The sequence below is a fragment of the Vidua macroura genome, chromosome 15, assembly GCF_024509145.1.
Source record: "Vidua macroura isolate BioBank_ID:100142 chromosome 15, ASM2450914v1, whole genome shotgun sequence".
Classification (NCBI taxonomy): Eukaryota; Metazoa; Chordata; class Aves; order Passeriformes; family Viduidae; genus Vidua; species Vidua macroura.
This window is the reverse complement of record NC_071585.1, coordinates 19,103,584-19,247,410: the sequence shown is the minus strand read 5'-3', so window position 1 is coordinate 19,247,410 and position 143,827 is coordinate 19,103,584. Positions and strand designations below refer to the sequence as shown.

At 41.6% G+C, this 143,827-nt stretch overlaps 5 protein-coding genes and 1 long non-coding RNA gene across 20 annotated transcripts; 2 read left to right on the top strand and 4 right to left on the bottom strand.

Moving 5' to 3' along the window:
• Positions 1-14,711: 14,711 nt before the first annotated feature.
• Positions 14,712-17,825, bottom strand: EGR1 (early growth response 1). Its single transcript, XM_053990697.1, has 2 exons — positions 17,457-17,825; positions 14,712-17,152 (listed from the first exon to the last, which is right to left on the bottom strand). Exons 1-2 carry the CDS (start codon positions 17,689-17,691, stop codon positions 15,855-15,857), a joined length of 1,533 nt encoding a protein of 510 aa, XP_053846672.1. The 5' UTR covers positions 17,692-17,825; the 3' UTR covers positions 14,712-15,854.
• Positions 17,826-20,948: 3,123 nt separating this feature from the next.
• REEP2 (receptor accessory protein 2) lies at positions 20,949-45,210 on the bottom strand. Of its 12 annotated transcripts, none has more exons than XM_053990700.1 (11): positions 42,621-42,851; positions 40,683-40,759; positions 39,447-39,515; positions 39,111-39,231; positions 38,435-38,548; positions 37,942-38,089; positions 37,518-37,660; positions 35,192-35,252; positions 34,339-34,381; positions 26,596-26,699; positions 20,949-21,113 (listed from the first exon to the last, which is right to left on the bottom strand). In XM_053990700.1, exons 1-10 carry the CDS (start codon positions 42,798-42,800, stop codon positions 26,672-26,674), a joined length of 984 nt encoding a protein of 327 aa, XP_053846675.1. In that variant the 5' UTR covers positions 42,801-42,851; the 3' UTR covers positions 20,949-21,113; positions 26,596-26,671. The 12 variants fall into 12 exon arrangements, with proteins under 12 accessions (XP_053846675.1, XP_053846676.1, XP_053846680.1 ...); XM_053990701.1 differs by lacking the exon at positions 20,949-21,113 and adding an exon at positions 23,691-24,963 and having other exon boundaries at positions 42,621-42,852; XM_053990705.1 differs by lacking the exons at positions 20,949-21,113; positions 42,621-42,851 and adding exons at positions 44,686-44,758; positions 45,095-45,210 and having other exon boundaries at positions 26,149-26,699.
• Positions 23,906-28,070, top strand: LOC128814662 (uncharacterized). The gene is made up of 3 exons (XR_008439451.1): positions 23,906-23,966; positions 25,088-25,180; positions 28,012-28,070. It is a non-coding gene; the product is annotated as an uncharacterized LOC128814662 (long non-coding RNA).
• A 5,817-nt stretch (positions 45,211-51,027) lies between the features above and the next one.
• KDM3B (lysine demethylase 3B) lies at positions 51,028-99,200 on the bottom strand. 2 transcript variants are annotated; one of them, XM_053991059.1, is made up of 24 exons: positions 99,000-99,200; positions 95,295-95,462; positions 92,783-92,896; positions 92,195-92,300; positions 90,635-90,759; positions 89,224-89,292; positions 87,719-88,300; positions 84,102-85,344; positions 83,535-83,736; positions 81,916-82,130; positions 80,717-80,869; positions 79,659-79,766; positions 75,161-75,288; positions 74,202-74,481; positions 73,044-73,300; positions 69,164-69,430; positions 60,931-61,102; positions 57,796-57,886; positions 57,583-57,713; positions 56,179-56,298; positions 55,555-55,694; positions 55,043-55,219; positions 54,348-54,482; positions 51,028-52,382 (listed from the first exon to the last, which is right to left on the bottom strand). In XM_053991059.1, the coding sequence occupies exons 1-24, from the start codon at positions 99,168-99,170 to the stop codon at positions 52,302-52,304; spliced, it is 5,235 nt and encodes a 1,744-aa protein (XP_053847034.1). In that variant the 5' UTR covers positions 99,171-99,200; the 3' UTR covers positions 51,028-52,301. The 2 variants fall into 2 exon arrangements, with proteins under 2 accessions (XP_053847034.1, XP_053847035.1); XM_053991060.1 differs by lacking the exon at positions 69,164-69,430.
• A 1,970-nt stretch (positions 99,201-101,170) lies between these two features.
• LOC128814815 (C-terminal-binding protein 2) lies at positions 101,171-112,255 on the bottom strand. 2 transcript variants are annotated; one of them, XM_053991063.1, is made up of 10 exons: positions 112,090-112,140; positions 111,775-111,869; positions 111,361-111,515; positions 111,126-111,270; positions 108,578-108,784; positions 107,759-107,973; positions 106,850-106,980; positions 106,542-106,669; positions 105,883-106,003; positions 101,171-104,842 (listed from the first exon to the last, which is right to left on the bottom strand). In XM_053991063.1, the coding sequence occupies exons 2-10, from the start codon at positions 111,848-111,850 to the stop codon at positions 104,671-104,673; spliced, it is 1,350 nt and encodes a 449-aa protein (XP_053847038.1). In that variant the 5' UTR covers positions 111,851-111,869; positions 112,090-112,140; the 3' UTR covers positions 101,171-104,670. The 2 variants fall into 2 exon arrangements, with proteins under 2 accessions (XP_053847038.1, XP_053847037.1); XM_053991062.1 differs by lacking the exon at positions 111,775-111,869 and having other exon boundaries at positions 112,090-112,255.
• Positions 112,256-118,267: 6,012 nt separating this feature from the next.
• Positions 118,268-133,468, top strand: GFRA3 (GDNF family receptor alpha 3). 2 transcript variants are annotated; one of them, XM_053991253.1, is made up of 8 exons: positions 118,268-118,351; positions 121,751-122,026; positions 122,728-122,820; positions 123,246-123,591; positions 123,665-123,774; positions 124,926-125,060; positions 126,022-126,152; positions 133,307-133,468. In XM_053991253.1, exons 1-8 carry the CDS (start codon positions 118,309-118,311, stop codon positions 133,313-133,315), a joined length of 1,143 nt encoding a protein of 380 aa, XP_053847228.1. In that variant the 5' UTR covers positions 118,268-118,308; the 3' UTR covers positions 133,316-133,468. The 2 variants fall into 2 exon arrangements, with proteins under 2 accessions (XP_053847228.1, XP_053847226.1); XM_053991251.1 differs by lacking the exon at positions 133,307-133,468 and adding an exon at positions 126,460-126,822.
• Positions 133,469-143,827: the final 10,359 nt, after the last annotated feature.

Here is a 143,827-nt window from a genome sequence, read left to right as displayed (position 1 = left end):
AGTCACATTTCTTCTTTCCTTGCTTTCTGTGATGACATAAATATGAAGTAAAAACACGTTAAACAAAAGGCAGAGCTAGGATTTTACAGGTCTTCATTTTGGCAGTCTGGATGACAAACGCCTCTTCCGGGACTGCAACACATTTTGGGGACTGGCAGAGAATGGAGGCAAAAGGTGCCAGAGCGCCCTTTCTATTCCCTTCAGCCCCTGCAGCTGTTCTGATGGTTTCAGGGCATTGCTTGGTTCATTCCTAGATCAAAACGTTATGGCATTATTTTCAAAACTACTACCCATCCCCAGTCAGTTTCCTACATTCCTGGATACAAATGAGTGGATAGAGAGAGGGTTTCTTTCCAAATGAATTTAACAATATATTCCTATTTTTACCAATACCTATAAAAGCGAAGCACTTGACAGGATTTAGTATTCTACACACACCCCCTCCCTGTGCATTTTGGGGCAGCTTTGGGTCCCTCTGGGGGACGGCACCCGGCATGACCCCCTTCATTCGCCACCCACCTGCTCCTCCACTGCAGTGTGCCTCCCTCTCCTAGGGACCTTGGGGTGCCCCAAATGACACCAGAGCCCCGAGTCTTCACCCCCTTTTCCTGACGCCCAAAGAACGCACAGAACGAGTCAAACTGCCCTGGACAGCAGCCCAGCACTTCCTTCCATCCCTTTCCACATGTACATCCCCCCCCCCCGCCCCCGAAAGGGACTCTGCCGCAACAAGAAAGGGGGGCAGCCGCCAGAAGGGTCGAAGCTCCTGCCCAGCCTCGCTGTCACGGGCGAGGGGCAGAGAGAGGGAGCGGCAGAGACGCGGCACGGACGGCACGGCACCGAGCGGGGGCCGCTCTCAGCGCGATGCCGGCAAAGCCGCAGGTCCGGCGGGGCCGGGCGGGGTTTGACCGGCACGGGGGGATCCGCCGAGAGCCTCCGGCCCCGTGCGGGGACTCCCGCAAGGGCCCAGGGGCGCCGGGCTCCGGCCCTCTGGGCTTTATTCTCCGGCGCCCCGAGCCCCGCGGCTGCGGGGAAAGAAGGAACGGGGCGACGGGAAGAGAGGAGGGACAGCAGGGCATGAGAAAGGGTAGGGAGGGAGGGAGGTCGGGCTGTGGAGGAAAGCGGGAGGGGAAGGGAAAGGCCGGGAGCGGGGAAGAGGGACGGTGGAGAGAGGAGGGAGAGAGGGGGAATAGAACGGAGCAGCGGGATAGGGACAGGATAGGAAGGAGTGAGGGGAGTGGGGGGTCGGGTTTGGGAGGAAGAGGAGGGGAGGGTCTGGGGAACGAAGAACAGGAATATGGGGAGGAGGAAGGAAGGGTAGCGGAGGGACGGGAGGGGAGGTCGAAAAGGGAGGGAAAGGGGTTGGCTTTGGGGACAGCAGGAAATGGGGGAAAGAGAGAAAGAAGGGGAATATGGAGAGGAGGAATGAGGGGTAGAGAGAGGTATGGATTTACTCCATCCTTTGATCCTGACCACAGCTCTCCAGCCCAAACACCAGTTCTCACAGACGCAATCTAAGCGGACAGCTACTACAGATGTTTGCTTTTAAAGTAAAATTTTTATTACATCTGGCTAAATGATCAAAATAAATACCATGCTACAGACTGCTGGGAGCAAGATTCATCCCTGAGAACCATCACACTTATATCCTCGAACATTTCAACTTCAGTGTGAATATTATAGGAACTTCCTGAATGCCATTCCTTAATACAGCAACAAGACAAAGTCCTCACCCACTCTGGATCTTCAAAAAGTAGAGTACAAGGTTTAAACAAGCCTTGTGGCTTGAGGGGCATCATCTGCCCCAAAAGCCCAACTCTGCATCCAAATGAAATGAATATCACAAACAGATCAATGAACACCAGACGCACGGGACACTGTCAGCTTGGCCCTGTAACTAGCTCAGCAATGGAAAAACGTGAGCCCGGAGGTCCCATGAGAAAGTCCAAAATGTACTGCAAGCTGTTTCTAGAAGGTGCCCAGGTCATTATTTAAAGGTGTGGCTCAATTAAGGAGCAATACCAATAAAACCCCCAGACAAAAGGCCTGGGGTTTTTTTTCTTTCAAAAAACTCAACTATCCAAGGCATGGTTCAGTAATTCAGGTAAGTTCAGCCTGCCACTTTCTGTTGAAAAAGGATCAACTAAGTCTACACTCCAAGATATAAAGAGCAGTTATATTTATTATGGAGGCGGAACACATGGTATCATTTTTTCCACTGAACCTTAGCCACAGGAGAAGCTTTTCTTCAGGAGCTGCAACGAATTTGGGTAGGTGAATGACATCAGAGAATCACTGTAAATTCAAAAGGCAGAAAAAGCTCTACCACTAAAGGCAAAAAGAAGGGAAAGGTTTCAGAAAACATCTCTGTGGTCTAATTAATAATTATTTCCAATTCTCCAGTGACAACAGGAAGCTGCAGCAATTAAGGCTGCACAGTCCATAGATGCAAGAGCTCAGCACACATCCAGAGAGGCAGTTCCAGCATCTAAAATAAAAAAAAAAAGAAGAAAAAGTTGATTTATTTTGTTTTAAAGTTATTTTAAGTTCATTTAAGAACAGGGAAAAGAAGAGAAACCACACAGACTTCCAATGCAATGTTCTAAAGCCAGCAAGAGATTTAGTCTTGTATATTGAATGTTTAAAATCACATGCATAATTACAGAACACTTTCCAGTTAAAAGCACATTTCAAAAGCCAACTCTGACAGTTTATCTGCAACTGCTATCAAATAACTATTTCATATCTATATCTATGTGTATATATATATATGTAAAAACATGATTTTCTGTAATTGGCATACAGGCAATTTTAAGCCTGATTTGCTTGACAGCTGCTTTTCTGCCAAGGGCATTCCCATCTTTTTTAAACCTAAATACAGTTTTGGAAAACTGATTTTTGTGAGAACTGGCTCATGTACTGATTATTCTTGGAGTTTCCCTCGACACCAACATCAGTGGGTAAACCCAATGTGTCCTTGAAGGGCTATAAGACCCCAGCTATGCAATCCCCAGTTCCCTCAGGATTGGTCTATTGAAGCTTTTCAGGGTTAATTTAGCAAACTTCAGGTTTTGGCAATTTCAGGATTAAAACAACAAGAAACCTGTGAAAAAATAAATTTAACTAAAGCTGGCTAAAAGCCATCCCTGCTGAGGACTCATTAAAAACGAAGCAGGACCGATTCAGCTTGCCAAGATCAGAGTTCTCTGCCCACCGAGGACACAGCAACCAGCAGGGACCTTTCTCCCACTCTCCAGCAGAGACCTCCTCTCTCCACATCCAGGGAACTGCAGCCACTCAGGGAACATCAACTTAGTCCTGGGTTGGCAACAGGAGAGGGACAAAGAATATTTTTAAGCCATTCCAACCTCAGTGCCGTCCAGTCCTGAGAGAAAGCACCTCCCATCATTCTTGGAATTTTCTTCCCTGTCTGTTCCAGCTTTGGAAGGCTTCTGTGGGAGCTGGAATTATCGGTGCAGTTCAGAAGCTGCACGTGGTACCTAAAGCATTCCCTCGGGAACATGGAACTTCCCTCGTGCGTTTCATTTCTTTATCCCAAATACTTTCCCCAGTTATCCACAATCTAGAAAGAAAAAACAGGGAAAAGAAGGAAGACCAATTAATTCTGACATAAGGAGTGTTGATTATCCCAACACACTTCCAGGTGAAAAAAAAATTCCACCACTCTAAAAAATCCACTTGATATTGTCTCAATTCAATAATCATTATTTAAATATTGTATTAAGAATCGTAACAACACAATGCTTGGAATTGTCAAAAACAGCTCCGCTTGGCAATTTCAAGGAATTTCACACCCAGGGAACTGAGTGGTCCCAGATTTGAACACCACATTTCATATAAATCTGATTTGGCTGCTAAGCTTTTCCAAAAGCTGTGGAGTCAAGGCTGGAAATCCTCACTGAAACTTTTCCACGTCACATCTGGTGGGAAAACCCCACTCTGAAGGCTTTGGCTTTATGAGATCGCACTTGATGTTACAGACACAGAATTCCTTTGGGATTTAGCACTTCCTGCACCTCCAAACACATTAAAAGAAAAAAGTGGAGAGTGCTGAGGCTCAATTATTCCCATTCTCTTCACATCTCTTTCCTCAGCTCCACAGGGATTTGTGCCTCCTCTGAAGGTCTAGAAAGGAATTTGGGAATCCCCTTCAGTTTCTTTGGTTTCCAGCTTTTTCTCTGAGGTGGCCCAAAAGGCAAAACAAGAAGAAAAAAAACCCAAAATGGCACAAAATCCCAGCTCTTCCCACCAAACTTTGGGAGAATCCACGGTGGTTCCAACACTGCTCCAATCCCTCCTTGAGCTGAGCTTCTGGGGTGCTCTGCCTAATCCACATCCAAGCCTGGATAGCCCAAAGCCTGCAGGAAAAGAGGAGGCAAGTGTAGGGGAGAGAGGGAAAAAAATGGAGTTTTGGGTTTTTCCTCTGGGCACAAGAAGACGGAAGGGCAGGATGAAGAGGTTTCATGAAAAAGAAGTCCCAAAGGCTGCTTAATTCCCAGCAGTTAGTGCTGCTGAGGTTGAATCCAAGAGGACAAATCCACTGGGATCAAACAGGAGAGGCTGACAGGATGGGTCATAACACAGACCTGCAAAGCTGGTCTTTCTTCTCTGGGGCCCTCCCAGAAATTCTCCATGTCTGGATGTACTCCCAGTCTCCCTGCTGGGGAGGATGGACTTCGATATCCCAGGTTACTGGTGAGGCTCAAATGATAAAGTTATGCAATTATCAAAGTGGCTTTTTTCTCAAAGAAATGGACATATTCTCTGAAACTGGGATGACCTATCCCATGGCTTTCTCCAGGAAGAGTCACAGTTGGATACGGTCTCCCATAGAAGATTCCATATGGGCTCGCCTTTTGCTTGGAGCTTGGCTGAATTTGTCAGCAATGCCAGGGAATGTAACCATTTGAGGGTTTTGGCAGATTTGGCTCATTTGCCCTTTTAGGCCTTGTTTCCGTCCCTCGACCTTCCCACTGGATTGCGGTCTCCAAGGAATATGTAAATCCCATTTGACTCCCGTTCTTTTGGACAATTTTTGCATGATTCCTGTACAAATTGAGGCCCCCTATTAGGATGCTTTTCCCTGCCATTCCCCAGCAGTTTCATCTGCCAGTCCATTACCTACATTAGTTGGGCTCTTCCCAGATTTCTCAGCTTCACAAGGCAGGAGTTGACTTGGCTTGGGAACTAAACACTCCCAAGGAATAGTCTGATAACGTCTTCACGTTTGACAGCTGATCCTTGTGCTGAAAGGATCCCTCTTTCTCCCCTTCAGGCAATTCCAAGGCTCAGTGCTCTCATCTGGGAACAGCTCCCAGTTTGGACCTTCTTATGGAGTATCCCTCCAGTCTTCCCTGCTGGGATCCTGCTCAGGAGTCCATGGGGTGCAAATGTAGCAATTAATTCTTCTCATCCCTGCCTGGTTCTAATTCCAAAGGATTTTGTGTCTGCCTTACCCGGCTGGAGTCTGCTTCCTGCTTCAGAAAAAGTAGCGTTTCCAGTTTCTGAACATTTGTCTTATTCAGACAGAAGAGCTTATAAAGCCCAACTTGCAAGAATACTGTGTGGTTTGATAATTCTAAAGAAACCTACATGCATTTATGTCCTGTTATATTCTATTTAAGCAAAACAACATTCTCTGGTAAATCAAGAAACATAAAACAAGGCATTCAGTTCTCTTCCAGCTCCTTTTACCCATTCTGGGTAGAGCCAGTTTTGTTATCTTCTGAAGCTGATTTCTCTTTTAAAAAAATCAAAATCAAAACAACAACAACAAAACCCAGTGCTTTTTTGTTATTATTTTTACATGTATTTTATAAACCCATCCACCTTGGGCAAAACCCACATTTGCTGTGCCAGCAAACTCCCATTATCGTAGCTTTGATGCAAGACCTGTGCAATGGGGAAATAAACAGTTACTATGATTCCCTCTCTTACCTCCATGACATCACATCCATCCAATGGATTCAAAATCCATTGCACCAGCTATTGGCTTACCAGCTCCAGGGGCACAAGACATGGACAATGCAGGATCCACATGGAAAAAGTCTGGATCACGATGCCAAGGAACTCCGAAAGACCGTTCAAGGACACCTCTGGTGACAGCTGGCAACACCTGTATTATGAAAGAGGAAGAAAGTCCAGTGATTAAAAAAAAGCACAAGCCTGATAATGGAGAACAGTTCTGGGGCAGACTGTTCACAGAAGGCAAAGGCTTTGTCACTGAGCACCACACCTGAAGTCAGGGATGCATAAGGGAGACAGAGTTAGGCTGTAGTGACATGCAACATGATCATTAGCAAAACGACTGCCTAAGATTATGACTTGTCAGACAAGCACAGATGATAAGAACAGACGAGGAGTTTGGGCAGACATTTTGGAAATGCTAGTTTAACTCTATTAGTCTTTATCTGCGTGGATACAAAGAGTTGGGGAAAAAAGGGAAAGTTTCTGGAAAGACTGTTTAGCACCTTAATACAAACAAACCATCCCAGTCAGGGAGGCCTTAGTCTTCAATTTCATGTTTTGGATAAGGTCTCCCTGACAGATTTTGTTTGTTGGATTTTGTTTGTTTGAGATTCTTTTCTATGCTCTCGCTACCAAACAGCGGACCAGAAATGCAAAGGAAAAAAAAAAAAAAAAAAAAAAAAAAAAAAGGTGCAAGGAAGAGGGATTCAGAATCATTAGGAACTAGAGAAATCTTCAAAAACAGAAGGACCCTATAGGAGGTATGTCCTTCATCAGAAGCCACACGCAATCAGGATACTGAAAATGACAATAAAAAAAAGAAAAAGGGGCAGGAGAGTTTAACCTAAGAACCACAGAAAAGCCAACAAGTGTTGAAAAGCACACAGTTTTGGTCATATACACAAACTTTTGTATTTTCCTAAGTATAAACAGCATTCATCAAAACACAAGAACACTTCAACATCCTTGCAAGAGCAACAAAATAAAGCTATCTGCTACAATGAGACATTTCAGCTTTATTTTTGAATAAAGTAGTAGTGTAGCTTGAAAAATAAAAATATTTTCTAGTAACAGAAAAACATTTAAAAGACATCATATCAGCAATCATGCTTTATTACCTACTAGAAAAGGCTAAGAACCAATCCAAAATAATTATTCTGACAAAGGGAAAGAACAAGATCCCTCAAAATGTGGAACTTATTATCAGATGCAGAAAAACAAGACACGATTGCAAACGGTCATATTAAAATACAATACAGCAAGCCAGAAATATGGCTTGGAGAAAACCACTTGCAGACAGGAAAAAAACTGGTGACTCCCTTCCCATCCACATCAGGGACTGTAAGGTCTATCGAAGAATTCATAAGGCAAGCAGATGGTCAAAACTTAAGGGGGGGCACCAGAAGTGACTGTCACACCCATTTTATTTCAGACAAACTTGGAAAAGTTTCTGTGCCATATATATTTCCTTTACAGGTGTTACAGACTATTTTAAACTGAAATGTCTGTAGAACAGATTACAGAAGGGATTAAGCCATCAAAACGCATAACAAGTCATTAGGCCATAAGGTATTCCCCTCAAATGCTCAACTTGAGGATGAAATAACAAGCATAGTATCTGTGGTGTTTTATCTCTGTACTAGGAGACTGGATGGTACCATACGTAACATGATTTTTTCATTAGGATTTTCAGAGAGTTCCAGGCTTATAAATCTTCTGTCCGCTCCAAGCATGCCAGTAGAAGTATACTAGTAGTACTAGCTAGAAGAATTTGCACGTACATGAGTAGTAAGCAGTAAATGTACATAAAACATCAGCACAGTTTTTGCAAAGGAAATTCATGCCTGACAAATCCTTTAGAACTATTTGGACTTATCAGTGAACATAGAAACATCACCTGAGGTACTGTATTTGGATTTCCAGAACCTGTTCAGTACAAACACTCAAAGACTTAATCTACACTGTGTGGGACAAGAGGAATAGCTCTCCCCTAGAGAAGCAATTCATTAAAAGGCTAAAAGAAACAGAATAAATGGCCAGTTCATAGATGAGTAAAAATTGCCACTCAGATTAGCCCTAGGAAACCATATTTACAGAGAATTTGAAAAACGCGGGTGAATAGCAAGGCAAGAGATTTCTAGCCATGTCTTCCCAAAGTAGTTAAAAAAAACGCCCCTATAGCATTGCTGTGGGGACTAACAATACTGTGGGAACAAACAGTAAAGGTGCCAATGCATTTCAGCGTGAATAACACAAAAAATAAAAAACAAAGACACAAAGGGGATGGATGTTCAAAGTTTGAACATTAAACGCTGAATACTGAACACTATACATTGCCATAACAGAGAACTGTTACGACCAAAACAGGATCTTGATAATTACTACGTTTAAAAGCTCATTGCTCAGAAGTCAGATAGAAGACTTGGAAATACTTGCGAAACAATAGGAAACATAGGAGGGGGGAAAAAAGTCACATTACAATTAATCCACATTGCTCCTCCATCTTGAATATGGTGCATAATGCAGATCTCTAACTCTCTTAAATGAGGTAACAGTATGACAAAAGGTACTAGAAGACATGCATGTATGAAATAAGATACAGATCAGCTGCTGTACAAAATAGACTCTGCTTCTTCAACCAGAAAGCAAATTGGCGAAAGCACAACAAAGTTCAGCAGTTATCATGGAAGTGGTATTATTCATAATTTTCTATAATATAAGTCTTAAGAGGTATCAAATGACGTTAGGAAGCACCAGGTTTAAACACACATCTCTCTCTTTCTTTATGCAGCACCTGGACATCGGAAAATTCACTTTTCCATCAGATATTGCAAATCCCAAAACCTCGTATAGCTTAAAAAAATCACTTGGACAATGATAGATGAAATGTGCAAAGACATGACCTCTGGCTCATGAAATTTATCAGCCACAGGTCACAATCACCAGAAAAATATTCCAGGGCTGTCTTGGACAATGGACCAGACACTGAACTCCTTTTGACTACGACAATTCCTTTAACAAACACCATCAGTGTTTCCTTGCTTATTAACTACTGTATTTTAATTTAGGCATGCTTTTTAAAAAAGAGCATGTCTTCATTTTATGACCCTAGAGATCTGTGGCACATTACAACTACAGTTAAAACACCTCAGGTGGCTTGTTTTGTGCACAAAAAACCTCCTCCTTAGGAAAGACATGAGATGCATGGATACCTTCTGCCATTAAATTCAATGCCTCACGGATGCGTTCCAAGTTCATTTGAATGCATCTGGAGCTTCACCTAATTCTCAAGCTTATTTCCACAAACAGAACTTAAGGTTCGCATCCGAAAGCTTTAACCACAAGTATCTTCAGAACAAAATGCTGCTGCTGTACATTCCCTTCAACTTTGTGTCCTATTTCCAACTTCAATTCACTGGCTAATTAGAGGAAGAAACCTTTTAGACAGTATTCTAAGATCCACTGTTGACGTTTTGTTCAAAGAAATTGGTAATAAGATTCACTCAATCGAGCCTGTCCCTTCATTTCCTTATGGTCAAGTGTTCTTTCAAGTATTCTAAAGAAAAATATAGTCAAAAGCATGAAAAATGGTAAAACTAAACTCATTCACTCCATAGCTTAATCACACTTCTTTGACTAATGTTTAGATTTTGCTAAGGTGTGCTTAAAAGTATTTCAAGGCAGTCGTGACTAGAATTCTTGTAAATGCAGGCAAATCTAGGCACCTAGGTCCAGCTCACACACTATGCGCACAGAATGTCCACATGTCAGAATGCACCAGGCAGTTCAGTGACTCACTACATAGCTGGGCACATTCTGGTAGATAACCTGAGAGCTACACACACTGGTGCAGCCAAACAAGTGCAGCAATTAGGATAAGCATATTTTAGATATTCATTATATAACATGTTTTCATGAGCTTCTAAAACCATCCCCAACTGCCCTGGTCAGATTGAAAAACAGCCATGGACATAAAAAGTAACGCCCAGCCTGTTTTAAAGTTTTAACTGCATCTTACCAAAACGATGAAAGCATTCTGTGCCTTTTAACGATCAAATTGAAACTCTTTCTCCCCATCTCTCCAACTCCGATGTTCGCAGATCTCTTACTGATCAACAGTTGTATTGCTACAGGAGAAGCCTACTATCACAGTAGCTGGGATAAGAGAAGTCATGTCATATTACCCAGGTCAGCCTAAGAGAGGACACAAATAGCAGACCTTTCAACTATCAACATTTACTGGTAGTATTATTGTGTAACACCATTCGTGTTCAGAGATATAAAAATGGGCTATGAAAAGCTCACAAAAGAAAAGGATAAGGCTATATGCTTGTTTAAAAAAAAAAAAAAAAGGACCAAAAAGCATACTTTGATAATGCTTTTTGTATTTATGGAAGTAAAATATACACATTGAAAATACTTCTGTGTAATCACCATGTTTTTTATGACAGTGTTGAAAAATTATCACAAATTGAAGCCTGGAAAGTGCTAGAGATCATGTATAAGCATCAGCCTCAGCTATTTAGAAGAGTTTCATTCAAGACCAGAAATCATTAGGCTATCAGTCAAGGCTGATATTTGATTACAGCAGAAAAGCTTAACTATTTTTAAAGTTCCTGTTCTTTAGCTACATCTCACATTTCATCCTAGAGTCTTTGTGCACTTTAAAACATGCAATCTCTTTTCTAGGTTTAACTAGTACTTATTAAGGCTACATTAAGGTAATGTACAAAGGTAAAAACATGGGATGTTTAGTTCAACAATCACACCACCAAGCCCTCTTCATCAATTTATTATCTATACTCAAAACTCTTCAGGATTCTGAAGTCTACTGGGCAACAAATAGAAAACATTTGAAATAAATAGTCACTTATACCAAAAAGTCACCAAATATGCTCGCCCTAGTTAACAGTGCAGTTTGCTTTAGAAGGGGTCAGTCCTAGTTAATAGTTTGGTTTAGAATGGGTCAAAGACACTCTTCATGAGCCAGCCTTCAGCCACTGCACTCAGCTTTAGTCCAACCTGACAGCGCTGAGCACCTACTTGGGGACAGCCCTTCTAAGAGCATCTGCCACAGCTCAGATCACCTTCAGTCTGCCAGCTACCAGTTTAGAGTCTACAAAGTTATTTTTCTTGGGGCTACCTGAGGTCTTGTTCAGATGCACAAAGTCCGGACATGTACGAGTGAAAACCCTAAAGGAAAGAAAGGCCCACGACCACATACCTCTTCACTACAAAGTCTCTGCCTACAGCTCTCTTTTCTCCGTGTTGTCTCATCTCTCCAGTCAGGGCCCACGAGCTGCTTGGTAAGAGCAGTTCAGAATCACAGCAGAAATATCTGTAACAGTTCATTTTACCAGCTTTACAGGAAGTCTCCAGTGGCATTTCTAGAAAACAAAAGGACACAACGCAATAGGCCACATAGCGTACCATACCAGATACTGGGTTCCGAGTACGCTCGAACTAATTTTCAGCTCCTTATTTCTAAGGGAAAAGAAAACCGAACAATCATTTTTCTTTAGTGCAATTAAAGTGCAAACCAGTCACGTAGTCGAGGACTATCCACACTTCCCCACGTAAACAGTCACTTACGGAAAGGGTCTGTAGAGCAAAAGCCTGGGTGGACAAGGTCACTGGCCTCTGCAGCAGTATCCTCCTATTTCAGAGGCTTGTATGAAGAGCGACTCAGTCCCTGTTAACGAAATTCCTTAGACGGTATCCTCCTATTTCAGAGGCGTGTATGAAGAGCTTAGACGGTATCCTCCTATTTCAGAGGCGTGTATGAAGAGCGACTCAGTCCCTGTTAACGAAAACGACCAGTAACCAGCAGCGAGGAAGCGCTGATGGTCCAGCGGCCTTTATGAGCCCCACGGAGAGCCGTGGCCCGCCGCTCGGCCCACTGCGGAGCGGAGTCCCGCTGCCCGGAGGCGCGTGACCCACGACCGGCGCGCGCCTCCCGAGGGGAGGGGGCGCAGGGCAGCGGTGGGGGGAAGGGGGAGCGCGCTGCGGCATCACGGCGGCTGCGCGGGGCAGCCCCGGAACGCCTGAGCAGGAAACTCCTTTTTTGGGCCTCGGAAGCACCATAAAAGGCGTGGAGGAACTGCCAAATATGGTCGGTGCGGTTCCGGAAAGGGCAACGGGGGGACAGTGCTTCTGTTCAGCCGGGACCGCCCCCGGCGCGCTCCCGGCGCTGGCGCGGCGCCGCGAGCGCTGGAGCCCGGCGGGGGGGGGGGGGGGGGTCTTCTCCGAGCCAAGCCTGTCGCTAGCGGTCAGATCTGAACTGGGCTTTAAATCACAAACAGCTGAGGTCTAGTTCCGAGCAAATGGGTCTTCTGCGCCTAAATACAAAAGCGAGAGGTTTTCGCTTCCTTCCTCGCCGCTGCACTTCCTAGAGGGGGAGGGTTTTCCCGGCCAGTGACAGCACCCGCTGTTTCCTTGGGAACAAACTCCTTGGAACCGACTCATCCTACTAATTGGACTAGAAGCAAACTTTTTAAGAATCAGAAATCCTGTCTTTAGGCCAACAGCAAATGAAAGATCTTGCAGAAAATATATGGGCAATGCTTTCTCATAACACATTTTTCTTCCCTGAAATGTGTTTTTGTTTTATGGGACAAAAGTGGATGCAGAAGACCCATGCATTTATTTCCTTTATGATATGCTAGCAAGGGTGCACTGGCCTTCATTCCTGTATAGCCAAGCATTACTGCCTGACTTGGACCACTTTTCACGCAATGCACAAAAGAGAACCTATCTTCTTTTTTCCTCTTTAGGCATGGAAATTACTTATTTCAAAATGCTCTGGAGAACCTGGGGCACCCTCAGGCTCATCAAGCATTGCTTGAGAGCCTACATAGTTGGTTTTTAGCACAATCAAAATTCTAGAAGGCTAGACCAGGAGTTAACAGAGATGAGCTTGAAAAGACATCCACATCTACTTGTTTTTTTTTGTTTGTTTGTTTGGTTTGGTTTGGGTTTTTTTTGTTTTGTTTTGTGTTTTTTTTTTTTTTTTTTTTTTTTTTTTTTTTTTTTTTTTGGTTTTGTTTTGTTTTGTTTTGTTTTGAGGAGGAGAAGTGGAGAGGAGGGTGTGCTGATCTTTTCTGTGGTATCCAGTGACAGAACACAACACACGGGAGTATCTCAAAGCTGCATTAGGAGATGTTCAGACTTCACATTAGGAAACATTTCTTTACTGAGGGGGAACAGGGTTTCTAAAGAGGTGTGCAGTGCCTCAAGACTATCAGTATTGAAGAGAAATTTGTACATTGTAATATATGTATCCATAATAGCAGTTGGACTAGATGTCCATTGTAGGCCTTAGGTCCCTTTCAACTTAGCTATTCTATTCTATACATCTGAACAGAGCAGTACTCACAGATCAGAATAACTTGACTCCAAATGTTATTTTGTTCTTGACTTTGGGAAGTGGATGTAGGCAAAAATTTTATCATTACCTGTACACAATGTTATTTGCCTTCTTCTTTGAAGCATCCCATTTGGAGACGCTTCGTTGTCTTGTCTCCCATCAGGGGAATTCTGACTTCTGACATGCCTTATATGCTCAGGTAGTCTGAAGCCACATATTCAACTTGCCAGTCAACCTGTCTTGAACAGAGGCCAGAGCCCCTTGGGTTGAAAAGAGTTATCACATTTTTCTGAAAAAGCCCAGCAGGGCCAGCTGCAAGGTCCATGTTAGCAGCTTGCAGAAATACATCCAGCACTGCAGGCACAGGCCAGCATAGGGACAAAGCTGCACAGGCCTCTCCCCACAGCTCTGTCCACAGGGACAGCTTGTCCCTGTCCTCTGAGAACAGTCCTGCCTGATTGATGACAGACTGGCATTTACCAACTGGTAAGATCTTAGCTTTCTTTCAGAATTGATGTCATTTGCCAGAGGTGGTCTTCATACCTGAGGAGAAGGACTAGAATTGGGACTTCCTAGCCAGTACAGTCAATTTTGGTAAGCAGTAGGGCACGCTGTGTCTGGCAGAGGTTGCTAGGCAGTTTACACTGTGCTAGGTATATTCATCGAGTCCTGTTTCTGCCAGCTAGTCACAACCTTAAACATAAGTATCTTGTAGAGAGCCTACCCAAAAGGAGAAACATCAGAACCCTCTTCTGTACCTGCACCACCAGCTCTCACAGATCCAATTTCCTCTGAATTCAGTCTGCGGTGGTCACATAACCCCTGAAATGTATTTCAAGCCACCAGGGAAGGAAGTGTTTTCTCCTATAAATACTGAAACACCTGTAATAAAGGGTATCAGGCCCACACAGTCATATGCCCTATGTTGTGTCAAGGAGGAACTTATGGCAGCCCTCAGCTGACCAGGGCTATCTTCTGTCAGCCAGCCCTTATGACTGAGCTTACTGTATTTCCAGCCTAGAAACTGCTCTATTATTTTGACATCTAGTAAAATTTCTGACTACCTATGAACACAGCTGAGATTCTAATTTTCTAACTTCAATTTCAGCACTGTAAGAATTGTTTGTCTGACTAAGTTTAGTTCTGGAGAAGCCAGAAGACAGTAATTGTGGCTACTTCAAAAGAGGTGGTGATGCACCTAATACAAGAATATCAGTCTGCTATCCATGCTTTTTGCAAGCAACCGATTGCAAAAAGATTGATTTAATCTCCTTTCTTTAAACAGGTATTTTTTTCCAGGAGACAAGTGGTTATGTGTTGGCTTTGAAGCAACTAAAGGAATCGGTTTCAAGGAAAGTGTAAGTCTGCACAATTTGATGTTTTATTTATTTTTTTTTCTGAAAGGTACTGTACACCAAATATCCCAATGGCAGGAAAGCGCATTCAATGTGTTTAGAAGCCAAACAGTCACTTTCATTTTAACAAACACAATTACAAAGTAAAAATAAACCACAGAATAATGAACTGCATGTTCATAACATACAAAAATTGCTGCCTACTCAGTAGGTAACTACAACATTCCAACTCCTGAATATATATATATATATATATATATATATATATATATATATATATATATATATATAAGAATTTACATTTTTGTAACAAAAATAGACTTTGAGAGGTGGAAGGGGAGAGGGTGTGGGAATTTTTTTGTTGTTTGTTTGGTTTTTTCTGATTGTTTGCTTTTGGGTTTTTTGTTTTATTTGGGGTGTTTTTTTTTTTTTTTTCTTACATTCCATCCCCAGGCCCTTTCTCTTGCTCCTCTCCCCACCCACCACCCATTCCCTGCTCTTCCTTACATTCTTTGAGTAACATCCCTTCTACTTTAAGGCAAGATGCAAAGCATCCACTCACACAAACGCATGACGTCAGCAAGGCTTCACAAAAAGGCACCAAGACTTGTAACTTTTAAAACAAAACTTCTGCCACATGTGAGTGTCTCATCAGGTGATAATTACATAGCATCACTCCAACATGCTCAAATACAGTAAGTGCTGTTCCCAAAGAAGTTTGAAACGCATTATAGCATTGTCACTGAAATAGAATTAACACTTACAAAATATGGCCCTGCAAACTCCAAATTATACAATATGAATAGGCAAAGATTTTTTTCCACATCAATAGTACCTAAAGGAAAGCAAAACCATGGCACATGTACAATTTACATCAGCTAGATACTTAATCAAAAGTCCTTTCTTCCTAATAAAAGACTATTTTTTACGGGGAAAATTATATTGAACTTATACCCACAGTCCATGCAAATTAAGTCATTCAACAGAGATGGAAAACTTAAGCAGCAGTTGATTCAGGCAGCTGAAGTTTAAACTAAATAGCCTTGCAACGTATGGTGTTGTGGGAGTAATTGGAGACTCCATGTCTGATAATACAAATGGAAAAGGTGAATTCTCCTGTTCCAGAAGATCTCAGATCTTCTGGATCAGCAGATCTCAATTGTCCTTGGAGAAAAGGCTGAGTTCATGTCTGAAAGTGCTGAGGTTACCTGTGAGCTGAAATTGTTGGTGACTCCTGGAGATGAGAAGGAAGTGGCCACTTGGGTCTGAAAAGTGGCGGTGCCAGAGGGGTAAGTGGTTGCTATAGAAGGGGATGGGAATGTGGTGTGCGCAGGGGAGGGATAGGAAGAGGGAGCAGGAGAAGAATACGCTGTGCGCACTGGGGAGGGATAAGTGGTGGCGATGGAGGAAGGGTAGGATGTAGTCACAGAGGATGAATAGGCAGGAACTGGGGAAGCAGTTGAGGCTGGAGCTGCCTTTTCCACTTTCTTGTCCTTCTGCCTAAGGTGGATTTTAGTGTGCCTCTTCCTCTCATCACTTCTGGCAAACTTTCTGCCACAAATGTCACAAGCAAATGGCTTCTCTCCTGTGTGTGTGCGGATGTGCGTAGTCAAGTGGTCACTCCTGCTGAAATTCCGCATGCAAATGCGGCACTGGAAAGGTTTCTGTCCCGTGTGGATGCGTATGTGCCGCGTTAGCTCATCAGATCGTGAAAACCTCCGGTCACAGGACTCCACTGGGCAGGCATAGGGACGCTCATGAGGAGGTGTCTTGCTGGGACGGTTTGGGTATTTCCTCATCCTGCTGGGCTTGATCAGCTGGGACTGATAATTAGCATTGAGGGTCTTCAGCTCTTGGGAGCCAGTCTGTGTAGCAAATGCTTTAATAGTGGACAGTGGTGTGAGGGAAGGCTGCTGTGCTCTGGTCTCAAGAGCTGGAAAGGGCTTCTGATCAGCTGGAACAAGACTGAGCTCACCCTGTTGCTGAGGGAACAAGTAATCCGGGATCATTGGCACCTGGAAGTTGGTTTTAGCAGTCGGATAAGCTGGAGGTGGATACTGGATGGGGGCTCCAGAGGGGTTGGAAAAAGACTGGGTCTGGGATTCAGGAAAAATGTCAGAGCTGGAATTGGGAAATGTTGGTGCAGCTGAATAAATTGGATTGTTCTCGCTGGCTTGGACAGAACAGCTCAGTGGGGAGCTCTGCGAGGAGGAGGATGGCGATGATGAAGTAGGCGTAGATGTGGGAGGTGCATTAGCCATGCCCACCAGTCCACTGACGAGGCTGAAGAGGGGCTCTGGCCATAGGGGGTTGCTGTTGTTGGGGGCTGGCTCTAAGGAGAAGCGCCCCGTGTAGGTTATCGGTGGCAGTCTCGTCGTTTGGTTGGGATAGCTGGTTTCTGGCAGGGTTTTCTCGTTGTTCAGGGAGATTTCGGGAAAAGTGTCTGCAAAGAGAGGAATAGCGATTAATTCCAGCAGCCACTGCAGCTGCTGCCGGTGCTTCACGAGCCATCCCTCTCACAGCGCAGCCCCAGATTCTGGTTAATTACTAATTGAGCGTAACATATTGCAGCGTCGCTGGCAGGTCTCCAGCCGCAGCTAGTCCGGAGCCGCTGACGCACACAGGAGAATCCCCCCGCGCGGCCGCCGGGACAGAGGCGACGCTGCAGCGCGGAATTCCCGCAGGCGTCGCTGCCCCCGCTGCAGACCGGGACTCCCCGCCCGCCTGGGCGAGGTCAGCGCGCTTACCTGCCCCGAGGTGTTCGAAGTGCTGCTCTCCGGGCTCCCCGGCGGCGCCGAAGCCCGCACTCTCGGGTGCCCCGGGCGGGGCAAGGAACTGCGGGCCCCCGCCGCTGAGCAGCATCATCTCCTCCAGCTTGGGATAGTGAGTGTCCATGGCAGGGGGCGAATGCGGGAAGGCGCCAAAGGGATCGGAGATCTGCAGCGGGGGTAGGAGCTGCATCTCTGCCTTGGCCGCGGCCATGAGGGCGCCGGGCTCCGACTCTGACGGGTGATGGCGCTGCCGCCGCGGGGCCGCGGTCGGGCCGGCTGCGGCAAGGCGGCCGTCGCCTGCTTTGCGCCCTGCGCCGCTGTCGCCCCGGCGCTGCCCGCTGAAAGCGCTCGGCTCCCCGCCCGCCCGCCCGGGCTCCCCCCGGCTGTGCCTGCTGGAAGCGCTCAGTTCCCCGCCCGCTCCGGCACCGCCTCTATATATCGGATCTCACCGGCCGCAGCCCGCCCCAGGCCTGACGTACATGGCCATATATGGAAAGCAGGAAGCCCTTATATGGATGCGGGCCGGAGGACCCCTCCTGGCGTCAGAGCCTGGCACCGGGGAAAGCCGGGCCGGGGGACCCCACCCGCCCCGGGCTGAGGGCCCCACGCCCGCTGCAGGTCTGACCCCCGCCATGGGCAGCGCCGCCGCAGCGCTGCCGCAGCATCGCCGGTCCCGGGAGACGGGGTCCCCGGCCCCCGCCGACACTGGCCAGCCCGCCGGAAGCCCCCACCGTACTTTCCATATTAGGAAACAACCTTATAAGTCTCGATTCCGGCGGAGGCTTCCCGCTCCTTATTTGGCGATTCCGGCCCCGGGTTGTTGGGGGGGGGGGGCGCAGAGCCCGTCTGCAGACGGGCGCGCGCCCGCCCCCTGGCAACAGGAGCGCGCGGAAGCCCCGGGCCGCGGAAGGTCGAGGCTACTGCCCGGGCGGGTGGCACAGGAGCCTCGGGGCGCACCCGACAGAGCCCGGCATCGCCGCCGTGTTTTCGCGGGCAGAGCTCCCCCTCGCCCCCACCGTGTTTGCTCAGCTCACACTACTCGCCTCCGCTCCGTCTCCGCGCAGGAGCCACGGCTCACGGCGGCTCCCGCGGCAGCCTCGATGTGGAGTTTTCTGGGTGCTGGCAGCGCGCCCAAGGCAGGAGCTGCCCGCTCCCGGAAAAGAGGAATCTCCGGGATTCCAGCGGCCTGCCGGGATCGCCCTGCTCCGCCCGCTCCCGACGAGAGCGGCGGAGGTCTGCCCGTAGCGCCAGACCGGAACAGACCCCGGCTCTGTGCGCCTCCTTCACGTAGCCGAGAACAGGGCATTGATAAACAAGAGAGTCCCAGGTACTACATGGCCGCAGCCACCACTGACTTCAGCGCGACGAAAAGTGACAGCACTCGGGACTCTGCTCTCGCGGCTTTAGGATTGTCCCCTGACGCGGCCTACAGCTCTTTCCTGCCCTCCCTGCAAAGCGGTGGCTGCGCCCTGCACTGGCTCCGCATGGAACCCTCGGCCGTCTGCTCCACGCAACACGCACGCCGAGGAGCCGCGGAAGAGCGCTGCCCGGGCCGGGGGAGCCTCCCGCGCTATAAATAGTCGCTCGCCGCGGCCGCCGCCCCGCCCCGCCCGGGCAGCCCCGCTGCCGGCGCGCGGGGCTCCCCTGGCGCGGGGCCAGGCGGCTCCGGCGACGCAGTGCGGCCGCCGTGCGCGTGCGCGGCCATCGCGGCGAGGGCTTCCCCGCAGTGTGCGGGGCTCCGGGGGCGGGGTCGGAGCTATCGCCTGCAGCCCAGCGCTTAGGCGGGCCCGATGCCGGTGACGGCGCCCGAAGCTCCGCGGCGCACGGTCGTCCCATCATCGCGTGCAGCGCGGGACTTGCCGGACGGCCGGCTCGCCGCCGTCTGCGGCCCCGTGTTCTGCCGCGGACGGCGCTCCCTTCTGCCGCAGAGATGGAGCGTAAAGGCAGGCGACTTGGTTCCTCTTCTGGTCTGGCCCCACTCGCTCGAGGCACCGCCCGCCTCCGGGCACGTCCCGCAGCGCCACTCCAGGTCGGTTGCAGAGCTGGCTCTTCCCCACGGAAATCCTGGCGCCGGGCCGGGCCGGGCCACACAGCGCTTTGTGCCAGGCGGCCTTCTTTTGCCGTGGGAAGGCAGCTGCATAAACCACTAGCCTCTACCACCTTTGTGATTTATATTCAAGTTGCCAGCCACGGCAGGCCTCTGTCTGCCCGCTTTTTTAGAATATTTAGACTTTTGCCATGTGTACGGTTGTTAACTGAGTTGCTATATTTAGGACCGTGCCTTGCCAGTAACACTGTGTAGTGCCTCCCACACCAATGCATTTCCACCTTAAAATCAGTGATGGGCTGTAGCAACACAATGCCTCCAGGCTTTGGAGGATAGCTTCTGCTTATCTGCAGCTCCTGTTACACAATGGCAGCTACTACACATCTGTTCTTTGGTACTTACTCTTAATGGAGAGAAATCATGCTAGTTTTCAGTGCACCAGGCCAAACCTCTATTTTGAAAATGTGATTTGGAGCTTTTCCTTTTTTAAGAGATACCTGCTGCAGGTTTTGTGATGTCCCATACATAATGATTTAAACTAGTCTGATTTTCATCAGCATGTCATGGTTTGGAGCTCCGTTAGAAAGGGCTGAATGACGGAACTTGACTTTTTCTACAAACACTGTGGTTTGTTTTGGCTTCTGAACATCTTACTGACATTGCATCTTCCTTGTCCTCTTTTTTTATTCTATTCCTTTTCGAGATCAGAAGGAGGTGCCCGATTCCTAGTGAATTTAATTCATACACTCTGTATGTTAGGCCCAATATTCCTTTACAGATATTGAAGTGCATCATTCAGACAAATGTGTTTTTTTGTCAAAATCTGAAATCACAGATGGAAAAAATCTAATCCTATTTTTCTTTTCAGCTACCTTCATTTTTATCAATGTAATTCTAATTTATCAATTTGTGTAAGATAAAACAAGAGACCTGCTTTAAGAGCTGCAGACAGAGCAGTGTAACTAGCTTGAGCTGCACGTAAGTTATAGTAATAAAGACTATTTTGCAATGTTGCACCGTTCTGGTGAGGCTTGCTGGCTTCAGAGAAGTATTGGAGAGGCCGTAGATGACTTACAACCTGTGCACTGAGCTAGGAAAGTGCCTGTTGTTACGAGTTTTCCAAAGTCCTCTTCTGTGCTTAATTTTCTTTTTCTGAATGCATTCAGAAACATTAGCTATGTAGGAATTACATTAAAGGTGTTTCATTTTTACTGTTGAGATTCAAGATCTGTTTAGGTCATCTAGCCAGACATTTGGGTTTTTTTCTAGGTAACATGATTTGAAGGTCCAAAGAATTAGCTACTATAGACCAGTATTTGAAATGTCTTTCCAAAATGGCTGTATTTTAATAAATTTGTAACACTTCCCTTAATGTTCCTAGTGAAAGCGCAGAAATGTAATAAGACACTGCCACTGGATCAGTCACAATTTTATTTGAAAATTTAACAGTTTTGGCTCTGATTGTCTAGTGAATAAACATGTGTGATACACTGGGTCTCCTTGAAAGTCTGTCGTTATCAAATGTATTGTCGCTCAATACATTTCAGTGAGAAGAATTCTATTCCAAGGACACGGAGTGCAGAATGCTATGGGGTCAGGGAACAAGAAGAGAGAATGATTTCAAAGTTAAAAATTACCTGAAACAAATCCTTGGTTTTGTTCTGCTTGCTTTATTAGTAGAGGCTGGTAAAAATTATTTTATATTCAGCCCCAGCATACCTTTCAATGTTTAATTTTTCACTTTTTTAATTCAAACTAATCTGTTGTGATATTGTGCCAATAAAAGAATCGCTGTGCCTTTATGAAATATGATTCCACACAATTACAGCTTTATCTCTGTTACTTTTTGTTAACTGCTGCATTCATGCTGGGCTTACTTCCAGGATTTTCCAACTTGTACTTTAAATTATGCAAGTCACTTGCATTTCTTGTACACAATTTTCTGGGTAAGGGGACAGTATTTTTGTCTCTAAGTATTCCTCAACTGTCCATCTGTCTTCAAATTTTTATTTGCAAATACAGAATACAGAGCAAGGGGGACAGGGGGGCAAATCCTCCTTAGGAAGCAAGCTTTAAGGAAACTAAGCTTGCAGTTGCTTTGAGTGTCAGTATTGCTGCTGGCTCAGTATCCATGGAAACTTGATTTCCCATCTTGCTTCAGGAATTAATTGAAGATCCCAACCCACCTGATCAGGGAATCAGTGTGATATTAACTCACATCCCACTATAAAGCTCACTTTAATATCTCAGCTACTCTTTTCATCAGAACAAAAGGTTCAATTATCTTTCACCAAATTAAAAAAAAAAAAAAAAAAGGCCATCTAAAGCTTTACTGCCTCAAAACCAGGGCAGAGAACAAAGAGTTACATCTTGGAGAGCTACATCTTTCAGATGGAACTTGCCAAAAACGTCAACAACAGGAGAGAGCACAGAGTCAGGAATGCTCTATGCAAATCTCATGTGCAACATCATATAGTTACCTTTATTTTTCACCTATGCCAGTAGCTGTATTATCTTGTGGGAAAAATTCACTGTCCATGCTTTAGTATCAGAACATAACTTTGTCTTCCACAGTACGTTCTTAAGATATACCATGCAAAGCTTCAAAGAGAATAAGCCAAAAGCGACTTTTGCTAAGGAATATTGTTTCCAGACTCCTCTTTGAAGACTTTTAATTAATTACAAACATAAGCATGTCAAGTTCCCTCAAGGTCTGCTTCTGGATCAAACATCTCTGATTATCTACCTTTGAACTTTCTTTCCTCTTATTTCCTGTTGAATTCCCTAGTTGCTGCCACCATTCCCTTTTATTTTTTCCTGGTCTCCAAATCATCTTATCTGCTCTGCAATCTTTTCTGTTACGACATTGATTTTCTCCATTTTCATCTTTCTGATTCTTTGTATTTAGCACCTGCTCCTTTTGTAACCATGGCAACTACATAATGATATCAGCAATGGATCTCACTATTAGCTGATGAACCCGATCTCATTAAACGCCAGCTTGAACTGATGTTTAGTGTCCTGTACCCGGGGGACAAGTTTTGTTTGGAGTTTTCTGTATTTTGTATGTGAGCCAGGAAAGGCCAATTTCTTATGTTAACTGGTATCCTTCACACAATTGTCCTCCATCTTTCGTTTCCATTGCTGACACACTTGACCCTCCCACAAATGTGGACCAGTGAAGGAATGTTATCACAGGAAAGATGGCGAGGACGTTATCATAGACTGAACATAAAGTCTTTGGATTAGATCAAAGAAGTTATGTTGTGTTGCTCTGTTACATCTCCAACACTGACAGTTTATAAGCAATTGGTCTCAAACTGTTAACTCCAGGTGCTGCAAAAAGTGCATATGCTTGTTACAGAACTATTTTGGATTTGTGGACATAGCTAAACACCACCGTTTTCTCTGAATGGCAAATGCAGGCAGAGGAAAAGTGAAAGTAGTATTTTGAACTGACTTGGTGGTAACTCAAGACATATTAGATATATAGTTAGGAGGATGAAGAAATACCACAGACCAGTGGAAGATTGCTGAAGTACAAGGACACCAGTATTCTTAAAGGAAATAATTTCCCCTTCTAGCTGAACTTGCAAATTACGTGTTGTGTTGTATTGTTATTCACCACCAAGACTGAGAAATCCATTGGTAGTTAATCACAATAACAATTCTATAAAATGCTGCATTATGTAGAGTACAAATATGCAGCAATGGATCCATAGAATACTACATGCACACTGGACCAGGTCTGTAGCTCAGACCAGGTAATGTTGCTTCTAGAATTTTTGCATTTTGCAGGTGAATAGAGGAGGGAAGAGCAGTAGTTGTTGTCTTGTTTTTTTTTTTTTTTTTTTTTGCTTTATCATAGTATTTTCAGTTACCACGTATGCTATGAAACAAATCAAATACGTGAATTGAAATCTAATAAAAACATTAATTTTAGACATGTTGCAACAACGAATCCCACAAGCTAGCAATTATGGTGTTACAGACTCGTGTCTTGGAGACAAACCTTCAGTTTCTGCAGTGAAAACAGGTCAATTCACTTTTTCTTATTCCCAGACTAAGGAAGCCCAAGGAATTGATTTTTATAGAACACAAGAATTTGACAACACCTCCTCTTGTTAAATAAGAGGAAACACAATGTGCCTATATTGAACTCACTCTGTTAACGTTCCCATTTGCACTTCCTTTTATTTCTAGACATTCAGCTTCAGTGGTACATGAACGGGAGTTTTTTTGCATTGCATTCAATAAACATTAAATCCTTTGACAAAAAAAAACATCACAGACATATTAACTACCTAATCTCCCACTCTACCTCTTCAGTAAGTTATTGTTCCTGAACATAAATATTTTGTTCCTTTTATTTCTCAAGGTTGATCTGTGACAAAAATTTCAAACTAAAGCACAAATCTTGCTTCAAAGAAAATTTGAAGGTAAAATTTACTTCCATGTATTGAAAGATAAACCAATGCTTAAGTATGTAGTAAGCTAAAATTCACAATCTTCCAATAGGAAAAGTCTTACAGTAGTTAGGATAGTCATAGACTTACAGGATTTTCTTTGTCTTGATTGTAAAAGCTGAGGAAAGGAGTGTGATTGTAATAACACACAAACACATCACTAGAGGCAAGGTTCCCCCCCCCCCCCCGCCCCCCCACTTCATGACTGAAATAGCCCAATCTGGACTGTATCCTTATCTTGATTTTGGATTTGCTTCAACTGTTCTATTATTGAATGCTAAGAATTTTTATTGGAAGATGAGCAAGAACTTTAAAATCAGCATGACTGAAAACTCATTGCTGCTTCCTCATTAATATGCCAGAAGGACTATGTGACATTTCCATGGAATGTCTGTGCTCTTGGGACTGATGAATCAGTGTAGAGCTGTTTGGAATTTCTACAAAAGTTCAGCCCTCCTCCCTTCTCAAACGGCTTCATTTTACCAATCTGTCAAGTGAAACTAAAAATAATGAGTTTGTGTGCAGTTACAAGGGGAAGGATGGAAATTTCACTGCACAGTGTATTAGGTAACTCATTAGAAAGCAGAAGCTGCATTTTCAAAAGCAGTGTGAAATGTATCTCCCATGTTTAATTTTTTTTTTTCTGCAGTTAGAAAAACAAACTATGCTAAAATTTTAAGGTGCATAGTAATACTCAAATTAAAGGAGGATGCAATTAAGATTTCTGTGAGGTCAATTTGACAAAAAGTGTTCCTTGCTTGTCCAGAGTTTCATGAAATATAAGGAAAAAACTGTTTAGGGCTAGCAACTCACCAATTCAGCGGTCATTTCCACTGGAGCCTGCTAGCCCAGGAGAAGAGGAGGCTTAGCCTCAAGAGCTGCCAATGATTCTAACAAACAGGCAAACTCAAAGTCCAAACCCAGTGCAGCTCATTAAATGCTCCTGTGATCATTCTGCACAGGTCAACCGCTGTTGGAGCAAGTGGGGATATGAAATGTCATAGACATATACAAAGAGGAAAATAACCACATCATTTTTGCATATGCCCAGAAATATAGTCAAACACTTTCTATTTACTATACAAACATTTCAGGTTTCAACTGCTGAGTTCAGGAATGGCCAATCTGAGCTGGCTGAAAGAGAAGAAAATCTGCTTCCTTCATGAGGACATCCACAGAGTTGGAAGGTTGGCAGTAGGGGTTAAGCTAGATGATCTTTAAGGATCCTTCCAACTCAATCCAATCTATGACTCTTTGATTCATTGCATTGGCAGGAAAAACTGACAGCACGGGGGTAAAAAGAGAGAAAGGCTTCACCTACACAAGAGTCTACTTTGGGGAGGAAAAAAAAAGCTAAGCTGAATTTCAAAGCCAAAAAGGATTTCAACTCAGTCCAAAAAAGAGACTCAGTCCATTACTACTGTTATGAAGTTCCAGCTAGAGACCACAGTTCATCACAGTTCATCAGCTTCAGAATTATGTTATCCAAAACATCAAGTGTAGAGATGCCACTAGAACCCTGCTGGCTTACTTGCTCTCTTATCCCAGCCACTACAACTGCTAGCTCCCAACTACCCACTTTACCTGCTTTAGCTGGGTCTGTGGAAGACCAACTGTTACTGATAGCTACAGAAAATTCCTCTCACAGCCCATTTTTACCTTTTAATTTCACATACCCTCCGCCTGTAGTATGTACCACAGGTTTTCCAGTAAGTAAGCTGAGTTCTTGCTACCCGCTCTGCAAGACAATTATTATTTCCTGACCACTCTAATGTTTCATGCCTAGGTATAGCAGCTACGTAGTACTGATTAAAACATTTGTGCTTCTGCACATGGACTGAGAAAAAGATATTTACCATTCTCTAACTTTGCACATATGAATGCTTTCCAACCTCTGTCCTCCCCAAAAGTTATTTGCAATTACAATTCAGGTAGATCTCCTAGATGCTTAACAGCAACAGTATTTTATTCTGCAGAAACAGAAAGGCCACCTAACAAATACACTTGTGATAGGAGTCCAAGTTCTCAGTTAACAGCTGAGAAGCGGACACAACCTGAGAGTGAGGAACATTTATGTTCCTGTATAATGCCAGGACAAATCAGATTCCCAAAATTTGCCTTATTTTTGCAGAGCAGAAATAGCAGGACTTCTGTGTTCATTTTCATATATTTATTCATTCAACAATGAAGAGGGAGAAAAGGCAGAAGACTAAACACATAAGACATGAAGATAAAATTATTTAGGAGCACAATTTGAAAATATAACAAAACAGCATTTTTAAAAATAATATCCACAGGCATCAGTGGCAAGAAACTGGGGCATGAGGGGGAAGAAATGTATGTAAACTCACTAGCAAAGAACAAAAAGCCATACTTTCAACTAATAAATCTATAAGCCTATTCTGATGACACATGTAGATTTAAATTCAAAGTATCTGAGACATTTATCTGTCAAAATAAACCAGAAATAAAAAGTGAATAAATAACCTCCGGAACCTTTCTCCCCCCACCTACATCAATAACTAAACCTTATCACAGCAACTTTTTCTTTAGAGGTGCCATCATAGACTTGTGATCAGTTGTCCCTGGGAGTACCACTTACCAGAGAGACCCACATGAGACAGCAGTAAGAAGTAGTGTTCATAATTTAGTCCTTAAATGATGCCTTTTTGGTCTCATCAGCAATCTTCAGCAAGTTGATACAGCCTGAATAGATATAGTAAAATGAGCTTTTTCAAATACTCTTTAACCCCAACAGAAGGGCTGTCTTTCCACGTGTATGACCCTTAACACGTCAGAAGGGAACTTAGCCAGGAAAGCCACTTCCTAGTGGAAATGTCAAAATAATTGAGAAGAGAAATAAGGACGAGTTGCCACCCTGTGGAATGAGAGCACATCTGCTTTGATTAAACCTTTTGTATTATACTCTGGATAGAAATGGAAGATAAGCAATGGGCCCTTTAAAATAGGCACTTCAAAAAAGAGAATGTTAAAAGATACCCAAGAAGAGTCTGGATATTAAAGAAAGCACAACACAAGACTTAGGTTTTGTACATTTAAGTCCTTATACTGCAACAAGTGACCAAACTTAATGGCTACAAAAATTAGTGACAGAATTCCAACAACTCCTCCTCTTAGGAAAACTCCATTAACCCAGTCATTTAACACCAGTGTGCTTCGGCACATGGGTAAAAAGGTGACAGTATCATAACGAGGCATTTTCCAATGTGTGTTTAATTCCAAACTACCCTCTGGTCATCAAATAGACTGAGCAGTATCAGAGACAGGAGACTGCACTAGCTGAACCAATTCCGTTTGCGTTGGCCTTTTCTCTGCTTTCCCTTTCCAGAGGTAATAGCCTTCCTGCACTACAATGGCTCCATGCATCAGTTACCGTATTCTTGTGGTAAATACAAAATGGTCATAACAGCTGTCTTTTACAAAAAATAAGCTGATTAATTCTATTTAATTCAATATATTCATTGCCCCAAATAAGCAAGTGATAGCAGCAATGCTGTAATTTCCATTCAGTTGCTAGATTCCCCAACAGAGCCTAGAAAAAAGGAAAAGCTTGGAAAAAAAATCTGTGGTTTGGTTTTGGCTAAACTTATATCAGCACACCTCCTATAAAACCAACATTGAGTGATGACAGTAGAGAGCCTTTATGTTAGCTCTATACTGGCAGAGATAAATACACTACATACAAGGCTTAGCCACAAAAGTCCATTCCTACCTCCCTCAATAATAAGTTAATTTCTTCTAACTGTTTGAATCATTACTAAATGTTTTGTAGAATGCACTACATGTTCTTGGGATGGGGCATGTCAGGGCAATCCACAACTCGTACTTGAAATTTAGCACCTGCCCAAAAGCACTTGTGTTGGTTTACCTAACGCTCATCATATGATGGGAAAATAGAAACATATTGAATATATTTTATTCTTCTTGTTTCTTCCCCCAAAGTCTGACATTGAAGAATCCCCAGGTCTATTCCAGATTCTATTTCTCTTTCTTACAGAAACCTCCTGGTATGTCCTGGATCCTCCTTCCGTCTTCAAGTCTCCATCTATACTGTTGCAAATAAAAGAATTTCTCAACATTGGAAAGAATCTCATACTGTTACATTATGTTCTAACATCAGCTTTTCCATGTAATAATGTCAAAATCCCTTGGACCCATATCATCCTGTATGGTTAACAAATACGAAAAGTTCATTTTGTGAAATGTGTGCACCATTAATTAGGTCATTGACTTAAAAAAAAAAAAAAAACACCACAAAAAAACCAAGCAAATTTGTGTCTGTTCTTCAGAATGCTAACTCTCTGTTGCCATGGTCACAAATTACCATAGTAACATTAGATACATCTGTATTTTTAGATTAAAATTGCTTCTCTTTTCACAGAAAATAGATTCAACTGAAAGAAAACACTCATCCTTACCAGGAAATACAACTAAAATTCAGAGTATAAAGTAGAGCAACACACAGCAATTGCTTAATTGCAAAAGCTGGCGGGGGGGGGCGGGGGGGGGGGGGGGGGAAGAGGGCTGCAGGGAGTAGGGGGGAATCACAAATATTGCCGTTTTCAGAGCTGCCTCCTACAGCTAGAAAATGGTTTGAATGTAGAATAACAACAAAGTGCAGACAGTTATTCTGTAACACTATTGCCTCAGCAAGCCTCACTGGATAGTGGCTCAATTAAAATGCCCAGAACAGCCTTTTCAGTCAGAGGTTAGCAGCAGTATTATTTAATATTTCTCCATTAGAGCCCCAGCTTGTTTTCCTCCTCACCTCCAAGGAGGACCTTCACTCATACCTCGGAAATATTGCTGTTCAACTGTCATAACTGACCTAACTGTTACGAGACGTGTCTCTGCTCTCTGCTTTATACCCTCTAGTGGACAAAAAGTAATTCACAACCCTCCTAGAGCCGTACTGCCTTTAGATCAGCACTGTGCTAGCGGGGACTTGGACGTTAAAATGCTGAGTCAAACCCAAGCATCTCTAATTTGAGATTCATTTCAGAAATAATCTAAGAGAGGAGTCAGAAATGAGGAGTTCATTAATGCAGTGCTTTCCCAAATAAGGCAGCAACACGAATACAGAAAGTTTACATTCAATACTAGTTTTGACCATCAGGAAAATTTCTTTCCATTTTATAATTTTAGTCAAATTTTTTGACTTCATGCTTTTTCGTGAGTTACTAAGCATTACTTGTGATAAAAACTTAGTTCCCTGGTATGTAAAACTTTATATGCTTGCCATCCAGACTAACTTTCCTCCCATACCTGCTACAAAGACCATGACTGAATGCCCTACCTTTTAAAGTCAGTATAGCAATGCATTTCCACTGCTGCCAGAAACACTTCAGTGTTTTACGTAGTCTCAGACAGTTATCTATTACAGAAAACTTGACCTTTGCTCCTTTAGTGTTCACTTATTTTTGCATTATTCCCATAAATGTTACTTCTAACATTATCTGGTTAAATGCTGACATAATGCTCTTGTCCAAAGGGTCTGCAGTAAGCACATTTCAGCCAGAATCCACTGCAAGAAAAGGGAAATACGTCAAACTATGTTATTTGCAATAGATGCTTACATTCCACCTGGGAATCTAGCCTTAGGCCTTGCTGTACCATTTCCATGTAGCAATCTAGGTCACAGGTTTGAATAACAAAAAAAGGCTAAATTACAGCTGTAATACAGTATACTTCAAGTCTCCACAGTCAGTAAAATGGAAGACAGCCCTTGCTTAATAAGAGTAAACATAAAAAACATAACCAATTCACAGAAGAACAGGAGCTCAGAAAGAGAGCAAGAAAGTAACAGCTTGCAAGGAGCTTCAGGCAAAGATTTTAGGCATATAAATAGCAATGACCTAAATTTACCTGCAAAATTGCAAAAAAAAAAAAAAAAACAAAACAACAAAAAAAAAAAAAACCACCAATTTGCCACTGTTTCTTTTCACTTCGTATTATTTTAATTCCTGTAATCATCAGAAATAGAGCACTGGAAATTCTGACATTGAATTGTGGGATTCTACAGATAACTGTGTATATGAGCTAAGCCCAGCATTTGGTTCACCTAAAAATGCAGGCTTTGGCAGGGGGCAGAGGGTAGAATTTCCCAGGCAAATGTATCCTCTGAAGCTTCCTGCTAGTGCTTCTTCAGCGTAACACATATACAAAAGTGATGAGAGATACCTGATATCCATCTGGTCCTCCCTGCAGATCAGTTGCCTGCTGAGGTAAAACTTTATTGTTCTGAAGGGATGAAAGTTTGCAGAATCTCAATGTATGTAGCTCAAGTCCAATTTGAAAGGGATGAGGGGGAAGGGGGAAGCAAAGGGCGAAGGGAGGGAGGGAGACAGAGACTTGACTCCAAGCGAGGAATCAGGCTCAAAAAAGAAATCAAGCTCTCATCTGTAGAATGCACAGTTTAAGTATTGCTTGAGGCTCAGAAAGTTAGCAGTATTTACTGGACAACTCTGTACTGTACACAGGTCATTTTCTACTCTAATGCTATCTATCTCACAGGACACATTCTTAGCTGCTATGCAATTATTGTCTCCATTTACTGCTAAAACCAAATGTTTTCACAATTTACCCCGCATACCTCAAGATCTTTTTTGAGGCCTCTAAGCTTTTTAACACTACCTATAAGGAACATAAGAATGAGTTATGTTTACAGTGTCTTGCAACAGAGCCAAACTCCAGATGAAAGGTGACCAGGAAACATTTCTCCTTAGTAACACTAAAGCACATTCCCATACAGCATATGCATTTCTGCACATATTACCAGCTCTTAAACATTAAACTCAGCAGATTCCAGACCAGAAATAGCACACTAGAACTAGCAGTGGATGGTCCTAACTGAGTTGCGAGGTTGAAGCAGATGACCCCCAGAGGACCCTTCCAACTCTGACACCTCTATGGTTCTACAAGCTCACGTAACTTTGCAGTGCTTTCCTGGTTTTTCACATCTCTGACTGCAAGACGACTCACAAAGCAACACCACAAGATGCTTCAGCCAGACAGCACATTACAAATTCCTAGTGGCTAAAGCAAGAAAAGCTATAGTACCGACCAGTTACATAGAGATGTCATTCAGCATCTCCCCAGCAAGCAGCAATGTGACAGTACAGTGTCCCCATCAGAATACAACTTTTTTTCCCCAGACTTCTCTCTTAGGGAACAATCCACACTTTCCAGCATTATATGCAACTTTGGAAAACAGAAAGGAAACATTAGCTCAATTCAACAGCTGCTCTCAAACACACAATGATACTTCACAGTTAACTTTGTGAGCCACCTTAATACAATGCTATGTGTAGATCAAAGAACCAGCAGAGTCCTCCATAGATATCTTACTTTTCTCCTAAGGCACTAAATTTCCTGCTGATTAAGATGGCGCAGAATAAATAATCATTTCTGGAAAGTTGTGGTTCTCTAGAAATCTTGCTTTCCAAGGAAGTATGTTGTGAGGGAGTCATACTTCCAACAGGGATGTATAAAAGAAAGCCTAGCACTACAAAAGCACAATGAATGGAAATCGAATCACTAAAATGAGAGAAGGTGAAAGTTCCCCAGAACAAGCTTTGCAATTTTAAGAACACCAGCACCCCTCTCTATATATATGCTCTACCTACCAAGGAAATCATTCTAGTCTAAAGGAAATCAATCCCAGAAATGTAAAGCTGGAGAATCATAAACTCAATTTTAAAAAACTAGGTAACAATGATGTTTAGGTAAAGTGTAAAGGTTTAAAACCTGACAGCTGTCTCCCCTGTATTTTCACACTTCTTACCCACCACGAAGGATTACTGCCAAACAAGAAACCTTTTTTTCCCGTTTATGCAACAAATCATTAAGTTTCTCACACAGGAAACCAAATTTCAGTATTTTCTTTTCCAACAGTAGAGCACTGACTTGTACTACTGCAAAGCATGAAAGTAAAACATTTATTTTCAAAAGGCAGTCATGGCTTCAGCGTTGTATGTCATGGTACAGGTATTTTAGGCTAACTTTTAGGCACACGAAGTTTGACACACACCCTCTTCAGCCCTCACCTTCATTTTCTGTTACTGCACTTCTCTCTGTGGCTAGGCATATCAGGAAAAGGCTCTAAACATTTACCAAACACAACAGGGTTCTACCACTAGGTGAAAATTTAACCATTTGCTTAACTGCATGATGAAGCCCACAGATGATACTGAAGAGAAACTACATTCCAGCATTTCCTGCTGAAAACACTGAACAGCAGCTGATAAAAGCGTTTTATCAAAACAGCACATTCAGCATTCTCATTAACAAGAGAATTTCTATGCAAGACAGTGCATCCAATGCAGAACTACATCTAGAAACTCACTAAGAGATCACGTGGGTGGTGGTAGATCTGCAGTGGCTTTGATCAAGCAAAGCACAATCTAGCAGTCACATTTGTACTAGAAGAAGAAAACAGTATCCATGCTAAGACATTGGTCTTGCTCTGGGTAAGTTCTGCTGCTTGACATCATCAGCTTCATATCACACATTAGATAGTCCCTGACTCTACTGTAGACTCCCTCTTGCAACCAAAAGCCAATTCCTCTGTATAAACAAAAGTCAGAGTAAAACTGTTGACCCACATTGACCCACAAGCTAATGACATCAAGCATCAATGCTAAGTAAAAGCTACTTAGCACAGGCCCCAGCTCAAAAGATAAAAGATAAATCCAAATACCGTAACTGAATCTTCAGAAATTCTTCCTGTGCTTCAAAGCAGAAAAGCCACTACAAATAAATGGATTCTAGAGAAGATTCTGGAAAGTCTCTCTGTGAAAACCCAGTAATCGTAGACTATCACAGTGCATGCACAAGGAAAGGGCAAGAAGATCAGCACAAGGGGAGACTTGGCTTCCAAATCAAGTCCCTCACAATGATTTACATAAATAATTTGCTATGCACAATTCTAATTAAAAAAAAAAAAAAAAATCAAGAAACACAGTCATAGACATACTCGGTATATAGAGAACAATGGTTCTCTCTTGCTCAGTACAGTAAAGTCTAGGACAGCAATTCCTCACAACTGGATCTTCCACATAACCATGAAAGATTTTATCTGTTGTCCGGAGAGAGGAATTTCCTTTGGAAACAGAAAGTATTCCTGCTTCAGGACATGCATTTGCATGTGCTAATAAGACATGAATATGAAGTTCACTAATAAACTAAAAAAGAACAAAATAATTGGGGTTTTTTTAAGAAATACAGAACCAAATCAAGGATTTTCTACTGGCTTCTGGATAAGGCCTTGTGGATAATTTAGGAAAAAAAAAATTGTGACAAGATGCAAGTTTCTAACATGGACTGTAAAGTTTAAATTTTTAAAAGCTACAAAAAATAGTAAACCCAACTTAATTGGCTTCCTGAAATAACTGGTCAATTCAATAGCAAACAATTTGCCACCAAGACAATGGAAAACAAGAAAAAAAATCAGTCCTAATCTTCATGAACTTTTGAAAGGCTATTCTCTAGGACAGAAATACTTGTGAGCATTAGCTGTAGAAATGCTTCTATACCTTGTCAACAGCAAAATACTGGGCTCTGTGAAGAATTCAGTGTAATTTCAGAAATGTGACAGCAAAAGTATGGGACGCAAACATCTGCATGTAGGAGCTAGGCTCCTTTGATAACTAATTTCAGTGAAAAATAAGACCATCAAGTATTCACTCAGACACCGATGTCTGTAATGGTGCACCTTCATTATAGATCTTGATAACAAGAACCCTACTCATAAATTTTCATTGGCTCAGCTGGCATGTGTACAGGGGATCTCTCCTTAATGATGTTCAAGAGACTAGTATGGCTTGGCATTATGCAAGTTTTCTCTGCAGCACTACAATTTCCCTCCCATAATACATATTCTACATGCCTTGTAGTTTTCTGTCCCAAGCGTTAAGTATTGCTCAAGTCTCAGGACACTGATAAGCATGGCACATGTCAGACAGAAAAATCTGTGCAAGGGCTGCAGCAGGATAAAGCAAGAGGACAGATTAATCAGTATTAACCAGTATTGTGCCCTAGTGCCTACTTTTTATCCCCCATAAACAAAATCCTGAAGTTAGAGGAATCAACTGTTTCAGTCCTCATGTTCTGAGGATTGACTCTCCTACAGCTGAGAGGTGAGGGCTTCTGAAATTCTCAAGTATGCCCGTAGACTTTTTTGAGACAAGATTTTCCCCAGACATCTGCTAGAATAAAAGAATTTGTCTGAAGTAACAAGCAACACAATGATGTGAGTTCAACCACTAAATGGCAAAGCGAGTATGCTTGCCGTGGAACTGCATGAGACCTACGGCATGGGACTCACCTCATTCTGATGCTCTCATAGGAGTCAAAGTGAGCATTAGAACCTGAAATAAAATTCAAGCAGTTTCAAAAAGAGCCAAAATCTTAAGAGATGCCAACCTTTCCTTCTCAACAGTAACTCCTACCTACTCCATCATATAATGTGCATGTAATAGCACATTTCCTTAATTAGTTATTCCAATTATCTCCCTTCCAGAAAAAAAATATCACCTTCCAGAAAAAATTAAATAAAAACCAATCTCCTCATCTTCCAGTACGAGTAGTGGGAATCTAGCATTAGCCTCCCATGAGCCAGTCCTTTTATGTTCAAAAGCACTCAGTATACATCACTTCAGTCACTTTCTCAAAGGCGATGGACATATCAGGTACGGTCCATTCTTAAGGAATACGACTCATGGTGGGCACTTCTTAACAACGCACAGCTGCAGAAGAATACCCAGAGCAAGATAAGACATTTTAGAGAGCCACCCACCCTGTGGAACTCCAGTGTCTAGTATTTTTCCAGCTTCTGTGCAATGGATGTATCTAACCCTAGTCAGTATTTCCAGCGAAGATTCTCAACTAGAGTTATACAGTGGGAATTCCAAAGCAACTGGCTATGTACAGATATATCAGCATTCCCTCCAACAGAGAGATGAAAAGGAGAAAATTCCTGAGGATTTATTTGTATCCTCTACTCTGCTTTCTGAATCCCAGCCTCCCCCTTGCCTTGGAATGAGCTCTGTAAAGCAGTATCGGTTATGTACAAGAATCTCAGCTCCCTTCCTTTGGAGAGTTTCCCCATAAAAGCGAAAGGCAAATCCCAGGACAGAGACAGGTGCTGGGGTGGGGGAGGTCGCCTTAGGATGACTCGCCAGAAGTAAGAGAGCCAGCAGCTTTCTTCTTAGGGCGGGCTTTTACACTTCTTACTGGAAGCTGAGGAGAAATAAAAAAGAGGCATCTTAGGCTAATTTTAACATCTAAATGTGTAACAGAAAGATGGAAGAATGCAGAGTGAAACTAGGACAAAACAACTACAACATGATCCTATTAATGTCATCTATTGTCTCAAAAGGCTATTTAACCATTCTTTTTCTTTTTCCAATAAACAAATCACTCAACATATCCATCAGATAGCAACCAGGAAAAGGCATTATAAAACAAGGTATGTACAGCAGTAAAATCAAAGCCAGCTGTGCAAACAAAAGGTTAAACACAGTTATTTCTGACTGGTAACATTCACATAACATTTCATTGTTCTAACTTTTCTGCTTCCTTACTTCCATCACTGTGGATATTCTCAGCTCAGTTAGAGAGAAAGAGAAAGGTTTTCTAACTAGGCAAGAGCCTGAGAAACAGTTGGGAAAGAATGTAAATAATTCTTTAATCTATCTTGTTATTCACATTGTTTATAGATATGCTCTGCCACTGTGCGTCATTCACTGTACACCAATGGTGTGATATGTTTTTACTCTAAGACCAATGGAATTAGTCTTCTCGATGTCCTCTATATATAGAGCGGTATATTTGAAATAAATCAGAGCTCATTTTCTTTGCCTTCTGATCAAGAGTTCTCTATTCCCGTCCTGCTCGACAGCGACACATCACCAGTGCAGTTCTCTGAAAGCTGTAGAAACACCCTGAACCAAATTTGCACGCTTTACTTTGATGTCTTTCATTCTAGATATTGGTAAGAAGAGCATATTTATTCATCTAAGATGCATTCAGCCCTGGCTGGCAATCTCAGAGATCTCAAAGACCTCCTACAAGTCCTACATCCGAGACAAAGATCCAACAATCTGATCAAAAATACCAGTACGCCTGCAAAGGGCTTTATTAGTACTTCTGTATTCACAAGAAACAGCATAGAAGAGTTCTTTCTGTCTTTTCATAATCTCATTTTGAAAAGTTCTCACTAGGAAGCTTCCACTCAAATTCTGAGCCTCTTGTTTCCCTGCTCCTGTCTAATACAGAAGACAAGAAAGAAGAGGGGTCAACTCAGAAATAAGTCATTGAAAGATCCTAGTTAAATTAAAATGCATCTTTGGACACAGATGTCCATTCTTGGAGAAAATCAAAAGTCACCTGGACCTGGTCCTGGGAACTGGCTCTACACGAGTAGTGGCTTTGAACCGGGCAAATTCAGGGAACCCCTCCAACCTGAATTATTCTGTGATTCTTTTACAAGGAGCACTTAAGCACATGCAAAGGTTTCCCGTGCTCTGTAAAATTAGGTTAACAGTACAACTTAAAATCATGCCCTTTGCAATTACTTTCCTTCAAACTATTTAATATTTAGCCCGAATAGCTTGACAATGTGAGTCAGTTAGATAGCATTCTTTATCTTAGGTAAAAATGATAACATTAGAAGTCCAAGTTGAATCAAGCAAATAGGACCCCAACTTCATAAAAAGGGAGAAGCATTTTATCATGTACAAATCAAACCATAAGAAACACTCAAGCAAGCATCAAGACCTGGAAAGCAGCACCTGGAAAAGCATTTTCTAGAAAACACACCTGAAAACACCTGAAAAAAAGAGTGTTAAGCTCAAGTGATTCTTGGACACAACTGCATTTACTTTTGTTATAGTTTATTTTAATAATAAAAAATCAGGGATCTCATGTCCCTTCTGAATGGCTGTAAATATCTTGGATCATCACGTGAACATAAGGAGACAAGTGAACAATCATTAGTTACTCAAACTTCGAGAAAAAACTCCAGGAATGGGGTAGGTGGGGACTGATGTAATTTCCCATATCTAATGTGTAAAAGTCAAGGGTGGCCTAAGAGGGTACACAACTGCTGCATTTAGATTAAGAGAAAGTGGCTGTCCCAGGGATAAATGTCACTATTATGTATTCACACTGTAGCAGATAGGAGAGAGGATATTGTCTACAAAACACGTTAAAAATACCTAAATGCTCCACCCTTCAATATAAAACCCAAATGAAAGAAAAGCTGGGTTCTGGCTTATGACCGAGGCTTACAGGCATGATGAAAATCTAAAGCTAGAGACAAGTATAGCAAGTAGATGACAAGTCCTCTGATGTAGGACTCAACTAGAAAAGACAGTCCAACAAAATTTAGATATACAGCTTCTAAATGCTGAGACTCTAAAGCTAGAGCCTTCCAACCAAGCTCACAGATCAATGTCAGTGCTGGAAATTATCTATACACCAACTCACTTCAGCTTTCATTACCTTTTTAGGAGTTTTGAGACTCTGGGTACGTTTAGGAAGTTTGTCTCCTGCATCTTCATCTGATGGGTCTGTTCTAGTATCTGATGGGGTTCCATTAGACCGATGTGCCACACTGCTCTCCTCTCCTGAGGAGTAACAGGAAGCTAAGGAACAAGAGCAGAAGTTTTAGCAACTACTTTTCAAGAATCTCATGAGGTTTAAAGTGGCCCACCCTCAAGGAACATATGACAGAGAGACCATCCTGAATAATGATTATGGGATAAGTACAGAGATGTATATTACATGAGGAGGCTCTACGGAAGACAATGCAACTTCTACCAGATAATTTACAATCTTGTACTCCTTTCTGAGACCCAAGGCTGAGGGAAGCCCTCCTGGCTCACCATCCGAGGTCTCATACAATGGCCCAGCAGGTGGTCTGTACCTGAGTCTTCAATAGTTTCCAGAAGACTCGCACCAGAGGGGTGCAGCTGTGGATCACGGCTTCGCATAGGCACAGTATCTTCATCTCGGATCAGAGTGAGATCCTGCATGCTGAAACTTCGAAGCTTCTCAGACAAAACTCCCTGGCCCTAAGAAGACATAAAATTAGGGTGAAAGGCACTTCACCAAGATCATCTCACACAGGATCATTCATTCAGAAGAGGAGCAAAGATGCCCTATTCCCCACTAGGGTACTCTGAAAAAAACAGAGAAGGGAAAACAAGTAAGAGGTTAAAGCAAAATCCACTCCACTCCCCCTCTACTTTTTCTAAGTCAAAGGATGGGATTAACTGCAGGACACACTGGAAGGAAGGAAAAGTAGGTTGCTGCTAAACAAGTACTAGTATCCCTAACAGACCCACAGCACCTAACTGCTGGTACACAAAAATAAACTGCTGGAGAATTCACGAATGTTATGGAAAGCATTGCATTACCTTTGCAGCTGCAGTAACTGCTGCATTGGCAGCAAGGTTTAAGCCTCTCTTGCCAACTCGCATCATGGTTTCGTAGCTCTTGTCACAAGCCTGAGTAATGTATTCATCAATTTCCTAGGAATGCAACATGGAACGTGGCATTTAGTTCCTCATTATAAACATGATCCATTTCTCCATTATCACCCTTAAAAACACAAAGCTCGTCTGGACACTCTTTTTTCAGGCTACTAGCATCAGGTGTCATTGACCACATAACTTGAGTTTCTCTGCTAATTACAGAAAGCATGTAAATGCAGTTTTAAAATACAGTATGCTATTTCCAAATTATAACAACCGAAACAAAGCAGTTGCTTATACCAACAATGTGAAAAAACAGACTGGCTACAGAACATGCTCCTCCTATTGTGATTCAAAAGGCTTAACTACTGCCAGTGACTGTAAGGGCTCATGTACTGGGTTAGCCAAACATGCTTTCTAAGCATTAGGCAAACTATTGGCTATACTGCAATCTTCAGTAAGCTGCAGTATGACATCATTGTCAGACACAGAATCATTCTACATTCACTAAGGTCAGCACAAGTAAGATTCACTGATTTCAATTTCTATTGTGGCATAACTGAATTAGAAATCAGTCAGTTCCCAGACAGGTCACTTTCTTCCAACAACAAGCAAGTACCTTCTCCTTATTGGAGAGCGTTGGGTGCACAAACTTCCTGTAGAGGACACTGGAGCCCTTGGTGTAAGGGGAGAGCAGCCAAATCACAAATGCGATTTTCAGCTCGAAATAAAAGGGAAACCTGAGAGAAAGAGGAAAGAAAAAAAAAAAAAAAAAAAAAGTAGAAGAGAGAGAAAGATGGAGAACTGGAATCAAGATCAGCACAGAGACAGATGGAGATAACTAGCAGAGAGCAGCACAGGCAGAAAGAGTGTAGGCAAGATAAAGGCTCAGAAACAAGAGAATCAATTATTCAGGTCAGAAAAGGAGAACCCTTTTTAGAATCCTAGGACATACCTTCTTCGAGTATCATTTAGTCTTTCATCCATAGCCATGAAAACTCCATAAACAGGGCATCTCTCAGCCCTGCAAACACACCAAATTACAATCTGATAGCTACTCTCATCATTCTGAAGTTTCTTCAGAGAGCACCCACTAGATATTAATATTACATTAGCTTCCCTTCTCAATTTCCAAAATTTTCAACTATGTATCTTAATAATGTCACATTCCTGCTAAAGCTGATGGCTGTTTCTGAAACTTCCAACAGGTACTCCTCATATAAGACACAAAAGCAAGGCCAGTGTAAATGAAAAAGAGCAGGCAGAAGGTATGCCTGTCCTCTCTAACCCTTAACTAATAAAGTCTGTGAAGATATGATAGCAGAGATTGAAACACGTGAATGCAAATTCTCTACCAACTCAATTAGTAGGAAGAAACTTCTGTAGTTTTCAGAAGTCCTTTATGTGAATAAGATAAAGTTCTTATACTTTTTTGATCTTTGTCTGCTTTTCAGATTTTATGCAGATAGAAACAAAGCTGCTGAGCACTTTTGTCAGGCATGTACAGTACTTCATGACTCTTCAGAAGGTGAAACTCTTGAGTAACATTGTTTCAGAGATGTATGCAAAGCTCAAACACTGAAGCAATGAGGCAACTGAAGATACCCTGTTTCAAAGGTTCAGCTGAAGCCCTGTAGCAATGAATTGTAATTTTTGGAGGCCTCCATATTGCCAAGCATGACACAGAGCACTGAATGGAGTAAGAATCTGCTTCCTTCTATTCCAGTCTGTCCCACCCTTCCTAGTGAAAGCGAAGCTCATCATGCAAACTACTCACAGCACCAACATGCATGTAATCTGTTCTTCCACATAAAAGGCTGTCAAAGCAAAATAGGTCCCTTCCTTCTACCATTTTTAAGGTGTCTTTTAGACTATCATTTTTCAAACTGTACTAGTTCACATTAACAGCTTCTCAACAATATTTCACGTTATGAAAGGATGAAGATCCTTTTACAGATACTGCGCATTTACCCGAACTTTGCAAGCAAAGGAGTTGAAACAGCTAAGATGGCAGTCGCTACGCACAGTATCTAGAAAGGTCACAGGGATTGAAAACTCCTAAAGGAGACACAGTTTATTTTCTTAGCATTCTAACACGTCTCCTCTCTGCTTAAAAAAAGGCAAAAAACCAAAACAAAGACACAGCAATAACCAAAAATAAAAACCCACAACATACCACTAAGGAACTCACCAAGAAAGAACAATGTCTGTGAGTGTTTCTGCAGTGGTGAAAAAGGCAAACACAATCCAGTACATCATCCACTTCACCTGCAAAAGAGCAGTCACTCAATGGACGTACCTCAGAACACAGAAAAAAAAAATAAATAAAATGTCTTCTCAGTATAAATGACTCCTCTCCACACATTAAGACAAATTCAAAAAGAAGGCATATATAATCTGTAATGGACACAAACTAAATGGTACATTTTGGTCTGAGAAAACATGTAGGATTACTGTGCTCTAACTAAACAGATACATGGATGAATGCATGCCCTGGAGCAACATTATGGTGCAACAGCGTTAAGGTTCCAAATGACCTATCCAAAAGGATTTATCTGTTCACTTTAAGAAGTTACACTCTTCCATATATCATGAATACCATGAGAAATATATATACATGCACACATGTAAAAGTTTAAATTTCAGCTGCAGCCCTGTATCCTCCTGATGTAAAGTTTTTCCTTAGGAAAAAAGAAAAACAACAAGCCAAGAAACATACTATTTTGTGCTAACTCACTAGTAAGCATTCTTTGCCTTAATCATTACTCCCAGAAATCACACAAGCAATTAATTTTTCTTTTTAAATAAAGGCTCCCTGAGAGAGGTAAAAAAGCAAAGAACACGCCACATTAACCTAATCTTGTTTAAGGTTTAGAGTAGATGTATGTACTATTATGACACATTTGGATGCCTTTTATCTATCTCTCTACTTCCTCACACCCTTATCTGGGGCAGTGTTTCTTTCAAAGCACGAAATAATTCCCCTGTAACAAACACAGATGCACACTGCTGTTTTGGTAACTGGTTTCTCAGCTACAAGCCAAGAATTCATTCAGCTTATTCCTCAAGAGGAGTCAGCTGAATTGTAAGGGAAATTGCTAGTTTTCTATCCTGTTGAGAATTAAAAAAGAACATAAGCAGCAAATAAATGAAGACACCTTAATTAAAAGCAATTTAACACTCTTAGTGTCATCAAGAATGGGGAAAAAAGAACTAAACTGATTCAGGGAAATGCCACCTATTAAGTCCATACATTTATCAATCTATTAAAATTACATGAACAATTATGTTAATATAATAATGACACGTTGACAATCCTTGTTACAGCAAATATTATAAAAGCAGGTACTTCCCCAACCTTGCATGTGTTGGAAAATTTGGTGATTTGTTCTTGAAAGACCCTCCACAAGTTTCTCATAAAAGACAATTAATCTGCCTCCAGCTGTTCTAACACAGTGAATGGTTTGGAAGACAGTGGTTAGTGATCCAAATTATTTCCACTTCACTGCAAACTCTCTCTTTCACAACAGAAAATAGCAAAAACTTGTACGGTATGGCTCTCTCCTGCCTTTTTTTTTTTTTTTCCTTGTATCATCAGTTTGGACAAGACCAGGTGTTGTTCAGCTGATCTAAAGCAAGTTTTCAAAAAGAATGATTAAGTCCTTGGTGCAGCAACATGAATCAGCTCTTGTATGAAGACGTGTGTGAATAATGATAAATCTAAGTCTGCAAAAAGGGATCCAAAAGGGTGAGAGATTTCAGAAAACCTATGCATCAGTAAATCTTACTTCAGCATTAGGCAAAATGAAGGCAATAATAGTAATAAAAGCAATTAGCAAGTACCTACATATATGTAACAAAATTAAGATTATGGGTTTTTTTCAGAAAAAAAAAATTCACCAAGTGTAGCAGAACTCTTAGGTTTCCATAAGACTGTGCTAGCTATAGTGCTTTCCTTACAGGGCAAGGGTATGTGAAGTTTCTAAATAGTTTCTAACAGGTCTATACAAACACTTAAACAAAATCATCAGGGATAAAAATGAAGGAACTATTGAGGATTAACAACTGGTTAAAAAAAGGAAACAAAGGATAAAAGTAAATGGCCACTTTTCACAATGAGGAAAGTTACCAGTGGAATCCCACAGGAATCAGTGTTGCGATCTGTGCTGCTCATCTTCATGAAACATCTGGAAAAGGTTGTGAATAGTAAGATGACAAACTGTGCAGAAGATACTTTTCTATCCAAGAGATTAGGTAGGAGTTGATGAAAGAATTCAAAAAAGGATCCTGATTGATCTCTGGCTGACATTTTGTCTCTAAATGGGATTAAATACAAAGCAATGAACTTACAGTGTCTGCTTTTTCTTGGTGAAAACTATTGCATTTACATATATTAGTAGATGTCACTCAAAAGGGGTCACTGTAGGCAGCCTTAGTGAAAGCTTAGTGCTTATTTTTCACTCTGCTAACAGAATGCTCGGGAATATGAACTGAGAACAGAAAACATTGTTTTGTTACTGTTTAAATAAACTTCATGTTCACATCTCTGATACTGGACACAGGTCTCTTGTCTCTTTCTTCTTCTGGCACCCTTCAACCTATGCTCTAAAGCCAAAGAAAAAAGAAGTATGGCTCCTAAACAAACTAAAGGATCCTACTTTTAGTTTTAGAAGTCTCTCCAGATGACCAGAAACTAAGAGCAGAATGCAGATGGGAAGAAGCCCTATTTTTTTTTTCTTATGACAGATTACAAACACCTTCCAAAACTGTGGGTTGAATGAGGCTGCATTTTTTTTTTCAATTCACTAAAAAGGAGTCAGGAGTCATTTGCTGCTCACCCTGATGATGACCAGCTTCAGGTACATATATAGTATCCCCAACTTGCACCAAGAACCTAAATGAATTCAGCAAATGCAAAAGCATAACTGCAACGTAGACTTGACCAACGCTGAAGACGACATGTAAAAAGAAAGAAATTGCTTTTAGGACAATCTGAGCTACTAGAAGTAGTTTGCCACAACTGCTCAAGGATTTATCCTGAATTTTTATCATGGTGGTAGAGAACAGTAAATTTGCACTGTACTCTGATGTCACTGACAAACTGTTTGTGGTAGCTTTGTCTGTGTCAAGTCAAGCTTCAATACACCACTTTAGCACTGATACACCTCTAAGACCTTTCTCCACCACCAAACCCTAACCAATGTTGGTTCTTAAGCACTATGAGCAAGCAGTAGTACATAAAAGAGCTAGATTTGAAAATGGGCAGTACAGCATTCAAGTTTTCTGCTGACTTTTCACATGAAGAACAATTTGAACAGACATTGCCCCTTCTGCTATGTTTTCTCCCGTCTTTCCACTTGTGTTGAGAAGAAGAAGTGCTTCAAATGTAAGTGAATTAGACAGATGACAGTCCAGCATCTAACTGCTTATTTCTGATGCCTCTCAAGTAAAAACAATTAATATATAAGTTTTAGCAGTTCAAATACATTTTCTTGAACCACTTTGCTGCAGCAATCCAGACTAACTACTTCAGGAAATCTATACCATTGAATCACTAAACAAAACCCAAAAATTAATACCATACTTTTCCACATCATAGGTCTTGTCTCAAGTGATCCACTTAGAACATCGCTTCTGTAAGAAGGCAACACACTACCTTACAAAAAAAATCTGATATTTTAAATATGGTAATTGCAGCAACGGTGTAGACAGAGAGAGGGAAACAGTTCCAGAAGGAAAGGAGAATGAAGTTTTGACCAACGTAGAACACTGATCGCAAGCAAAATTGATAGGAAGCCACAAGCCAAGCAGGATTATTCAACCCTTTGTAAGAAAACAAAAGTAGTACTGAAAAAGCAGTAAATGACACAAAGTAAGGATAAAGTTACAAGAAAGAGCTTGTCCTGGACTTTCATATGCTTCCAGACTGCAGTGTTTCCCCCACTTTTCCTTCCTCACTCAGCATCTCCTGAGAAAATACAGCCCACATTTACGGGTTGAAACCTCCCATTTCAGTAAGCACCCATCCTTGGCAGCTTTTCCAGAGACGACTGGAGCTGCTGCTCGGGCGGCCTGTCTGACCCGAGCCCCTTGCCGAGCCGGAGTGCCATCGTCCCGGGGGCAGGCCGGGGGCTTGCGAGGCGGCCGCACAGGACGAGGCGGGCGCTGTGTCGGCACAGCGAGCCCGTACTCACATATTCCTTTACGTTTTTCGTCTTCACGGCCTTGTAGGAGGAGTACGCGGGGTAGAGGGTGCCGAAGATCAGCCTACAAGAAGAATAGACCCCTCAGCGCCTCGCGACGCCCCGCACCGTCCCCGGCCGCAGTGGCGGGCACTCCCCCCGGGATGCCGGTGCCGGCGTGATGCCGGTCTCCGGGCGGGGATCAGTCGCTCTCACCGCGGCACCGCCCGTGGGCCGCAGCAGCCCGCGCGAACCCGCCCGTCTGCGGCCGCAGCTGCCCCTTCCCGGGCGTGGGGCCCCGCGGGGCAGCACTGACGCCACCGGCAGAGCCCCGCTCTGGGCCGCGGCCCCTGAGGGACCACCGGGGAAGGGCCCCGCGCAGCGGCCCACACCTCCCCGCGCCCCGGCCGCACGCACTCACACCACGAGGCGGGAGATTATCCAGGAGACCATGGCGGCACCGGGCGCGGCTCAGGGCTGAGCAGCAGCGGGAGGCGGCTCTTAAAGGGCAGGTTCCTGCAGCAAGCGCAGCTCCGCCCCGTGTGCTCGCATGGGAGGAGCCGACGCGGCGGAGGGAGAGGCCGCAAGGCCCCGAGCATCCGGCCGCGCTGCGGACCCCCGCGAGTCGCGCTGCCCGCCCCAAGCTGGGGGAAAGCCCCGCGTGCCCTCGCACCACGTCGGAAGGTGCGGCGGGAAGCCGGGAACGGAGCCACGCCAGCGGAACGGCAGCAGCGAAGTAGACAAGTGGCGTTACTGGAACGATGGCAGAGAAGCAACATGCGCAATGTGAGGAAAATTACAGGAGAGTGCTGAATTGAGATCACGGGCACTTGGGAGGACAGAGTAATAGAAACCACAGAAGCAGCCATCTTCCCTCCAGTTGCCTCCTCCAGGGAAATCCAGCCAACAGCTACTACATGCTGCAAACAGGGTAGTTAAGAGTAAAAGCGTTTCAGAGTTCCACGGCTCCGAGTTTCACCCAAAACCGGATGCAAAACAAAACTCAACTAGCCGATACTGACGTTTGCGTTATCAAACCAGACGAATAAAGGCTGTTACTTGTAGTTTCCAGGTAATTTCAGTATTGCCAGATACTCTTTCTTGAAAGCTGAGAGGTCTAAGATTCCTTTGTTAACTACACAAACAAGGCTGAACAGTGTACGTCTGGGAATATCCTTAGTGCAGGCTGGGAAATGTGTATAAATGTGTATACTTAAGCATACTGGAGTACCGGAAACTGTTGTATTTTAACAGCTCACCAAGGAACACTGTTAAAAGAATCTTCCTCCTCAGTCAATGCCAGAGTTTGTGACTGGGTCCCTGGGAGCCTGTATGTATATTACAGTCAAGGATTGATTAGGCCCTGTAAGGAGATATCTGAATCACACGGAGATTGTTATGGACAAATTCAATTGGGGAGGCTAATTATAGATAAATCAATTAACAAGAATTTATTAAGCAAGCGGTATTAAGCAAAAAAACAGCGCTGGGCGGCCGGGGAGTCTCCACTCTGCCACGGCGCACCTTCCCCCTTTGACCTTTTTGTTTTTATAGTCCCCCCTTTTTTTTCGGTTGACGTATTTTCTCTCGATGTACTCTGCGCCGGTGCAATTGGCTGCTAGGGGGTCCTTTTCCTTTTTTTTTTCTTTTTTTTTTTTTCTCTCTCTGCCCTTGGTGGTCATAGGGATGAAGGCTCCTTATCTTCTTTGCCGGTTGTCCTTGGCCTAAAAGTTAGCTTGTATATAGTTAGTTACACAGTCTTCTATGCTAGCTGCATTTGCACAATTCTTAAGCAGAATACTTGTTGTTTATCAAGCCCCCCCCCCCTTTTTCTCCTCTTTCTCTTCTCACAGTCTGAAATTCTCTATTCAGTTTAAATTCTTATCTTCTTTCAATGTCCGTTTTGATGAACAAAGACTTTTTATTACAGAGATGACCATTACATAGTTGGTTTTTAATGAAAAAAAAAAAAATCATCGCTAGAAATATACCATGGTTCTTCAGCAAACAAAAAAAACCCAAAACCATCACTAGAAATATACCATTTTGTTAGGTAAAAACCAAAAACCAAAAGCCATGGTATATAGAAATATACCATGGTTCTTCAGCTAACAAAAAAAAAAACCAAAAACAAAACCAAAAAACAAACCAAACCAAAACTGAAAAAAGAAACCCAAAAAACCTCAACCAACCAAACCCCAAAAAACCTCCACAAAAAAACCCCACCACTAAAAACAACCCCCCCCAAAAAACAACAACAAAAAAAAAAAAATCAAAAAAAACAAAACAAAACAAAAACCAAACCCAAACACCCACCCCCCCTCCCAAAACCAAATGAACCAAACCAAACCAAACCAAACCCGAAGGAAGGCACTATGGCAGTCTCATTAGTTGCCGATAGTTGCTGAAGAGCCTTTATGAAAAGGAATGAGACCAAGGAAAGAGTCAGAACAAAAACAAAGAGCTGTCTGGGAACAATTTTCTCATGAATGCATGAAATTCAGTATAATGAGCAATGATGACAAATACAAAACATTGACAAGTTCCCACTACATGCAAGAGATGAAAACACAAATGTCTCTACAGACAGTGACAAAGAACATTTTGTCACAGTCTGCTTTTGGATATGAATGGCCACAAAATGATTGCATAAGGGACTGCACAATTTACACCACTGATGGCATAACTGACCTACTAATAGGATAAAACTAATCTGCTTTCACACATTCAAATAACATGCAAAACCTTCAACAAAATGACTACATTTCTAACTGCATCAGTTTCCTATCAGTGACCAACGGAGCAACAGGTCTGTTCCTTGAGCAATTTATTCATGCTTAGGTGAGTGGAAGATGCAAACAGAAGAGGGAAAATGCAGAGATCTGGTGAGTAACACATATGACAGTGTGAGAGCGCTAAATAACTGCAGCATGGGTAAGTTAACACCTAAATAAAATGTGCCTTAGTGTTTTAAGCTATTTAATGTGCCAAGGGGCAGTATGAAAATCTACAGTGCATTAGACTCAAATGGTGGTAAGAACAACAGAATCTCAACACCAGTAGAGATGGTGGTGTTAGTGCCAGCTCACTGTTAAATAGGCTTTTAAGCTTTAGAACGACTTCAGAGAAGATATTTTAAGCTAGCAATTTACATTTAGCAGTAAGTTGTTCAATTTTTTTCTATATCATAAATAAAAATGATAGATTAATTAATTAACTTACCTTTCCACAAGAAGAAACTACTGGTAGTTTAAGGGCTATTTTTGCAACAAAATACAAAATGCAGGTTAAGTGAAAATAAAAATATTTATTAGTAGCATTTTTTTAATTAAGTTATTAGTAATATTGTATAATGCTGTGTAATTAAGACCTACCCAGGAAAGCAATTCATCACTTGTTTTCAAATTAAGGCTGTATGGGTTTTTTTGCAGATATGCTGCTGCTGAAACAACTCATGATAAACTTGTGTTCTACAAATAGTCGAAGTAGGTCACCAATTATCTATCAATCTGCTATGGCTAAACAATAAAGCATGGAAATCAAACAAGCTGTTCCTCAAATAGAGCAGCTTAAGCAAAGCTACATTGAGAAAAAAGTCAGGTCAGATTCAGAGATCCTACTGGAGCTGAGGTTCAGGCAGAAGCTGCTATGATGAAGAAAGAACAGCAATTCATCAGGGCTCAAGAATATAGGATTCCCTCTGGAAAAGTTTAGCAGACTAAACATGGGTCCCAAGAATACAGGTGAAGTGGAAGAGCACAATGGGAACCTTCTCTGAAGCACAAAAGTGCAGATTGTAGTGGAAGAGTATCAAAAACTGAAAGAAGTGAGGAAAACAGAAAAAGTGCAAGCTGACAGCCAAAAATGACACTGTAAGAGCTGGAAATTGTTCTGAGAACATTTCTTTAACAGTTTTGTGACTGAAAGCTGTTCTCTTAGAAGATACCTTCCTAGAGGATACAGCTGTATTTTGTTGTATCCAGCTCTTGAAAGTTATATTACCATTTTCCTATTAGACTATATAAAGGCAGAGATAAATAAAAAGCTCCTGCAAGGCAGGGGAATGAGGGAGATAAAAGTAAGATGATTTCTGCCTGTTTATTTTTCAAATGTTTGGTGGGAACGTGCAGTTCTTTTTCAAAAGCTGAGAACAGGAATCGTTAAGACAATGCCAATTGAGAGGAAAGAAGCTGTGGGCTGATTTTAGATTCTGAGATGCACTTGAAGATAGCGACCACAAGCAGGCATTGGCATGCATACCAGCTATTGGAGTAAGTTTGGGGAAACACTGAAGTTGACAATCAGAAGATTCCTTACCTGTAACTAGAACTGGGAAGATGCATTGTCAACAGCTCCTTCTATGCCATGCTTCACTCACATGCCGCGTAGTTTCACAATCATTTTCCACTGAATCCGTGCTTACAAGGTGTGGTTGAGGCATGAATAAATCATTAGTGTGTCATACACCTCAACCAATACCTCAACTGTAGAAGCTCAGAACTATCAAAGGTCTATCAGGAGTGAGGAAGAATGAAATTATACATACAGGGGAGCAGTAGTTTTAAATAATATCCATGCCTTGTAACTTCTTTAATCTTATTTGGCTTGTAGGTGAATTCAAGTTACTGCTTAGCATCTAACTTCACTGCTGCAATTTTGATTCCAGATCCTCAGGTTTTACAAAAGGCCATCTAAGAATCTTTCACAGAAACGATACATGGAACATAACTTTAGATGTATTAGGTACTTTTTTTTTTCCTATATTTATGTTGCCTGGTACAGTTGCATCAGAGTAAAGATTTAGGTTTTGTAAAATTAAACTTTGCGTGCTGTTACATTTTTATTCAGTTACCAAGAAAAGGAAGTTTTCTGGTTGAAGTGAAATCTTCAGACTGGGGACATTACACCTTTACATGGCTGAGTACACATCAACTTTCAGTATTGTGAATGCAATCTAAATTCACTTGGGCAGGCCAACAGCCATATATTCCTGAATTCTTGCTTCATCTTGTCTGTAGTTACACAGGACATTGGCTAAAAGACATCAGAGTTTAAAGCCCATATTAAAACAATGGTGCTGCCCACTGTCTCATGCACCTCCATTTAGTAATGGCAAGAGAGTATTAGGTAGAACAAGTGTGATGACTGCAGTAAACTATACTAAGTCATGTAACTCAAGTTTTTCTTCTCCCTCTACTAAAACCCCTATGATTTATGATGTCTGCTTTAATCTGCTTACATTCTATGTAACATACCAGCTGCCCATTAAAATCTTGATCTAGAAAATACTGTGGTAAAAACTACTGATTATATATCTTAAGTCAATTTTATAACCACTTTGGCTGGCTACTTGTGGTATAAGCTCTGTATGTCAGAACAATTTGATGATCTTTAAGATCTCTTCCAACATAGGCCATTTTATGATTCTATGGTATTTCTTAATTTTAGTAATCCCTCTGATTTTGGCTGAATATTGCTTCAGATTGATTGTACTCAATTATTAGTAAAAAAGGAAATTCAAGAGACAGAAGCCGTACTTGACAGACTCAAACTAAACAAAGGTTTAGAATGAGACACAAAACTCTTATTGTAGATCACTGCATTCAAAATTACTCATGCTACTGTATTATATATAGTCAAGTCTCTGCCTTTTTGATCTTTATCCAATTCTAATGCTTATACACACACACATACACGCACAAATGAGGGAAACAGCTCAGCTATAATTAATCTGTATGCACAGAGTACAACAGATGTGCACAAGAAATTGTACACAACAGAATACAGTGAAGCTGAATGATTCATGGGTCTGGAATAACCCTTTTTATCTCTAGCAGATAAATTAGCCCATATTCACAGGAGGTATGAGGCAAGGGTATGAGACAGCAAAAACCTGTGACTGGACTTTGCACCTAATAACCAAACTGAGAAACTGTTAGAATGCCACATGTCAGTGAACAGAACTGCTGCTGCCATCACAACCTCCAAGGTCAGAAACCACAGAACTTTTACTACCCCATCCATATCTCCAATGGAGAGGGCATCTCTGGACCTGCTAGGAAGATAAGAGATGTGAAGCTGCTAGGAAGATAGGCACAGGAAGCACAGTACAAGAGTTTTTTTTTATGACAAGACAAATCCTCTACCCAAACTACCTTGATGAATCAAGAATTGGCAGGCAGCTTGGTGTGCTCCCAAGCACATACTTGGGATGCCAGGCTAAACCACATGAGCCTTCTGGTCAAACACAGCAGGTCAAAATTAGCAGGCATGCTACACTACCAGGGGCAGAGGCTGAGACAACCTCAAGGCAGGAAGATCAGTATACAGGTATGAAAAAAACTGCCCAGGCTGTTACAGTAAATGACTTTTATTTTTTAAAAAATGAAATAACCGTGAACATATTAACAGGCCTGCAAGTGGCACTACAGTACAGCTGGAGATAAGGTCAATACATTTCCCCATGTACCCGGACAATGAAATCCATTGCATCAATGCTGACATTAGTAAATTCTGAATACAGTTCTATCAAGCAGGAACATTTTACTTAAAATAGTTCTGGACAAAGTTGACACCAAAAGTTAACTTTTCCTTCACTTTGGAAAGGATATATGTTTTATAGATGTTTTCAGGTAGCACTGGTATTGGGTGAATATTGCCTGCAGTCACCAGTGCAGGGAGAGATGTACAACATCTCCTTGTGAGAACAGAGTTTATACTCCTTTTTACTATTCATTCTGAGGAAACAGGGTGGCATAGAGAGAGGGAGGAAGAGAGGTGAGGTAATATGGGCAAGGGAGGTGGGATGTCAATTTCTATTCAATTCTCCTTTGGCTGTTTTTGTGCTATTTTGGACTGCTTTCTAAAAATCACTTCTTGATTTTATTGAAAGGAAGACTAAATGTAATACACCTTTCCTTGAAAATCCAGGAACAATTGTGGTACTTCAAAAATACTAAAAATATCTACTTTCATGAAATATTAACTGTTTCACTACAAACCTAATTTTTCACTAAATACACAATTCTCTTATTTCTGGAGTCTCCCTGGGGGAAAAAAAAGTGGGTTCTCCCTTTAGTTCTGCAACTCTACAGTGTATAGAGAAACGGCTAGAAGAAGGGGAGTGCAGAGAATAGCTTTATCCTTTTCCTTGGCCTGTATCTCACACGGGGAGTTTGTTTGAATTTCTGCAGTTGGGCAACTGTTGGTCACATTCTTTCAGCAGTTATCAACCAAGTCTGCAGTAGGACAACCCACCTCCAGCACGTTCTGTCTAACTTTGTGGAGTCTAACTAGGCATGAGGGAAAAAACCATCCACACTCTTTATACCATTTTTGATCGTAATATGCAGGAACACCAAGTGGTTTCCATGTTCTTTCAAATTGCAAAAGGCCACAGGAAAGGGATATGGCACCTTTTAGAATCTGGAATTCTGCATTTAACAGTGCGACCTTCCATTAGACCTTCTGTGTTGAGGCAGCGTAGAAAACAGTGGCTGAAGAGTGTAATACTGACCACACCAGCTCCCAGTGAGAAGCTTCTGCTCCTGCAGAGGCAGTCGTGTGCAGTCCCTGTATATACCGTGAGCAAAAGGCCTACTTGACAGGGCATTTGGAATTAGCAATTCCTACGATCTAGCTAGTTTAGATTCATGAGCTTTCAGTGTGCCAACAGCATCTTTCACTGCATGGTAGATAATGTTCTTCACCTGCAACAGGGAAAAAAAAAAATCAACTTCTACAGACTAACAAGGAGAGTCTTACATAGCTATGCAATCAACTTTGACAGCTGAATTTGTAATACTTGGTGAGTATATATAAAATATATACTCTTTTTGCTTCAGGATACCAACAGCACAAATTTTAACTGCCAGAGATGACAAGTATCTTAGACACCTGCACTGATTTATTAACTCATTTTCTGGTCACTCAGCAACATATATTTACTCGTGTGGTTTTAAGACAATTCCTTCTCTTGTGAGAGCTAGGAGGAAGTGCACTACAAAGTTATACATATAGGAGTTTATTTTATAAAAGTCCTTGTGATCCAAGTCACTTAGAGACTCACATGAATCAAATCTAAAAGATGCAAGAAAATCATATGGTTTAATCATATGAAAATTAAGATGATGCAACAAATCATCCTGTTGTCTTTGCATAGAGGCTAGAAATTCTTCAAATGTGTGAATCTTGCAGAAAGACAAGCACAAGATGAGAAATCCACTAGTACTCATTGCTATCGTTTTCACAGTTACCTATTTAAGAATCAAAGTTCTGTCTAGTTTCTGATTTTTTCAGATCTAAGTTTGAATTCTGTTTCCAGGTGTTGTACAGAACAGTTTCACCTCCTAAGTGAGTGGCTCAATTGCACTTGCTCAACTAACTGTCAAGCACCATCATCTTTTCCTGATGTACACGCGACCTCATTTTTGGTATAATTTATGGAGCTGCTATTGTCCCTGTGTATTTTAATATATAAAAATATAGACAGAGGTTTATATAAAAATATACATTTTAAATGACAAATTAAAAAAAAAATACTGAGACAAATACAACCAGTATTCCTTTTCACAGGATTACCAAGTTGCACTTTGTGGGTTTTTGTTTCTTGGTTCTTTTTTTTTAATAATAAGCATTATTCATTTGCAACCTCTTAATTTACAGAAACACTTCTGCATTTATATCATCACAGCTGAAGAGGTACAGTGTTAGATGCCAGAATGAGAGTTGATCCTACTTCTGCTTTCCTTTATAATCCCATGAAAATTCACATAGAAATTTATAGCAAACTTTCACTGAATTGGTATGAGAGAATTAACACTGTAGATTCTGACATCCTTGGGTGACATTCTGGAGAGTGACCATATACTGTGTACTTTGATGAGGACAGCCATTCTGCAGATCTCCACCCTCCTTCCTTTCACATACATGTAATTACTGATACACAAAAAATGCTGACCACAAAATCTGCAAACTGAGCAGTTACTAATGCTTCAGAAGTGTTAGACAAAATCCAACAAGATCTCCTATGGTCTTCTCTCTGTAGAACTTACTGTCTTACATCCAGTGTCCTTGTGTATCTATTATGTTCTGTGCATAATTATTAGTTGAAGCAGTCACAGTTCCTCAAACCAAAACACATTTAATTTTAGGACTAACATATGTTGGGTAAGACCTTTAAGATCATCGAATCCAACCACACACCTAACACTGCCAAGTCCATCACTAAACCATACCCCTGACTTAAATAAGCCAGCCTTCGCTTTCAGAGGAGTTTTCCTTTAGGCAATAAAGAAACAAACATAAGTGTACTTGGTCAAATAAACATCTCTCTTCAAAACAAAGCACTGCTCTTTCCTTTTTAATTTTTTTTTTTTCTTCTTCTGGTCTGCTCTGCTGTCATTAAGATTCAGCCATTCAAAAACTTATTAATACCAATGTGTGCATTAGTCTTATGGGGGAAAGTTCTCTGGAAATGCAGAAGTCTATTACTAATTTTTGTTTACATAATACTGTAGACAGAAGTACTTAATTTTTAAGTAATGTACCTATCAAATGAGAATCTCCAAATTTGTGGGAAGTCGTTACTCTTTCCTTAAACATACATTTCTAGTACTGAAGTAAGCTGGCAAAACACAGGATGTATTTAGTGTTTACTGACATAAAATTGTTACCTGCAGTTTATCCTCATGGTTCGTATGAGTATTAGACAGATGCCTGAACTCCTGGGTCAGACGGAAGCAGTGCTTCACATGTTCAGGAGATACAAAATCTTCTGCCACTTTAATGCAGCTGTACAAATTATGGACCTAAAAACCCATATCAAATGACTGATATATAAAGACAATGAACCATACAAAACAAAACAAATAAAACCCCAAAACCCGAAAGAAATATCAACAACAAATACCAAACCCCCACAACCCCCCCACATATTTAGGCTCTGCCACATTTACTCATCAAAACCAGAAACTAACAGAGGTGTATCCAATAGTAAAATGAGAACAAAATACATGACATCTAACAGGTTTCCTGTTCTCCCATATATATTAGTGTTCCCTAAAGCAAGTTCTCTTAACTTTTGAATTTGGTTTCCTTGGCTGAAGTTTCACTACACAGAAATGCTTTCCCTCCATTCACCCCAGCTTTTTTTCCCCCCTGTAATTTCATCGCAGTTGCCTACACATCATTCAGATATTTACATAACTTTTAGTAATGCAAGAACTGCATATGTAGAAAAAGAAACCTTAAGTGTGCAATATTAATTACCTTTCAGTCAGACCTTTCAAAATATATATTTTAAAGCTGGAGCTGTTGTGCCTCCAATTCAATTCTATCTGTCAATATGGCCTAGAGTTGGTATAGTTACCTGATGGGGAGCACCCGCAGGAATGAACACAGCATCGCCAAGGAACTGCACTATTGCCCAGCCTTGCACACCGTACTCATCATATAGTCTCTTACGTAAGGTCTGGTCCAAGTACCAACTTTGGTCATGAATGGGGTCATGATCTGGAGGATTTTCTTGGCCTTGTTCTTCTCCAACCTAGGGCCAAGATACGGGGTGGAAGGAAACCATGACACAACACCTTGATATTGCTGGCTCACAAAATGGTCTGTACCTAAAAACTTCACAAACTATTTCAAGGTAGAACATTATTTTCATTAAGGTCATTTAGGTCTTAAACAGCAACATGCATTAGTATGAAGATTCTAGACCAGGCTGAAAACCTGTGAACATAGTAACTATCAATGCCCTCAAAGACAGAAGTGCAATACCTACGCACTTGATGTTGATAGCAATTTGTATCATTCAGCTGCTATAAGCAAGCTAGTCAAGGAACCCTGTAAAAGCTCAAGCTTTCTTTGCAACCAGCATACCTTCCGGAGAAGTTCCCGTATCTTTTCAGCATCCTTGGCAGCATAGATGTGCCACAATGCTCCAGGTTTCTCTCTTCCTTCATGGATTCGCTGCTTTGTTACATCATCAGCATCTCCCTCATCAATTGTTTTCAGAACCTCTGAAAGGGGAATCCATGTAAAAGCTGCTCATTTTTTGACACAGAGAAGAGGAAAGAGCATTTTGAGCTACTAAATTCAGTCACACTGCAACTGTTGCATCATATAGTGCCCTTTCTAAGCCCATCAAGCTTCAATTTAACAGAATTCAGGGAATGTGTCAATTGACAGCTAATCACAAAGCTCAGTGTTGAATTTAAACTGAGCTACAATTATTGAAATACAAGGAGAAGAAAGGGGAATAAGTTACTCTTTCTCCTCTTTTCTTCAGGAATGTACCTAATTTCTAGCAAAACTCTGCTGCTGGCACAGTTGGAAACTAATGAAGCATTACTGCACTTTTAATTATGTGCTGCAAATGTAGCAAACTGCCTTGTATACTTGAATTATATATCATAGAAATGACAAGCTTAAATAAAAGATACAGGCTTCTTACACACACAGCTCATTTTTACTGTACAGAAAACAGCTTTCCTTAAGCATTACCATCATCATGGGTCCCTTCCCCAATGGGAATCCCAACATACACCATGACGTTAACAGCATCAGACACATCCAAGTGCAGGTTTGTGGTACCAACTCGTCTGTCTTCTGCAGTAATTAAGCCTATAACAGAGTGCAAAATAAAATCAAATTCTGTGACTAATCTCTTATAACCTAACTGAAAAATCTGTCTGGAAAGCTAACTTTGTACAGCAATGAGAGCAGAAACCAAAGTCAAACAGCAACTGAAGCATGTAATATTCATGTCATGTGTAGTGTAAGTAAAGTTTACTGATAATCAGTATTTTAATTTTACAGGAAACAGAAGCAGCAAATCTAGTTTACCCAAGTCATGAGAAAACAAGCATTTTAACACCAAAGCCATAACTTGTACTTTACAGTTTTGTCTCTCTGAGAGTCTTCTATACAGCCTGTACTAGAGAACTTAGCTATCATAAGCACAAAGCAAGTCCTCCTTTGCTTGGAGGCCTGAGAGAACTGCTTTAAGTGGCATTAGCATCCTACTGTGTGCAGCAAGTCAATGGACTGTTAGAAGTATAAGCCTCCAGCTGTTTTTTATTTTCTCATACTAGCTGTAAAATCCAGGACCAGTTGAATTCACAGCAGTTAGTGATCGACTCATCATTAATGATTCAGATTACAATTCAGTACTGAGAAACACCTGCAGACTCAAGTGCTTGTACCTTTGCGTGTTGAGGAAAACTTATATCTCTCAAGTGACTGTAAGTAATGGAGAAAGATTTCAAATGTTTGCTTCTTAATTCTTTGACCTTCTTATTAGCATGTTCCCTTTTTTTTTCCTCTGGCCTTTCAATAGCAACCTCTCTTTCTACCTCTGCTTAACCATCTCTAGCAAGTAATATGGCAGGGAACCGGAATATTAAAAAAAAAAAATCTTTGTATCAGCAAACAGTAACAGAAGTATGCGCCCACAAGAGTTTTTAGGATCACCATTGTATTTATCTATTTTCTGTTTAAAGTACAAGCTTCTGAAGTTAGGAACTCACTGAACAGTACCTATTATAACAGACCAGTGCCCAGAAGGTGGGTAATTTTCCTCTTAAATACTTAAGTTGCTCTCAAAAACATACTAACTTTTCCTTGAACCCTGTATTGGTATTATGCCTGTTATATGTATTAATAATTGTTTGCAAACTTAACTTACTGTATGTACATCTCTAGAGAAAAGGGCACATCTGACAGAGGGCTAATGTAAGAATAGATTTGCAGGACTAAATTAAAAAAAAGTAACAGCAGGGTCTAGGATAAGCACTGAGTTTTGCCACAGCCACAGCCACAGCCTTGTGTAATGCCACAGCCTTGTATTTGCCCTAAGTGTAATAAAGAGTCACAAAAACCAGTATCTGCAGACCTATACTCACATACCATACGCGTTGTACATTTTGGGACCCAAGTCAGGACGGACAAAGTAGCTTGGCAGCCTAGAAGCCAAATTCAGTCTGCCATCTCTCTTGGTATATTCAGGAAGAGGAAGATTTTCCATCAAGTCCTCAAACCTAGAGAGCAAAGACAAAGGCGAGTTATCCTCCTATAGCACCTACAGCAGTTCTGTCAGCACTGATACTAAAGGTTACTTACCTCGTAGGCATCATATCTCTGAAGTCCTCCCCTGGAGGCCAATCCTTTAACTTTAGTACCATTGGCTGACCATCATCTGACCTGAGCCGTTCTGCAAGAAACAAATCAAGATTTCTTCATGTAGTATCTTTTTACCACAGCCCACTACCTTGTTAAAGCTGTAAGGGTTTTTGTACCTCTTAAAATGCACAGCAAAATGGATCCTGGTTTTGTTTTGGGCTTCCAAGCAATATCATAATATGACCAACAACAGTTTAACAACTATGTAAGTATACATACACAGATATCATCACCGACAGCAGAAGTTTGACAGATCTTGCACAGCTGCTAAGTTTTAGAATCGTTTTCATTCAGCTTAAAAACAAGCCTTTCCAAAATCATTCTTCCTTACTCCTTTTACCAAAGTCTAAGGGAGTTTTATCATTAATCTCAAGAGAAGTGGTACTTCTATAAAATTAAAGTTATTGGTTCTTGTTTTGAAATCAATCCTAACTTCAGTGTAAAGCAAGAAACCATGGTACACTACATTCAAAAAGGCTAAAGGGCGGGTGGTCACAAAGGAAGACAGCCTTTAGGTTTTTTTAAATCTTCTTTGCTGGAGGAACTCAAATTAGCAGAGTGCCAAAACCAAACATTTGTTCTTCACTTTAAGAGTTTTACACAAGTCCTGACTGGAAACAGAAAGTGAGCAGCACAGAAAGATGGCATTACACATGCAACAGTGGATGTATGCTATGACAGCACTGACCATATCAACTGCTTTTCTACCTCAGATCTTAGGGTGAAGAGAGTCTATCTGTAAGTGGTACACAAGTAGCTTAGAACTCACTGTAACATTTGGAGAAAAACAAAGTTCACTCTTCTACCAGATTTTTCACAAATCTACATGAAGCCACAAATTAAAAAAACAGCAGTCTTAAGACTTTAGCATCCCCATTTCACTAGACAGCATCACCCTTCACTGCTTCCTACGTTACTGAGAATTTTCAGCCGAACTGATCTAGCAGAGCTCCTGACAGCATCAGAAGATTAAGCATATCTAAGAAATTAGGACTTGGAGACCTGTGAATTACATCTGCATTACATATCAACAGGCTACAGAAGACAGCCTGAGTTTGCAATATAAAAAAATATTTTATTGAAATTAAAAGGAATTAAGAACTGCAGATATGTAAACTAAAGTGACTGATTTAAAGATAAACTTTGATAAGCTACAGATTTTAGAGAGGTGAAAAAGCTCAAGGACTTGAATTTAAAGATCTTTCACAACTTGCCATATTCAAGACTTTGAAATGATCAAGGATCTATGTTCTAAACAAGAAGCAGCTTGTAGGGAGGCTATTCAGAAAGGACAGAGTGAAGAGCTACCTGGATGATAACATACAGATCTGACAAGTTACATGAAACTGGACAAATCCCAGAAAATATCTCATCAGCAAAGAAAAGCAGGTGTAAGAAGGATCGAAACAAAAACTCAGACCTTTCAAAAGTCCACTTAGAGCCTGAAAATATTAAAAGAAACAGCAAAAGATTGAAATTAATTAAAGTATCATATAGAATAATCTCAATAACACCTCCAAAGTCAGTGGCTGTTCTGCATCTCTTTGGTAACAATGTGAGGGTGGGAGCCAGCCACGTATTTAAAAAATTTAGAATTCATGTAATGCAGAAAAGTCAGAGACATTAGGTAAATTTGCCAACAGTTTTCATAAGAATTAAAATGTGAAATATCTGGACTAGCAGCAAATAATATTCCTCTGTACTAGAAATTGAACATGGCCGAAGAAACTCTAAATAAAATGTATTTAAAAGAAACTATCAAGAGTGATAAGGTTTTCCAACCTAGGTCACTAATATTTCTCATGTATAGTGTGGTAAATGCTTTGTCTAAAAGAAAAGCTAAAACTGATTTTGCTGAAAGAAGCGAAGTTTGTCTCTGCCTGGAGACAAACTGCAAGTAACATTTCTCAAAGATAAATTGACCCATACAAATTCACTATTTTCATTAATGACCTCAGCACAAAAGTGAAGAGTTTGTGAACTTTCCCAATTACTGTCAATACACAAAGACCACACCACTATATCCTCCAAGGCCATTTATTTCTGATTAATAACAAAAACAGTATGAAATTTAACAGTACAAAATACAATATTCTGTACTAACCACAAAAAAAAAAAAAAAAAAAAAGGTCAAAAGCAGGGAGTTTATTGATTGGAAAATTACTAGGAAGGGAGTATTCTTGGTCTGCAAATCTATAATTTCATTGACTGTTGAATGAACATTCAATTAAGTCATCCAACAGTTCACCATTTCTGCAATATACACACAGCAATAAATACAGAAAACATTTTATACACAACTCTAAAATCAGCAACATTGCAATGAACTTTTACAGCTCTAACACCTGTAACTATAAGACCACTCAGATCTAGGTATATACAATCTAAAATGGAGCACTCAGCTTTTCAGAAGCTCTTTAACCTGACCTGTTATGTCCCCAGAAACTTTAACTGGTTAGTTTCCCCATCCACACTTGACAGAAGGTTTTCTCAAAGAAAAACTCGAGCATTAAATAATGTGTTATCATGTGAGGCACGCATATAGCATTGCTATTCATAATATATACAAATTTGCATTTATATGTAAAATTTACTTGACTGATGTATTCCACCAAATCCAAATTTTAGTATCAAAAGTCTCCGTCTGTTTTAACTCAGCAGGTTCCCTTTAGTTTCATAATAAAAATTGAGGTTGAAAGGAGAGCGAAGGTAGACACATTACTTACTTTCTTAAAAATGGTAACTGAGGATTAATTTCACTGGGAAAAGTAAAAAAAAAAAAAAACCAAACAAGCAGTTTCCCATGAAATGAAGCATTTTTTGACACATGAAAATTACACACACCAACACACTGCAGTACAGACAGTTCTCTTGGACAGTTCTACCCTAATCTTCACCAACAAAGCATTTTCCAGGGTGTGCTAGATGTAAGGAGCAATGGCTTCTTTGGATGAGACTGATAGGTTTTTGGATTTTTTGTTAATTTATTTTTTAGGAAAATAGGTGGAAAATGAAGAGTTGAAGATAGCAAGACAGACTGCTCAGTTAAACTAGTCAGCCATAAATATTACTTACTAGATATTATCTCAAAGCCATCCCAGAAGTCACGCACTTTCACGTCTGAAATTATGGCACAGTTCCTGCAGTTCACCAAATCTACATCTTGATCTCCAAATTCCAGGCTGAAAGCTTCTGGTTTCCAAAGCTCTGACTTCAACTTCTTATGGACACCAGATACCAGCACGGGCTGAGAATACAAAGATGAATGCTTACTCCACCATAACCAATTATCTTACATATGCAGCCAAACTTTCTTAAGAGAGCCAAGACTTCTGGCTACCACCATACAAAAGACACCACAAATCTATTTTCATCATGTCTGGCTTTTGTGCATCAAGCAAATAACCAGAGTCAAAGCAAACTTCAGTTCCATGCCATGTGCAGTTGCCTTAGAAGTGGCGTTGGATTAGACTTGCCAAGGCAAGTGCATTAGGTCTCCATGGCAAGGTGTTGGCAGCAGGTATAGGCTCTGTAAGAGGAAACTGGGAGCTGCCCCATGGTGGACACAGATGGCTCCACCTGGCTCAACAAACCCACCACTGGCCAAAGCTGAGCCCATAACTGATGCTGGTAGAATCTCTGTGATAATGAGAAAGGGTAAAAAGTTCTCCACAGTTGCTGCACGCGTCTGTGAGAGAGAGAGAGAGAGAGAGAGAGAGAGAGACAGGGGGACACACAACATGGATGGCAGGCAGGGAGAAGGGAGAGAAACAGCTTTGCATACACCAAGGTTAGTGATGGAGGAGGTGCTCGCAGCCCATTGAAGGGCATGGTGAGGCAGGCTGTCCCCTGCAACCTGTGGAGGACCACAGTGAAGTAGAGATCCACCTGCAGTCCACAGAGGATCCACTGCAGCAGAGGGATATTTGCTGGAGGAAGTCCATGGAGAGCCCATGCTGGAGCAGGCTCTGGCAGAAGCTGTAGGGAGAATCCCACTAATAAGCAAACTTTCTGGCAAAAACTGCCCACTGGGGACCCACACTGCAGCAGCCCATGGAGACAACTAATGCTGGAGTCATCCATGAAGGATAGTATCCTGTGAGAGGAACTCCACACAGAGGAAGCAGCAGGCAAGTGTGAGGAGGAAAGAGCAGCAGACACTGTGATATGAACTGACCACAACCCCCATAATCCCCCGTGTCACTCCAGGAGTTATGGCAGGAAGGAGGTAGAATAGTCAGATGAGAGAGTAAAGTTGAGCCTTTAGGAAAAAGTTGAAGTGTGCAGGGATAGGTAAGGTGTTTACTGATTTGTCTTTCTTCTCTCCCAGCCTACTCTATTTTTAATTGGCAATATATTCAAATCCTTTATCTCAAGTTAAACGTGTTTTGCCCATGACAGCAATCCCTAAGGGACCTCCCTGGCTTTATCTTGACCCAGAAACTTCTTCACCTGATTTTCTGCCCATGTTCTGTTGAGAAGGGGGAGTGAGAAAGCAGCTGGGTAGAGGGGTCTGGCAGCCAGACAGGGTCAATCCACCTGTGGCAGTAGAGTAGGTGTAGAATCCCACCAGCTGTCCTTTTTCTTAAGCACACATGCAACTACCACTAGAAACAGCATTTGTACTAAAGCCTTCTCATGTGGAATTTTTGTATTTTAATATGAATTGTTTAACTATTTCACTTGTTTTTTATGTATAATCACAGATCAACATTAACTCTGTAGGACAAAACCAAGTAGTGGAAAAAAGGCTGTTCACTTGCAAAAGGGGTTTTAAGATGCTTAGGCTAATGATGTACATATACTCCAAACAGATATTTCAGTGGCCTCTCCCCATAAAAGCATTTAAAATGCTTTAATTAATTGAATTAATTTAATTAATCTCAAAGCATTTGCTAAACTGACAACAATTGGGAAAGGTATACCAGACAATCCTCTCAACTCTGCCAAAACCTTTTCAGTTCCTCTCACCCTGCCATCTCAAAAGAGAATTACTAAATTTGAGAGAAAACAAAGAGGGTATGAAGTGAACTTGCACATGGACTATTCCCACCTGAAAAGCTTCAGCTTTTATAACTGCTACCTCTGTTCAGATGGCAGTTCCCATGGCTACGCAGGTTTGAATTAATTCCAAGCTGTGCCCTATACATTACCAATGATCTGATGGTGGTCTTGGTTTATTCACATGAAGAGCTCAGCACAACCCTGAGAAGCACACAGGTCCCTAGATGTAGTATCAGTGTGCTAGGCAAAGATACCTACAGAGCTATATATAAGCAACTTCAAAGTTATCCTGCTTAAACACACTCCAGTAACCAACTGCTGCTTCTTTTGTGTTGTCCAATGGCCTCTAAAAGGCCTAGTTTTGATTTTAGTCCCTAAGTGAGGACTACTGACTCAGAAATGAAATGAATGTAAAAATCCCAAGTCTGGGGATAACAGAAATGGCCTTGGTTTTCAAATACAATACAACATAGCCATTAAATTCTAGAAGGCAGCAATGAAACCTCAACTCTGGAAGAGTGAGATTTAAGAAAACAAAAAGGGGTTGTTTACTTTACTCCTGTAAATTTTGGGGGAATGAAAAAAGCAAAAAACCCCACAGAAACATTTAGATTGGAAATTACTACCCTCACACCAAAAAAGAGTATTTTCTTGTGTTGAGGCTGAACTTCCTGCACCCACTCCCACTTCTCCTGTCAGTGGGCACTGACAAGAAGAGCCTGGCTCCCTCTTCTTAAGATTTCCTCTCCACACTCTCCTGAGCCTTCTTTTCTCTAGACTGAACAGTCCCAGCTTGCTCAGCCTCTCTTCATCTAAGTGATGTTCTAGTCCCTTCATCATCTTTGTGACCCTTTGCTGGGCTTCCTCTAGTAAGTCTGCAACTCCTTTGAATTGGGGAGCCCAGAACTGAACACAGTAAGTAGAACCATCACTTCCTTTGACTTGCTGACAACTCTCTTGGTTGTGAGGACGCATTCTTGGCTCATGGTCACTCCCTTGCCCACTGGGACCCCAAGATCCTTCTAGGCAAAACTACCTTCCAAATGGTTGCTTCTCAGCAACTGCTGTAGGATGTTATTCTTCCCTGATGTACAGGACATTACATTTTCCCTTGCTGAACATCACCAGATTCTTCTCAGTCCAATTCTTCAGCCTGTTCAGACCCTCTGAATAGCAGCAGAACCATCTGCTGTATGAGTCATTCCTCCTAGTTTTGTATTGCCTGTAAACTTGCTAAGGGTGTATGAACCTCATCCCATCTAGGTCACTAATGACATGACAAGTACTACTCAGTGCAAAAGTGACCCCCTATGATATACCACTAGTGACAGTGCTCTCATACATGGCATTTCAGTCAGTTTTAAGTCCATCACACTGCTCACTTACCAAGTCACTTCACTTTGATGACATTATGACAGTGCAAAAAAGCCTTTATAAAATTTAATACAAAAAACATCCACTACTTTCCCTTAATGTACCAAGACAGTCATATCATCACAGAAGGCTATAAGGCAGGTTAAGCATGATTGAACCAGTATTCCTGAGCTCCTCTTTTCTTCATTACCATATCCCCATGGGATTCTTCCAAGCAAGTATCTGAAAAGGCAAAAGCCTGCTCTCCCAAAGCCCAGATTTGTGATCATGATTTTTTGCTTTGCTCCCTCCTCTCAGAATCTCGACCTGAACGCCACCATCTAATAGCCCCTGCAGCCAAAGGTGCCCCCTATCTCCACATTAACCACCACTTCTTCCTTGTGTGAAAGCACGAGGTCCAAAACAAGTGCCCTTCCCTAGCTGTTTCTTTGATCAGCTGTCTCAGAACATTGACATCAATGCACTTCAGAAAACTTCAGGACCTGTTGTGTTGTTGCTCCAGCAGATATCAGGGTGATATGGCAGATACTTGCCATAATGTTGTCCATGTTACGCTGGTCAATAATCCTGGCTCCTAAGTTCTTGGATGGCTCATCATCAGCTCCTACACAATTTCAAGCATTCTAGGCTGTTCCTCACAAAACCAGCAACGTTCCCTGCTTATTTTCCTGGCCTGTCATTCCTGTGTTGTCCTTCCTGAACAGCCTCTACCTATTCCTTCCCATACTACAGCTGCATGAGCTATCCCACCACTTTGTCATACCAATGTGCAATTGCACACTAATTCCTCCTCTTTGTTCAATGTGCTGCATGCATGAGTGTACAAGTACTTCAGAAAGACATCTAGTCATGTTGATTTCCCAGAAATAGCATGAGAGCTTTCTTCACAATGCTGTGATGCACACAGATCCTTACTTACATGCATATACTTGAGGTGGATATCTTTCATCATTGGTTTCTTGAGCACAGAATTACTCCTGTTCACATCACCTCATACTATTTGCTTGCCAAATCAGTCAATTCCTTCCTTGATCACTGGTCATACTCTCCCTTCCTTGCTCCTGCTTATAGCATTCCTCACAAGGTTGGCCAGCCTGTTGACAAAGACGCTTTTTTTTTTTTTTGCTTAAATGGATCCTATCTCTTCCATGCAATCCTCAATCCTCAAAGAGGTTCCCATGATCACAAAACACTCTTGGTTAAAACCAGATGTGCAAACTATGGTTGACATGCAGGATCTGTCCACTTCCCTACCCTTCACTGGCAGGAGTAAGAAAACCATGAGTACTCCATGGCCTTGATTAACACTTCCAGAGCCATACAGTCACTTTTAATACTGTCCCGGTCTCCCCAGTAGTACTCTGTGTGCCAATATGGAAAAGCAGCAGAGGGCACATGTTTGAGGGAGAGATAAGCTTTGGCAGTCTTCCTACTATGTCCCAAATGTGACACCTTTGCAAGCAGCAAACCTCCCTAAGATAACAAAGCAAATACAGCAATCTCAAATCTGAATATACTCATCCCAGCAAAAATAGTAACATTAAAGCAATCTGAATATACTCATCCCGGCAAAAATGGTAACATTAAGGCAATCTGAATATACTCATCCCAGCAAAAATGGTAACATTAAGGCAATAAAAAAGTTTAAGCATATTCTACAACAAACACTAGGGATCATATATGAGTAAAATAACAGTACCTTTCAAAGGATGTGTAGAAAGCATTGCCTGGTAGACTTTAAGCTGATGGCTAAACCAGCTGTCTTCAGTACAGAAAAATAATGACATTTTGATCCCTACTGTATTCACTTGACCACTTGTAAATAGCAATTAAAAGAAACCCCAAAACAACCAAACTACTTAACTTAGTAGAAATCCTCTGGCTATTAAGCAGCAAATTTGCCATGGAAGAAAGAAAATATTCTCTCTAGGGAATAACACAGATAGGGCTCCAAGATAAAATGACAAAGGACTTGCCTGGTAGACATCGCCTGCCAAATCTGCTCTCAAACTACAGGGAGATAACAATAACAAAAACCACAAAAAAACACCCCCAAAAACAAAACAAAACAAACAAAACAAACAAACAACCCCCAAAACCAAACCAAACAAACAAAAAACCCAAACCAAACAAAAAAACCCAAAAAAAAAAAACCCCAAAAAACCCCACAAACAACCCAAAAAACCAAAAACAAACCCCCCCAAAAAACCAAACCACAAAACAAAACAAAAAAAAACCTCACAAAAAAAAAACCAAAAACAAAAACAAAACCCCCAAAAAAGCGCCAGTACCATACCATATTTTCAGTGTCTCAAAAAAGAGAAATCTTAGCATGAAAATTCAGAAAATATCAAGTTGCTATAGGATGAGAATCCTAATAGTATACCCAGATGAGCAACAACCATTTTCAGGAGAGCAAAAAGCTCTTTAAAAACAACTTCAAGAATTACTCTTACGGTCTCAGTGAACCCTGGGATAAGACAAAGTTTAACTTATTTCTGACCATTTCTACAATGAAGGACTCAAAAACTGTTGCTCTTTTTGAGTGACACTGAAAGAGTGCCATTTATTATCTAAGCATTAAGGGAAAAGAATTTTCTCTTTTAACAATTTGGGATGCCACCATATCCAACATCTTCATATGGCACAGACCTAGTGACCAGTGTCCATTTATTGTGCTGGGGAGGGTGGATAAGGGTTTTTTTCCAAATAACCTTTTCCAAAACTTAAAACAGGAAGAGGATTTGGGGAATGGAGGTAGAGTTAATGTTCTTTCACTTCACTTTTAAAGGTGCAGCTGAGTTGTACAGGAGGATATAAGCCAAAGAAGAACAGTGACAGAGCACAGTTTCTTCAGAGAGTCTCTGCTTGAAGAAATTCTGTTTAAAATAACCTTGTTGAGACAGTAACACCTGCCTGGGTCACATGCTCTCTCTTATGCAGGAACAAGGGAGGTCGTTTGATTCCTTTTCACATTTCAACAGGAAACTCCAATGACTGCAACACCACCTTGAGAATTGCTGAATGAGCAAAGGACTTGCCCAGTCTGTCCCTATTCAAGGGGTCCTCTGAATTATAAAATGATCCAAAAGCATCAATAGCACACCTTGGGGCAAAGCCTAAAATAGTGTGTCACAAAGAGTACACGAGCACAGCAGCTTAGCCAGAGCCTTAGGGTGTGCACCAACTTGGATGGCGCTGCACACTGCAAGCTACACATCAGACACAAGATCTGTAATCACATCTCTAGACTCCATATGCAGTCTCAAGACTCATCACCAGTCAAGAACCCCACGGTCACAAGCAGCATCCTGTTCATGGTGATTAACCAGTCTCATTGGCAACGAAACTGACAAGCACATTTTTTCTAGGCATTCCCAAGATATTTAGGATTCTCCTAGGAGAGACAGTAGTATTTCCTGACAGAAAGTGTTGAGAAAATTATGGAAGTATGCTAACCAGAAACTAAGAAGCTCTTAGCAAAGAAAAGCAGATGATGGACATCACAGCACTGCAAAAGAATGATCTGAAATCCCTCGTAAATCAGAAAAATGTAACAGGATGAAAAATTAAAAAAAAAAAAAAAAAAGAACAGAGATTCCTATGCACCCCAAAAAAGTCAGGACAGGAAAGCAACTGCACTTAGCGGGAAGCTGGCAGTGAAGTTTCTAGTCAGACAAGTGAGGGTGTGCTGCACAGTACCTTCCTCCAACTGTTAGGAGCTGGCCAGAGGAATCCTGAACAGGAATGCAGCTGGTGGCACAACAGCCATCTTTGCAGTTCTCACGGCTATATGCTAGCTGTGCTTGTGCCCAGGCAACCCAGAGAATGTACAGTTCCATGCGGCAGGCTACATTTAAATGAAAAGTACTCTACTTCTGTCAGGAGTAGACTCTGAGTGCCAAAAGAGGTATATGCAGCCTGTTCCTGCACCACACCTCAGTGTCTTGTGAAAAATCACAAATAAGTATGGAATACAACTGCCAAGCGCATCAGCACTGTAACAACAAACTAACTGATAACAAGCACTTCTCCAGAACTCCCCCAGATGATGAGGGACCTAATGGTCTAGCACTAATGGCATGAATTCTGAGTAGTTAGTGAAGGTAACTGTGTCAGAGGCAGCTGCAGGACCAAGAGCCAAGAATACAGTTTGAACAGCAATGGCCAATATCTTCTCTTAGAGCTGTGGGTGCACTTCCTTTGCAGCAGCAATTACTCATCAATTTTTTAAGATTCAGGTTGTCTGACCAGGCTGATCTTAATGACTCTCTGGAGAAGTCTAAGCTGCAGCACTACAGACTGACATCTGAAAAAGGGGCTATGCTGAGAGCAGGTGTAAGGTACTGAAAGCCTAACTGCTTGATGGCACCTCAGACAATCCACGGGAGTGCTCCATGCATGAGTTGCTGAGTCCAGAACAATACATGGGTTCCCACTGGCTGTAGGGCTCAGGGTGAGACACTGTATCAGGTACATCCAAAATTCAGTAGACTACTGCATGCAGCATTTTCGCTCTCGTACATGCTGCAGTTGGAAGGAAATGGATCTTTTCCTGAGGCTATAAAGCATCAAGCGTGGGGTAGATGCTAAGGTGCACTCAGGAAATCAGAGTGGATTCACTACTGGGCTGTAGTAGAGCAGAGGAGGTTCAGCACAAAGCACACTACAACTAAAAGGGCTGTCAAAGCAAACATGCTCATGATGGTAAGCTGAGAAAAGCTCAACATGCAAGAGCACACGGGCCTAAGTAAATAGAGCATAGAGTGAACAGGGCTGCTGTGTCCCCTCTTTATAAAGCTATAAAGTTGAAATATTCATTCACCATATTCACTCAGGAGCCAAAGTTTGAATAGACTGTTTTTAACAACATACAGACTGCAATTTCAGGACACTTATAAGCAGCAAGGGCTGGATACTTATCACCCACCTGGCCTTGTTTCCAGCATTCCCTGAAGATCTTCCAGTTGTTTTTGTTGCTGGGATCATGAAGGCAAAGAAGTCTACCGTCACACAGCCAAGAGTGGGAAGTGTGTGGATCCAGCACATTTAATCCCATTACCATTTCCTTCACCTCCCTCTGTGTGTCAGCTAAATTACTAGCTCGTTTTGCACCATCAGACGTCTTCTTATTTTCCACCACAGAAGCAATGATATGGTCCAAGAAGTTTGGCAGGCTGGCTTTACCTTTGACCCCCTAGAAGACGTAAATCCAGAGGTACATTTAGTCTTGCAACAGTATAAGTATTAACATGTATCTGCTCTCCTTCAGACTTTAGTCACAGACACCTTGCTACCAGGAAACATGCATCAGAAACAAACTGGCTCAGAGACAGACATGTATCCAAGTAAGAACAGAAACGGCTATGGCTCTGTTTTACAATGGTAGAAGTTAAAATATCCAGCTAAAGGCTACCTTGAAAAAAATTATGCAGACATAAAATAGAAAACTTTAATGATCTAAATTCAGCTACTTTGATATTAAAAATAGTTCATCTTTTTCCCAACTTCATTAATATCTCGACTCTATTTCCCCATTTTCCTCATCCCATTACTAAGGAAGTGAATTCAACCTTGGGACACATAAGCTGATAGCTATGTGAACACTAAGTAAACATCGATAGGGAGAGAAGAAAGTGCATCCTGTATGTTAGTGGAACCACTAGCAGAGAGACTCTCTGGTTCTGGTTGCCATGCTCCTCAAGGGACATTTAAAACTCAAGTGGTGTTTAAAATTCATAACAGGTTATCAACACAATCTTAAATTTCGTTTTAACTGTAAAAAAATAAAAAGCCTGCCTATAGGCCTTCTTTATAGCAAAATACTTAAGACACTAAATAGATATCATATATTCAACAGAAGATAAACAATTATTGGACCTTTAGTCACACATTTGAGGGAGGGGGCAGGGGTGTGATAGATTTCTGGTAGAAAAAAACGTCTCATTCAAGTGAAAAACAAAAAAAACATAACAAACCAATCAACACCACTCTCTCCCCCCTCCCAAAAACTCCCATCTTCTTAAAAACTAAGGTTCAATAGATAAAAAATTCACCATACATAGAGTTATCAATCTAAAACATAACATTATTCATTACTGAATATATTAATTCAGTAAAAAATACTTATGGAATTGTAGAAGAGTCTAGGTCCAATAGAAGTTCTAGAGATCATCTGGTGTAAATTTCTCTTGAAATTAGGTTTTGTTCCCCTGGGCTGGGTCATGCCAAACTTTAACTTCACAGGGAAGGAGATTAATTCACTTCTCAAGGCAGCCTATTCCACTCTTTGAATGCAAAGGGAGATTTTTTCCTTATATACAGATAGAATTTCTCCTGAAAGAAACTGGTATTGCCCCTTGCCCTATTAACCATGCATCTTTATGAAAGGAGTAACTCCATATTCCCTACAACCAACACCTTTTAGAAATGGTAAGATTTATCAGATCCCCAAAGCATTCTCTTCTCTAGGATGAAGAGAACCATTTTCTAGAACCGTTTCGAATGTGTCAAGCTCTCTAACGCTTTAATCATTCTATATGGCCCTTCACTGGATCCCATGCAATTTTTCACTGTCATTCTTCACCCAGGGAAATCAAAACTGGAAACAGTGTTCTAGGTGTAGCCCGACAGGGGCTGAATGAAATAACCACATTCCTTGATGTGCTGCAGCTGTATGCTTCCTGAAACAGCCCAGGACTGTTTGCTTTTGCAGCTGCAGGTGTGCAGTGCTGGCCCAGGTGCAGCTTGTTGTCCTCCAGGACCCCGGGCTCCTTTAAGAGGCACTACCCCACTGCTAGTCTGATTCCATTCTGTACTGCTGCCTGGAATTATGTTCGTTTTCTACAGCCCATCTTACCCAAATAAGACTAGATCATAACATCATCTGCTTTGGATGGTCTTAAAAATGTACCATTATTCTGACTCTCTAGAGGCTGTAAGATAAGATAATACACAGCTTAATTATTATTAAAGTCTTGGTCTTAATTATTATTAAAGTCATGGCATTAATTATTAAAGACCATGCTTATTATTCTTCACAACAGACTATCAATGCTCCAGAAAGATCAAGATGATTCTCTCCATGAGCAGCAAACTGCTTCTCTCAATTTGAGTAACACACCTGTAGTTTCTCAGATATGTTTTGTTCATTCTATATGAAGCATCCAGACATTCAAGTCAGGAGATGGACCGGAGTTCTCCATAAGTTCTTTAAATCTAAATTACTCAGTGAAGATCAGAAGTCAGAAAAGTGAAAAAACACATTACACAATACATCTGATTAGATGTGGTGAGACAATGCATAGAGTTGCCAGGACAGGGATACAAATTCAGAAACGCTATCTCAAGCCTTGAAGGAATAAGTTGCTTTAAAACAAGTAACCACAATTTCTTCGCCTGTACTCAGTGATGAGAGGCAGAAGTATTCTTGGATTCACTTTCCTGTAGCAGCATTATATTTTCATGTACAGTTCCCTCTCCCAAAACCAACAAACATGAACTATTATCAAGGTGCCAGCCAGCCAGCCTGGCAGAGAGTTAAAAAAAAAAATCCGCTATGAAACAAGCCATTTCATCTTCCTTCTTACTCTATCTGCCTAAGCTTTTGGAGAAAGTATTCACCAAAAAGAGCTAAGCACCGATAAATTCCAGAAAATTTATCCTTTTCCTCAAACTAAATGCTTCTAACCACTCCAAATAGCATTGATTTGTTCAGGGTTTTTTTCAAAGTTATTTCTTCCAAAATGGATTAAAGTATCCTTATTCCAGAAAAGGCATTCAGAAATAGCAACTACACCTTAAACTCACAGAATCACAGAACCATAGAATATGCTGAGTTGGAAGCAACCCATCAGAATCATCGAGTCCAGCTCCTGGCCCTGCACAGGACACACCCTGTGCCTGAGCATGTTGTCCAAATGTGGCTATTCAGCTGTCTGCTGGACATTTTGTCCAGAAGGCTATTGAGAGAGACATCATCAAAAATGTACTTCCAGAAAGATTACATCTACTGGCTTTCCCAGATGAATGAGGTGGCCCTTTCATAGAAGGAAATCACATTCAACAAGTAGGACTTTCACCCACACAAAGCCATGCTGGCAGTGACCAATGACTGTGTTGTACTCCAGATGTTTTCAAGTACTTCCCAGAATAGTATTTTCCATTATTTTACTGGACAGTTAAGTGAGACTGACATGCCATGCTTTCCATGATACTGCTCTTTGCCCTTTTAGGAAATCAGGACAATGTTTGCCAGCTTCCAGTCAGCTGGGGCCATCCAGATTCCCAAGACCGCATGAAACTCATTGAGAGAGGCTTTGTGATGACATCAGCAGCTCTCTGAAGATTCTTGGATTAATCCCATCAGGACCCATAGATTTGTAGTGATGCAGCTGGAGCAGCAGATCCTGCCCAAGTATACTCTAGCTCAAATGCCTTTCAAGTATACATAAATTTAAGGAACTGGTTTATGCTTAAATTTTTGTCTTTTTTTCTGTGGTATGCTCTTACAGTATTTTTAAAGATGTGACATTTAAAGTGAACTTTGCAGGGATGCTGATTATCAACTAAACAAGTTATAGGCCGTATTTAACCCACTTTCTTGGTCTCTTGAAGAGAATAGCCACTCCTGAGCAATAGTAAACTGAAACTAAAAATTAGCATGAAAATACTCTACAAATCTGTGGGGTGGTGAGTTTTGGTAAGGCATTACATTTGTTTCAACATTCAAGAGTAGAATACTATAAAAACATTTAGATGAAAATTCTTCCCTAGAACAGATATCATTGAAGGAATACAAAATTATTTACCGTAGAAGCTGCAGAAAAGACTGGAGGAAAGGGGATTCCTGTGTCTGATGGGACCTGAGGAAGCTTTCCTGGCCCTGTGTGTAGCAGATCTCTGAGGCTGGAGCCTTCAGCTTTGTTGCTAGATGTCACTGGGCCCAACAAGAGGCTATTAAACAGCTTTGGGGTTAGCGGGGAAACCTTTGTACTGGAGTTGAAGGAATCTAATCCAAAGGGTGAATGGGATTCTTTATTAAGCACTGATCTCAGTGATCCTGATTCTGCAAGATAAATATAAACATTACAGGGAGGGGAGAGAAAAAAAATCCCCAAGAGGCAAAGTTAAAATGATCACAAAGTTTTCTGAAATTATTTGCTCTTGCATTAAATAGGATATTAACAGAATCTTGTGGTAATGGTAAATTATCACTGTAACGGTGAACGAGGCACCTCAATGAGCATCAAAGATACTTCACAATAGATCTGATACAAAAAGATCTGACACATGTAAAAACAATTTTTAATGGATTCAGTTAAAAAACATTTCCCTGATTTTCTGAATTAATGTTTTGATATTAAATATTTCAAATTTTAATGGTAGTCAAAATATTACTGTGACTAAGACCTGCAAAATTTGCAAATGAGTCACCAACATTTAACATCAACATGTAAAGTAGTCCCTTCTAGACATATGGAAGGAATAAATCCTGTGTTAGTCATACTACCTCTGACTTCTAGGAAGTGTATTCACTCCAGCTACTGAGTATTAAAGATGCTCTAAGCTTTCATCTAACTCTCCAATTGGACTCTAGTCTCAGTTCCTTGGAAATGCACTCTTCACATGGCACAAAAAAAGAGCTGTATTTACTTCAACAGTTAAAAAGTGGCAAAGCAGCATCTGAAATTAATTACTATCATTTTACATCAGGATATCAGCTTCTGAGAAAATAAATACACAATGCACAGAAATAAACTGTGAGACAGTAATGTCTGCAGCTGTATCATCTTTCCAGCTTTGCATTTTTCTAAGCCTGTAGAAAAAAACTGGTTCTAAGATGCAAAGGAAGAAAACTTACCTTTTTCTTTCTATTTAGGGCTAGACACTCACGAAGTATAGCAATCAAATAGTATGTTATCATTTATCTTTTAATTGCAACCCCAGAGGGCATTTCTTCTGCTCACCTTTTGTTTCCTCTTTCGCTTTTTGCGTTGCTAAATCTGCAAGCCAGTGTAAAGCTGACGATGGAGCTGTTTCTGGACAAAGTGGTCTGTTAGTCTTTACTTCCCCAGTGTTATTGGTTGGTAATGTCTCTGCTTTTGCAGATTCTTCTATCCTACTGTCAGTTGCTTCAGATTTTGGTACAGTGTCCATTTCTACTTGCCCCGCTCCTGCTGTCCCTGCTCCAGTGGAAAAGGCATTCTCATTTCCAGAGACTGATGCACTAGTATTTACAGTTGGAAGCTAAAACAAAAAATATAAAAAACCTCTACATGTTGAATAAAGGGAAGAGTTCAACTTGGAAGACATTTTCAATATCCAATGCATTTGGTTTTGTCTGTTGTTTTTCTTTTTCCATTTGCTATAAGCACACAGTAAAATTCATTTATGCTTAGGTAGAAGCAGAATACAAGAGCTTCTTTATCTGCGTGTATTCACCTTTGCACTGTGGTATGAATTCTTACCATGTCACCTTTTAGTCATCTTTTAACATAAGCCCAAACTTTTTGATTTCTTTCCTTTTCTTTCTTTCTGTTTTTTTTTTTTATTACAGGAGGATTTTTTGTGTTGATAGTTACAGAACTGCTCTAGATTCCTTCAGGAAGCACAACAAAATGAAAACACATGTTGCAAGATACTCATAGTGGTTTGTTTTAAAATACAGCATCAATATAAATGGCTTCCTCCCCAGTTTCTACATAAGAGTATTAGCTCAAATAATATCTAACTTGGTGGATAACAGATGCAGTTCATGTCCCCAAAAAGCGACCCAGAACACTTTCGCTAAACTAAAACCCTCAGAGTACATATGGAGAAAGCAAAATTCCTGTTTCACAATAGATTAGCTTAAAGGATCTAACATCTTAATAGATCTTAAAAACGTAAATGTCAAACAAGGTAATTTCAGCTTCAAATTACATACCTGTGATATTCCATTAGTGACAGCTGGTCTCAACACCGATTTGTTCTGTCTGTTAATACATGGACAATTGGCTTTAATACCCCATTTGCCTCGTGCTGCATGAACCATGTCTCCAATATTGTAAAGCGCTGTAAATAAAGTTAGGCCTTTAATATCACATGCAAAGAAATCTAAAAAAAGGCCTAAACTATACCTTCAAAGAGGTGGGGTTTTTTTAGAATTACTGCAAAGTATCTTTAAGGTCACATGCTATATAACAAGACATTGTCCCTGAACAGTAGAGTGTGGCAAACAGTGCTAATGCTGCCTTCTCAATGTCACTGAGAGGTTGTCAAACCTGGCAAATCCTACAGATTATCATCTGCTTCTACTATTCCACATAGGGTCCAACGATACTGCAATGAGGTGATTTTGAACCACCACAAGAAGCTATATAACCCTTGAAGCAATGCTGAAAGGATCTGGAGCACAGGTGTTCACCTCTATCCTCTTGGTACACAGACAGATGTAATGAATTGACCAGGTGAATACCTGGCGGTGTGGACAGTGCCATATTCAAAAGTTTTGCCTTCTTTGACCACAAATCTACTTCCGAGAAGTCAGGTCTCTTGGGAACAGATGGGATTCAACTGCCCAAGCAGAGCAAGAAAGCCTCTGCCAACAAGTTGACCAGACTTTTATGGAGAACTTTAAAACTAGATTTAGTGGAGAAAGGAGATGCAGATTGGAGCAATAGGCAAGAGCTAGGGGCTACCAACATATTAGGAAGCAGCAGGGAAACACCTGTGAAATAACTCACAGGAATTTGGGCATGTTCCTGTCAAGAGGGGTAAGGTTGATAGCCCAGCTGGAGGGCCTCTTCGTACTAATGCATGCAGCTTGGGTGATGAGCAGGAGGAGCCAGAAGTCATTGTGCAACTAGAAAGTGACAATCTAATCTTTATCGCTGAAGCATAATACAATTAATTGTAGAACTGGTGAACTGTGGGGAGGTGCTCTCCATGTAGAACAACATAGTGACCACACAAAACTATCCTTGAAAAACAGTGATGAACAGATCAAGAACTTATGGGCAAAAATGAGGGACGAAGCCAACAAAGAAAACCTCACTGCTGGGGTTTACTCCAGTCCACCCCAGCCAAAGGGAGCCTGTTGAAAAAGTGTTCTTACTTCAACTACAGGAAGCATCATGCTCACATGATGATTAGCGAAACTCAATCACCTTGATGTCTGCTGGGAAAGCAACACAGCAAGCTGCAAGCAATTAAGGACAATTCTGGAGTGAGGATAACTTAATCCATGATATAGAGAGGCCAACCACAAGAGAAGCATTACTGCACCTGTCATATACCAATATGAAAGAACTAATCAGACATGTCAAGACTGGCGGCACCCTGGGCTGCAGTGATCAGGTCTTGGTGGAATTCACAACCTTGAGGGATGTCAGAACACTGAATTTTAGGAGAGCAGACTTTCATTTGGTGGAATTCACAACCTTGAGGGATGTCAGAACACTGAATTTTAGGAGAGCAGACTTTCATTTGCTTAAGGAATTAGTGTATGGGATGCTTTGGGAAACTGCCCTCAGGGACAAAGAACAGAACAGAGCTTGCAGCTCTTTAAGAACGTTTTTCTTGGAGTGTGAGCGCTCTCAATTCCCTCATGTAAAAAATTAAATAAGGAAGGCAAGGGAAGAACACGGGTCAAGAAGAACCTCCTGATCAAACTAAAATCTAAGAATGAAAGGTAGAGGCAGTAGAACCAGGGACACATAATCCTGGACGCTGCCTGGATGTGCAGAGATTGCATCAGGAAACCTAACACACAGACGAAAATGGATTTGACAAAGGATGCATAGAATAATATGAGTTTCAACAGTTATCCTGGCCAGAAAAAGAAGATTAAAGAAAATGATGTTTCCCTGTTTGCACACACCATCTGTACTAAATAAGATCTCCGAGCAAGTGACAGCTGACACAGAGAAAGCTGACATACTCAACATTTTTATTTCCCATCAGTTTTCAGTTGTATTCCCTCTTCTCACCTCTCTCAAGTCCCTGAACCTCAAAGCAGAAACTGGGGGAATAAAGTTCCTCCTCTCGTTGGAAGACCATACAGAATCTCAAGCAGGAATAGGACCACGAGGACCACTGAGAACAACTCCCTGCTCCTCACAGGAGCACCTAACACTAAACCATAGAACTAAGAGCATCATCCAGACACTCCTTGAACCTGACAGGCTTGGTGCCCTGACCCACTGGAAAGTCTGTTCCAGTGCCCAACTACCCTCTCAGTGAAGCAGAGTCTGAACCTCCCCTGATGCAGCTTCCTTCCATTTCCATGTGTCCTACTGCTGGTCACCAGAGAGAGGAGATCAGCACCTCCATGTCTGCTGACTCCTTGAGGAAGCTGTAGACTGTGATGAGGTCATCCCTCAGCCTTTTCTCCAAGCCGAACAAATGACCTCAGCTGCTCCTCCTAAGCCCTGTCCTTGACACCTTTCCCCATCTTGGTCACCCTGCTCTGGACACACTCTCACGGTTTGATATCCTTCTTGTACTGAGATGTGCAAAACTGCAGACAGTAGCTGAGGTGGGGCTGTACCTGAGGAACTGGAACATATAAAAATCCATGAAACCTGGTAAGATGCATCCCAGGGTCCTGAGAGATTGGGCTGATGTAGTTGCCAAGTCACTCTCTGTCACACTTGGAAAATCCTGGCAGTCTGATGAAGTCCCTAGGGACTGGGATCCGGGAAACATCATGCCCATTTTTAAAATAGGTCAAAACGAGGACCCTGAGAATTACTGACCCAGCCTCACCACAGTACCCAGGTAAGATCAGGTAGCAGATTCTCCTAGAAGACATATGGAAGTCAGAGGAGATTAGAGACAAGCAGCATAGCTTCACCAAGGGCAAATCACACTTGACTAATCTAGTGGCTTTCTTCAATGAAGTGACTGCATCATTAAACAATGAAAGACAAACAGCTGCAATCTACCTATACTTCTGTAAGGCCTTCAATATAGTACCTCACAACATTCTTGTCATTAAATTGGAGAGATACAGTTTAATGAATGGACTATTCCGTGGGTAAGGAAGAGGCTGGATGATCACATCCAAAAGTTTCTGTCAATGTCTCTATGCCCAAATGGAGAACAGCAACAGGAGGTGTCCCTCAAAGGTCCTTACTGGGACCAATACTATTTTGGGTCTTCATCAATGACACTGAGAGTGAGATTCAGCATGCCCTCAACAAACTTGTGGATGACACCAAGCTAAGGTGTGCAGCTGATTCCCACACATCCTTGACAAGCCTAAGGAATGGGCCCACCCAAGCCTCATTAAGCGCAACAAGTACAACTGCAAGGTCCCACACCTGGTTTGGGACAACCCTCAATATCAGTACCGAGTGGGGGAATGAATGGATTGAGAGCAGCCCTGCAGCAAAGGACTTGGATACGTGGCTAGGGGGAAAACTAGATATGACTCTGTAAAATGCACTTGCAGCCCAGAAAGCCATCCTGCAGCCTGGGCTACATAAAAAGAAGCATAGCCAGCAGGCTGAGAGGCGATTCTTCCCCTCTGCCCCAGCCCACCTCCCCATCCGGAGTTCAGTGCTCCAACTCTGGGGAGTGCCCAGTACATGACAGACATGGACCTGTCCAAGCAGGTTCAGACGAGGCCATGAAAATTATGAGAGGGCTAGAACTCCTCTCCTATGAAGAAAGGCTGGTTGGGCCTGGAGAAGAGAATGCTCTGTGGAGACCTTGTTGTGCCTTTTCAGTACATCAGGGGGGATGATAAGCACTGAGGGAGACTTTTTTCCAGGGTCTCTAGGGACAGGATATGGAACAACGTTTTTAAACTGAAAGAGGGTATGTTAGGAAAAAATTATTTCCTGTGAGGGTGGCAAGGCACTGGCACAGATTGTCCAGAGAAGCTGTGCTTGCCCCATGCCTTCAAGTGTTCAAGGCCAGGTTGAATGGGGCTTGCAGCAACCTGGTCTAGTGGAAGGTAGTCCCTGCCCACGGCATGGGGGTTGGACTAGTTGATCTTTAAAGGTTGCTACAAAACCAAACCATGTTATGATTCTGTGATTTTTAGGAGGACCAGTTATGTAAATAGTCAAGTAAATAATCAGCATGGACCATTTAGTTTCCCTCCCTGTCACCAGAGAAGAAGAAAAAAATCCCAAAGCGTCCCCAAAAAACTCTTTCTTGCTCGTTAAACAAATTTACTTAAAATACAATTTAAAAACAGTTAAGCACAATAAGTCACAGCTAATACTAGAAGGATGCACACTTCAAATCCACAGCGTGTTCTTACCTGGGTTACCTTCCCTTCAACCCTTCTGCTGTAGCAAGTGGTATTGTCCTCTAAATCCATGCTAGTAGTGGTATCAGCTAGAACATCACCTATCTTTATATTTTTTCCATTTGATTGCTCAGAATTAATACAAAATTTGCTATTTTTCCTTTCGTGTTTCAAGCATTACCTGTACCAGGGATGATCTGTGTTGGCATGAGATTCTCTGGTTCATGAGACTGACCCTTTGCACACTTCAGCCATGAGAAAACTTCTTCATCACCAATCTCCTCTGTCTCTGGAATAAAGAAAAAAAAATAGATTTTATACTAAAACTTTATAATACAGAATATTTATGCATGAATATTGTTTATTTAGATTCTTTACAGTGCAGGAAATTAACCTGGTGATCTCAGAAATAAACTATAAATACAGACCGACCATTAGGACTGGATATACAGCAACTTCTGCCTCTTCAGATTATACAGCTACCACAGTAATTTCCCCTCAGTCATCTCTAGCAGTTTATTTTCAACCACCTAAAAATCTTGGCTTCTAGCCTCAATTTTTAAAAGATGATACTTTTGTTTTCATTATGCTTTTCTAAGTTATCATAATGAATAGACAGCAGTATTCACACTTATTAACATCCAGTATTTTATACATCTGCTCAATATAATAATGTAACTGTCACTAATGAATCTCACTGAGATTGCCATTTGTTTGCATCCATGCTTCCAAAGTGGTCTCAATACAGTAGAGGACACAAAAAAAAAAACAGCCAGGAATCTACTTTCTTGTGCCACTGCTTCTTAAAATTGAACTTACTGAACTTCTTCCTGAAGTCCTGGTGTGTCACAGAATTAAAAAAAAAAATCTAACTCCTTGCCAAAGACAGCAGTTCTCTCGATGCTGTGATTTTAATAATCCCATCTTAAGCTGTCATGGGGTTTGACACTGGCGCAATGCTAGCGCCTCTATGAAAATACACATTCCCAATAGAAATGCTGTGAGATGTTATTAGGAACAGAGCAGAGCAGGCTTTATCTATAAGCAAATAGATAAAACACAGGTACATAAGGAAATGAAGAATGGAACAGCAGCATGTACGACAAGTTCCAAACATGCAGCCTTCCAAGCTGATACTCGGTAACTCTCCCAGCAAAACCTTCTGCAACTTCCCAGAAACTACTCCCTGACTATACTCAGTTCAAAGATGACAGTGGGAGAAAAATGCTGAGTACTCACCACTACGTGGACGATTCTTCCTCAGCCGGTAACAGTCCAGACAGACACCAAAACCACACTTCCGACAAACCCAATGAATATTGAAGAGTGTTGTCTCACATACATCACACATCTCCCTCACACCACGTACTGCTCGCTTCCATGCCACCTTCTCTATAGAGAGAAGGCATACTACGAATTATTGCTTTGACATTTTGCATTTCTCCCACCTAATTTGAGAATATCACAGCAACATTGATAAATTCATAGCAACATGACCTGAAGGGAGAGTATAGAAACACATACTTTTTATATTCATAACCCCATTCTCTGAGTTGCTAGTCCAGTGACACTAATGAAAATACCATTTCTAAGAATAGGTAAGGTCAGGTATCAAAATGCACACTACAAGGAAATGCAGCACCTTACCGTGTTCTGTAATAATTGAATTTAATGAAGCACTAATGGAACTTACAGCAAAATCACAAATCTTCTGCTAGTTTTATGAAATACTGACATCAACATATAAAACCATAAAGAATGTGTATTTAGTTTTACTAATCAGATCTCTGTCAACTACTCAGATTCTAAACCAACTCATTTGCCAAGGAAGGAGTTCTCCAAATGACAGCCCTTGTACGTTCCATAAACTAAAGGGAAAAAAATTAGATAGTCAGTTATCTCCATGTGATATGCTAAACTGTCTACCTTTTTTTTTTTTTCCCTAAATCCTTTCCCCTTGAAATGGAAAGTTGGCAACTAGATGCTCAGCTATGTCCTTGAGAGTTGAATTAAGGTACTGCTCCCTCCCTAGAAAATCCTGAGCTTTTACATGAGGTCCCTGGAGCATAAAAGGATAGGAATACATCAGAAAATCTGTTCATTAAAACACAGTCAGTGTGGTAGGTGCTTGGGCTTATTTCTATTTTCTTAGGAGCATGAACCAGCTGATTGCTGCATTAGGTTATTGAAAAAATAATTTAATGTCTGGGAAAGTTACCATTGGCTTCCTTGGTGGTAATGTTGCACTGATCCAAAAGAAAGTCTCAAATTCTGGTCCCTCAGTTACACCCCTCACCCAAGAGGTGAATATAGCCTCTCTTTGGAAGAGCAGGACAAGCATTTCAACAAAAAAATTTAAGACATTTTCAATTCTATTCCACTATATAGCATTATACAGAAAGGGTGGGGGAAAAAATCATTACAAAAGCCCAACTTACGATGTGGCTCCACCATCATCATTGCCTCCTTCTCTGACATAACAAGCTGGCAGAACTGGTCCCCAACATTGGCCAGGATATATTTGGAAGTTTCCAGATCGATCCCCTCTGCAGGGGAGGAAGAAGGAATCCATAGGCTCATGGCATCAGGATCACTCTGCTGTGGGTTCAAGAAACCTTCTACTCGTAGTATACCTTTCCGGGTAAATACCAGCCTGCAGGAAATAGGATGGAGTAACTGAGAAACTGCTCAACCACCTTTAATTAACTTATAATGACATCTATATCAGAACATAAACCCAGAAAGGGGGAGAAAAGACTTCAGCTAGAGTGCTGTATTTTACAGACAGTACACTTATTATGCAAATCCCAGTAACATAGAGAATAAGGCATACAAAGTTGTAGCTACAACACCCATTAGAATGAATCCCAAGGTCCTAGTAAACACTGGTGGGAAATTCCACCTAAAATAAATTGCTACAGCTTGCTAAATCCCACTTTTCTATCTCATTAATAGAAAGAGATGACAAAATTCAATTTGACCTGCTGCATGATGCTGCCGGCAAAATTCTGAATGGCTGTCATTGTCAATTTTAATTCATGAGGAAGTTTTTCCCAACTTTTGAGAAAACAGTATTTGAGTTCTGGCTAGGGCTGTCATTCTCAATTTTAATTCATGAGGAAGTTTTTCCCGACTTTTGAGGAAACAGTATTTGAGTTCTGGCTAGGGCTGCCAGCACTTGGCAACTCTTCCAATAGCTCACATGACGATATATGCAAAAATCCTTGTCGCGCTGGTCTCCACATAGATGAATCACTACTGTTTTACCAGAAGCTGTTGACCCTCCTAATCCTTGTGTGGTAAAAGATATAAAAATGTATGACAGAACCCTAAGCATCTCCTGTCAATATAGAAAGTAACTTCATTTTTAAGCAGAAACCATCTTATCTTTAACCTCAAGCTAGATTAATTTTAACAAGTTTAGGAAAAAAAGCAGTATGCTTACTGGATGGGTGAAACATACTAAAAATTCATTTCATCCTTTACATGCCAGAAAGTCAACTAACTACTTTTGGAAAAAGATGTGTAGCGCTTGCTAGAATAGGTAGTTAAGGAAGATGAAAAAAACCACAACAGATCGAAGAAGTGTAAGACACATACATAACACAGAGGGAACACAGACATAGTGTTCTACTCCTAAAAATTAGTCCTGTACTCAACAGAATATGGTCAAACATTAGCCTCATGCTGGCAATATTTAGTTACTTGTTGAGTGGATTACAATTTTGCCTTTGCTCTGCATACTTTATGAAGGAGGGAGAGTTATTGTATACAAATTGCCACCCAGAAGTAAAATTCTACCCAATAAAGCAAATTCAGTTTCCTGAGGCTGTACCCAGAGGCTCACTTAGTATCTTACAGCTTTATCTTTGAAAAGCAGCTCTTTCTGGCCCAGTGAGGGAATTCCCCATAGATGATGCAGGGAAATGCAAGAAACTCAAAACCTTCATTATTGTACCCAAGCATATTTAATAAGTAAAACATAATTACTTTGTGCTTGGACATGGCCCAAGCTCTGTACATAGACTACATATGAAGAAAGGAAGAATTTGAGCACCTCCGGAAATGGAAGAAGCGACATGCCACAGTTGAGTCATCCTGCTCTTGCTCCTTAAATTTGCGGTACCGCTCCAGACGGCACTCCCGACACTTGTGCAGATGTGGAGCTACATTGATGCAAGAGCCATCCTGGAGAAAAGGCTCACCTGACTGCTTCAGCTTCCTCACCTTACTCATATCTTTCAGCACAGACTGGCCAACTGGGTGAGGCAAAGAAGAAGTAAAAATCTATTAGTTAACTGCAACAGCAAAAGGATACTGGCTCCAACAATCATCTTTTCAGAGATCTGTATGCTCATACCCATGTGAAACCAGTAAGTCTGTTCAAGCCTACAGCATACCACACTTCTGTCCTGAGACACAGGCTTAAACATTTATCAAAGTGAACACCAAATTCACATACGAAAAGCATTAAGCTTCAGCCTTGTAAGCATCCTGTGTGCTACCTACTCAATATGAATGAGGTCTACAACTGTGGCTAGTTTATATAGTTCATTTCACAGGAGATAACCCAGTATCCCACCTCCTTGTGCTTCCAAAACATCATCTGCATTCAAGTCATCACCTTTTAGGGGAGCTGTGCGGGGCCGGCCCTTTGGGGCTTGCTTCCCCTTTCCTTTACCCAGCAGTAATTCTGCATTGCGCTCCACATTGTGGCCTAGCTTCGCCATCAAATGATCTGGGATACCCTTCATACAAGCCTTAGCCTGCAATTGGTCTTCAGAGTCACTCAAATCTGACAGATCACTATTTGTACTGGAGTCGGAGTCCTGTTTGGATGTTAAGCTCCGCTCATCTAGCGAGAACCTTTTCACAGCTTCAAAAGGGGCTTTCTTCTCCTGTGGAAACTCTGCCTGTGAAGAGAAAAGGGTAGGTGGATGTCTGCCAAACACATTAGAAAAAGTTTTCAGAAGAGGATTGTCCTGCTGCCCAGGCCCAACAGCTGGTTTTTCTTCCGTTGGACTGGAGGAGAGCGTGGGCATCTCTATAGGCTGTGTCAGGCTGCTGCTCGGTGAGCTGGAACGGCCATTCCCTACAGTGGAAGGGCTTTGAACACCAGCGGCAGCTGTTGAACCACAAACACTAGAGATCATCTTTGAGGAGTCAGTTGTTATAAACAAGGTTTTCTTCTTAGCTAAAGAGTCTGTACAGGTGAGCGATTCCGGCCAGCCAGAAGTGGCCTTATGACCCACAGGTGTTGACGGAGCACAAACCCCTGTCTGAGATGAAGATGCAAAGCCACTGAAAGGACTGAGTTCTGCTTTCTCAGCAAATGCCAGGAAAGGGTTCGAGGGTTCCTCTCGTGATAGCTTTGGGGGCTGTAAAAATAGGTTTTCATGGCTATCAGGGGGACGAGTATTCAACAGACTTCGTGAAAAGGCTGGAGTAAGGGTAGGCATGGATTCCACAGGCAGCTTCCGCTCTGCAGAACTACCAGACTGGGTTCCTGGCTTACTGTCCACTGAAAGAATTTTACCTTTACAAGTCCCAGCACCCACACTCTCTGTACACTGCTTGAATGATTCTCGACTAGAGACATCTTCAGTCAAGCTCTCTGAAATGACTGTGAAATAGCTACTGGAAGGAAGATTCTGGGACATGCACTGAAAAAACAAGTTCTTGGACGAATCAGAATCTTTCTGAGCCTCTTGTCCAGTACCACAGCCAAAAGGAAATCCAGAAGGTTTGCTTTCTGAAGCCATCAGTCCATTTGATTGGCTCCTTCCAGCTCCAAATACCAAGGACTGGGAAGCACTTGGGAGAGAGACTCCAAATCCAGGAGAAGCCAAAAGTGAATTTCGGGAATTCTGAAACAAAATTAGTAAGCATTAGGCTATTATAAGATTGTTATTTAAATCAAGACTACTTTAGTTCATCTTGTTGTACAATTAGCATTTTCCTTACCCATCAGGAATAAAAATTTCCAGCAGACTTACAATGAAGAAACTTCTTTCAAGATTCCTACCCACAAGCTATTGAAATTGAAGACACACAAAGAAAACTAATACTTAATGTCTTATCACACTTTAGAACAAAGGTGAGGCACCAGACATAAACTAATTCATAGAAAAGCAAGTTAGTAAAACTGCTGATCATTTGAATTCAAATCAACAAAAAGGGAACCTTAATTGAAACTGCTGATTGAAACCCTCCAATCTTTCGCCCTCCCCCAAGAGCATTCTGATAAGCTTCACCGACTTAAGCAGCACCCCTGAAAGAAGTATCTTAGTTTGCAAGTTAACAAAACAAAGCAAGCTCCTAGCAGTTAGCAGACAAACTATTCCCAGTCCCCACAACCCACATCTGCTGACAGGTAGATAGATGCCTAGGACATGGAGCCTTCCAGGGAACTCAGTAGAGGTTTAAGGCTTAATTTTTATAACCATTAAATACAGGAAAGTTTTGTGAATGGCAGATTTCTACTAGAACCATAACTGTGATATGGAATATTCACTTGCTCTCCTCTCAATTGGTACTTGTTCAGATTTTCCACTACTGACAGTCTTACTGTAACTGATTATATACTGTGACTAATTCCTCATAGAATCATTTAGATCAGCTCTACTCCTTGTCTTTGAGTTTCCACTTAGAAATCTGCTCATCATTAACACAATTTTATTTCAAGATCAGGTTAAATACAACCACAGACTCTGTGCAACACATCCTACTGGTCACTAGTGTCCCTGCACACCTACTTTACTGCATACTAATGTTTAGCTCATTACCAATCTACAGCTGTAATAACTTTAAAAACCTATTAACAATTCTTCCAGATATTAGAAATCCAGATATTTCTTTTTAGAGATAAAAATAATTTTAGAAAACTGTGTTCTAATAGTTTTTAAAAGAACATGAATGTGAATGGAAACTCAAGGACCAAGTCACACCATGATATAGTTAGACAGTCTGAAACAGTAACATATGTGAACTATCTACAACACTCTTACTGCTTTATGTCAGGTTCCCTCCCTCAAAACAAAAATTGTTTAAAATGGACTAATGGTCTGCCTGCCAACTCTGAAGACAAATTATTAATGTTTTAAAAAAGTGATGTGGGGTTGGAGAGAGGGAAAGAAGGAGAGTGGGTACCAAAATTTCTCAGTACAATTTCACAATCTGTAGTTGCTCCCAACTCTGAATTTATTTATGGGGGTTGGGGATAGAAGGGTTCATATTACGTTGTATTATGCTCATTATACAACACTCCTGTTTTCCACAATTCTATTTCTCCTTTACACCTTACCATCCAGGAATCTTTACCCCAAGGTAAATACCTAACCTTTCCAGCCATTCCATTACCTAATACAAAAGACAGGGATGATAACAATGCCTTCAACTTCCTGGCAATCAGATTGGACTCTCTTACGTATCTCCCATTTTGTTCACTTTCTTTCTACAGTAGATGGCTGTTGCAACAGATGGCAAGATTCTTTATTTTTGTTGTACTTACTGAGGTGGGTTTCATTCTTGTTTTGTTTTTGCAAACCTTCATTTCGATTTTTTTTAGAAGTCTTTTATTTTGCTTTTAACAGGGTTTCCCTCCTATTTTGCCACTCTTTTCCTTGTAAACAAAGGTATAACTAAAAGGCCTTCAAGCTGCTTGCAGACTGACCTCTCGTCTCAAAATTTTAATTATTTCTTTGGTTTTAGGCCTAGATAGTATACAATGCAACTGTCTCCTTTTCCTACTATATACATAACACAGCTCTAACACATAAGACAAGCATCTTTTAAAGGTTCTCTAAACGTAGGCTCATTGTTTTTCTGGTTTTGAGGCTTTTTTCTTTAAGTAACTTGAATGTTCAACTCAGTGCACATCTGCATGCAGATTTGTTTATATAAAGGCAAGAGATTTTAAGGTTATCTTCTGTATGACAACAAAATTAATTGAGTGCAGTGCTTAGTGTTATTTTAAAACTGCATTTCTCAGATTAAGGCTGAATAAGCACAAGAGTGCTGCAGTTATCTCTTACTACTCCTTCAGCAATTATCTAAATTTTCTTTTGAGTAATTTCTTAGGTCAGATAACAGGTTTTCTTTGGGAGGGGATGGACTCATGAGAGAAAAAGTTTGTTTTTCAATTCCATGGACACACATTTTAACAGGAGTATGTTGCAGAAAGAACATCTGTTGCAAACATGTAAATCTTTACACGGACACGTGGGATCATGAGCTACTCACCTCTCCCTGGGCTTGTGATCGGCCTGATTTTGGTTTCTCCTGTCCAGTAACAGCTGGCAAACTGGTATCAGAGATTCTTACAGTTGTTGGCGTCAAAGCAGTTGTAGTAACTGCAATTGCAGAAGTCACTGTGCCTTGGCCAACCTGTTCCAGTGATTTTCCTGCCTCTTTACACCCAGATCCAACTAGTAATGGCTGTCCAACCACAGAAGAAAATGGAGTGAAGGGCAATGGTGCATCACCACCAACTGGCTCATCTTGGACTACTAGTGTTCGGCCATTCTCTTTGGTGTAAGTTGCAAAACGAATATTGCGATTAATCTGAGGAATAAACGAAGGCAATTGCTTGGCCCTTGGATCCAGTCCTGTTTCACTACCGGAGACTCCTTTCCAGGGACCTCTGCTTGCCTCACCTCCATCACTACCATTGCTATCTGCCTCACCCCTCTCCTTTAGCTTCTTTGTTGCAGGATCACAACCAGGATCGGATACATTTTTCCTCCTCCTTCCATCCTTTCCCTCCAGGTTTTCCTTCTTCTTTTTCCCTTTAGATGATGATTTAGCTGTTTTTAGGCCCCCTCCCTATAACAGACAAAGCCATGCAATCACTAAACAGAACAGTCCAGATACCCATTCAAATAACTTTTTTCTGTTATAACAGAATATATTACACTGCTCTGAAGTTTAGGAACACTTTATCACAAATTGAGACATTTAAAGAGAGATGATATGTGAGAACAGAACACAAGCATTAGGCACAGTCTTGTCTTTTTTTGTACTGGAGTAAGATCTGCACAAGTAATTTTTTAGCTGAGCTACCTTGCTGTAGCATGAGCCACATCCTGGCAAAATTTGAGAAATACACAATACTCCAACAAAGCTCTTCGTAATATATGAATACCACCTGCACGCTAATTTTTGCTTCAAGTATAAACCCCATGATTCTTTTGAAGGGCACGCTTTCTGTCCACTACACTAAGCCTACAATATTTAATTACAGGAGATAGCTTGCCCTTTAGCCTAGGGTAAAAATTCAGGTTCAAACATTATCACGGAACACCTCAACCGAGGCAGTGAAATGCCACAAACATATGAGCCTGCTTATAAGGCACAGCAGCCAGATGGCAGTTTTTAGAAATGCCTTAAAAGGTCTGTGAAGCAGCAGAGAGTGAACCTATTAGAAAAAGGCAGCAACACTACACCTTAAAATGGAGTACAACCACCATGGTTACATCGCTACTGATCACCCCTCCAAGATCCATGCTAAATTTAGTAAACAGGCCTGAACGAAAAGAGACGATTGCTTAAAGAAAGCTATGACCATCAGAATGGTAAACAAAATTTTCCTGTTCAAACTTTAAGAGGAAAATTACTAAAATTATCCAAAGTCCACAGTCAACACTGCATTATTTTTTAGTCCTTTCCAGATTTTTACTTATTTCACATCAAAAATTTTATGAAGTTACACACTGTATATACAAGACCTGAATGAACTGCTGTACTACCTCGCTTGGAGAAGTGTTATCCATCACCACGTGAATCAGTCGAGGATCCACCGACTTTATCTCACCACTCTAATTTTTATACAGATTGATAATGAGGAAGTAGGAGAAAGAAAAGCAGAGGTTAATTTTTAATTCAGAGTATATAGTATCAACATAAGACACCTAAACACACTGTTACTGTGCAGGCCCTCTCCTGTTTACCTTTTCTTACTACCTTACTTCCTTAGTAATATACTACAGCCTTCCAGTTTACCTTCTATCCTTTTGCTCCTTCTCTATTCCAAAAACTTTCAGATTTGATTACTACCACTATTCCCTTGTATATTTGTTCTATTGAGCATTTCTAAAGGTATGCACTGCATTAAACATAGCTCTTGAATTTAACATTGTTACATAAATGTTCACTCTGCTAGATGTAGAAAGAACTACTGGAAGAAGCACATCAATTTAGCCTAAGTATCCTCATCAGCGTCTCCCCAAAATAAGCAAGGAATATCCAATCTCTGTAACTGTTCTTAGAGGTTACTTTATATTTCACAGTAAGTACACAGGAAACTCTGTGCTTCCTAAATGTATCTGCTGAACGCACATAACTCCACAATTTCTACGCCTCTCCGAAGTACTATGCTGATTTACCATACAAAGTATACTTTTTTCCCTGTGTGCCAGCAATAGCAGTAGTCAGACTGCAGAATTACTGCTCATTCAGTGCATTCCATCTACACATGGAAGAGACTACAGGGGCAGTGGGCACAGGATGGGACCAGAAAACCAAGATACATGCTGCTGCTACACAGCACCATAGACCTGCTCCCAGTTGTTCCGGAAAAAGGAAGCTATCAGGAGCAGGCAAGACAGAGCTACCTGTCAGACTGCACAGAAGCACATAATAAAAACCAGTAGCTAGCAGTGCAGATTCTCTGTGCTGTACAGAGGTTTACTGATAGGAACAGGGCAAAAGTAAATAGTCTGAGTTAAAATACATAAATCAAATTTATTTATACTAAGACTTCATCTGCTTTGCTACAATTGTTTTAAACCACTTGTCAGATGGAAACCAAGAGAAGACACTGGAAAACCACAATGTAAGGGACCCAGAAGGTAGCTTTCTATGCATAAGCACACTTTCCCTTCTGGAGAGTAATTTCCAATACTTTTTCTTACAGCACTCATTTCCAATTAAACTCTTACAACTTTTTTTTTTTTTTTCCTATAAGTGGCCTGTGTCACATCATTTATTCTAGAAAGTCATCGTAACAGGAAAAAAAACCCTGTGAATCGCAACACAAATAATTACTCATCTTTTAAAGCAAAAAACAACACCAAAAGTTTGGTGATGCTGTCATTCTCCACATACAGATACTGAGGAATGGTATTTTAGGAACACCAAAGCAGCGCTTCATATTTTTACCTCAGTCACAGACACCTCCATAAGACGAGTTATTGGGTCTTGGTGGCTCACAACACCACAGAGCCAGCTATTTTCATCCTCTGGTTGATAAACTTTAACTCGCTGGCCTTGGACACTGTAAGGACCTGGAACAGAAGGACTTTGAGTACATTTTCCAAACAAGCTTTATGTCATACTAGTTAAGAGTCATACAATAAAATGGTTCTGTGCACTTAATTAGGGCTTGAAGTGTCATCTTCCAGGTGGAAAGAAATTAAAACACCAGGGCTCCTGCTGCAAGTCCTGTGTAACCAGGCATTTTATCCTAAAAAGTCAATAGGTCCTCATTGCTGTAACTCATGAAAACAGTTTACACATAAAAAAACCCCAAATGTGAAAGACCAAAATTAAGTCACTCCTTTGACAAAATCAAGCTACGTGGGGGCTCCTTGCTAACTAAATTCTTTTGCTTTCTAACCTACAGGTTAGTAATTATGCACCATCAATCCAGTGAACAATCCCAGTATTCTTAGTCCAGATGTGTCAAATCCCAGAAGAAAAGCTATGCGTTACGGAGTAAAAACATGTATTTGGATATCCAACATCTCTAAACCCACCAGTCTTAGTTCTTTCACACAGATAACAGATCATCTACAGAAAGGTTTCCTCTCACCCTGCCCTTGCTCTCCAGATCAGCGTGCTGAGCTTTCCTCCCACCCTAAGTCTAGACAAAATAAAACCTCTGCTTATCTTGGATCATCAAAATCTACATGATCCAACAACCTGTATGTGACACAGCCAGAATCAGGCACTTTAGAAGAAGGTTTCAAACTGGACAATTCTTAAGCTACTTGCTCATCAAAGAAGTACTGTCCTCAGAATTGCTATGAATACACATTCTATTTGACCCAAAGGTACCAAATTCCCATGAAGAATTACATCCTCCTTCAAATGTAAGACAGTGGTCTGTCTGTAGTGTAGCTCCCTGGCACACAAACTCTGGATAGAAATTACTTTAGTACTTGACCAAGATGACCCAAATCTGACAACCAAAGCCACAATCAGGCTTAACCCTAATACACAATCCAGACAACAGATATTAACTCTATGCTGACCAGCTACATCCACACATGTATTCAACTTAAATAATTCATGTATTAATTATCAAAATGTCAAAATCTGAATTGCCATTACAAGGAAAGTTTCTGAGGATCAGCAGCTACAAAGGAACTTCACTTTTAAGTTTCCACAGTTACAGAACAGAACCATAGAAAAGGACCAACACTTTAAAAATTCAAAACTAAAACTGAAATAGGGATGTTGTAAATATATGGACATTGTCCTGCTTCAACTACACCTTAGGTGGCCATTCCCAGTAGGTATTTCTGGTTGTATCTAAGCAACTGCTTACCTGTATCTGTGATAAAATAATGTTACTTTGTAAAGAACTTGCAAAATACAGAAAGTCGACCTCCACATGAAAGAGTATCAGATACTATTACAATCCCCCTTCACAAATTCCAGCGTAGCCTTACAGCGGTTGCACAACAAAGTAGCTCTGAGAAAGAAAACACACCTCACCTCTACTAAATATCTCCTGAAGCTTCTGGTCACTGATCAGCGCATTGACAGATTCTCTTAGTGAAGGCTGCTCCTGCAGAATCTGATTTTGACTCTCTGTTCCCATCTGCCAAAAACAAACAGTTTTAACAAAGTAGAGCCTTCTAGGATAATAGGAACATTAGTTTTTACAAGGCAGCTCTTCTTGGACTGCAGTCAGATTGACAAGAAAGAAAAAACCCAGTTGAATTAAGAAAAATATTACTGAACATGCCAGGAGGAACAAATGAATTAACTATGCAAAAGCTGTATATATAAAATGTGTATTCATAGAAATTCTGAGGACAAAACTTCCACTGTAATTAACAGCTACACAATGACAGCTAGCTCTCCAACTGAACAATGTAGAGAGTGTCAGTACTTTTTGCATGCAAATGAAGGTCAGTGTAAGGACCTGGAAATGCAGGGAAACAAACACAAATATGTAACAGGGCAGTGAATGGAGAAAGATGGGTATGTTGTTGAACAGCAAAAAAAAAACCCCAAAACTAATCTGATAAGCACAGCACAAGGCTAAATTTACATTTCAACTGAACACAGTTCAAATACCTGAAATAAGCGTAATCCACTGGCATCAGACAGGAAACGTAAATGTCTGTCCAGAAGAAACTCCACTGGGACCACAGAGCCCAACCCCAGCTTATCTACTAGAGGAGTAAAGGTCTGTGATAAACAACAAAGAAAAGAAGTTACCAAAATGACTGAGCACACATACAGGCCAACAACAGTCAATTTCATGCTACTCAGGTTTTAAAAAATTAAAAATTTTCATTTCTCAACTTGTACTGCCCAGTGCTTGAGTTTTAATGTAAAATATTAGTCATTATGTCTAAGCCAATAATTCTTGCATTACAAGCAGAATTACAGACAACTGGATCCACTTTTTCATTGGATCTTAAAGAAGAAATGAAAACACCTGTGGTGGTATTTGGTTTTTCATACGTAAGCACCTTCTAATGCTCAGGTTTAAAATAAAAAAAAAAAAAACCTTTGGTTAATAGTTCAAACTGTCTAACATATTTCAGATATAGCCTCATGAAAGGAGTGGTTTTATTCTTCTACAGAAGTTAGCTGTAAGGAATTTATACACTTATTATTAAATGAGAGCATTTTTGGCTAGTGTTTTGTGAAAAACTAAAGTTCACAGCAAGTGTATTACTGATGTTCAAGATGCAGAGCAAATCACTAAAAATACCTAGTGAATTCAGAAACCTTGTAATAGTAGAATCAGACAACCTTGTAACATAACTTGCTGATGGAAGAGGAAGTTGCCAACCAGAGTCTTTGGTAATGTGTTATCTGTCTCATGCTCACACTTACATGATTTTAACACAAGTACTCATGACATTTTTCCCTTAACAGCTCTCATCAAATTTGTTTAGACTCCATTCTCCCGTACACAACAGAATAAATATAAACATTTAGTTACTTAGTTTATGCAAAACTATCTCCTGAAAGCAAACAGGACTACAAAAAAGAGACAATAAAGAATGAAAACACATTCTTAAGTGATATATCTTAAACAAACAAAAAAAGAAACAAAACCCACCATCCCCCACACTCCTGAAACATACCATTCCCTTTGTAATGCTAAGTAGTTGGTTTCCCATTGCAAATATGTACTCTGGTGCTTTGACTAACTCCAATCTGCATTCCCATGCAGTTATCTGAGTAGGCCTGTAGTACCTAGAGAAAGCTTCAATGTTCATGTGGCTGTCCAGAGTACGGAGGATGGAAACATTTTTTCAGCAAGCCTACAGATAAAGCTTGAATTGTAGTGGAAATAGTCTGGAATTATTACACAGTCAGCATGCAGACTATGCTAACACCCCCAAATCGCTCAGATTTTGACCAATTTGGAAATCAACTGAAAGACGCTGACCCTGTGTAAAAACAGTTTCCCAGATGAAACTAACTGGAGTTCATTTTTGGAGATAAGCTGGAAATACACTGGAAGGAAAACTTCACCTATGGAAAAAACACTCTCTACAGAGTCTCTGCTGTAAAGGCCTGGTTTTCTTCTGCCTTAAGCCAAGTGCAATGAAGAAATCCTCAAAGAAAGATGCCGTGATGAACTTACTGCTTTGAGCCTGAATGCCCATTTAAAACACTAAATTCAAATTCTACCAAGGCACATGATCCTTGACAGGAAAAAGTGTTTCAATGTATCCATGTATAATATGTATTAAAAAGCAGAGAGTAGGATCCCAAGCAGTCCAAGGCCTGTGGGAGGACAAAAGAAACAAAAGAAGGGGCAAATAATAAAAATTAAACAGCATAAAAATGAGGGAAGGATTCCCACATATAATGATCTTTCCTCTTCAGAAGTCACTAAGAGAAGAAATATATAAGGAATGCTCTTCACTACACACTACTCATCAAGATGTTTGTAGAATGGGTATATTAAGATATGCTAGCTAAAATAAACTGTCTTTGTTTTTAAGTGTCATGATATGTAACTGCCATGTAAATAGCAATATGGTTAACCACATCAAGAAACATGAGAAAATTTTGCATGTCATGTTAGTTAATGCTGACAACAAAACTGAAATATTTTTTTTAGATTAGGAGTGGCCAATTTATGGTTTATATATCAGGCACAGCATGCAGTCTATTCTCTTCCTGAAGATGCCTTCTGGTATACCTATTTAATTGATGCAACAGCCTTTACCATACAGAGCTCTATAGAGTCCTTTGTAAGACCAAAAGGCTTATTCTCACAATTCACAAAAGCCTGATATACACAAGGTTTTAAAATAGGGAAAAATAATCTTTTCAGACATATAACACATTTCTTCAGAGACTAACTTGTAAATATCACTTTTCTGTACAATATGTCATAGCAATTTCTGGGGTAGGAACTAGAAGCATACTGCCTCTCCAATGCCTTCCCAAAGGCACTATTAAGTGCCAGTTAAGGAACTCCTATTAGTAAAAGTCCATGCCCCAAGCAATTTTTGAACCTGCATAATGGTGCCCTGTAAAATATCCAAGCCTTGAGTTTCACAGTGGAGCTGATGAAAACCTTTGAGGATCTAAGGGCTTCTGGTCAAATACTCACCAGTGCAGGCCACTGTGCCTGTGAGATTCTAGTCCCCTGAAGCATAACTGGATCGTTTCGAGGTGCCCAAACCAATGATCCTTCCAGCAGCAACACTATAACTTCTTCAGCATGGACTTTCACCCACGCATGTTGTTTCCAGTTACAGCCATCAAATTCCACAAAGATCTGATTTAAAAAAAAAAAAATTCATCTCTTTTCAGACACTTAATAGAAAATAAGATTCTTACAATCTTTACGGAAAACAAGACTGCAATTTTAGTAAGAAAAATCAGGGTAAGTATTGCAATGTTAATACTGAGAATACATCTACATAGCTATGGGAATCAAATGAACAATTACTAACCTATGAAAAATTATTTATCCCCAAACATACATCACTGGTTCCAAATGCTGTATTTTCCTATACAAAATTAAAGACATGAAAATTGTTCATCCCAAAATACAGATGATGACGACCCAATGCAAGCCTCTTTCACAGTAGGATTTTTTAGAGAATCTCAATACTTTTACTTGGCACTTCAACAGACAGCCTATATCAGTATGGTTAACTGACACTCACAGAACTAAATGCTTCAGCCTGCAAGGTTTGCATTTGCAAAACCCACTCTAAATCAGAAGCTTTGTCTTGTCTTGTACATTAATAAACTCCCCGAACAAATGCAAATATTTTGGATGGCATGAGATTACCCAGAATTACCTACTTGCTAGATTTTTAATAAGTGTATTTACAAGTGAAACAATATAAACCACACTACACACACTACAAATCTAAATCACTATTCTGAGATATCATCCTCTTTTTTTTTTCCTATTACAAAGGACAACTGTTAAAATAATTTGAAATTACATGGCAAGAATGCTAAGGTTACAAATCTCATTACATGCCCTAACAACTGGAGCTATTACGTGTTAAAAAAGTCACATTCCAATCTCTCATCTACAGAACTTACACACTTGCCAAATATAATCAAACATGTCAGATGAACAGCAAAAAATTACTAATCAGTTAAGGAACACCTTAAGCTGGATATCAAAACAGGGTTTTGTAACCATTACAAGATCACTGGGAAGCGACAAGGCACTAACCAGAGACAAACAACTCTCTGCTTTACCAATACACCGTATTAAAAGAAGTATTAGAGACCACTTACTCCTCCCTCCAGACTCAAAAGCTCAAAACCCAAGGGAAGAATATGAAGTAATTCTCTTGATGAATTCTTGAACTCCATCACTGCTTAAGCTGCCCTGCTGAGAAACAGTGTCAGACCTTCCAAGATATCCTTGCACCAATTCAACAATTTTCAGCAATATAGTGGAACCTAGACTGAACATCTTTCCATTTTCACTGGGCCTATAGCTTTCTTAATATTATATTTGTGCTACTTTGCCAGTAGTCCCTACTCAAAACACTTTGTGTCCCAGGCCTCCTAACTTTCATGGTATTGTAGAGCTTGCCTATCCATTAAAACAAACATGTCTCCTACTTCTGTTTCACGTAAGAAAAGCAGTACTGTCCTTCACATGACACATTGAGTTATTTTGCCATTAGCATGTACCATGTACTTTTACAATATTAAGATCAGATTGAGATAAAGCTCAACAGGTCTTTAGTGATCCTGTTCTAGTAAACATTTTGAGAAAGAGGATAATACCTGTTTCCATTTAGAAGAGGCAAAGCTGTTTCCTAATAGAAGCATAATTTTTCCTCAGGATTTCTTCTAGATGCTCTGAAGATGGGACAACAACTATGACTGACCTTTATATACATTTTTTGTGGACTAACCACAATTAGGTTACTCCACATTATATCAAAGTAAGAATGTCTAAGAGCTACTCTCTGTAATCAAAACTTTACAGGGAAAAAAAACCCAAAAATCTTTCAGAGGCTTTACTCTACCAGAAAAAAAAAAAAAAAAAAAAACCCAACAATGAAATCCATGCTTTTAAGTTTCATACTTCTTGTTGATTCTCAAGATTTCTGCCCTAGAAAGGTGCAGATATTCAACTGCACTTTTGTACTTCTATATGCCCAACATGAGACTACAGGCTAGCAATTGATACCATCCTTACAGGATACTATGAGAAAGGACAGACTTACGCAGACCAAAGAGTAGAAAATAAATTTTTCCTAGCCTTTATCACACCTAGTCCACATTATTACCTTAGAAGAGTATTTCCTAAACAGTGGTTGACTGCTTGGTGCCTGCCAACTCATCACTTCTGACAGAATTAATTTAAAGAGAACTCTTTTCCAATAGTATATCATTGCCATTGTCACAGCAGCATTCATTATGCATGGAAGAGTCCAGGAAAACACTGAATGTCCCACATTACTCTAAATTCTGACTAGACTATTTTACACAGTTCACATTTCCAGTTCTTGCATAGATTTTTTTGAGAATACACTGTTTATAGACAGCTACACCCCTGAAACAGTATTAAATGGAAGGGTACTGATGAAAGGAGCTAGGGAGAGAACTGCAGTGCTGAACGAAGGAAATTAATTCACATACCAATGAAAATGCAAGACTACTGATTGGCACACATGTCCAATGCACTCTGCTACAAGAGTGGCTCTTCAGCTGGATCTTAGCCCTGACACACTTTCACAATTCAGATAGTCTCAAACACTTGACACTTTTCCCTTTTGAAGAAACCCTTTCTGCATGGGTTTTTCTTTCCTCCTCCTTGAACAAGTTAGGCAGCAGCTAGAGTACACAACCACAGCTCTCAACTGCAGACACAGGGTGCCAGGCCCACCAAGTTTGCAGAGCCAAACCTAGCACACTGCTTTCTGCTGACAGCCGTAGGTGCAGTTCTAGAACAAGGACAAGAAAGCAGTATCACTGCTGGATGGACATCAAGGAAACAGCTCAAATTTGGAACTCTGCAAACAAGCCCAAAGAACTTATGGTAACTACTAATTTTTAAAAAACTGATCATAAAGAGAACTAAAACTCTTCACAAACACAGAACCTCATTCCTACTACCATGGGACACTAAATCAGACACAGCCCTCCAAAGCAAGCCAGCACTTAAAGCAAGTGCCTGCAGAACTGACACATGCAAAGAGACACTCCACCAGTACATTTCAAGAGCTCTTTTTAGGATCTCCAACCAAGCGTTTCACTGAGCTATACTAGAAATAAACCAGACAAATGCTAAAGAGTGCTTAAATACATTACATGAAGCCCAAATTCCTACAACTAGAAACAAAAACTGAGACAAAATCAAATGAATGAGCCTCACTCAAAAGTCAGCCCTCAATATATATTTTCATATATAATTCACACTGATCGAGAATATTTAACATCTTCCCAGCGGAAAAACAAAACAACCCAAAAAAACCCAAAACAAGGTTTGAGGTTATATACATACATATCCGTCAGCACCAAAAATGTCCCAGACGTATTTGTTTCACATGTATGTTACTTCCAACCACCGCACGGCGGTACCGGACCCTTCACATACCTGCCCGGTCGCTCCGCCGTTGCGCTCGTCGCAGGCCGGACCCGCCGCTTCCAGCCCCGGAGCGCGTCCGGCGGGCCCGGCGCTGCAGGAGGGCTCGGGCCACCGGCACAGCTCGGCCGCGGCACCCCGCCAGCCCCCAGTCTAGCCCGGCCCGTCCGCGGCCCTCGCGGGAGGCTCGACCCGCGGCCTCGTCCACGGTACTGTGCGCCCCCCTCCCGTCCCGGGCCTCACCGCCAGGTCCTGGGGCACCGCTCCGCTCATGGCCCTCACGGTGCCGCTCCGCCAGGCCCGTGCGGGCAGCGCAGGCCCCGGCTCCGACCCCGCCGTCTCGCCTTCGCCCGGCCCCGCCGCCAGCAGCAGCAAAAGCCGCTTTCCCACGGGAGAGGCAGCCGCGTCCGCCATCCCCGCCGGGCAGAGCCGCCGCCGTCGCCCGAGCGCTCCGGCCGCAGCCGCCGCCCGAGGCACCGAGAGGCTCCTGCCCCGCGCTGGGCCTGAGCGCCGCCCGCCGCCGTCCCGGCGTGCACTGCGCGATCGACCCGGCCCCACAAGGCCCCGCGCGGGACGGGCGGCACCCGGGCGGTCTGAGGGGCCGTCGGGAGGGACGGGCTTGGCGGCGGAGCAGGAGGGCCGGTCGGCGGGCATGGGCCTTGCCTAGGCAGAATCGCTCACGACCGCCAAGTCCAAAACCTGGACTTATCGCAGAAATGAAGGAGTTTTAACCTAAATTTTGAGGTAAACACACAGAGGAACCAGTGCCCGCGTCTCAGGATGGATCCCACAGACAGCATGAGGAACTGCTGCCGGCCCCAGAGGACCGGCAGCGCCTCACAGAGCGGGGTGCTTCACTTTCTAGTGAGGCAGACTTTGGAAAGCGGGTGCATGTAGGAAGTAATTAAGATACAAAATAAGTAGGTGAATTAATTTAGCTGTCATGATTAGCTAATACATCTGAACAGTTATCATGTAGCACAGCACAATGTCCTAAACTTGCCCCTTTTCAGCATGAACCACAAAATACTTAAGCATCCTATAGTTAGAAAAATGACACGTGATTTTATATCTGTTTCTGCTTGTGCAGTAAAGGTACAGTAGCAGCACTAGAAACTGGAGAGGAGCAGATGCTATACTCCATACCAGCACAGGGATACTGCTGTGGAAGTAGGTTGTTCTTCTGCATGTATTGTTTCTTCACTCTGGCAGAGTCCCATTTGACACTGAATTAGCAACAGCAAAGGCAAGTTGCTTGCTTTCACTTCCATTTATTCAAACAATTGTGCCCAGTTGTTTTAAGCGGATGACATTTCCTCTTTTTTACTTTCTCCTTAAAAGGACGCAATGTACTGGCTGGAACATGGGTAAGGCAATGCCCAATACCAGTTGAACAACTGGTACACAGAACTTCAAAGTATCATGGCATCAGAACTCTGTGCTCTCCTCCTGTGCTATACAGCATCTCTGAGTTTCAATTTACTACACACCACTAGACTTACTAACTCCCCTCCCCTGTTTTTTTTTAAGTACAGTACCTACATGAAACAGTAGGTTTCTGAATGGTAGCAGAGCCATTATTTCTTGCATCTAAGTGAGTGCCATGGTAAATCCAAGATCAGTACTACATTCTTTGAAGACCAGTCTTTGTCCTCATGTCTTAAGTTTCTTTACTGAAACAGTAAGATCATCAGCTGTGCACCAGAAATAGTACCACCATGTGAAAGATTCCAAGTGCTCCTATGCCTCTTCCCATTCCACCAGCTCAGACTCCCATTGCCATGATAAAGCAGACCACCATTTCCCATCTCCCAAGCATGTTGCTGGATATTCCAATGGCATACAGCACCAGGTGGGCCAACAGTGATAAAATTCACCAATACTAGGGGTTTCCTAAGTGTCATTAATAATTGACCCAGGCAGCATAGGTCATAAAACATCAATTTTTAAATTCAATTAAAAAAATACCTAACAACTTTTCTACGCTAATTCTGTTGCACCAACCTCTATTACAAGTTAGAAAAATTAGTTTCATATGCTATGTGTTAATTTCAAATACTATTTTACTGTGAAATTGTAAAGACAGCTACTGCTGTTAAACTGCATACTTAAATGGCTGCAAAACAGACATCACAATTTCAGCTTGCGAGAAATCAGGTAAGAAACCACCACCCTACATCCAAAGGTGTCCCTTAAGCACTGAACATGGCTTCTTCTCCAGACTGCCACCTGCACAACCTTGACTAATGGTCAATGCTACAGCATACAAAGAAAGTAATTTGCCAGAGTGGCTGATCCAGGGACTGATTTAGTGGAATTTCAATAATTTGAGATGCGGACACTCACCTGTACCGGTTTTCAACCCTCTCTTTCAATACTGTATCTAAGGCTACCCCTTCCATAGACGGCAGCCGTGTTCTTTGGAGAACTTTATTAAAATATATCCAAGAAGTAATCAAACATTTTCTAATGAGCCAGGAGAAAACTGAAGTGAGGAAAACATCTGTACAGAGGACAGTACTGTAAATTTTTGTTTACATGCTTTATTTCAATGTTTCACAGTTTAATCATTGTCTACAAAAATATATATCTGAAACTCTGAGTCCTCTATAAAAAGAGCTGGTCAGCAGCAGTGACCCTGACAAACAGAATGTACCTTGGGATAGTGTGAGCACCTCCTGTAAGCAGATTAGTGCGGCTAGGGAACTCCTGCCTCACCCTGGGAGACTTCTGTTCTTTGGGATTAAAGCTCTGCACTAGTTCTGAAGGAAGGCATTAAAAAAAAAGGTCACTCCACTTCTGTATACTGCACTAAGCCTGGGAGGGGGAGCTGCAAGTTCAGTGTATCACACAACAAAGAGCGCTAACAAAGCACTTGGCACTCAGGGAAAGAAGACCTCAGGATGCTTTAGTACCAGTAAATTTTTCTTTGAGCTATCCGTTCAGAACAGCCTTTGTCGGTGATAATAGGTTCAGGCCGTCAGCAGAAGTACAAACAGCACACAAGCAGAGTAATCCTATAAATGCAAAGAGCGTCCTTCTTTGATGACAAGATGAGGGTTCTGTTCATTTTTACCTCAACATTTTCTGCTGTGGCTTTAATCAACAGGAAAATTACCGTCATATCCAATAACAAGCGTACACTGTGTTGGATAGAACAGAGCCACTATCAATGCTGTCAGCTTCAACTCCTTGGTACCCATAACTGGAAATATTTCTTACATCATCAATCATTTAATTCCTATGCTTACTAGTCACTAGTGTATCTAGCCACCAAAAATATGAACTGAGAAACTCATGTTTCCCCCAAATGAAATTTTTCTACTCTTCCTCTGCTCAGTTATTTGACTGTCTATAGAGATACTTGCAGTAATGGAAAAAAAAATAAATTGCCTCTTCTAAAAAAATAACTCTATCTTGCATTGTGCTCTAGAAAAGACAAAGTCAATGTACTCTGATCCTCAAAGCTTGTAACTAGAAGCCCCTTACCACAAAATCTCAGACCTGAACCCCTAAGCAGGGCAGGCATTTTCAGCAGCAAATAAAGAGTAGTTATTGACAGACTGCTTCCCTAATGTGGTAATAGAAGATGAGCTCTCTGAAAACTTTTCTACACCTGCCTGTCAGAGGATCTTTCTGAGCCAGCAGCTTGTGAAATCTGAATTTCCTAGGGATTACAGAATTCAGGAAAGTGCTGATGGCTATTTTAGGTACACCTGCAATCAACGGGCTTCTGACCTCCAGGCTTTTGTTCAGAAAAAGTTCTCCTGTAACTCATGCCTACCACCAGTCTCAGTCTGATCTGCTAGACCTGAGCAGCCATGGAGGTATATGAAGTAGAATCAGAATCATCCACAAAAACATAGAAGCCAAGAATCTTCACTGAGACAAATACCTTATCAAAAAAAAAGACACGCAGCACTAGAAAACTAGTATTATCTCACTAATACTAAACAGCTAAAGTGTAAAATTTGTAAGAAAACACCTGAACTTTACTTCTGACTATTTTCCTTTCTTGAATTGTTGGGGAGAGTGGAGAAGGGGAGGAGAAAGGAATGAATCACTGTATTAGTATTAAGCCACTATAGAGAAGGCAGTATTGGAAAAAATTTTAAACCAGAAAAAAAAAAAAAAATCGGAGAACTTCGTTATTCTGAAAGCTTTCCTTACCTTCCTAAACTAAGCAGCCTAAACAGAAGATTTTGTCCATACTTCAAGTTATTTTTCCAGTCTGTTCCCATCTGTTCAGCTTCCAGTCACAGACACACAACAGAGAATATTCAAGGGAGGCAGAGAAACCCACACAGAGGGTATGCCTCCCATATAGCACCTACTTTAATATATTCAAACAACATAAACAAATCAATCATAAATTGTTACATCTTGTGCATGGAAAGGCTATAACTGAAGTGTAACAAGATGAAATTAAAGGAAGATGTGAAATTAAAGAAAAATCTTCTCCTGTGGAACCTCTTTGCTGAAGACCCCTCAAAGAAGCGACTCATATTCAGTCATTTGTGAAATGGAAAAGACTTGCCAGCAACAATCCTGCCTTGGCTTCAGGTGAAAAACGGCAAGTATTAATTCTCCTTTTAGTATCACAAAGCCTATTCATGTAAAACAAACTGCTGTCTTGCGTTGCCCTGCTGCCCTGCCCTGCTACAGAGATGCAGTATATCCCAAAATCATAGAACATGCCGAGTTGGAAGGGACCCATCAGGATCATGGAGCCCAACTCCTGGCCTTGCACAGAACACCCCAAGAATCCCACCATGTACCCGCAAGCATTGTCCAAACACTTGAACTCAGATAGGCTTGGTGCTGTGCCAGCCTCCCTGGGGAATCTATTCCAGTGCTTAGTCACCTTCTGGGTGATAAACTTTTTCCTGACTGCTAAAAGCTGCCTTCTCCACCAGCACAGACAAGTGGGACATTACTTCTAGCTGATGCAACTATGCAAAAAGGAAAAAAAAAAAAAAAAAAAGTCTGTATCTTAAAGCTTAAAATTCTAGTGTGATGGATCCCTTGTGGATAAACACTGCCATAGACTACGAGGTACTTGTGTGTGAGGAACCAGCAACTGCAGCTGCACATTATTGCTACTTGCTGTCTCTCAGTGCATGCTTTTCCTATTTCAGCATTTTCTTACCTTCTCTAAGTTACAGACTCCAGGGTGAACAATTCTGAAGCCTCCACAAGCATGGTTGCCACCAAAATACATTTGATGACATTTTAATCCCTTCCAAACTATTTAAAAGGCTGGCTTTGACAGTGTTACTTTTAACTTCAGGCCTAGAACTGCATAGAGAAAACTTTGTATGGTCAAGAATTAACAGTGCCTGTGCTGTGCCTGTTCTCACAGGAAACGTTAATTAAAACAAGCAAAGTAACACACAGAGCTTAGCCTGGCTGCCTTCTATCAAGGGCATAATGAAGACAATAGTCACAACTTCTCCAATTCACTAATATTTTTTCTAATATTCCCCATGGCTACACTTAAAAGAGGTTCAGCCAAATTAAATTTAAGCTACAAGTCACAACTGAAAAGTGTGCACTTAAGTTTGGAACACCAAGGACCATCCCTGATTAGGTGGCTTCACTTCCATTTTTCAAGCACACAAAGACAGTTCTCTGTCACAAAAAACTGAAGCAGATATATGGGAGAACTGATTCATTAAGCCAAGAGGAGGCAAGGTCACTGCTGCCATGCCCCAGAGAAGGAGTAAGATTCATTAAGAAATTATAACTAAAAGGTTACAAAATAAAGGCAAGAGCTAAAGTCTGTCGGCAATGAAACACATTCTCCTGTCCCATGTGAACAGGAAACAGTGTCTTTAGGGTGTTAAAGAAGGTCCTAGGAGGAGATGCCCTCCTACTTTTTTCTGCTGCCAAAGGAGAGGAGAGAATCATGCTGCTATTGGTCAGCAGGAATCTCTCTGTCTGCATCCAGTTTGCTTGTCTCTCCTGGGGAAGGAGTACGTGGTGCAGAGTGAGAAACAGGAGGGATCCCATGAGCTACAATCCCTTCCACTACGGGTGGTTCTGGTAGCCCAGGGTTGGCTACTCCCACTACTCCTGGAGGAAACCTAAAACCAACAAAAACATAGAAATTACAAGCTTGTCCAACAGAGTTATTCAAAGGAAAAGGAGCCATGCCCTCAGACATGCTGAAAACAAATCCCTCTTTCTAACAGAAACGCTCGGAGACAGAACACAGGAAAAGTCTCCAGAGCTGAAGAGTAGCAGTGGTATCCTAATGCCAAATGACACCTGTTTGCAGACAGACCCAGATAGTCTGAGGTCACATACTAAGCATTTGAAAGTTTATCTCCAGTTGAAAATATCTTGAGGCACTCTGTGAAGGCACCTGGAGGGCTAGGAATTCCCTCCCCCCATCAGCAGGAAGGTTGTAAGCTGCAGTTATCCTTCATTGGGCTCCAAGGCAGAAAAAGTAAGAAGCTGAACTAATAAAACAGCTAGATGCAAGATGAAAAATAGGAGAGTGACAGTCATGAATTGTTCATGAACTATTCTTCCATCATTTCCATTCTGCTTCCCTATGCCCTCTCCATAAATACATCTCAACTCCTCTAGATCTCTCATAGAAGGAAGGAAAATCTATTTCCTATTTTGCAGACAGGAGACAAACAAAAGGGAAGCAACCTGTCCACAATCACTTTGCAGTTTTGTAACAGATAAACTCAAATACACTCTGTTTAGACTACTGAACAAATCCACAGGACAGTGACTCAGTAATAGTCCATATCTGGCTACATTTAAGAACTGTGCGTTGTTTTCATATAGCCCTAATGCTATGCACAACTTCTAATGTAGAGCTACAGACGTTTTTTGGAACATTCAGCAGGCTTTCTTATATTAAGGTATCTCTTGGGCATGTCTTCCAAGGATTTGGGAATACTGACCAGTATGCAGCTGGAATTTAATATGACCAAGTACATGTTAAATACTCGTACAACTTTAGAAGTGCTGCTGTTAATAAGTTTTGGGGAAGTGCTCATATAGAGTATATAAGAACAGAGACATACCTGTTTGTAGGTACAAACAGTTCTCAAACCCCTGGCTTACTTCAGCAGGAAGATATGCTTGGATAACCTACGTATCTCACCTGTAAGCTGCAGCTCCGTTGAGTTCTGGGTGGACAGTTGCAGGATCAATATTGGACCACTGAGCTGCTAACAGCAAGTACTCCTTATTAACACAGTTTCTCAAAGCATCAGGTATATGACCTGCAAGGGCACCAAGAAGGACAAAAAAACCAGAAAACAGGTAGGAGAGACTTGTTCCCTGCAGCATTTACAAAGCAAAGTAGAAAGGAAAAGTGCAAAATCTTTTCGTCCACTTCCACAGGATAACACTGGATATGGGAGACTCTCCTCTAATCATCTGGTGTCTGGGGACGGCAAGAAACTGGTCTTTTCCTCCCACTTCTATGATCATGTGAAAATTATTGCCACAAACTGCAACTGCCAAGCCTCACCTTTTTCAAGAGACAACATGTACTACTCAAGATAAAAAACATATAGTAAAACTGTCAAAGGAATTATTGCAAAGGATTTGGAAGATGTAGGTAAAAAGGCTTTCCCACGGAAAAAGCCACTCTGGCATTAGGTACAAGAATTCTCAGAAGGCAAAGATACAATAATTAACTTACACTCCAGTTCCAGAAACCACTTAATGAGTCTTTTCATAACAATCAGCATAATCCTTGCAGTGAACTAACAAAAAACCACTAATTCAGCAACAGCTGCAAATCTTCTTCATTACCTGTAATAGCTCTGCGGATCTCTTTAGCTGCATCTTCTCTGGATTCAATGGAAGCCTGTTCACTGTACCAGGCAGTGTGAGGGGTGCAGATAACATTGGGTGCATCTTTTAATGGCCCCTGAGCAAAACTGGGGGGAAGAAGAAAGTTTTTGTCCAGAAGTGATAACCCCATCTGTCCTCTTGGGCATCACTGCAACCCAAATAACAACAACAACCACAAAAAAACCCCAAACCCACCAAACTGCCAAAGGAACCATCCAGTTTAGCTGACCCACCAGGTAGCAGCAGGCATGCAGGTACAACATTACCTGAAAGGCTCAGACTCATGCACATCCAATGCCGTTCCTCTGATTCTCCCCTCTTTCAAGGCTTGCGCTAAGGCTTTCTCATCTACCAGCCCTCCCCGGGCTGTGTTCACTAAGAAGCAGCCCTGACGCATCTGGAAAAAGAAAAATAGTACATGCATTGAGAATGAGACTTTTCATGGAAGCTAAGTGAATCTTGGGAAGTCTACTGGAAATGAGCAGGAGTCTGCAGTGACTAGATGAGGCCTGGAGAACTAGGAGGGCTTTCACTGCAAAGCTTACCACAGGGGAAATGCCTGCAAGCAATGCTTGAGAAATTTGCTTTGAAAATCAACAAACAAAATCACAAGACAACAAGGGCAAAAGTGGAACTCTCAAGTTCTGCACTCCATATTCATCCTAGTACATTAAAAAAAAAAAAAACGAGGACAGGAACCATGACTCAAGTATCCAGCTACACAAAACTGGACTACAATGTCCAAATGTCTCTCATAATAGCACTGGAAAGCATTCATAGACTGTTTAGCCTGAGGCTGGCTTTGCAGTGGAATTGGGCAGAGAGGCATTGGCAGTGCTGTGTAAAACAACGTACACACTCCCAGCCACACTACATCTAGCTCTAACCAGTGCAGTAAATTATTTTAAAGATAATTTGAAATTATGGAATCACCTAAAATATTCTATATAAAGGAAACTACTTTGCAAGAAGAGCCAATCCTATTCTTAACAGAAAATTCTATATAGCACAAAGCACAGGCACCCGGATCCACACACTCCCAGCCTCCAAAGGCAGCAGGAGGCACATAACAGAGGCAGCAGGATTCACACGCTCTCAGCCTCTGTGAAAGCAGCAGTTTCGGTTTGCATTCATTTCCACAGTGCTCTGTGGGGGAAATCAAGCTCCTGCTGCACCTGTTTAATAGTGAAGTCATTGATGAGGTGATGGTTATGTTCATTCAGGCTGCAGTGCAATGTGATGCAATCGCTGTGCATTAGTAGATCCTGCAGGGTTCCTACTCGTTGTAAACCCAAGGATCGCTCCACTCCATCCGGCAGATAGGGATCATAGAAAATCACGTTGAAGCCAAAGGACTTGGCTCGCAGAGCCACTGCCTGTCCAACTCGGCCTTCACAAAAGAAAACCCACAATCATCAAGGAAAGGTAAAACAAACTTTAAAGACAAGATACTGGGGTAGACTGGGAGCCTACACTGAAGTTTACTACCAGGGCCCAAGGTATTGCAGCCCTGGAAACCCCTAGGATTGCCACAGGGATCCAGAGGAGGCTATTCAGTGCTGCTCCTACGTAGCTAATTCTAGTTCTTCCCCATGCAATAGCCAGAGCGTAGTCAAGAAGCAGTTCTGTTTTCAAACCAAATCTAGACTCTGAGACAGAGATAATAATCTGGCTACAAGAACTTGGAGAAGGAATTGGTAGCCACCTTCCAGGCAGCTTTGCTACTGATACAGAACCTAGCACAGAGGGAAACAGTCACTGAGAAGAGCTGTATAAATGTTTCAATTCTTCTAACCATTTGAAATCAAAAAAAGAGTACCCAATCCCCTGACATATACCCAGCTCTTGAAGATAGCCAGAATAGGGCATTCCTTAGGAGTCAGCGTGTTTCACAAAGAACAGTTGTAGAATTATCACTTTTCTCAGTATGCGACTCTTAGCTTCCCAAAAACATTCACAGTTCTCTTTTCAGTCTAACAATTCCCATCACTTACCTAGTCCAATGATGCCCAAAGTCTCCCCACGGATACGCACAGCACCTCCAGCCACCTCTCGAATCTGTTCTACGCTTGAGGCTCGATTCCCTTCCCGCAGAGCCTGATGCAGCCAAGTAACACGGCGATAGAGGTTCAAGATGTGGCAGAGGGTAGAGTCAGCAGTCTCCTCTACTGAGGAAGAAGGGATGTTGCAAACTGCAATGCCTACAAAGCCATAGAGGTCATATAAGATTTTTAGCATCACAATCCTAAACCAACATAAAGCTCTTTAAGCACAAATGCTGAAAGATAATTGAGTACTCCAGAACTCAAGAAACACAGGATTCATTTCAGAACCTCATTCTACAACAACACAGATATGACCAGCCATCATTTCAATCCCCCAGGAAATACCATTCCTTCCTTATAAATATCTATTTGATTGACACTCACCAGAAAAACAAACAAGCTGAAATGAGAAAACTGGGCCATACAAGCAATACAATCAACAAACTGTTTTAAAAGACCTTCTATCAAAAAGATGCACTCCTTCCACAGATACTCCTGACAAATTAACAGTCAGACTGTAGAAGCATTGAGACAGATGGCTGAGCTCCTCATGCCTCATGGTCCAGATGCTCATTGTGAGCATCAGCCTCCCCAGGAGCAACAATAAGTAACTAACTCATTAAATGCAGAGAGAAGTCCCAGGAGCTTCTCTAAATCCATTTGAAGTTGAGCTTAAAAATAACAACACATAACACTCCCACTCTAGAATAACATACAAACACAAGGACCATAAAACCCATGGCTACAACTATCAAGTAAATTAGTAACGCAGAGTTGAAGTCCTAGAAGCATAAATTACTGTCAGAAAAAGGAAAGATGGAATACTGTATGAAAATCTGGTTGAAGTCCTGAGCAGTCTATGAAAAAAAAAATAGGAGGTGGGAGGCTAGAAACATACCATTTCATTCCTGCTATCCTTCATTTGACAAACCAGCGAAGAAATAAAAATAATTAGATGGAAAAATGGTCTCTTCCCAAACATAACCCTAGTCACTTGCCAAACCAAGGCAACTCTTCTACCTCAAAAGTCCACAACCTAGCTAAAAACTGGAAATAAAATCCAGGCAATGGTTGAAGGCATCACTCTTTCGTAAGCCTAGTCAAGAGGAGACATTTGGCTAAACTCAGACCACGTTTTCCCATGAGAATTAGGAGAGCAATGACCACAGACAATCCCAGATATCCGACTGTTTTTCTCTATCAAACTATTTCCAATTTTGCCATAATGCCACACAGATAACTCAGATGACATGAGTTCTATTACACAGCCAGACACAGATTTGAGTTAACATACAGTATTATACCTAAATGTAAAACAGCCCTTTGGTCTGAAGATTCAAAACACACAAGGAACAGTATCTTACCTCTGAATGAATTAAAAGGCCTTGCTAAGCATGAAAATAACTCTTAATTGTCCATTAAAAAGAAATCTGGCCACATGTAAGGCTCACCACACTGTTGCTCCAAAGCAAAAGTGGCAAGCAATGGTCTGATGGTGAAGGAATTTTGACTCATTTCACCTTAGATTAATGAATGCAGTGGGGGAAAAGGGAAATCTTTGAATCTGAATGAATCAAAGATATGGATGGTGACCTTAAGTAGAGAAGCATTAAGACTAGGTTAGGTTCCAAATTCAGCACAAATATGGCTGGATGAAAGCCAGGGACCTTGACAGGAACTCTTGAGACTATTCCTTTGAATCATCCAAATGAAAAGGCTCTTTTGACCTAATTCAAGCACTAGCCTAATACACACTCTTCCTTTATTAGAAATTCACCTGTTCTTACAGATCTGAAAATTGCAATGCTTGCCTACTTCAATTTTATATACTAATACCTGTATTTGATTTAAGCTTAACAAGACCTGCATTACATTAAGGAAACTTTAGAATCCCTTACACTTATAAAACTTAAAAAAGAAGGGGAAGGATACTTAAGTGATCCATCTCACCTAGGAGACTAAAAGGTCCAGAAGTGTCACTGCCATCTGTTTAATAAATAGCATCTTCTTGTCACCTGATCCAGACACTTTTCACATGCCTAGGATTCTAAAGGGATAACTAATAAAGTTTTGTATCAGAACCTATTTGCATATACAAAATTAAGAAGAAAACTCATGAAGCATTTACAATGAGTTTATCCTGCATCAGCATTTGCAGGTGGCTTTCAGACATCAGTTTGCTCAGGGGTCACAAAAAGACCAAAGTCACTTCACCAAAAGTTACCTAGACACCATATTCAGATTCTTGAATCCCAAACAACAATAAAGACACCAACATCAATAGCAGAGCGATCTGAAAACTGAGAATCTTTCTTTTAAGCCACCTACCAGCCCCTCTATTGGCCAGATTCCTAAAGATACCTGATATTGAGCAGCTCCAAATCTTTTTACATAGAAGTTTTTAAATGCACTCAGCTCATAAAGCACAAAAAGATGTGCAGTGTTCCATTTCACATTCAGTTCTGATCACAACAGACACTTAACGGCGTCATCATACCTAATTCTGCAGCAGATTTGATGTCAACATTGTCATAGCCACTGCCAATACGCACAATGACCCTGAGGGCTTTGAATTTCTCCAGATCCTGACGAGAAAGGGTAATGGTGTGATACATCAGAGCTCCTACTGCCTCATTCAGCACCTATAACAAAAACCAGTCCAAATCAGTATCTGGTTTGGTTACCTAAGAGGCAAAGCTCTACTTCTGAATCTTGCACATCTTCTTGCCCACCTTTTCATGGATTTCCTGAGTTGACTGAGCATCACAAAATGCCACTGTAGCAACATCCTTCAAGATGGGCATCTCCACAGTGCAATCTCGTCCATCCAGGAGTGCAACCAGTGGCCGTGCTGGCATTGGGCCATTCACAATAGGAGGCCGTATGCCTATTAAGAAAGTCAGCAGGAGTGACTACATGAAAGACAAGAATTCAGGAACCCTTATCTGTTAGTGCAATAAGTTGCTAATAGTATTTAGGAACAGATTAGGCAAAGAAAAAGACATGAATACGAAGCAAACACAGGGAAAAGACGCTGGGAAAAAAAGCACAACCACCTCTGTCACCACACAGATGAAGGAAAATAAAGCATGTATTATCAATAATAATATATGAGAGGTGATCTGCTCAGCAGCATGCCATCTTACTCCTGGCTCCTGAAACGAGTGACAAAGTCGCTTCACACCTCCTCCCCAGTGACCGGCCTCCCCTCCATGCCAGCATGCCCAGGTAATATTTCCTCCTTAAGTGAGCAGAACTTGTAAATTCACAGAGCCTCCGACAGTCACTAGCATCCGGCCCTTTCCAGAAGACCGTAGGCAGCGCCTCCGCGGGCGGCGGGGCCCTGCTCGCCGCAGGCCGGGCGGACGCTCAGCCCCACAGGCGCGCAGCGGGTCCCCACGGGGGCAGGTGCCGCTGCCCGCTGCTGCCGCAGCTGCCGAGGGGCGCCCGCCCCGCCTCACCTTCGCAGATCCGGTCCAGACGCTGCCGCTTCACTTTGTGCCGGTCCATGGGCCGGGCGGGGGCGCGCCGCCTTCGGCGCCGCGGAAGGACCCGGGACCCGTCACTCGCCGCCCGCGCCGCTCCGGCGGAACCGGAAAGACGCGGCTGGGCCCACGCGAGAGGCATCGCCGCCACTGAGGGGCTGCGCGCTTCCGCTTCCGGTGCGCGGACAGGGGGCGTGCGGGGCCAGGCCGGGCCGGGCCGGGCTCGCTCGGTACTCCCGGGTCACAACCGGCTTCGGGAGTGGACCCAGAGGGTGGTTACAAAAAGCTGGGAGGTGGATCCTGGGATGTAGCTGCAGGTCTTCCTAGAAAGCTCTCTGTGCATGAGGCAAAACAAGGAGTCATTCAGATCGGTTCTGCTTCTGTTTTGCCGCTATTGGGTCTCCCACACCTGTCCCGTGCTTCTGGGAGTGGATCAGCGCTGCAATACCCGCTCATCCTGAGAATCCACTACATAAATCACGACAAGGACATCACTAAGCAAGTTCTGTACAGTTTATTGAAGAACAAATTAAAGCCATTTATTACACAAACGTTCCTGGTACCTGAAGTTCATACAGTTGATCTACTTTCACACGGCCCTTTTCTTAAATACTTCCCACATTCCATTCAGATACGCCACAGTATGTTTTAACAGATCTGTGTGCGTTCCTCTTGCTCTATGTTGGAGTTAGGTGGGCAAAAAGCAACGTGATAAGTGGAACCGCCAGCTGGCGACTATGTGTTGGGACGAATGGGTTAAAAGTAGATGACTCTGTAGAGGAGGACTGTAAACAGGAAGCTGGGAATAACCCTTGCTAAACAGGTGTGAGCACTCCAGTGACCCTCTGGCATGACCCCAGTATAACAGCGCCTATGTCTCCCCTTGTGTGCGTCTGCCAAGGGGTCGCTGTGGGGATCCCCCAGTTAGCAAGGGAAGGGAAATAAATTACTCTTTGGGGTTTAGCCATGGGTTTGTGGCTGTCCTGGCTGCTGCCTGCCTGTGCTGACACTCACTCGAGCAGTTAAACAGTAGCAAGGTAAGAATGTTTGGCAAAGATAGAGTGCTTAGAAAAATGTGTTTCAAGGCCCACTGGGTTAGATGACCCTTAAATATCTTGGATTATTTCATAAACTGGTTGAAATAGTGACAAAACCATGAAGAATGGCTCTGATACCAGGAACCTGGAAGAGTCAAAAACCCACCTGTGTGGAAAGAGACAATAGGATAGACTAAGGAATTTAAATTAATGAATTTGCCTGTAATTAAAAAATAATCTGGCGCATGTAAGTTGTTTGTGACAATCAGTGAGGCTACTACTTGTTTCCAACAGTTTGTCAAGAATTAATCCAGTGTCTGTGCTATATGTGGCTACTAAAAAAAAAAACAAAAAAAAAAAAAACAACTGGGTAGTTGTTTGGCATGCTGGCATGCTTGCATGCCAAACTTCAGAGGCAAGCCTTCTAACAGTACTGAAGCAGCCCTAGTCTTCTGGAGCACAATTGCCTATGGCCCAGGGAGTCTGGGTCATTTATGCTGGCTGACCTTCATGTCTGTATAAAAAACCTCAGTGAAAATCTCCTGAGTGCATTCAGGTATCCTCCTCACCTGTCAACACTCTTGCTAATAGCTCTTCAGGCAAGTACTTTGTTGGATGCTTTAAAAAACCAGAAGGAATAGGAGGAAAATGAGGATTTTCCTGAGGACAGACAAAGAAATTGGAAATCCTAGAAACCCTGTTGCCAGGGGCAAAATTAGTAAAGAAAGCCTCATCTATCTGGGTACAGCTACTCTGTGCTGTGGTCCAAAGTCCTTCCATGTATCAGAATCATAAAATAATAGCATATGCTTAGTTGGAAGACACCCACCACGATCATCAAGTCTGACTCCTGGCCCTGCACAGGACATGCCAAGGATCCCATGATGTGCCTGAGAACATTGTCCAAACACTTCTTGAACTCAGGTGCTTGGTGCTGTGACCACTGTCCTGGGGAGCCTGTTCCAGTGCTCAGCTGCTCTTTGGGTGAAAAACCTTTCCCTGATAGCCAACCTAAACCTCCCCGACTCAGCTCTATGCCTTTTCCTCGAATCCTGTCACTGGTCACGAGAGTGAAGTGATTGGCACCTGCCCCTCTGCTTCCCTTCATAAGAATGTTGAAGACTGCAATGAGGTCTCCCCTCAGTCTCCTCCCAGCTGAACAAACCAAGTGACCTGAGCTGTCATAAGCTTCCCCCCTCCAGTCCCTTCTCTACCCTCGTGGCCTCCTTTGGATGGTCTCTAGTAGCTTAATGTCTTCTTAATATTGTGGTGTCCAAAACTGCACACAGTACTCAAGATGAGGCTGCACCAGTGCAGAGTAAAGCAGGACAATCACCTCTCTTGACTGCTGGAAATGTTTTGCTTGATGCACCCCAGGACATGGTTGGCCCTCCTGGCTGCCAGGGCATACTGTTGACTCAGTTGGAGCAGCTTATACCTCAGTCTTTCCTGGTAGTCTCTAAAGCGCATAATGCTGCTGATAAGATGTAAAGTAAACAGCCCCTGTGCTGCTGCCCTGCCATGTGCCCATCTCTCTCACAAGCAAAGAGGAGAAAATTTACAGGAGTGATTAAAATAAGAACCTACAGGAGTGATTAAAATAAGAACCTACTGGCTCGTGTTCTGTGTTCCACAGCACTGAAAGGCAATGAAGGTGTCAGCAGAGTGGGATCACTGATCTTTGTGGTCTAATGTGGCTTTGAGTCCTCTGTCTCATGGCTTGAATGAATAGAAGTCCAGTCCATTTCACTGTGGAAAGCAGCTGCAGGACTGCTCTGAAACAAGGGGAAAAAATCTAATCCATGTTCTTTAACTTGATTGCTTCAATACCTGTTTATGTACCTTCCCACAGGTATTTTACTTTCCTACAGGAAAGTAAAACTTTCCTCCAGGAAAGTGAAATATTTGATTTGGTTCCTGTCCTGGTTTTGGCACACATCAGTGAGAGGGGGCATGGCCAATACCCTAATATTATTTGATACCACCTCACATCATTGCTAGGGGCAGAGAAAGGAACTCTCACTTCTGAGGAGAAGGGGTTCCTTCTGGTGGGAGAAAGCATGGTTGGGAAAAGCCAGTCAGTATTGTCAGACTTTCAGTGCAAATAATACCTTTTGTTATTAATATTGTTGCTGTTACTGTTCCTTATCTCATTCCTGTTTCTTATCTCCACCCGTGATCTTTGCCTTTTTTGCTTCCAATTGAAGGAAGGCAGGGGAGCAAGCAGCGCAGTTTTAGTGGGAGAACTAAACTGGGAAATACTCTTCCAAAACCATGAGAGTTCCATTATTTTTCCGACTACAGTGAACAGCTACAACCCCTAAGGCCTGGGTCTGTCTTGCCACTGCCAGATCCACTGTCCTGCAAGCTAATTAAGCTCCACTTGAGACAAGGAGAGACAATATGCATCATGGATATACCTGGATCAGAAAAATGGGCTCACAGTGCATCACTTAAATGTCTTTGAATCAAAATATAGTGTAATGCACTATTAAAACTACTTATTTTGTCTATGTTCTTGCCTCTGAAAAAATTTAGACTTAAGGTAGTAGAGCAGTGCTAAGGTACTCCTCCTTTCTTCTCTTGAAAAAGTATTTTTGCTTTCCTTTTATAAATAATTTTTCTTCTGAGCTGCTCATGCCTTAAATTGATTCTGTCATCCAAGCATGTGCACACTAACCTTTGCCTTAACTAGTTGGTGAAAAGGGACTTAGAGAGTCTCTGATCCAACATCTTTGTACTAGTCAGTACAGACTCTTACAGATAACCTGTTCTAGCACTGCACCAATGTCTTAGTGAAAAATTTTTTTCATAGCACTCAGCCTGAACAACCCAAGATGGAATTTATGGCCATCATAATTTCTTGTATCACCTGCCATTTGGGTTTATTGCAAATTTGCAGCTCACCTTTAAGTAGCTGTAGGGTGGTAGTAGATAGTCTCTCAAACAAGCCCAGTTCTGATAATCTGTAGGTCATGTGCTACCATCTTGGTAGCCCTCCCTTGGACCCTCTGTTGTTCCTCCACATCCCTCTTGAACTTCAGGGGCAGGAAACTGCACACAACAGTCCAGGTGTGGCCACTCCACTGCTAAGCAGACATGAATAACTTCTTTCAGTCTCTGGCCATGTTCTTCCTAATACAGTGTGGTGTGTGGGTTGTTTTATTCACAATCACATCTTGCTGGTATCCATGGCAACTTCCTGGTCCTTCCAGCAGGACTGCTTCTCATCCACTCAGTCCTCAGCCAGGAAAGATGTATGGGGTCACTGTGCCCTGTTTCAGAACTCAATGGTCCTTCCTAAACATCAAAAGGCACCTGTTGACCCAGTTCTTTCATTTCTCAAAGTCCCTCTAGACTGAAGTTATGTTGTACAGCATGTCCATTGCTCACCCTGAATTTTTTATCATCATAAATTTCTTAGTAAAATGCAAGGGCAGCTTTGAATTCTTTACTCATAGGAACAAAAAAAATAAAACTGTCTGAGCCAGAAGTGGCCAAGTATCCCAGGGACTGAAACACAAAACTATGGGTAGCTGCTATGGATGTCAAACCCCTGAACCTTCTTTGGCAATGAGCAGCCAGAGCTGTTTAGGGCACTAGCACTCATGCTAGGAAATGGAGGAGGTTTTTATTTGGTTTTCCATAAATACAGACATCAACTTCTGCTGGGTTGTTTGCATTAGGTTAATATTTCTGTAGTGTACAGGTGTTACTATTAGCTGTAAATGTCTGCTGTCTGTCTCTAGCCCTGTAAAGAGCAGAGTGTGGTGCTGTAAATATTAGCCCAGGCAGAGAAGTGTTTGCTCAGCCCTCCTCTGTGCTACCTTCCCCAGTAGTTCTCTGATAGTACTCCTGACAAATGGCCAAGACTCAGCATCTTTTGCACTTCCCAGTAACGTGCTCTGGTTTGGACTCAAGAAGGGTTGTAGTGGTCAAATCCTGAAAAAAAGCAGCAGAAGCACCAGCATGCTGTAATCTTCATAAGATTAATACTACACAAAATAAGGTACATCTAAGTAACTCAGCACCTACAGCAAACAAATACTTCCTTGGTAAAATCCACTCTTCACTGGTTGTGGCAGTCATGGATGTCGAGATGAAATGTCTAGTATATCACTGGAACTGATACTTGCTTTAATATGGTGACATACAGTAAATTCCACACAGAAGAATTCTCACAGCAGTTCCCTGCAGTAAGCAGGAGGACTAATCTTTCTTAAAAACCTCAAGAAGAGGAGGGCACCACTGAATTAGATTGTGAACACTTAATGTATTTGCACAGTTATTACCTTTTCTGTTGGGGTTTTCAGGCAGATGGGGTAGGTCTCTCTATTTATGCAAACAACTGGCTTACAAAAGTCAGTTGTTGCCACATTTTCATATACTAATCTTTGATGTGCATGTGTTGGACTGTAACTTTTTCGCACTGGTTAATTTGATTTTAGGATGCAAATTAAAAGGAAGCATCTGTTTAAAAGAAGCACAGCTGCCTAAATGCCATATGGGCTCTCAGAAATGCCATCTTTTGTGTGGCCGCAGACAAGCAGCTCAATCAAGACAGAGCCAGGTAAGAAACTGAAATAACAGCCTTCACAACAAAGCCAAAAGGAAGAAGTGACAAGCTCAGTCATCCCATCCACAGACCCAAGAATCACTTGGGGAATCTACTCAAAAGCCAGTCTGCCTCTGTATCCTACAAGAACACTCCCTCCAGAGTGAAGGAGATTCTCCTAACTTGGAGACTTGCTGTCCTTCACCCAAATGCGCCCCCGAGGTGCGCAGTCACAGCTCTGCTCTCGTTACTGAAGCGTGCTATGAATCAATAAACGCCTTGCGCAGCCCCTTCCAAAACGCTCCTTTTGAAGCGTCCCTACACTGCCCGGCCCCAGGCCCAGCGGATTCCCGGTCGCCCTAGGGACAGAGGCCGCTGGATGACCCCCGTCACTCGCCCCATCTCACAGCAGCCCGACGACCGGCCGGCCGCTCCGCCTGCCGTGGTCCCCACGGGCGGGTCCCGGACCCGCGGTGGGTCGGACCGGGGGCGGTGCTCGCCGCCCGCACCTCGACGGGGCGGGCCGGGCTCAGCAGCACCGGGGCGGGGCCGGGCGCAGCACGCGAGCTGCAGCCCCGGCGCTCGGAGCCACTGACCGCCAGCATGGGGCCGGCGCTGCTCCTGGGGCTGCTTCTCTCCCGAGCCGGTAACAGCGCCCGGGGCGCGGGGCGGGCTGGGCAGGGCAGCACGACCCCGTCCCTCTCCCGGCGGGCAGACAGCGGCATCGCTCGCACCCCGGTCCCGCCGCGGGTTGCAGGGGCGGCGCCGGGGTCGCGGTCGCTGGGGCTGACCGCTGCTCCCCCGATGCCGGCCGGGCGCGGAGCGCGTCCCGAGCGCGGCGCTCCCAAGAGCCGCGCGGCTCTCCCGGCCACCGGCTCCAGCTGCCCCGCGCGGGTAGGAATGAGCGATTCAAACCGGGAAAGGCGGCTGCTGCTTTAGCCCGAACGGGGAACCTCCGGTGTGGTTGTGGTCAAACTGGAGGGACGCTCTGGGGAGGGGACCGTCTGCCCTGGAGGCAAGGCGTGGGAGAAGGCGAGAGGAGATGCCGGGAGCCGATCCCTGAATGCGGCCGGATGGACACAACGCGGAGATTCATTCGCCTGAGCTGGTCCCGGCTGTACCGCGCTCGCGCTGGCTTCTCCCAAAGCAGTTTTTGATACTTACCCCATATCCATTCGCCCTCTGGAATGCTTAAGGCCCACAGTTTTTCGAGACTAGGCTGAGTTTGCAAGGACCAATCCAAGAAACTCCTGCAGAGATGCAGTTGATAGTTCTACTCTGCCTCCTACTACTGCCAAATGACAAGAGTTGAGGACTGAAATTATTCCTTTAACCAGTTCATCTCTTGTTCAGTCTTCAGGGTTGATGTGACTAGGAATAAGGAAATCAGAAACAGTTCTGAAGCATTCATAGTTTCTGTCTAGGGGTGCTTTGCACTCAAAAAAAGCTGCAGCTTTTTGACTGCTAAAAGATGGGCTGCTGCACTTAACACCACAGTAGCCACTGGCAGCCACACGATTGCAAAAGATTTCCCACAATTTGCCATGTCCAAATGCCAATGCTTCTTTGGTAACTGGGTTTAATAAAGGAAGGGTTCCCTTCTGTAACTGTCATCTCTTTAAATGGTGTGGTGCACCAGGGGAAACAAGATAGACATACCTATATGACAGGACATTGAAAAGAGAGAATAAAGGTGGATTGTATTACCTATCTATTTTTTAAGGCAAAAATAATCCTAATGTGTTAATTGGTTATTACCTTTTAACTTGTTTATTTTTTTAAACTACAGATGGGATTCCCATACACATACATCTTTAACATGTTTTGCAACTTAGACCACAGATCTAGGAAAGAATTAGCTTTCTCATTCTTTCACATTGTTACTGGACTACTAAGACAAGATTTATAAAAAAATTAAACAACTTGCCAAACTTCAGGGCTTATAACATTGCACAGATCCTAAATGATGTCTGTAGAGGAGGACTGTTTTAAAGTTGAGGTTTAGACCAGCTTCACCTGAACCCATTGTGCTGGATACAAAGGATTCCTGATGAGAGATTTTTCAGGGAGTTTGAAAAGTCATCAAGTCCCTATGTAAGAGCCAGATGAATTACAAAGTACAGTAAGTTGCTGGAAGAACAAAGAAACTTGTACAAGTGAGACAGAGGTACCTAGATAATATTACTGAGCTGTAGGGAAAGTAGAAACTTTGAGAAGCAGGCTGGCATTCTACTTCTTGCAGCAAATAAACTGATGAAGCTAGCAAAAGTGAAGTAAGTGGGAGAACAAATTCCATGGGGAAGATGGTACAGTGGGCAATATGAGTTGTACCAAGATTTCCCCCTAATTTGTAGTGATGGCAGACTGAAATAGTACTACTGCACCTGCTGAACAAGAGAATAACATGATGTACCCAAAGAACACTAAAGGGTAGATGTAAAGCTCAGCACAGTCGTTTCCAAAGGCCAGCCAAGGAATATTGACCTGAAGGGAAGAAACATACCAGCCTATATATAAATTTTATTAGGAAACTGTCTTGTTTCAAGACTTCATTGTACTTGTAAACATAGATTCATATACTGCAGAAATGAAGAAAGATTACAGACTGAATTCACCTACCCAAGACAACATAATCATAAAATTATAGAAAGACTTGGGAAAGAAGGGACCTTAAAGATCATCTTGATTTACCCCCCTGCCATGGACACCTTCCACTAGACCAGGTTGCCCCAAGTCTCATCCAACCTGACCTTGGGCACTTCCAGGAATGGGGCAGCCACAGCTGCTCTGGGCAACCTGTGCCAGGCCATTACCACCCTTTGAGTAAATAACTTCTTCCTAACATCTAATCTAAATCTTGCTTTTTTATTTTAAAACTCTTCCCCCATGTCCTATCACTATCTGCCTGTATAAAAAGTTGGCATCCCTCCTTTTTTATAAGACCCCTTTAAGTACTGAAAGGGGATCCAGTGGAGGTCTCCCTGGAGCCTTGTCCAGGATGAATAACACCATCTCTCTCAATCTGTCTCATAGCAGAAGGTGCTCCAGCCCTCAGAGCATCTTTGGGCCTCTTCTGGACCCATGCTAACAGGTTAATGTCCTTCCTCTGCTGAGGGCCCCAGGGCTGGATGCAGCACTGCAGGTGGGGTCTCATGAGGGCAGAACCTCCTCTCTCGATCTGCTGGCCATGCTGATTTTGATGCAGCTCAGGACATATTTGCTTTTTGGGCTGCAAGTGCACATGACCAGCTCACCCCTGAGAACCCCCAAGTCCTCCTCTGGAGGGCTGCTCTCAATTGGTTCATCTCCCAGTCTGGACTTGGGTCTGGGATTGCCCTGACCCAGGTGCAGCACCTGTACTTGGACTGATTGAACTTTATTATGTTCTTATGGGCCAAGCCTTCATCTGCATTTTTGGCAGGGATTTTAGGGACTGGGCTCTATGTGCTTTAATTGACTGCATATCAGCCCTTCCGTATGAAGCTAATTGCATCCTTTGTTAAGGATTCATTTTATTATGCAAAGAATACACATTCTTAGTCTTCAGGCTCATTGAAGTAGTTGTTTTTATACCCTATAAATGGTTCTCAGTACATCTCTTAATGACCAGCATATACTTTAGTAATTGCAGCAGTACTGACTCACAGTACATAGTATGGTGTTGCTATGTGCTTATTGCACTGTGGTTTTCAGTGCCTAGATAGAAGAGCTTCTTCAAAGGAGGCCTCAGCAACCCCAAGGTTTCACAGGGATTTACTAGTCTCTAAAATACAGAACAATCCCTCATCCTGGCCAAGTTGAACAAAATTATTATGGAGGCTTTTATTTAACCTTTTTTTCCCCTCTTTCATTTATACTCATCCTTTTTTTTTCCTAAACGGAAACAGCTCTTGTTCCTTAACTACTCTGCATGAAAGATCCCAGCAAGTTCTGTTTCTTGCAAAGAGTCCTTGTTGAAGACAGAATCCCTGAAGAACAATGACAAGATGCTTGTGTGGCATTCATCTTGACTGAGGTCCTAACAGTCTTTTCTCTACTTGATCAGGAGACCTCATGGCTCTGCCCAGCAGTGACTGTGTCATGGCAGAGCAGCTATGCCTCTCTGACACCACCTGCAATGCAACATACAGGACCTTGGAAAACTGTGCCCTGGCCAAGACTCGCCTCCTTTCACTGGATCACTACAGCAGGGTCAGATGTCTGAATGCAGAGATTGACCTCGGGAACAGCTCTTTGCTGCACTGCAAGTGTCACCGGCGCATGAAGAGACAGGAGCACTGCTTACGCATTTTCTGGACCGTTCACTCCAGCATGACAGATGGTGAGATGAAGTAATATAAATTTACAAGGTACTAATAAGGCTTACCCCCACTCCCTAGGTGAAAACAACTGTGAAAGTCCATTTCCCAGCACTGTAAGTAATTGCTCCGTAACCATATATTCTAGTAAAGAGAATTCATTACTACTCTGTTTGATAAGCAGAGAAAACTGATCTGGTATGGAACCAGCCCTTCAAATACACCAGCAAACCTAAGAGACAAAGACAGCTACACTGAGATACTTAGATTTAGTGCTGTGAAAAATACCTCAAAATGGTCCTGTCTGTCCATCATTGAAAACACACGTGATTATGACACATATTGCCATAGCATCCCTAAGTGTTCTGCTGCTTTCTTTTGTGGGATGCTTCTACTTGACCTCCCACTAGAGCTGCAGCAGCCTGTGCTGCTCAGCTCCTCACACTTACTGAACCTGAAAAATCCAAATGACTAGATAGACCAAATTCCAGCTGGACAAAATGTAATGAGGGTTTTATACAGTAATAGCTTCACATTTCCAGAAGAACCATTCTTGGTATTTGGCTTTGAGTGAGACAGAGCATTTCTGAACTCCAGCCTGAGTAAAGAACCAGGCATAAATAAGAAAAATATCCATTTAAGAATAAACAAACAAATAAATAAAGCTGGTCATAAAGCATTTCTCCCATCTCCCACTGCATTAAATATTTTGTATCTTGCCTAGGTTATTTCAATTTGGAGACCTCTCCCTATGAGAATCCAGCAAATGAAGAACACTGGAAGACAGATTATAATAAACTGGCAGCTCTGGTATCAGGTAAGGATTGTAATGGTTACATGATATAATGCTGCCCTCTCTTATCTTTTCATGGGTTGAAGATTATTAAGAACAATTTGGGGTAATGGCCCCTTTAATCAGAGGAATGCCTGCTCTGGCTATTTGCCGAAATTTGTCACTCCTACCAAGCGTAAATAAAACCACAGATCCAGGCCCATGAAACCAGTAATAACCCACAATGATCCATTTTCTGAAACAAGCACCCTCCTATGAACCAATTAAAAAATACTCTATGGTAACTAGTATAATTAGTGTCTTACTGCAGGCACATAGAAGGACTGGTTTGCTTTGTTGTTTTTGATTTTTTTTGAATCTGACCATCAAGAAAGGATTACTCCTGCTCCCATACAGAATCTCTTCTGGAGACTTGCTTCATGGTTTTTGTGTTTCCTTTGGCTTTATAGGCTCACAGTTAGCAGGAGATGCAACAAATCCATGTCTGAGAGCAACACACGTCTGTAATCTGAGCAAGAAGTGTTTTCGTCTGCGCACAGACTATGCCTCCATCTGCACCAAGGGAGCAGGAAGTGAGGATGTGTGTGACCGGCGCAAGTGCCACAGAGGGCTAAGGAATTTCTTTGAGAAAGTTCCTGAGGATTTCACCAAAAGGATCCTGTTCTGTCCATGTCAAGATGAACTTTGTGGAGAAAGGCGCCGCAAAACTATTGTTCCTGACTGTTCCTTCCAGTATAACACCAAGCCAAATTGCCTCTGGCTTCTGGACTCCTGCTTAGAAGACCATATCTGCAAGTAGGTCAGGCAGCAGAGGATGTTATCCAAGAGAACAACATCGACACTGATGGTCTCATTTTCCTTCCTACAGATCCCGACTGGCTGACTTCCAACAAAATTGTCAACCTGTAGACCTGTCTCCAGATGGCTGCTCTCTGCACAACCATGCTGCATGCCTGCAGGCTTACATGGGGATGATTGGTAAGCGATACCCACAAGAACATACAGTGTAGATGCTTTCAGGCCACAAACTTGCAGGTACTCTCTGATGCTGTGAAGGACCATCCTGGTCTCCTGCAGGAGGTAGCACTCAGTATACTGGTGAATATGCCTTACAAATGGATGCTAGTGCTCTCCCTTGCCTCAGAGGTAAACGCAGTCCAAAGAGAGCTCTTCCATGTCATTTTGTGCTGTACTTTGCCCCATTCTTGCCTGAGATTTCTGTGTGCCTTTTTGCATCATCAGCTGGTGCAAAGCACTCCAAGTGCCTCAGCAACAGTGCTCTGTGGGCTTGTGTGATTGTGGGCTTGTCATTCCTAATGCTGGAGTTACATCCCATCACAGCAGTGATTAAACACAGCATTCCATCACTGCCTGACTTTTAGACTCCTGATGGCTTGTTGGTATCGTGCGCACTATGTTCTCAGAGCCAGGCAGAACACAGGATTACCAGCTGTGAGAAGGAAGGGCATCTTTGGTTTTAGTTATTTACTATCTACCAACCTACTAAAATGTTTTCAGGGTAGCTCAAAAGAGGATGTAAAGAGCAGCAGTACCTCAGAAGCTGTAAATCTAGACTATACTTTCAATTCTTCCAGATAGCTCTGCTAGTTTTGAGCTAAATGAACACTGCCTGAGTGGCACACTACAGGTGTGCAGTATTTGTTTGTCAAAAGGCACCTGGCTACACAGTGTTGCCAGTTACACAAGAAGTAAGAGTACCTTTTGCTGCCATATGTCAGCTGAGTCCACGCAAGTTCTTCACATCCTAAAATAAAGATCCTCCACAATTCAATGCTTGCACCATTAAATTGCTTATCGTCCATCAGTTTGCACTGAGCTCTGCAATTACAGTTCTCACCATTGCTTCTGCTGTGTACACATCACAATTTAATGCTTGCACCAGCTTCAGTTCTCAATACATCTCAGAGTGCCTGTGTCAAGGGTAGCAATCTCATCACTTTTTCACAGCTCGGCTCAGGTAGGTTCATCAAGCCTGGGCCACCTAGCTGGCACTCCTGACCCTGCCTGGGTAACACGCTTATCACAGTGGAAGGCTTCCACCTCCAGGGCAGCGTTTCCTTCAGTATAACATGATTCATAATGCTTCTTTCATCTGGGGTTTGGGACAGGCACACCCATGACACCCAACTATGTCAGTAACTCCAGTGTGGAGGTCTCCTTGTGGTGTACGTGTGAGAACAGCGGCAACCAGAAGGAGAAGTGTGACCAGATACTCGGCATGTTTGAGAGCAACAAATGCCTTGGTAAGCACCAGTCACATCTCAGAGAAACAGTTTAGCAGAGAGCAGTTTAAATCCTGTGGTTTCAAGATTCTGTGTTGCACTGCTCTTGTGTATAGTTCTATCTTCCGCAATGTCTCCGTGATCTCCTCTGCAACCTATGGGACCAGCCTGGATCTGCTCTAAGAACTGTTTGTATATCTTTTGGCAACATTTCTGTTCATCTCGAACACCCTTGAAGCTTTTTCCAAACATCATTCAAATGAAGGGCACTGCAAAAACATCACCAAGGGGACGTGAGACATGCTGAATCCATAGGTTGCTGAGTAACCACATCTGTGCACCAGGATTATGGGGTCAGGATTCCCCTCCTTGTCCTCTGTTTCTGTACTCACCCCTGGCCCTCATTTACTCAGTCAAGATAAGCAGCTCCTGATGCAGCCTGTTACTGGATTCAGCACAGCAGTTGCAAAAGTCCTGTTACGTACAACTGTGTAATCCTAAGTCCGTATTTCTTTTATCTCCCTAGCATTTTAGGAACATACCTTAATGAGATTTAAATATTTTATGTTTGTAAAAGCTTTAAAAGAATAGAAAAGAGCATAATTACATAAATGATTAATATTTAAACCTGCCTCCTGCAGTATATAAAAGCCTTACACCCAGCACTATAGACACATCTACAATTTAATCATCTCATCCGAGATACCTGCCCCTTACAAAATACAGAGTTGGGAAAGTTGCAGAGAGGCCCAGAAGTCTTCAAGTACAGTTCAAACTGTTTTTGCAGTCTGCTCAACCTCACAAGTAAACCCACAAACTGACAGACCATTCACAAAACAGAGAATACATATTTTCTCAATCAAAGCCACACAGCCTGTGACTGCCTTTCCTAAAATAGCTTCCCTAGACTTCTAGACTCACTAGACTCCAAGGTGTGCACAAGAAAAGCACAGTAAGACTCTTACTTTACTTCTGTTTGCAGAAAATACCATTTGGTCTCAAATGCACCTGAAGCAGACAGCTCTAGAAAGACAGGAAGATTTACTTTATTCATCTTCCCTAAGCTTCCAAGGAGACAGTGCCAGCACATCTTTCTCTTCAGCAATGTCCCAGGTACGCAATGCTTTGTTGCCTTTACAAAGCAGCGAGTCAAGTAGCCTAGAGACAGTAGTTGAAAAACCTTGGATCTGGAAATATGTGACTTTGGACATCAAACCAAGGGATACTATGTGCATGCAGAACACTGGACTACTCTACCTTAAGTTAGTCCTTCCACAGACAAGCAGAAATAGGAGGCTGTATGTCTGGCCACAGGAGTTTCAATAGTCTCACATTAGTGCTCAAAACCAGAGGTTCTGCAGCCAGAAGTCTGAGCATAAATGTGTCTAACTGGGATTCATCCCTCCTTTTTATTTCCTAGGTGGCTGAAGGGAAGACACAGCGAGACAGCTCCAAACAGAGCAGTATGCCTATGGCCTCCTCTGTATTTTCTGGAGCTGCTACTTCCTGGCCTTCTCTGGCTCTGTTCCTGCCCCTGTTGCTTAGCCCACATTAATGTGGCATAAATGGAATCTTTCCTTCCCATATTATTAATATTATCCCATATCCAGGCATGTCCCAGTACAGATTTACCTTTGGGAAACAGAAGGCTTTCAGACAAGAGGAATGGCCTTAACCCAGAATGGCAATCACTGGAAACCTCCCACATACATGCACCCCGCTTTCCCCCTGTCAGTTTGCACTGAGCTCTGCAAGTACAGTTCTCACCGTTGTTTCTGCTGTGTACACATTCTGAGTAACAGGCTAATGTTCCACCTTAGTAGGTTAAATCAAAGGTCTGATTTCTTTCAGAATTTGTGCAGGGCTTGGTTTCTGATTGTACGGATGATCTGACAGTGTCTCTGACCACCCCACCATCTGAACTTCCTCCTCAGGCATACAATCATTGAATGGTTTGGGTTTGAAGGGACCTTAAAAAATCATTTAGCTCCAGCCCCCATGCCATGGGCAGGGACTACCTTCCACTAGACCAGGTTGCTGCAAGCCCCATTCAACCTGGCCTTGAACACTTGAAGGCATGGGGCAAGCACAGCTTCTCTGGACAATCTGTGCCAGTGCCTTGCCACCCTCACAGGAAATAATTTTTTCCTAACATACCCTCTTTCAGTTTAAAAACGTTGTTCCATATCCTGTCCCTAGAGACCCTGGAAAAAAGTCTCCCTCAGTGCTTATCATCCCCCCTGATGTACTGAAAAGGCACAACAAGGTCTCCACAGAGCATTCTCTTCTCCAGGCCCAACCAGCCTTTCTTCATAGGAGAGGAGTTCTAGCCCTCTCATAATTTTCATGGCCTCGTCTGAACCTGCTTGGACAGGTCCATGTCTGTCATGTACTGGGCACTCCCCAGAGTTGGAGCACTGAACTCCGGATGGGGAGGTGGGCTGGGGCAGAGGGGAAGAATCGCCTCTCAGCCTGCTGGCTATGCTTCTTTTTATGTAGCCCAGGCTGCAGGATGGCTTTCTGGGCTGCAAGTGCATTTTACAGAGTCATATCTAGTTTTCCCCCTAGCCACGTATCCAAGTCCTTTGCTGCAGGGCTGCTCTCAATCCATTCATTCCCCCACTCTGTACTGATATTGAGGGTTGTCCCAAACCAGGTGTGGGACCTTGCACTCAGACTTGTTGCACTTACTGAGTTTTGTTGGTATCCATTTCACAAGCCGATGAAGGTATAGAGTGTATCATCCTAAAGACTAGAAGCCCGTGCTTCAGGGTGAGTTGCAAGTAAAGCTCAATAAACACACATGTGAAGTCCCTGGTAAACACCATCTCTGAATTACTTTCAGTTCCCTTTTCAAATCCATTCGTTTAAGTATATGAAAAATACCAGTCCAGATCAAGAACACTATACTAGAGTTTATGCTCCATTCTCTTGTTCCTCCAACATACACATAATCCATTATCGTGGCTAGCAACACACTTGGGTTTTGTTGTTCAAGATGAATGGTGCTCAACTCCAGTAGATTAGGCTTATCTAGCAAAAGATGATCTTGCTTGGCCTCAGGACAAACCTTCTCTGTAACCCTTAGAGAATACATTTGGCTCATTGAAGGTGCATTGACCTTCAATGACATACAGTTGCAAGAATCTCCTTGTACCTGCCCACATATTCAAGTTACCATTGCTGCCTTCCAACCACCTGCCCCATCTTCCTCTTCTGCCAAGCACCGTTTCATAACCTGTTTATTCTGAATGTAAATGTGTGCACTGTGTAACTGCTGTTAGTTTGTACTGTGTTTGTCTGTTAAAATGTGGTGTTAAGTGAATATTGATTTCTGAGCATAGGTTAACAGTCTACAATCAATTGTGTGCAAGAGTTGCCTCAGCAGCCAGCCAGCATTTTCAAATAGCCAGAAACTCAGCTCAAAACAGCTCCTCCATGCACACATGTAGAGCCCATTGTTCATACTGAGAGGCAACAGATCTAAACAATACTATACACATCCAAACAAGATTATAATCCTGAACAGAGGCAGAGTAGCCGAGTATTTCTTTTTATCCTGTGTTTTATCTGTTGCCAGGGAAGCACCAGCTAGGTAATATGCTGTTCCCAGTCACTCTCAGACACGTTACTACAGAATCTTACATCGTCCTGTGTATGAAAGTAATTTTCCTTCTGCAGTGGTAATATTTCCATTTCCAATTCCAGACTTCTGTTTATTTCCTAGGCAGGTAGAGCAAAGAAATCATGCATGCAGCAGCATCATCTCCTTTGTCACACAGAGAAGCAATGTATTATTTACATGCAGTAGGAATGAATATGTTTTCTTAATAAACAGGAGTACTAATGCTGATATTTCTCATTACCTACTGAAATATGGCTATTTGGAGCAAGAGACAGCACTGTTTCCACGTGTTTGCCACCATTAGTTAATAAAAATAGAGTCTGTGTAACCCTAACATAGTATGTACATTAGACCATCCCTCCATATGGTGGGACTTAGAAATGTGTCAAGATTCTTGACTGTAATGTAATAGCATCTGTCATCTATGGAAGTTAATGGAGAGTGACAGGGAAGAAGAAAATGTTATTCTTTTCACTATTCCACACAACAGAGAGAATATTTGTCAGAATAATGGAGTAGATTTCTGAGTGATCTGTACCACGCACACTGGTACACATTGATCTCCCACTCATCTGTGCTGTGATCTTTCCTCTTTCCCAAATTTAGTGCTGTAAAACAGATTGATATGGAAAAAGGGATTAGCATTTTCTTGTTCATGTTTAGAGCACTAAATTCCTACTAGGTAGGTTATTGATTGCAAATGCAGTCTTCTGTCATATCCTGGACTGTACAGGAAAATGCTAGACACTTGGACAAATCATACTGTAGACTGAAATTGAAACAAAACATGTAAGATTGTTGAGGTTTTTTTTTTCCAAGTGTCCTGTGTCCTTTTTTCATGCACCTTTATATACACAGCTGCCTCTTAGCTTGTTCATCAGTAACTACAAGCAAAATTCACTTCTAACTACACCTTCATTCACAGGTACTCACACTGTTGTGAGTACAAATCCATTTTCACTTAGACTTTTCTAACAACTGATCTCTAAATATCACAGTTTTTCAACTACACAGCATATATGCATGCACAACTTAACTGCTACTAGAAATGTCATGCCAGTATCACTATCAATTCAGTTCTGTTAGCACCATCAATGTTCCAAGACTAGCACATTTCCTAAACCCATTCAGAACAGCTTACTAACCATACTACAGGGCAATTAAGAACCCCTCTTTAGCTTCTGTTCCCAGAAAGTGGAAAACGACATCCTGTCAGCACCTGTGGTCTCAAAAAAAGATAATCCACAAAACACAAAAATAATCCAATAAAAATTCTCTATCCAGACAGTCTTAAAAATGAGCATTCAGCAAGCATATAGGAGGAGGAAATCTTCTAATTACTGTAGATTATTTTTTAAAGAGCAAAATAATATAAGGTCTGACTAATAAAAATTAACTTGCAACTCTAGAAGTCTCCTGCCTTCCTTTGCATTTTATAGAAGCTACACTCCTTATCTCCACTGCTGGAGGCATTATGGAACGGAAATGTAAAGAACAGAGTTAGAATGTCTTACAAAGCAATCTTAACTTTTACAGATATCACTCACTGTCAGGTACTTCAGATGTGGCTTCTAGAACTCTGATAGAGCCTTAGGTCTCTTAACATGATCTAATGTAGCATTTACAAAGGGCATTCATATAGTTCTCCAGCAGTGAGCTCAGCCAACTGTTAGATAAGTGGTTTCTTGTGACAAGTGGGAGAAGCAATTCACATTTTTTGCCCGAAGTCATAAGCAAGATGATGCCAGAGATAAACCTTGATTTTGCAAGTCCAAAAATAGCACCCTTGCCTCATTCAAATAATTCCCACTGCCTCCAAGAAATGCCTATGTTTTAGTAAGAATCAAGTGGCTGCAGTTTTCCTTTTAGAAGGGGGAACAATATATTATTGCAGATGACAAAAAGCTAAAGCAGTGTTGGTTTCGAACAGCGATTACGAGCTACAGATCTCCGGCACACCTCTCAAAATCAGCTGACAGTAAAAGGTAGCTTTCAATTGATAGGAAAGGGCTACAGGTTCAGCATCTGTAAAGAATGAAGGTATCTTTTTCAATACATCCTAAAAATCCTGTCACTCCATTTGCCAAAATGGTAGGCAACTTTATACAATAAAATACACAGAATAAAAAGGAGGATTGTCAAAGTAATATTTGAAGTGTCCATGAACCAGGCAAAGCTTTTGGGGACAACAGTGGAGAAAGAGGAAGCCAATCAGCACTGCTATGGAATCACAACTAGCAGCTATTCCACAGCTGCTTCCCCCACTGAAACAGATCCTGGTAAATACAATCAGAGGCTAATCACTTCTACCCCAGGGACTTTGTGGATGAACCTTTTTTCATTTGAGGCAGGGTCGGTTGAGCCTGAGCTTGGTTAGTCCCTAATGGAAGCTCTTCTGATAGGCGATTAGCTCTCCTCCAGGAAGTGACTTGGTGTTTGGGTTTCTTGCAAACCCCAGGGTTAGCAGAGGTCAGGGGATGCTGCACTTTCTCAAAGTGCCTCCATGAAAATAGCCACACATACTTTCCATTTACAGCTGATCACCTCCATTATCCCCAAGCTAGGAGGAGATGATCAGCAATTGTTAAGTGCTTGAATCAGACTAATAGCTCACTGCTAATTCCGCCAGTAATGGGAATCTAAATTCCTGGTAAACAAACGGACTGCTTTTCACACACAGGGATGAATGCCAAAAGCCTAATATTAGAGCTCTGGAACTAAAGCTTTTAGAGCAATCCTGTCCACTAGAAGATGTTTAATGACATTACGTACTAAATAATTAGAAAATGAAGGCCCACTTGGAATCAATGGGTTACTGTCTAATTAAGATGACAAAGGGGCTCTACCCTTTTTTAAACAAGTTTATACTAAAATGGTGTACCTGATAAATGGCTCTGATAACTATGTCTTTACCTTTGGGCAGAACAAGCAGACATTAAGCTAGCACAAAATAATTGTGTGATTTTTGGCTCATCTTTCTTCCCATTGGTCGCACCTATTTTCCTGTAAGGCATGTGATTCAGCTGTTCCTCCCCCCATCACATGACAAAATTTATTAAGCAACACTCAAATCACTTATCCTGATGTAGAGAAAATCATCTTTATCTTTGCTTTATGGTATGGGCAGAATCACAGAGTTCATACCATGAGATGCTTGAAGAGCTAAGAGGTATGGACTGGACCCTCTAGAAGCACTTTGCAAGAAGAATTGCTAATGAACCTGAGAACACAAGAGAAGCTTATTTATATACAGAGATAACTGTAAAAAGACTGAGAAATGTTCTACTGATAATATGGCTGAATCAAAATTGATTAGTAAATCACATGACATCCTTAGCTCCAAATTTAAGAGATAGAGGTTTGAAGGGTGGACAAATTGGTGGATAAGGAATTGGCTGAATGGATACAACCAGAGGGTTGTGGTCAATGCCTCTATGTCCACACAGGCTGAGCAAAGTGTCACTGTACTCTCCTCCCTTTCACCTTTTTTTCCCCCACCAGTCTAGTACTTGAATGACTTTATCTTCAATATAAGTTTGCCCATTAGATACTGATATTATAGGTCACTGAGCTTCACCGCAAGAAACTGGAATTTCTTTAACCATCTGCACACAGTTACTTGTTCTCCAGCTTTCCAAACCATCAGCTTCTTCCTTCCCCCCCCCCCCCCGCCCCGCCCCAAAGAATCTTTTGATAAACTGAAGTCAATTTTGCTAAGTGCTAGTGGCTCTAAGAAGCTTGTTTTGTTAGTGATCCCCAGGGCTCCATTATGTTTTCAGGGCTACAAAAACAGGAATTGCTCAGTCTTTCTGTATAAATGTGAGATTAGCAACTAATTCTTCCAGCCACAAGCTCTTTGGATTTCACACCCATCATTCCAAATCAGAGTATGTGATATGATAGGCTATGATAGTTCCAGCAGAAATCAGCTAAGAGATTTCCCATCTTTTTTTCTCAACTTCAATCCATTCTTGTGCAAAAAAAATCCAGTTCCACCAATACACTACACAACCAATTGCTATTCTACTCCCCACTGGGAGCTACAGAGGTATCACAACAGAAGCTCTGTTGTGCAATGAACACGTCATTTTTAATATGCAAATACAAATCACAATGTAAAGGGAACTAATACAGAACTACAAATCACAGTGAAAATGTCACTTTTATATACATTTTAAACACAGAAAGGCCCTGAAAGACTATGACTTGTCATTAAGCAATTTACTAAAATATTTGGAGTAATATTTGAGCTGTTTTATTCATACTATGCAGGACATAATAGTCCCTCTACAAGTTTGAAATGCTAACACTAAGAGCTCAAGGTTGGCCCGTCTTCTCAAGCATCACTGAGTTACACCTTTCACCTGGTAAATCAGACAATAAAATGGTAATGAAATGGACAAGATGATGAGTGGATTGATTTACTAGTCTATTTTTCATTTGTTTTTGACTGATCTCAGTTAGCAGATGTCACCAGGAGTCCTGCTATTACTCATGATAGCATAGTATTGCTCAGGTAGCGACCTGAGTCTGTACTTAATTCAGATTTTCAAGCATGAACTTTTCAATTCAGATTCCAGTTGCCTATGTAAGGTACTTCCAATACTGAGTCTAATGCTCTGTTTTAATTTTTCTTCCTCAGATGTCATAAGAGAAATGCTCCAGTCCCCACAGCAAGAGAGAGAGCAGCTTCCTGCAGCACCTGTCACTGGGTTTGAAGCTTCTACAAAGGTAAAAATGTGAGAGAATCCTGACTTCCCATAATTTTTCCTGAGACTCCCAACCTTCTCCTACAGAAAAATGGGCAAACACATGTGGCAACAGCACACATAATGAACCCAAACAGCTGCTCAGATGAACTTCTGCAAACTAGTGTCTTTAACTTGTTAAATGATCTAAAAAAACATGTCTTATTTTTTTCATATGTTGATATCAAAATTTCCCAAACTGGAAAAGAACTGGTGGTTTGTAATTTTGGCAACATGCTTTCATAAGCAGATTGCCTATTCCAACCTAGCAATGTTTTTAGCTTGATTTAAGTCCCTTACATCTCAGTTGTTTCATAACCTAAACCATACGAAATGACCCATTATCCTCAGGTCTTCATAGCCCATCTTTATCTCAGTTTACACCTTTCTTGGCAGCCTCAAATCAGTCAAAGGAGCTAACAGTCCATGGGGAAGGAAGGTTTAGAAAAACACCCAGTCAGTGAACCAGCTCTGGACAGACTTCCCAGCAGCACACACCCTGGAAAAACAAGCAGAAATGGAGACAGCAGAAAGATAAACTTGCTTTACAAGTTATTTAAAAGGAAAGTCAATCCTTTAGATGGTCTATTTTGCACAGACTGACCTAATCTGGGCAAAATATAACAGAAGGACAAATTTCATAACACAAACAAGTGGACAGCTTCAAGCAGGGGGCTCTTACTCAGCCTAATGCAGATGTCAGTTAATTAGAGTAGAAGCTTATATCATTAGCAGCCAAATCAATATAAAAGGAATTAAGAGCTTGAAAAGCAAGCTTTCCTGCTTTCCAGCACAGCACCCGGGGCTGTATTTAGCTAAAATTCAATACACATTAGCGGACAATCAGTGTAGTCTTGTATGGGGATGTCTTCTTGAAATATTTTAATTGGACTCTCTAGCATTATCAGTGCTAAACAAGATGTCAGATTAATGTAGATGCCTTCCCAAATGGGACTGGCAGCCCACAGGCTGGAGAAGCACATTTACTTCTACTAAAACCTCACTGGTTTTCCAACATGTATTAATAGTATTATTTTCACAGCTACCTTAAGAGTGGCTGAAAAGCATCTTTACATACAGCTGCTCCATCCTGTAAAATTCAGGAGCCCCCATACTGGCAACAGCAAATTCATCCCTTTTTTCCATTTCAGTGCCAGGCTTCGTTACTCAAGAGCCCATCAGTCATACCAGACCGACAGTTTTTACTCTGTATTTAACACCTCTGCAGAGAATACAAATCTAAATTGAAATCAGCAAATGTAAAATACTCAACTGAGAACTCCTGTAACTGGTATGAAATTTGACATGACAACATTACATGTTTCAGCATACACATCTCATGACAAAAATTGAAACCACTTCCCATTCTGCAGCAACACTATCTTGGTCCCCTAACCAGGAAGTTATTTTTACTGTGTTGAATTTTATCTTTAACGGCAACATACAGCAGCCACACTACAAATTTTCTGCACCATAGAACAGATGTTGCAAATTTGAAAGTCAAATCTTTCCTCTGAAATATTCTATCTAACAAGATCAGAAACAAGTAGATCTACAGAAGCATAGTATTCAGCTTAGCAAAAATTCCTAAGTTTATATCAATGCAATCTGTATAGCCTTAAAATGTCATATCACTTTCATTCTGTGTCTTGGAAAAAAACATGAAGACACTATTTCTCCCCAGTAATAAATCATCTAAGCAATCTAGTACTTTCTGTAATGGAATAGCTATACACTGTATCTTCCATTACCTTCCAGTTTAATGAAACATTCCTTGAATAAATGTTGTGCTTACACTCTTGTGACATGCTACCAGTGCTTCTCAATTTATAAACTGGCTGGATTCAGTCCAGTCATCCCTGCTTATTGTACCTGTCACTCACTGAAAACTCCAGACTCTCAGACTCAGTCTTCTTGGACCCTTCTTTGCTAGTTACTGATTTGATATGGGTGTAGAACTGAATTGATCATATGAGCTAGGTACCAACATAACTCCTGTAGCTCGCTTCTTTGGAGTGGCCAAGAGGTTGAAGGACGACAGGACACCAACATTTTTTTGAAGTGAAACTACTAGAAGAAATTCAATTTATAAGCAGCAACACAGGCACCTAATTTAGGCTCAGTTTTCAGTTAGGCAGAAAGCATTGATTCAGTGAGCGTGAAAAGCCTCCTCTTTGCCTTTGAATATAGAATCTTCTTACTCATCTCCCTTAACATGCAATGGCAGTGTGAGACTTCTGACAAATATTGAGTAATTTTAAAACATGAGTATCCTTCAAATGGCTATACATTTCTAGCCCACTGAAAAAACACGGTGATGTAAGCTAACCTGCTTTGCCTTTAGTGATAACAGATGAGAGGAGAATTTATGTTCAGCTGCCTTCCTTCAGCAAATGAAGGGATATCTTTCAGAGGGGATGTAGTAGCAGTAGTAGTACTAGTAGTGTAAATCACTATTAACTTAATGATGTCAGTCATCTGATCAAAAGACACTATGCAACCTTGGAAGAGATGGCCTCAAGTGCCATAGAAGTTACTCCAGATCATGTCATCACGGGATGAGGATAAGCAGTAAGTCATGTGCCACTGGGAGCAAACCTACATAAAGTGGTATTTTTCTTTCCTGAACCAAAGCAGTTACCAGGAATTGCTGTAATGTTGTATTTTGATATATGTTTATGGTTACCGGGATTCATCCTAACTTTTAACGGTGATAAAAATGTAATCTACTTTTATCAAAAACATCCCTACAAATTCCCTTATATTGCATCTCCATAATGGAGATGCAGTCTAGTGAGCTTTGTGGGGATTTTACATTTCCTGCTCTTAAAAGGGAGGGAAAAAGACATAATCCATACACGTGTTTACCTGGGCATCTAGACAAAATTCACAAATCTCTCTCAGAAATAGTTTAAAAGCATGAATTACAGAAAAGAAATACTTTGATGGCTAGAGGTAGCACAGAACATATCAGCATCAAACTGGAAGTCTCTATTACCTCAATTTCTGTTGACTTGTGGAAAATTCATAGGAAGCAAGCTGTCACCGAAGTGGCTATTGTGTTTTTTACACTTTCTAATCCAACATAAGGCAGCTAGATATACTAAATTATGTTTCAACAGCATCATGCTCAAATAAAGAAAATAAAGTCAATTATGTGCAGACCATACTTTAGAAATACTTAATGTAATTTTCCTCAGGATGACTCGTATGATACACTGATACACCAAGGAAATAAATTTTGCACTTGTATCAGATCCAGTGACAACAGAAAATACTTTTGCAGCAACTTATCAACATGGTAGAAGTCTACATGTGCACTACTTTATCTTCCATCCAATTTAGTACACTCAGGTAACAAGCTAACAAATTTAACCTAATTAGCACAGGTTAAAAAAGCCTTGTAATCTAGCACTGCTATTTACTTGGATACTCACAATGTCCTCAAAAATTCTTCACTTGAGCAAGGCTTGCAAATCATTATGTTCCAAAAGAACTGGTGAAATTCCAGGAGTCGTCACAACTATACTGAAAAGTTTATTAAAATTAATTTTATTATCACAGCAGTAGAAAATAACCTGCTAAAACCCATTAAACTTCATTCTAACAACACACCTATGAAGCAGAAAGAAAACTACTTACTTAATACATGTACCAATTTATGCTGGGGGCCACCCAGCTAGGAAACTGTAGCAGCAGCTCTCTGGCCACAGAGAGCAACAGACAACTTTTCCAGGCACTGTCCTGGGGAAGACTGTGAGAAGATCAGAGAAAAGAATGATAAACAATTCTTATCTTCACTTGCTGCACCTGTTGTTGTTAACATGTGGAATGTGTTACGGAGATTTGTTTACCAAAGGGTGGTTTCTTAATTGGCCAATGGTGATGGTGTTTGGATTCAAGGACCAATTGGATCCACCTGTATTGTCACTGTCTATAAGGGCGATGGGTTTCTTAGTAAGTATAGTATAATACTTATTGATTGATCAGCCTTCTGAGAATCATGGAGTTAATGCTAATTATTACCCCTTTGGGGATGCCTGGTTACAACAGGAAGCTGCTTTGCAGGAACGGACCTTGATCCCGGAGGCACCAGGCTGCACACAAGCCAGGAGTGTGCCCTTGCTGCAGATGGAGTGGGATGCATTAGGAAGAGCACTGTCAGCAGGTCGAGGGAGGTGATCCTGTCCCTCTACTCAGCACTGCTGAAGACACACCTGGAGTGCTTTGTCTAGTTTTGGTCTCCCCAGTACAGGAGAGACACAGACCTACTGCAAAGGGCCACAAAGATGATGAACCAGAAATATTTCACAAATGAAGAATGTTTTTGTAGTAGTCCAAAAAGCCTTCTAAAGTACCACGTTTTATACAAGTTTCTTCCTATCACATACTATTTTTTTCCCGTAGGAGTAAAAGACAACACACAACCCAAGAGTTCTGTTTCATAATCTCTTAAACTAACCTTCATTTACTCACCTGCTGAACTTCTACTTACTCTGGCTATTAAAAAAACCCTCAAACAAAAGCAACCAACCAAAGAAAAAAGCAAAATCAGATAAAAACCAAACCTAGATGGCTCTCTTCACTTCATCATCTTGCTCAGATATTAGTTAGGATTTCTGCTCTTGAGCAGTTATGATGATGCTCATCAACTTCCATAAGCTGTCCATAGCTGCCACGACAAGCTATTTTTCAAGGTAAATCCTACAAAGCCATCCAGAGTACCAACATCTTTACAATATTCGTGCAGATATTAGCCACACCATTTGACAGCGATCCACCTTTGTTTTGTTTTTGTTCTCCAGTACATAGAGCTCTACTTTGCACTGTGCCTTCATTTGCCTCACAGGAATTGCTATGCAGAAAACAGTCAGAACATTCTTTTCTGGAGATTCACTGGTTTTATAGCAGTATTTAAATAATTGCTTTTTCATTGATGCAGTATACAGAAAATATTAAACGCTAAGGTTCAAAAGAACATTAAAGAAACACTGTGTTTTATTTGAAAGGATGAAGTTGATGATGACATCCTTCCTATTAAATATATATCCTCTCAGTAACACTCATACTAAATGGAAATGCTACCAAGCATTCTGATTTTGTGTTGCACTGAGCAACCATAAGTCTCCTCCTACAATCAGGAGGAGCTGTGGGTACCAGGCATTTAGTTATTTTGCAAGGTCAAAACTGTATAAAATGGTACTGCCTTAAAACATAGCAACGGATTGCTGTTCACCATAAACCATCCTCTTCCTTTCTCAAATGGAGAGTAAGTATAATGAAAAGGGGGGGAAAAGTGCCTGGACAGACCAAATACGGATTTGCAGAAAGAATTTGTAAGTTTCCTGACGTTAGAAATCTGTTCTGACTTGCTCAGTAACAAAGCTCACACATAAAGAAACTAGCAGCAGCTTTTTTACTTTTTTTTTTTTTTACCAGCAGCATTATTTACTTGCCTCCTAGAGGGCAGGTAGGAAAAAAAAAAATCATTGATTTATTCCAGCATAAGTTTTCACCAATAACAAAAGGGGCAGTTCTGCCTTCCCAAATTCACTTGCCTCACTCTTGACTTCAGTGGCCCCAAGAAAAAACAGCAATGGGTTTGAAACCAAATTAGTTATTCATTACTGCCTAGGTACACAGTCATTAGCACTGAAGGGAGGATGATAGGTGTAGGACTAACCTTCTCAGCACACACCACACACTTGTGTCAGACAGCAGTGCCAGTGGAGCCACAGGCTGCAGGAACACTGCCTAGGCTGCTCAGCAATTGCAGGTTCCAGCTGCACACGTGGCAAAATGATCATTACTCTTTGTGTCATCTCCAGACTCCCTTCTCCTCCATGACTTCAAGGATGCAGAGCAGTACACTAAATACAACCCAATCAAACAAATTCCTAGTTCCTAATGTTCAGCCTAACCACAATTTTGACAACTGGTTAAAACCAATTTCTTGGTCTCCTGAAAAGGGAGCAAGTCCATGCTCCATTAAATAGGGAACTGCAGTTTAGCAACAAAATGAAGGTTCTTGAATAACAGCATATTAAGTATCTGCATGATTCTTTACAATCTCACTGTGATATCTAGAGGTCTTAGTGGGCAATATGCTAAGCAAATAGTGCATGCTGGTTTTCTCAGAGCATTTGGGCTAGAGATGCATGCCTTACTGCTACTACTTCCAAGCTCATCAAAAGCTGCAATTAAATCAAATCTCTCAAAACTAGAAAATACATGGCATGAGTCAATGAATTTTTCAGATATGGAAAAGTGATTCAGGCACAATAAACACTTTTGCTGCATTAGTCCACAGCTCTCAGAGGCATTTTATGTCACTTCATCTCAATTAACCTCCCAAGAAAACAACTGAGATCTGAACAAGAGGTGGGGGGGAAGACGACATTACTGCACAATAGCCTACTCTGATGTCACAATGCTGTATTAATTGAGTTATAGGCAGATTTCCTGAAATTCAGGTCTCCTACCCTTTGAAACTATTCCCAGTTGGTGCAAATTTATTTTTTCATCACAATTGAAATCAAGTATAAATGGTTTCCCTCATACTTTAGGGCCACACGGTTTCCAAGTTTTAACATTAATGACGTCCCAACAGACTACAAAAAGCAAAAGTGGGAGTTGTGTTAACTATGCTAAATGGAGAATACAACCAATAGTACAAAATAACACCAGATATAACATCAGACCTCTCAGTGTAAAATTATACAGGAAACTGTAATGATGGTTGATCTTTAAAAAAGTTTAAAAGCACAGTTTTACAGCATCATAATAAAGAAGTTCAATTCTCTAACTGTCAACAGATTAAACTAACTTCACTTGGTAAAGACCACTTACATAGGATTCCATCGAGCATTAGCTGTACATTTGAAGATCTCCACTTTGAAAAAAAAGTTCCTTTTAAAGCACCTACACAACCCACTGGTATAATGGACACAATTCTCACCCTTCCATCACCAACCTTCCTTGTTTTTGTCAATATGTTTCTCTGAGGGACTAGAGACAATCTCATCCAGGTAGCTGTGGAATAACATGGGGCACAAGTTCCCCTCTTCCTAGAGCACGCAGTCAGTACTGCTGAGTTAATCTGTATTTCCCCAAGATACTATCTGTTTTCACGCACAGAGAATTTAATTACTCTCCTGGCTCTAAATTCCAGCCTCGGGTGTCACTTCAGACCCATGTACTAAAGAATGGAATGACGGGAAGAATTACGAGTTCTCATTATGAAGCAAGTCTTACGCAATTGAATTATTGAACTCAGCCAATGCGAACTTTCCTTTCACCCTCTTCTTGCTGCTTCGAGAGCGCAAAGCGCCATCTTCTGCTGAGTAGCTGGAACCACAAATACTGATTCCGGCAGCTGATGAACTGCTCCAGGGACTCAAACCCATCTGGTTAGGTACCAAGAGCGAAATACGTTTTCTCACTGAACAGCTCAGAATGTCACAGCTGCCAGAAACGCTGTTCTTCGAGAGGAGCAGTCATATGAAAAGCTGGATCACAGCTGCCCAGGGCTCACATACATGAACGTGACACAAAGGGTATTTTGCCTAGATTTCAGCAAGAAGTAGCACTTTGTGCATTTTTGCAGCCGGTTCAGTATTTTGTATTGAAATCTCACTTCAAACATATTGTCACAGTTTCTATTGGGAAAACAGCACATAATACCCAGTGGGCCCAAAATTGAAGATAAACAGACCTTAATAAAATTACTTCATAGACCTCACACACACATACAAATTTCTTTAAGTATCACTCTTTGTATTCATGTAAAAAACTGAACATGCTTAAATTAAAACCAGCAGAGAACCACAGAATCATCTAGATTGGATAAGATCATTGAGTTCAACTAATGGACTCAAACAAAAACCAAATACAATGTTTAGGAGCATAGAACACTAACAGCTGATCCCTACATATGGAGAACATAAAAGAGATGGTAAGTACAACAAAAATTTATCATCAGAAAAAGCTTCTGAGGCTCTTTTCACATGTGTTCTGGGATGGGGCAAAGAGAGAGAGAATGAGGTATGAGTTAGGCATTGTCTTGGCTAGACCCATCTGTGTAGTAACAACAATAACAAAGAAGTTTTTATTTACGTTTTGGATATATGGGCTGGCAGAGTAATAGAAGTATTTTCTGTCAAAGTGTCCTGGCTTGTAAGATAAGCATATATTCTATTTGCCATCTGTCGGAAGTGGGGCAGTTATCTTCTGTTGGGCAGTTTTCTTATCTCTTCCAAGCACAGTGTCTCCCTCCAGGGAGATATCTTCTGTTAATGTGCCATTGAATGGCTCACTGCATGACTGAGAAAGTTACATCATCGCATTGTGAGATGCTGCACCCAGAGGGAGGAGCCAAGCATCCCTACCTGCATAAAATCAGCATTTTTTGGGACATCAGCACAGCCTCTTCACTGGATTCCCAGAGGAAGACCAGGCCCATCTACTCTATCACCAGACCTTTAGAGAAAACTACACCCTTCTACGGGATCATCGCTTCAGCAGCATTTCATCTGCCACTCCAGGAGCAGGAGGAGCAGCCACCATTTAACTGGACTATCACCAACACCCTGACTCCTCAGAGTGTCAGGTTTCTGACTCTATCAGTAGTTTTGTTTGTACTAATTACATTTTTTTAAATTTATTTTTTTCCTAGTAAAGAACTGTTATTCCCATTCCCATATCTTTGCCTGAGAGCCTTTTTATTTTGAAATTGTGGTAATTTGGAGGGAGGGGGTTTACCTTTTCCATTTCACGGGAGGCCCTTGCCTTCCTTCACAGACTCCTGTCTTTTCAAACAAAGACACAAAGCTAAAATTAATCTAAAATTAAGAGCTAAAGTTAAAATTAAGAGAGGGAAAGACCCACGTAACACTAAAATTATACTTCAAATAATGGTCTAATTTGCTCTGTCAATATGAAAAACCATTGAAGACTATAAATTTCCCACTTTAAACACTACATTATTTCCCACTTTAATGACAAACTGGGCATTTCCTATCTCTGTAAACCTTTGTAGAACAATCTTAATTTCAGCAGGTGGCTCCAGATGAAACAGTTCCAGATCAATGCAACTTGAAATTTTCATAGTAGTCATCAATAAAGTGAAGGCCAGTGGTAGTCTTAGACTCTATACTGGAGTCAGTGTAAGAATTAGTGTCATTCACAGCTCATCAAAAAACCAAAAATCTTTTCTTGCAATAGTAACAAATCAAGTACAATGACAGTGACTCAGCAGTGACACTCTTTTCATCACCAGTGAACTTGCTGCCAGTTCAAACACTGGGTCCTCTGGCTCAAGTAGTTTCTGCAATGTGAAAAATGCATATTTTATGATTGGCTTTTCGCAAATGTTACAATGAATATCATATGTGTAATGTTGGGAAGTTATGCTGTATTAATTCTCTCAAGTAGTGTGTTGAATATATTTTTAGGTTATAACACAATGTTAAAATAGAAACTATACTATGTAAGGTACTTTTTAACTAGCTCAAGAAAGAGATGAGATAATCAAGGAATTCTTCGCACAAGGATAACAATTACAGAAACCCCTAAATTTTCCAGAGGAGAGGAATTTATGGCTTTCCTTATCAACAGAAACAAACTTCTTCAAGCCTGATTTAGACTCAAGGGCGCCTGGGAATTAACAGAAACCTTTTGACAAGTACCAGACGAATTTCTTGTTTTAAAAAAAATATATGCGTAATCATGAAGTGTTCTGTATATGCAACAGGCTATTGCTTTTAAGGTGATTCCTTTGTTCACAAGGCATGCTTGTCGTGGCTTAAGTGCCTGAGAGCATCCGGACGTCCGTAATTCTTTGCTTTTTATTGTCTTGTAATTGTCCTAACTCTAAATTTTTATTACTCTAATTGTATTACTATTTTTATAACCATTTTATTATTATTAAACTTTAAAAATTTTAAAAAACAAGTGATTGGCGTTTTTCACATGCAATAAGAGTGATTAGGAAGGTCACTTTCATAGTACAGAATATTTATTGCCCTTACCATCAGAAGAAAAAAATCAAAAAGTGTAACTTGTAAATGACATACAAAATGAGATTTTACACTATTCTTTCTTCAATTCTGTTTTAAAAGTGATAATTAAAGTTGACATTCTGGCCCTAGAATGAACACACAGGTATATTGTTACTTTTCCAGAAAAGCTTAAAAAGTTGCAGAGCTCACCCATCCCAAGAAAACTACTTCAATTTCTGTACTGTTAAAACCAAACACAGACTTACTCTACTTAATGTTTTTAAATTATGATATTTAGCACAGGAAGTAGCGGTATGTGAGTAAAATTTTTGAAATAAATAATAAATGAGGTGTTATCAATACACAGGCAAATTGAAATACCTCCTTAAGAAACAATCAACGGATCTTGAAGACTAG

Excerpts from the sequence above, each read along its gene's own strand:
- REEP2 (XM_053990701.1), bottom strand. The coding sequence starts at position 42,800 with ATGTCAGCCAGAGATCAATCAGGATCCTTTTTTGAATTCTTTCATCAA. Across the intron at positions 38,090-38,434 it reads CAGTTACTGCAGCTGCAAAG|GGCCAGGGAGTTTTGTCTGA; the intron begins GTAATGCAATGC and ends ATGTCTTCTTAG. Across the intron at positions 34,382-35,191 it reads TGCTGGCTCTCTTACTTCTG|GTTCTAATGCTCACTTTGAC; the intron begins GCGAGTCATCCT and ends ATTTTATTTCAG.
- EGR1 (XM_053990697.1), bottom strand. The coding sequence starts at position 17,691 with ATGGCCGCGGCCAAGGCAGAGATGCAGCTCCTACCCCCGCTGCAGATC. Across the intron at positions 17,153-17,456 it reads CTTCGAACACCTCGGGGCAG|ACACTTTTCCCGAAATCTCC; the intron begins GTAAGCGCGCTG and ends CTCTCTTTGCAG.
- KDM3B (XM_053991059.1), bottom strand. The coding sequence starts at position 99,170 with ATGGCGGACGCGGCTGCCTCTCCCGTGGGAAAGCGGCTTTTGCTGCTG. Across the intron at positions 83,737-84,101 it reads CCGCACAGCTCCCCTAAAAG|TTGGCCAGTCTGTGCTGAAA; the intron begins GTGATGACTTGA and ends TGCCTCACCCAG. Across the intron at positions 73,301-74,201 it reads AGCGAAAGAGGAAACAAAAG|AATCAGGATCACTGAGATCA; the intron begins GTGAGCAGAAGA and ends TTTATCTTGCAG.
- LOC128814815 (XM_053991062.1), bottom strand. The coding sequence starts at position 112,255 with ATGCCTCTCGCGTGGGCCCAGCCGCGTCTTTCCGGTTCCGCCGGAGCG. Across the intron at positions 111,271-111,360 it reads CTCAGGAAATCCATGAAAAG|GTGCTGAATGAGGCAGTAGG; the intron begins GTGGGCAAGAAG and ends TTTTTGTTATAG. Across the intron at positions 106,004-106,541 it reads GATCCGCAGAGCTATTACAG|GTCATATACCTGATGCTTTG; the intron begins GTAATGAAGAAG and ends GTGCCCTTGCAG.
- GFRA3 (XM_053991251.1), top strand. The coding sequence starts at position 118,309 with ATGGGGCCGGCGCTGCTCCTGGGGCTGCTTCTCTCCCGAGCCG. Across the intron at positions 122,821-123,245 it reads ACTGGCAGCTCTGGTATCAG|GCTCACAGTTAGCAGGAGAT; the intron begins GTAAGGATTGTA and ends TTGGCTTTATAG. Across the intron at positions 123,592-123,664 it reads TTAGAAGACCATATCTGCAA|ATCCCGACTGGCTGACTTCC; the intron begins GTAGGTCAGGCA and ends TCCTTCCTACAG.